Source organism: Myotis nattereri, assembly GCF_964212035.1.
Source record: "Myotis nattereri genome assembly, chromosome: Y".
Classification (NCBI taxonomy): Eukaryota; Metazoa; Chordata; class Mammalia; order Chiroptera; family Vespertilionidae; genus Myotis; species Myotis nattereri.
Window position 1 is genome coordinate 15306016 of NC_138094.1, and position 144179 is coordinate 15450194.

Genomic DNA, 144179 nt, shown 5'->3' on the forward strand with positions numbered 1-144179 from the left:
AGGGCACCTCCCTTTTATGCCGTGACTAGGGGTGTTTGCTATATGTCCCATACATGGAGTTGTCTTGTGCCAAGGGCCTGACATCCTGGGCTAGAAAGCCCTTTTCCGGGACTCTCCTTTGTCCTGTATTGGCCCCTCTTTTTTACCCTTGTGTCAAGAGGGACCATCTTCTTACAATCCAATTGCCCATAGCTGTTGCATGAGCTCTCTGTTAATGCTGTGGTTGAAGCCTCATGGCGGCTGGTACCATGGATCTGTCTCTCACCCAATAGCGTGAGCTGGGCCCTCCCTGGAGAAGAAACCTGGGTTCCCCAAGATATGTGATCAATGCCGGGGCCCCGCCAGCAGGCAAGGGGATCCCAAGGCAGTTGCTGGGCATGGAGGCCAGAGGGACAGAGGCTACAAAGGAGACAGAACTGAACCTCACATCACCCTACTTGGCCCAGAGATGGCTGGTAGTCAAAGACAGGTAAGACCCCACAGGGTGGGGCAACCTAAGACAGGCACAGTAGGGAGGCCAGTAGGAGAGAACTTTGGGTTCAACAGAGGTGGGACACAGATCCTCACCCCCCCCCCCAATGGTTCAGGGGCTTGAACACTCGCCCCTTCTGAGGAAGGTCTCCTGTCCCCATGGCTGCTTCCCACTTCCCAAGCCCAGCTCAGATCGGGACCCAGGTAAAGACAGAGACTGGCTGACAGCAGCTGCCCTCTCACTGCAACAGGACTTGTTTCCCATTTCTACCTTGGACCATAGGGAAAGGGGAAGCTGAAGGAAAGGGCTGTGTCAGGATGCTGCCTTCTCCCCTTTCTTCTCCCTCTTTTTTCTAAACACTTCCATGCCTTGTAGTTATTTTGCTTTCTCTTCTTTTTCTCTCTGCTACCCTCCATATTCCATATCAGCTGACCCAGAGGGCACAGCTTACTCCTCCTCAGACACCGACACCACCATCAACCACAGCCCTGATGTGCCGGGAGCCGGTCCATGCTTGCTGTTTCAAGGGACCTTGCATATATGGCATACTGTTCTTAATATGTTTGCTCACCTTCTTGGCACTATGTGTTTTAACCAAGGTCTCTGAGAAAGGTTGTTTCCCCAGGTAGGGATTTTCCCCTGAAGTTAGGGAGGGAATAAAACCTTTTAGCTAAGTGCCAGGCGTGTAATTAATCACTTTAACTATGAACAATCTTGCTTAAGCTACATAATCTTTACTCCCTGGAATGGAGATAAGAAACGCCTTAACCTTTGTAATAGAGGTTGATAGGATTGAATCAACTGGTATAAATACAGATGTAACAAGACAGCAAGACACAGAACTTAGAACACAGAACTTAGAAGACAGAACTTAGAAGACAGAACTCAGAAGACAGAACCTAGAGACAGAAGAACTTCGCTGGAGAGAACATGGCAAAAGATCCTGGACTGAACTTGACTACAGAAATTGGCAAGAGAACCTTACTAGAACCTGGTGACTGAACCTGGCTGGAGAACCTGCACAGAACCTGGCTGGAGAACCTAGCGAGGGAACTTGGCTACAGAACCTGGCTAGAGAACCTGGAGAACCTGGCTGGAGAACCTAGCAAGACAACATGGACACAGAACCTGGCTGGAGATCCTAAGCAGAACCTCTCTGGAGATCCAGACCAGAACTTGGCTGGAGATCCTGGCTGGAGATCCTGGCTAGGCTGCTGATCAACTGAACACTGTCTCCATGTCCTTCCTTCTTCGCAGACTCTGTCTACACCTTTGGGGACCCCTGGACCCACTGGGGCGGGACCCCGGCACTGATGGACACTTTGATGCAGCCCTCCAACTCGCTGACGCTTCGGGAAGCCCATCGCCAGTGATGCCACCCACTAGCCAGACCAACAAAGGCAATCAAACCAACAACTTGAGGACAGCTGTAATCCCTTGACTGAAGAGGCCGGCAACCTTCTACAGGAATGGGGCTCCTTGTGCACTCCATCCACTATGTTTATAGTTATGCTCACTGTCATTGCTTGCCAGTCTTCTTCCGAGTTTTAAACGGCCCAATCTGAGAGGTGGACACTGATTTGCATGTGCTGTCATTTAAAAAATAAAAAATGGGGGAATTTGCCAGAAGCTGGTCCATCCTTGCTGCTTGACACAGTCGCTGCAGGATAGAAATATCTGCACAGCATATGTTTCAAGGGACCTGGCCTATATAGCATACTGTTCTTAATATGTTTGCTCCCCTTAGCGCTGTGTGTTTTAACCAAGGTAACCTCTCCGAGATAGGTTGTTTCCCCAGGTAGGGATTTTTCCCTGAAGTTAGGGAGGGGATGAAACTCCTCAACTAAGTGCCAGGAGGGTAGTTAATCACTTTAACTACAAACAATCATGCTTAAGCTACATAATCTTTACTCCCTGGAATGGAGATAAGAAACGCCCTAACCTTTGTAATAGAAATTGACAGGATTAAAATCAACTGGTATAAATATGGATGTAACAAGACAATAAACAGCAGAACCTCTCTGGAGATCCAGACCAGAAGTTGGCTGGAGATCCTGGCTGGAGATCCTGGCTAGGCTGCTGATCAACTGAACACTGTCTCTGTGTCCTTCCTTCTTCGCCGACTCCGTCTACGCCTTTGGGAACCCCTGGACCTGCTGGGGTTGGACCCTGGCAGAAAGGGATCCATAAAAAACTAATGGCCCCAAAAGAAGCCTACTATGAATGAATTCCTTAAATTCCTGACAATAATATTTAGAAGGACATGAAAGGACTCAATCCTTTTCATCGAATCTCCCTAAGTTTCCTTTTTAGAGTAACCGCTATTGTCTTTCTTTCTTGTTCTTCTATGTTTGCTTCCAGTTTTAAGATGCAAAATGAAAAGTCTTAAAAGGATCTGAGCCCAGCTAATGGCATACACCTTTCTAAATTAATTAAGAAAGCAAAAAGGGGGAAATGTTGGTGAGCAAAGACCAACAGTAGTGAACATATCAATGCGAGAATCCTATAGAAGGCGAATGAACTTTGATATTCAGCATGGCTGAAAATCAGCATTTTGTTACCCTGCTGTTGGCAAAGTGGCTGTAAGCAACCTCCTACCATGATAATACTTTTATTGTTTACCAAACTTTACCATTGATATGCCTGTATGCTTTGCTAAAGGGCAAATGTGTATTTAAGTAAATAAAAGCTGATGGGTCCTGGGTTTCAGAGAGCCTCCTTACTAGAGAGAAATGTCTTCACCTGGCTCCCCCATGCCTTCTAAATATGTAATTGTTGTCTAGTGTATTCCTTTCAGTTCATACACTTTTCCAGTTCCTGAATCTTTGCTGCAAAAGGTTGCTGCAGGGAAGGTAGGGAAAGGTGGTGTTAGAGAGATCAACTAAAGGACTTGAGGCATGCATATGAGCCTGACTAATGGACACTGACACCAGTGGGGGTGATGACATGAGGAGGAGGTAGGAGGGACAAATGGGGGATACGGACACATATGTAATACCTTAATCAATAAAGAAAAAATAGCCCTAGCTGGTTAGGCACTGTGGATAGATTATTGTTCTCCAGGCTGAAGGGTCCCAGGTTCAATTCCGGCCAAAGACACCTGTCTGGGTTGTGGGCTTGTTCCAAGGTGTGAGGCGTGCAGGTGGCAGAGAATCAATGATTCTCATGCATCATTGATGTTGCTATCTGTCTCCCTCTCCCTTTCTCACTGAAATCAATAAAAAATATTTCAAAAAATAAAAGAATAAAAAGATGAATAAAATAGAGCCAGAGTAAAAAATATATGTTTTAGAATATAATAAAAAGGAATCCTATCATTTTCAGATATTTAATAGTTCCTACAACTTTTGTGATAAAATAGGTTTGCACTGTTTTGGTAATATTATATTTGATTTTTTTTCCTTAACATATTAATGTTTATTGCATGTAACACTATATTATAAAAGACTAATATGCAAATTGTCCCTTCAAACAGGAGTTTGACCAGGAGATCCACCATGGGGTGGGACAGACTGGCTAGCAACGCGGGCTGCACCCTCCAGGTAGCCCCACACTGTTCTGTCCGCACCCCCCCCCCTCCGCCCCCGCAATGATCGAGGACCCACCAGCCAGTAATCTACCCACAGCTCCCTCGCCTGGCCTTCATCTTCCCCCATCTGATCCCCAACTCGATCGGCGTGGGGCCAGCCAGCCAAACACCTGTATCCCCTCCCCCTGGACAACCTTCATCTTGCACAAACTCTGCAATAACACTTTAGAAAATTTCCCGTGAAATGTCACTCACCTAATTATCACAAATGGACACTAAGTCTTTGAAATTGGGAAAACTAGTTAATATGAAACCAACTTTTCCTGCTACAGATATATTGAAATGAATACACTTTCCTTTCATAGTCAGTCAAATAAGTAAATAGTTAAATTAATTAAAAGACAACTCCCTGAAAATAGCTCATCAACATTTTTATTCATGTTTTATATACCTCATGTACAAGAAAGAAGACAGAAAGACCAATAAAATTGGTGAATCATTGGTTTGTAGCCTTCTTCTGAGTCAGAGACCCCTTGGTGAATCTATTTAATACCATAGACATTTCTCTTATGTAGTTTCCAAATGGAAAGTTTTCTACATCAAACGTAGGTACAAGATCGTCTTATCAAATTAATAATAAAGATTATTATTTTACACAGTACAGGGTTGCACATTCCTATACTCAAAACTAGTATTTCAAATCCAATTCTAAATAATGAAGTGTGTGTCCTTGATGTTTATATAGTTAGACTAACTTTTATTTCAGTGGGATTTTTCCAAGGTGAACTGATGTCCTTTTTCCAGACGAAAGAAGGGTACATTCAGAACAAATTCTTAGTAGTTCAATAAGAATGAATCTTCACTTTAAACCTACATGACTTCCTGTTCCCAAAGTGTCACATTCTAACATAAGATCAATACAATTGAGTTCTTCAGAGAACAGTTGAAGTGACTACAGGCAAACTGTAATGCTAAAATAGACTGAATTTAGCTTGAGGTTTAAATCGTATCCCTGTAAGGTCATTAGGAGTGTTTCACACATTACATATTGCATTCATTATTAGAAGTGCTATACCTCTTTAGCAATTACAAATCATATTGATCATCAGTATACATTCTCAATCTAATGAATGGTATACATTCTTTTGCTTTGAATGATATGAATGAAATTGAGGTGTATCTCTTCATTCAATGTTACTGTTTTCACATAATTAAAGGTTTCATGCTCATATTATTTTTTAATTTTTTAAAAACATTTGAGTTACAGACAGTAACTTTATGAATTTAAAGTTATTGAATTTATGGAAGTTAATATGATCACATAGGCACTCTTTATTGAATTTATGGAAGTTAATATGATCACATAGGCTTCAGGTACACAAGTCTATGATACCTCATTTGCATATTGCATTATGTGTTTACCTAAGTCAGGTAAAAACCATGGAATTGGGCAGGAAAGTTTGCCACACCTCTGAGCCCAGAAAGGATATAAGCACCCCTATGTTCATAGCAGCACAATTCACCATAGCTAAGATCTGGAAACAGCCGAAGTGCCCATCAGCAGATGAATGGGTTAGAAAACAGTGGTACATCTACACGATGGAATACTATGCTGTTGTAAAAATGAAGGAATTCTTGCCATTTGAAGCAGCATGGATGGAACTGGACAGCATTATGCTAAGTGAAATAAGCCAGTCAATGAAGGAAAAATACCACATGATCTCACTCATTTATGGATAATAAAGACCATTATAAACTTATGAACAAAAATAGATACAGAGGCAGAGCAGCTTCGAACAGACTGTCAAACTGCATCGGGAAGGCCGGGGAGGGTTGGGGGGCAGGCGGGGAGAGTAAGAGATCACCCGAAAGACTTGTATGCATGCATATAAGCATAACCCATGGACATAAGGCACTGGGAGTTAGGGGAGGCCAGGGGATTGTCAGGGCGGGGAAGAAAAAGGAGACATATGTAATACCCTTTGTAATACTTTAAGCAATAAAACAATTTAGAAAAGAGAGAAAAAAGAAATCTCAAAGTAAAGGTCATAAAAAAGAGATAAGACCGATTGCTATGATGTGCTCTGACACCCAGGGAGTAGACTCTCAATGCAAGAGCTGCCCTTGGGGATCAGTGAGCTCCCACAGGGCAGCGCCATTCAGCTGGATCCTGTGCTGACGACTGGCAAGGGGAGCAGCAGTGGCAGGAATCTCTCCCACCTCCACAGAGGCGCTAAGCATGTTTGGCAACTGGGATTAAGCCTAAGCCATCATTCGGACATCCCCTGAGGTCTCCCAGGCTGCCAGAGGGTGAGGGATTCCGTCAAGTGTACAAAGTTCATTCACTGGGCCTCTTATATTGCTAATAAACTACAATAAGATATAACAAAATTCAAATACTTGGAGGCTAAGTAGTCTTTTATTAAATAAATGGAGGCCCAGGGTATGAATTCCTGTATGGAAGCAGTCTGGTCGGCCTCCCCAGATGGGGGCACATGGGGCCAGGCCTGCAGTGGTTAGTGGCCATTGGTGGTTAACCAGAAGGCCATGCCTCCAATCATGGCGTTAGCGCATATAGGGGGTATGGCTGACCAGGGGAAAGGCTGTGAGTGGTTTGCTTATCAGTCCTGCCCCGAATGGGGGATTGGGGGCAGATGGGAAGCAAGCCTGGTCAGGGATATGGCCGATTGGGGCCCAGATAAGGCTGGTTGGCTGCCGCAATGCAAGTCATAGCCAACAGCTATTCTGGACATTCTGCCATTCCGGTCACAGGGCTTTTATGTACAAAGATAGATAACTGGGTAACCGAAGAGATTAAAGAAGAAATTAAAATCATCCTGGAAGTAAATGAAAATTAAAAATAAAAGTCCAAAATCTATGGGACACACTGAAAGTAATCCTTAGAGGGAACTTCATAGCATTACAGGCCTAACTCAAAGAACAAGAAAAACAGTTAACAAATTATCTAACCCCCACAACTTAAAAAGTTAGAGAGAGCAACAAGCAAAGCCCAAACTGAGCAGCAGGAAGGAAATAATGAAGATCACAGCAGAAATAAATGACATAGAGACCAAAAACCGCACAAAAGATTAATAAAGACATGAGCTATTTGTTTGAAAGGATAAAACAGATTGACTAAGCTCTAGCTAGGCTCACCAACACGACCCCAGTAAACAAAATCAGAAATGAAAGAGCAAAATAGCAAAAGACCCCACAGATATAAAAAGGATTGTAAATAAATACTATGGACAACTCTACTCCAACAAACTGATCAACCCTGAAGAAATGGACATATTCCTAGAAAAATACAATCTTCCTAAACTCAGTTAGGAAGAATAAAACATAGGACTAGGCCAATAACTACTCAGGAAATTCAAGCAGTCACAAAAAAACTTGCAGCAAACAAAAGCCTGGGCGAGACGGCTTCACAGGGAGTTTTACCAAGTGTTCAAAGAAAAACTAATACCTTCTTCCTCAGACTATTGCATAAAATTCAAAGGAAGTACCATTTCAAATGGTTTCTATGAAGCCAGCATTACTCTAATCCGAAAACCAGATAGAGAAAATACAAAGATAGTAAAATGCAGGCCAATATATCTCTGATGACCATAGATGTTGCAATCCTCAACAAAACTCTAACAAATCCAATGCAACATTACATTGAAATGAGCATATACCATGCCAAAGCGGATATATTCTGGGGAAGTAGGATGAGTCAACATCCAGAAATCAATAAATGTGATGCATCACATAAACAAATTGTCAGAGATTCATATCAATTGGTGCAAGAAAAGCACTTGACAAAATCCAACACTCAATTTTGATAAAAACTCTAAGCAAACTGGGCATAGAGGGATCATACCTCAACATTATAAAAGCCTTATGTGACAAAACTACAGACAACATCATACTCAATGGGCAAAAACAATTACTCTAAGAAGAGGAACAAGACAGGGATGCCCACTCTCACCACTTCTGTTTGGCAGAGTACTGGTAGTGCTAGGCAATGTGATCAGGCAAGAAGAAGTCAAACAAGGCATGCTAAGTGGAAAAGCAAAAGTAAAACTGTCAAAATTCTCAGATGGTATTGTGCTGTCCATAGAAATACCTAAAGATTCCATCAAAAAAACTATGAGATTTAATAAATGAATTTGGCAATGTAGCAGGGTACAAAATTAACACCCAGAATTCTATGGCTTTTTGATACACGGATAATGAACTCAGAAAGAGAAACTAAAAAAAAAAAAAAAAAAAATGTCATTTGCCAGTGCAACAAAAAATTAAGAAGACTAGGAATAAACTTAACTAAGCAGGCAAAAACCTGTTCTTGGAAAACTCCAGGAAATTGAAAAAAGTGATAGAGGAAGACTAAAGCAAATAGAAGAACATACCATATTCATGGTTTGGTACAATCAACATCAATAAAATGTTCATAGTCCCCAAAACAATGTACAGTTTTAATGTATTCCCCCTTAAAATATCAATGGCGTAACTCACAGACCTAGAAGAAAGTTTCCAAAAATTCCTATGGATTTAAAAAAGACCCCAAAGAGTTACAGGAATCTGGACAAAGAAGAACAAGTTTGGAGGGATCACAATACCAGATATCAAGCTATATTACAAAGCCATCATTCTCAGAACTGCCTGTTACTGGCACTAAACAAGACATAAAGACCAATGGGACAGAACAGAGAACATAGAAGTCAACCCTAACCATTATGCTCAATTAATATTTGACAAAGGTGGCAAAAACATAGAATGCAGTCTTACAGTCTCTTCAATAATTGGTGTTGGAACCTGGATGGCAGTCAGGCCTAGGCAGGTGGGGGTAGGTGGGGCCGCGGGGTGGGGTGGGGCGGGGTGGGGCTGGGCAGCTGCGCACTGAGATAGAACTCTGCTGACACAGGCACTGCACTGGAGACTCTTGCCCTTCCCTCGGTGTCTGGGGCCTCTGGGCAGGGCCCCATGGAGGACCTTAGCCAGGCCAGCTGCAGAGAGGAGGACGCGGCGCCTGGCGCCAAGGGGTGGCCCGAACCCCCGGCCCGGGTGCAATTCCGCGTGACAAGGTTCATCATGGAGGCAGGTGTCAAGCTAGGGATGCAGTCCATTCCCCTCGCCACCGCCTGTGCCATTTATCATAAGTTCTTCTGCGAGATCAACCTGGACGCCTATGACCCCTACTTGGTCGCCATGTCTGCCCTTTACGTGGCTGGCAAAGTGGAAGAACAGCCCCTGCAAACCCGTGACATCATCAACGTGTCCAACAGGTACTTCCACCCGGGCAGCGAGCCCTTGGAAATGGACTCCCTATTGTGCGTGATCCGGGACAGCATTGTGCAGTGCGAGCTCCTTGTGCTGCGGGTACTGCGCTTCCAAGTCTCCTTTCAGCACCCACACAGGTACCTGCTCCACTACCTGATTTCTCTCAAGAACTGGCTGAATCCTTACAGCTGGCAACGGACCCCCATCTCCGTCAATGCCTGGGCCCTGCTGCAGGACAGCTACCGCGGGGGGCTGTGCTTCTGGTTCCAGGCTCAGCACATAGCGGTGGCGGTGCTCCACCTGGCCCTGCAGGTCTATGGGGTCCAGGTGCCCGCCGAGGCCAAGGCCAAGAAGCCATGGTGGCAGGTGTTTAGTGGCGACCTTACCAAGCCAATCATTGATAACATTGTGTCTGATCTCACTCGCATTTATACCATGGACACAGAGATTCCCAAAGGTCCTGGCCCAGGTCTGCCCAAAGAAAAGCCTGGGACGCTCAGCTGCCAGGGGAGGGTGCCACCACATCGCCATGACGGCCGGTCCCCAGAGCACTGGGTGGGAGGACTGGCTTTGTGCTGCTGGAAACAGGCCTGTGAAGGCGTTGACATGCTGCCACTTTGATTCTCAGGCTTTGACTGTGCCTGGCAGCCATGGTCCAGATGGTGATGGGCGCTGCACCTACCGCGGGCAGGAGCAGGCTGCGGGCAGCTCTGAGGCCTCCAGGTCTGCTTTTGTCCTTTGAAAGGACACAGACTACAGCAGAGGTTTGGGATCAGTGGAAGGAAAATCAAAGAACGGATGGGACTGTGCCCCAGGGGATTTTTTTAAAGGCAAGATTTAGAGAAAGTATGACTCAAATAACATAGAGGACATTTTATTTTGTTTCATTAAAGATATTACAAAGCCAAAATAAAAACATAATAATTATTGGTGTTGGACTTTTAGCACAGATACATGCAAAATAGTTAATCTAGACCACCGACTTACACCATACACAAGTATAAACTAGGAATGAATAAAGGATTTAAACGTAAGTGGGTAACCATGAAAATCTTAGAAGAAGACAAAATATCAGGAATCTGTCTCAGCAATACCTTTACTGATACAGCTCCTAGAGCAATGGAAACTGAGGAGAAAAGAAACAAATGGGATGATGTCAAATTAAAACACTTCTGCAGAGAAGGAGAAGCCAACAAATACAAGAACAACAACAACAACAAAACAAGGAAGTACACTGCCTGGGAGAAGATATTTTCCAATGTTATGTCTGATAAGGACCTATTCTCCAAAATTCATACTGAACTCATCCAATTAAACAAAAGGAAGATCAACATCCCAGTAAAAAACTGGGCACCACCAGTACGAAGGCCCCCTCTGACTTATGGTGGTCCAGTCCCTGTGATGATTATTACAGCCACAGAGGAGATGGGTATGATGGGGGCACGGCAATTACTGCAACAGCCAATGGGACACCCCTGTAAGAGGTCCTGAGTGTAGTGCAGGCGGCAATTACAGGATACACCATGTATGCAAGAGAGAGTGAATCATGCAGTACAGTGGCTCACCTTATTGGGCTCAGGGAGTCAGAGGGGGAAGCCGCTGTGACAGAAGAATTAGACACTGAAATTGAAAATGATAAGGTACCAACAAAATTTTATTGTAAAGAATTTGGCTTCTGTTATTTAAGAATGACTAAAAGGAAATGGTAGGTTTGGGGGAAGCATCAAGAATTGTTTGGAAAACCAAGATGGTGGCATATGTTAACACTGGAGATTGCTGCCTTGAACAACTACTTCAAAAAACAACTAAAAGATGGAACGGACATCATCCAGTACCACTGGAATTCTGGCTGAGTGGAAATTCTACAACTAGGAGGAAAGAGAATATCATATCTGGACTCAGAGGAGGTGCGGTGCTGTAGTGAAATACTGAGGTGCGGAGTGCACGCAGAGTGGGCTGGAGTCGGAGGGTGCGGTTGTTGGTTTCAATCGGGAGGGAGTTTCAGACTCTGAGCTCCAGATCCGGGCGAGTCTCTAGGGACCCAGACTCAAACGGGAGAAGTGGGACTGTCTGGCTTTGGTCGGAACTCTAAGGCAGAGCCCCTAGGGATGGAACTGAGAGCAGCCATAACTGCTTGCTCTGACCCACCCTGTAGATCCCCGGGGACCTGCCCCACCCAAGCCCTGCACAGAGGCATTTGCTGGATAGCCTCAGGCAAACGTTAGATTAGCACCGCCCTAGAGATCCATCACAGAAGCTCTCCCACTGCCGACAAAGCGGACTCTCATAGCCAGTTAGCCTAGAGGTCAAATCAACCCTGGTATTGCCAACAACAATCAAGACTTAACTACAACAAGACTGTGCACAAAGACCACTAGGGGGTGCACCAAGAAAGCATAAAAAATGCGGAGACAAAGAAACAGGACAAAACTGTCAATGGAGGATATTGAGTTCAGAACCACACTTTTAAGGTCTCTTAAGAACTGTCTAGAAGCCTCCGATAAATGTAGTGAGATCCTCAAGAAATCTAATGAGACCCTCGATGTTATGATAAAGAACCAACTAGAAATTAAGCATACACAGACTGAAATAACAAATACTATACAGACTCCCAATAGCAGACCAGAGGAGTGCAAGAATCAAGGCAAAGATCTGAAATGCAAAGAAGCAAAAAACACCCAACCAGAAAAGAAAATGAAAAAAGAATCTGAAAATATGAAGATAGTGTAAGGAGCCTCTGGGACAGCTTCAAGCATACCAACATCCGGATTATAGGGGTGCCAGAAGAAGAGAGAGAGCAAGATATTGAAAACCTATTTGAAGAAATAATGACAGAAAACTTCCCCCACCTGGTGAAAGAAATAGACTTACAGGTCCAGGAAGCACAGAGAACCCCAAACAAAAGGAATCCCAAGAGGACCACACCAAGACACATCATAATTAAAATGCCAAGAGCAAAAGACAAAGAGAGAATCTTAAAAGCAGCAAGAGAAAGAAACTCAGTTACCTACAAGGGAATACCCATACGACTGTCAGCTGATTTCTCAAACAGAAACTTTCAGGCCAGAAGGGAGTGGCAAGAAATATTCAAAGTGATGAATACCAAGAACCTACAACCAAGATTACTTTATCCAGCAAAGCTATCATTCAGAATTGAAGGTCAGATAAAGAGCTTCACAGATAAGGAAAAGCTAAAGGAGTTCATCACCACCAAACCAGGATTCTATGAAATTCTGAAAGGTATCCTTTAAGAAGAGGAAGAAGAAGAAAAAGGTAAAGATACAAATTATGAGCAACAAACATGCATCTATCAACAAGTGAATCTAAGAATCAAGTGAATAAATAATCTGGTGATCATAATAGAATCAGGGACATAGAAAGGGAATGGACTGACTATTCTTGGGGGGGAAAGGGGTGTGGGAGATGCGGGAAGAGACTGGACAAAAATCATGCACCTATGGATGAGGACAGTGGGTGGGGAGTTAGGGCGGAGGGTGGGGCAGGAACTGGGAGGAGGGGAGTTATGGGGGGAACAAAGAGGAACAAATGTAATAATCTGAAAAATAAAGATTTAATAAAAAATAAAAAAAGAAAGAATTGTAGGTACCATTATGAAGTTTCAGGATTGGAGGCAAGGTTTGAATTATACAAGGTTGTATCATAAGTGCTGATTTAAATTACAATATACTTAAATGTTTAAATTTTACATATTTTATTGTTAAAATATTCAGAATATAAGCACAACGAACAGACCAACAGAGGCAAGACACTGGGAGTGGGTGACGAGAACAAGTGACTAGGAATAGGGGAGGCCCGGGGGAGGTCAGTAGAAAAAAAGAAAGAGACATATATATTACTTTTTGTAAAACCTTAAACACTAACATTACAAAAAATTTTCAGAAGAAAGTGCTCTGCAAATGGGATTTCTTGTCTGATTTTACTACACATAAAAGCAATGTGTTTGGATGGTGAGTTATATTCATGGCCCTAAATTTCCCAGGGTGTCTATGACCATAAGTGCATAAAGTCTTTGAAGTGAACTGCATACAAAATGAAGCAGTGTGTTATTTCGTCATGGCATGCTGCCCTGTTTTCCAGTTAGGGAGGGTAAACAAATGAGGTATTCTCCTTGGAAAACCTAAATGGATAAAAGGATTGAATAACGTCTGACAAGGTTGAAAAACAAGGATTTCTCTAGTTCTGTGGCCCACACTTCGCACCCTAAGATACTGATAAGGCGCAGGCTTCTCCCACTGGCCCCAGGAGGAAGAAAAGACCTTGGGGAAATAGGAGATGGTGGTGAGCAGCAATAGGGCAATGCGGCGTGGAAGCACAGCAGCCTAGGCCTCGGCATGAGGAAGATTCAGAGACACGAGTATAGGAAGAACATGTCATGCCAGCTCCTGTTGAGGGGCTGGTGGCAAGGCCTGAAGGTGCTGTGGGAGGCCTAGAGGGAGAGTTCAGAGGAGTGGCTCATGTAATCTGCATTTACTCTGAGTGACAGTGGACATGCACACTCCCTCCTCCTGACTGAGCGCCCCCGCCTGAACTGGAATTGCACTGCCCTTGTTGTGCTGGTAGTGCTGTCTCAGGCACACACCCTGCGGCACTGGTGTCACAGGCTGTATCCCTCGCAGCATCCAGGTGTCCCTGTGAGAGAAAAGTAATGGCCCAGGAGGGAGCCTGGCAGCACACCGGGGGAGAGCCCAGGCAGGCCCTCCTCACCCGTCCTGTCTGATCCTGGGGGCCATCGTCCTCTCATAGTTCTCCAGGGGATTGAGCCACAGGTCCTTGCTGATGATCTGGTAGGGCAAACAGGAGACCACAGGGACCAGAATAGAAACGCAAGCAGCAGGCAGACACAGGAAGCTGTATGCTGACATGGCCAGTGACATCCCACCACAGCAATCCTGCCAGATTCTGCCACACTGCGGTCAGAGAACCAGTAGAAGAAGCTGGCGCTGCTGTCCTGGAGCCTGTGGCTGTAGGCTTCTCATTCACAATGCTGGTACCACTGAATTGGAGTGGCACGGGACACCCTGTATCCTGCAGGAGAGGGGTATGTGAAGCTGGGCACATTGCCTTACATCCCTGCCCACCACCAGCTGAAGCCCATGCAGGGAGCCTCCTGTTACTTGTGAGGGTGATGAGATACTCCTTCACAATCACATGGTTGTGGAAGTAGGGGTTGCTGCAGAAGTACAGGCTAATGGTGCAGCAACCCCAGGGATGCCTGACTTCCCTCACCTGCAGAAGGAAAGTGGATCCAGGGAGTGAAATCACAGCCCAGTGCTCCCGCATGTAGCTCTTTTCAGGGACAGGCCACTTACCCACCTGCCCTCCACCACTCCATGGAGCAGGTGGACTGACCTTCAAATTGATCATGTGGCCAAGGATGTTTTCTTCTTGGACCCTAATCATTGCCGACAACTCTGGGTGGTTGACAAACTGCTTTGGGTCAAGCAACCTGCACCTTGGAAGCTGGGCATGGACCAGCTAGAAAGAGCAGCCTCGCCTGGCCTCTCCTTCCCTTAAGGCCACTCCTTCTCCATCAAGGGCAGAAAGGGGCACAGCACCACTCTGTTTCCTGACAGACCCTGATGCCCACCAGATTGTTTTGTGCTGAGGGCTTGACAGGCTACACATCACACATTCCTGCTTCTGACTGAGAAATTGGACATAGAGACGGCCTGTAAGGCAGCGTTAGTTAGTCCCAGAACAGCCCGTGCAACACAGCCCTGTCTGTGGGCATCAGCCCCTGGTGTATGCGTGCCTCTGCGTTGGAGCTCTGCCCCTGGACCCTCAGGTACCGCTTCTATGGTGCCTGTATAAGACAGAGGGTGTCTCCAGGGTCCTGGGCCAGACTGGGGCGCACTGCCCCTAGATTGTCCTCAATGTTTTTTTTTCTATGGGAATCATCCCCGCTTACAACGTTCTCCTGCACTGTCTCATGCTCCTTGTGATCCTGCTCCTCTACCCTTAAGGATAGAGCTGTGAGCCAGAACGCAGGGATGCGCCGGATATTGAGGCTTCTCCGTTTGAAATAGGGCTTGAGCCTCTGCCGAGTCCTGCACCTGAGCCAAGAGAAGGCCCGGCTGGCTTGCTCGTTCATGGGCTCCATCTCCAATTGAAGGGGCTGGAGCACCTCCAGAGGGGACCAGGTTAACTTGGCCCCGGGCCCTGACTGGGCCTGCTCCTGCTGCACTGGCTCCTCTTCTTCTGGCTTTGCTTTGGCCTTGGACTGAGGCTCCACCTCTCCCACCTGTTCCACTGCCTCCATGGTGCACTTCCCCTGCCCCTGCAGGAAAAACTGCTCCCCTGCAATTAATTGCTCCTCCATCCACCCATCCTCCTGGTGGTCACTCCCTTGCGGGTCACCTGGAGCGTGTGCCTCCAGCCTCAGCTCTTCACTCACCACCTCCTCCTGCCTCCCCACCTGCAGATGTGGGAAAACCTACTCCCCTGCCCACATGGCCTGCCATGGCACCACCTGCAGAAGGCCCTCTGTCCACAGGACAAACTGAGCCTGTGCCTACAACTCCTCCCCCAGGCCTTCCTTGTCTTCCCCTTGCTCCTCACTCTGGGTTCCCTGCTGCACCTCCCTCTCCTCTCCCTGCACACACTGCTCTGCAGCCACCCAGTCCTCCCCTGCACCCCACTCAAGATCTAGCCAAACTTCTTACCTGCATCCAACCTCAGCTCCAGGATCACAGCCTCCCTCACCTGCATGAAATCCTCCCTCTCCAGCCCTATAGCTTTCCTCCAAACCTCCTGTGCCCTTGTGTCCTGGGTATCACCACTTTCCTGCACCGAGGTGAAGCTAAAAGCCTCTGGGCCATCCTGCTTGCCCTGTCCTTCCTGGTGCAAAGGCCCTGGGGTGCACTGTGAGTCCTCAGGCGCCCTGAAGCTGAAGGCCTCCTAGTGGAACTGAGAGGAAGCGCGCTGCCCCCAGGAGCCCCTCAGTCTCCCAACACAGCCTGACTCTGGATGCCCCCTGGCTCTGAGACTGGTGCTGTGAAGGAGCAGGTGGTGCAGAGCCTGCTATGTCCATGCAAGGCGCTCGCTCACTGGTGCATGCATCCAGGCCCTGGTGTGCTGAGTGGGTGCACACTGGGCTCATGCACAGGCGCTGGTCATGTGAGCATGTGGTACAGAAGGCAACTGGCCAGGCCCAGCCTGCAGTCTCTGGATGGGCTCCTGAAAAGTCTCCTTCAATCAAGGGCAGGGCAGTGGGCGTCACCCTGCGCAACTCCGCCCCTTAGTCACAGCCCTGGTGTATGAACCTGGCCCCTGCAGCCCCAGGTTCCTGAGGAAGCCCACCCACTTTCACACACCAAAATCCTCCCCAAAACCTGAGTGTGAAGACTGGAATGGAGAAAGGCACGCCAGGCCCCCACTTCAACAAAAGGCAAGTTTTGTTCATGTGATTGCCTCCTTTGGGAATGGGTTTCCCATTTCATTCTTGCTTGACAGGAAAATAAACTTTGTTGTGTTGAGGTTCCCCCCTCTAGAATGTTCGGATTGGCTTATGCAGTTGTCTGTGTACAAGGAAGGCTTTGGTCTACTGACAGAGTTTTGACCTTTTCCCTTTCCCAAGTGCAACCCATGCAGGGTGCTGCAGTGCGCACCTGCCTCCATACACCCCAGGCCTTAGCACCCTCCCTGGCGTGTAACTCCTCTCCTCTGCCCCACACCCCACATCACTTCCATGCAAGTCTGCCCCACACAGGGAGGGTGGCTCTACCTGTAAACTTTCACGTTCACAGGACAGGCCCATGGCTTCTGTTGAGCAGTGCCTCCATCTTGAAAAGGCCAGCTGTCTTCTGTCTGACCATGGCATGTCTATGTGAGTGACCGCCCAAGCCAAGGGAGTTGAGAGCCTAAGAGACAGGATCTAAAGTCGCCCCCTGCACTCCTGCCCAAATTATAATACTTGTCATCAGAAGTCAGCCATTCTTCCTTCCTCCTCCCAGACAACACCCTGAAAGAAGGGAACAATATCAGAAGGCCTTCCGAGGCCTGGTGTCTCCTCTTCTGTAGCCCTGCCACTTTCCAGGCAGGCTGAAATGCTGGAGATGCTGCTCCCACAGCCCCTTGTGAGGTCTTTGCCCAATACTATTACATTTCCCTGCTACCAACAACGCAGAGTCAGCAACACCTTGCAAGCTTCTTTATGGTTCTTTCAGTGACACTCATGTTAGGTGGCATATGCTCTCTGACTCTTCCGCAGGCGATCCTTTTCTCCACTTTTCCTCCTGTGTAAAGGGAATGGACAGAATCCCTCAGCCAACCTTGGTGTGTGCCCAAACACCACATCGTTTCGGTCCTTCGGGGCCATATTTGATGTTCTGCTCCATCTCCTCTGAATCTGGAGTGTCCCCTTCTATACACACACACCCACACTCACAGACACTGGCATGTGCCTGAAGGTGTGTGGGGCCCCTCTGAAGCACATGTCCACAGTCAGTACACCGTGCCTTTTCCTGGCCTGTTTAACTTTCCTACCCCAGGACTTCAATAGTCTCGTCCAGATCCTGCTGCCATTGCCAACATTGTGGGCTCAGCTCAGCGGAACTGAGCGGTGGGTATAAAAACAAAGAAACGTGAATTAGAGGCACTGAAAACGGGTAAGGCATGGGAAGGTAGGACTCCACTGGAGTGGCAAGAGGCCTAAGTGGGTGGTGAAAGCACCTACAACAGGATTGCAGAAACATGATGAAGAACCATGTTTGTTGCCCAGGGCCCGAGGCCAGTCATCCTGAAAGCCATGGTGCTTACAGCGCCCCCATCTGCTTACATTCTGTGGGCACCAGGACTCCCAGTTTCCCTTTGCTGCTCTCACACACATTCCTGGTGCACTAGGGTACCTCCAATTTACCCAGGCCCGGTTTTCCACATCCACTTTTCTAAGGAGATTCACAGGGGCAACTACTCACCTTTTAATGCCCAGCAGGGGGGCTCCTCCTCTCCAACAGGTCCCCTCTGCAGCTCCCTCCTCTGGGTCCTGAGTCTGCGGGGTAGTACTGCAAAGGATTGGGCCACAGGTCCTCGCTGATGATCTGGGAAGGAACACAGGGAAGAGGGGGACCAGACCAGTCTGCTACTCTGCTTTTCAAGCACGTGGGGCTTCCACCATTACATTTTCTGACAGTGGCCAGAGCAGTATCAATCACCTCAGCAATCTTGCCTGACCCGGGCAGGGTATGTTCAGACAACCATTTGAAGAAGCTGACGCTGCTTGTATCTTGCCGGCGGCTGGGGGCTCCACGTTCATAATCCCAGAACCAGAGGATTGGAGTGGATCTGGAGGCCCTGTACCCTGCAGGAAGGAAGTTGGAAGGCTGGATTCCCATCGGTCCAATGTCAACACCCACCCACCATTTTCCTGCTCTTCCAAAGGCCCATCCTGGGAACTGTCACTCACCTGCAAGGCTGACATCATATTGCTTAACGATCAGGTCATTCAGGAAGTAGGGGTTGCTCCGGAAGTAAAACATCAACTTGCAGCGGTATTTGGGAAGGCTCACTTCCTTCACCTGCCAAGAGATGCAACTAGTAAAGTGTCTTGTCTGCCAGCTTCTGGAGTGAGCCTGCCTGCAGGAATCACCCACCTCCCCTCCCTTTCTTTCTGCTGGGACACGTCCCACTGGGTGCCAAAGCCCTCATCCCACGCTCCACTCTGCCTCCCAGTCTGACCTCCACATTGATCAAGTAGTTCAGCAGGTCTTCATCTTCCTCAGTGATGATGGCTGATATCTGCGGGTGGTTCCGGATCTGCTTTTGGTCAAGGAGCTCTCAGAGGCTGTGAAACGAAATGGGCAGCTAAAAGACACGGAGCCATCCTAGGGGCATACGAGAGTTGGCCGTGGATGGCAGACATTGCCCCTGTTCCAACATCCTCACCAACTACACTTTCTTCACACATGCTCACAATAATGGTACCTGTGGGTTCATGTTCACCTGAGCATGAACCTGCCCTAACAATCGTGGGTTCATTTCCAGACATGTTCTGAGCCCTCCCTGTCCTCCGTGTGCCTGTGCAGATGACGCAGTGCTTAGGGCAGCGGTTCTCAACCTGTGGGTCACGAACAATGAAAATACATCCTGTCTATCAGATATTTACATTATGATTCATAACAGTAGCAACATTACAGTGATGAAGTAGCAACGAAAATAATTTTATGGTTGGGGGTCACCACAATATGAGGAACTGTATTAAAGGGTCGTGGCATTAGGAAGGTTGAGAACCACTGGCTTAGGGTGTCTGCATGTACCCTGGCCTTGTCCCTTGGGATCGCCTACACGAAATGTATGGTCTCCAGAAACAGTGGCAGCACACATCTTCTAGAGGTCCATGTGGGTCACAAAGGCTGCATTCCGGGTTGGAAATAAGCCTTTTTTTGCACACGAGTTGCAATAAAAGGGTGTGTGTGTGTGTGTGTGTGTGTGTGTGTACCTCTGGTCCTTTGTGTATACCTGTGTTTGTGTGTCTGTGGAAGGAGGGAGGAAGCCTGCCTGGAATTCCTATGGGCATCTGATGTGTTGAGAGAGGACACTGGAAGCATTCGCCTTAAACCTGGCTAAAACGAGCTGAGTGTTTACACTGAGCTTTTTGGTCAAAAAGGGAGAAACACAAAACACTACCTCCAAGGATCTTTCCACTGCCCAGAAAAGGTGCCCTTCCACTATCTGATTGTGGTGTGGTACGTTGTGCCCATACTTCCTGACCTGACACCTAGAAGCCGGCCATCGCTTTGCCCAGTGCTGTGCCACTGGGGAGGGGAGGCCCTTTCCTCTGTCCTCCTCTGCTTCACCTTCTCCTGGCTCCTCCTCCATTTACTCCCTGTGGTCTTTGTCAGCAGTGAAGCCAGAAGGGCTCAGGCAAGGATACAGCTTGGGCCCAGAAGTTGGGGATGCACTGGATGATGGCCCTTCTGCACTCAAGAATGGGCTTTCTACGCCGAGAGGTCTTGCGCTTCACCCGAAGGTAGGCCCTGCTGGCTCGGGCGCTCTCAATGCTCAGCTGGACCTGAAGGGCCGCCAGCACCTCCAGTGTGGGCCGGGTGCTTGTCCCACTGGGCCCTGGCTCTGCTCGCTGCTCCTCAGGCTTCGCCTCTGCTTCTACTTGGGACTCCGCCTCCTCTGCTGCACTCATTTTGTCCCCAGCCTCAGCTTCCACCACCTGGGAGAGAAGGTCCATGTCCAGTAGCTGCCCTGCCCCAGCAGCACCTGGGCCCTCGCCTCCTAGGACCTCGGTTTCTGCACAGCATCACGCTTAACTTGGAGGTCACCTCGCCACCACTCCTGCCCTGGGTTGCATGGTCCCTCCCACGCCCCGCCCTGCACCTGTACACACAAGCTCCTGTGTTCACCCAAAGGGCCCTTGCGGGTACACTTCTGACACAAAGTGCTGGCGAGATCAGCAGTCTACTGACCCAGCAGGACCCGCCCCCTCCCCCCCACCCCCCACCTCCAGATGGCACTGGTCCTGAACTGGGCAGATGCCAACAAGCAGGTGGCAGTGCTTGGAGCTCACTTCATGTCCCCAGGTCCCTTATCTGGATCCTTTAGGCATAGTCTTGGTTTCATAGGGTGCGTCTCCTACACAGGGGGTTTGGGGCCTCCTCGTGGAAAGGAGGATGCACCAGCTATGCTGGGTGCACTGGCCATGCACAAGATGCTCTTTGCACATGAACTTCAATCAGTGAGCAAGACTGCACTTGGCCCCATTCTGCTCCGCCCCTCCCTTCGCCAGCACCACTGCAGGCCACCAACCTCCATGCAAACTCCTCCTTGCACCCCCCTTCTGAAGTATAAATAATCCTCTGTCCTTTTCCTGACTGTTACCACCTGCTCTTCGCATTGATGCAAGCGCCAGAGTTTGCACATGGCGAATTTGCTTTCTGTGTCACTTACAGACTGGTACACATTTGCCCCTGGTAGAATGGACAGTCACAGTCCTGGCTGGTGTCTCCATGAGCTGGAGCCTGGTCCCAAACACCAGAGGTTGCTAGTCTGGCAGGTCAGGGAATTCACCTCGGTTTTGTGTTGGATTCCTGGTCAGGGTGATTAAGGGAAGCAAGGGATCTCTCTCTCTCTCTCTCTCTCTCTCTCTCTCTCTCTCTCGCTCTCCTCTCTCTCTCTCTCTCTCTCTCTCTCTCTCTCTCTCTCTCTCTCTCTCTCTCTCTCTCCTCTCACCAGTAAACATATCCTGGGATGAGAAATAAAAATGTAATAATAAACAGGTTCATAGGATCTAGGTAAGAGGGCACTTCAACATGGAAGGTCTCTGAGGTCCAAGTTGGAGCCAAGGGGAAGGCTTATGGCTATAGGGGGCTGTAGCCTCCATTCTTGCAGATCCAAGGCTTAGGAGAACAAAGCCAAGAAAAGGGCTCATTCTCTGGGCCTGCAGGACATTGCTTTGCTATCTGCATCACATTTCTTTCATTCTCACTGGCTTTTCTTCTGAATATGTGGGTGCATATGCTCTTTCTGATTGGTGTTTGTCATTTCTTGAGCTATGTTCCTAGTAGTGGGATTGCTGTTCAAATGGGAGCTCCATTTTTTCAATTTTTTGAGGAAACTCCATAGTATTCTGCATAGTTGCTACACCAGTCTGCATTCCCACAAGTAATGCAAGAGGATTCCTTTTACACCCCATCCTTGCCAGCACTTGTTGTGTGTTGAACTGTTGATGATAGCCATTCTGACCAGTGTGAGATGGTATCTCATTGTCCTTTTGACTTGAATCTCTTGAATGATTAGTGATTTGGAGCATGTTTTCATATGTCTCTTGGTTTTCTGTATGTTCACTTTCAAAAAGTATCTAAATCCTATGCCCACATTTTGAGTGGAATATTAATCTTCCTTTTGTTTGAATGAGATCATTATGAATTTTGGAGAATAGGTCCTTATTGGATATAACGTTGGTAAATATATTCTCCCAGGCAGTGGACTTCCTTGTTTTGTTGTTGTTGTTGTATTTTTTGGCTGCTTCTTCTCTACAGAAGCATTTTAATTTGACGTCGTCCCATTTGTTTCTTTTCTCCTCAGTTTCCATTGCCCTAGGAGCTGTATTAGTAAAGGTACTGCTGAGACAGATGCCTGCTATTTTTCTGCCTATGGATTCTTCTAAGATTTTCAAGGTTACCCACTTACCTTTAAGTCCTTTATCCATTTTCAGTTTATTTTTGTGTATGGTGTAAGTTGGTGGTCTAGATTCATTTTTTTTACATGTATCTGTGCTATTTGTCCAACATCAATTATTGAAGAGACAGTATGACTCCATTGTATGATTTTGCCTCCTTTGTCAAATATTAATTGAGCATAACTTCTTGGATTGACTTCTGGGTTCTCTATTCCATTCCATTGGTCTATATGTCTGTTTTAGTGCCAGTAACAGGCAGTTTTGAGAATGGTGGCTTTGTAATATAGCTTGATATCTGGTATTGTGATCCATCCAACTTTGTTCTTATTTGTCAAGATTGCTGTGACTATTTGGGGTCTTTTGTAATTTCATAGGAATTTTTGGAGACTTTGTTCTAGGTCTGTGAGACATGCCATTGGTATTTTAATGGGGAATACATTAAAACTGTAGATTGCTCTAGGTAGTATGAACGTTTAATGATGTTGATTCTACCAATCCATGAATGTGGTGTGTTCTTCTATTTGCTTTTGTCTTCATCTATCTCTTTTAAATTTCCTGTAGTTTTCCAAGAACAGGTCTTTTACCTCCTTAGTTAAGTTTATTCCTAGGTATGTTAACTTTTTGTTGCAAATGTAAATGAGATTTTTTGTTTTGTTTTGTTTTGGTTTCTTTAGTTTTTATTTCTGTAAGTTCATTATTGGTGTATCAAAAAGCCATAGAATTCTGGGTGTTAATTTTGTATCCTGCTGCATTGCCAAATTCATTTATTAAATCTCCTAGTTTTTTGATGGATTCTTTATGTATTTCTATGGACAGTACCATGCCATCTGTGAATAATGACAGTTTTACTTCTTCTTTTCCAGTGGGCATGCCTTGTTTGACTTCTTCTTGTCTGATTGCATTGCCTAGCACTACCAGTACTCTGTCGAACAGAAGTGAGAGTGGGCATCCCCGTCTTATTTCTCTTCTTAATGTTTTTTGCCCATTGAGTATGTTGTTGTCTGTAGGTTTGTCATATAGAGGGTATGATCCCTCTGTTCCCAGTTTGCTGAGAATTTTTATCAAAAGTAGAGGCCCAGTGCAGAAAAATTTGTGCACTTGGTGGGGAGGGAGGGGGGGAGTCGTTCAGCCTGGCCTGAGGCCTATGCCTAATTGCAGTCTGGGATCCTTGTAGGATGTCCACCTTCTGGCTAAGGCCTAATGCCTGAGGGATCAGGCCTAAGCTGGCAGTCAGATCTCCCTCTGGCAGCCCAGGAGCCCCGTGCTGGCAGTCGTCAGCCTGGCTTGTGGCTGAGCAGAGCTCCGCCTGTGGGAGGGTACTGACCACCAGGGGGAAGCTCCCGCATTAAGTGTCTGTCCACTGGTGGTTAGTGTGCATCATATTGACCAGTAATTCCCAGTCGTTTTGCTGTTAGGGTCAATTTTCATATTACCCTTTTATTATATAGGAGGACAGAGGCCTGGTGCACGGGTGGGGGCCGGCAGTTTTGCCCTGAAGTGTGTCCGGATCAGGGTGGGGGTCCCGCTGGGGTGCCTGTCCAACCTGGGTAAGGGGCTGATGGCATTTTGCAGTCTGTCGAAGCCCTCCAGTGGGGATCCTCAACCCGTGGGGGTGCCTGCCCCGCCTGGGTGAGGAGCTGAGGGCTGTTTTCAGGCTGGCCACATCCTCTTCAGGGTTGGGGGGTCCCTACTGTGGTGCCTGGCCACTGTGGGTGAGGTGCTGATGGCTATTTGCAGGCTGGCCGAGCCCCGCAGTAGGGACCGTCACCACATGGGTGTGTAGCCAGCCTGGGTGAGGGGCTCAGAACCATTTTCAGGCTGCTCACAGCCCCTTCAGGGTGGGAGAGTCCCGCTGGGGTTCCCGGCGAGCATGGGTGAGGGGCTGATGGCCATTTCCAGGCCTGCCATGTCCCTGGGCAACCTACGCTCCCAGCCTCTCCTTTTTCTCTTTTTTCTGTTTTTCTGGGATTTAGCTATCTTCTATAATTGAAACTTTGTAGCCTTGAGCAGAGCCCAGGTCTGGCTGGAAACCTGCATTGTCCCTGGCAACCCAGGCTCCTAGCCCGTCCTTGAGTAGAGGTTGGCTGGAAGCAGGTATCAGAATTTATTTATCTTCTATAATTGAAACTTTCTAGCATTGAGTGAAGCCAAGCGCTTGCCAGAGCAGGCGGGAAGCTTGGCTTCCTCCATCGCCGGGAGCAACCCAAGCCTCCTGCTTACTCCAGCTCCATGGCCACCATCATCTTAGTTGGGTTAATTTGTAAACACACTCCTGATTGGCTTGTGGGTGTGGCGTGTAGGTGTGGCTTGAGCATAGCAGAGGGATGATTAATTTGCATGTTTCTGTCTTATTATATAGGATTGGGAGTTGGATTCTATCAAATGCTTTTTCTGCATCTATTCCTATGAATATCTCTCAATTTGTTTACGTGATGCATCATGTTTATTGATTTCTGGATGTTGTATTATCCTACTTCCCCAGAACGTATCCACTTTGTCATGGTGTATGCTCATTCCAAAGTAATGTTAACCATGATGTCTCTCTCTCTCTCTCTCTCTCTCTCTCTCTCTCTCTCTCTCTCTCTCTCTCCTCACTCCTACCTCCCCTTGCATGCTTTCTGTTGAAAAAAAAAAACAATAGAAAAAGGTCCTCTACTTGGATTAGCAACAACAAAACACACAGATACATTATGCTGCCTACATATTATAAAACCAACATTGAAAAAATTCTGCAGCCACTGTGACTGAAAATTTAAAATTCATAAGCTCAGGTACAATAACATTTGCTATTTACTTGTAGAATTTTTCGGAGAATTTTCTGGGTTTTGAAGTAATGCTTTTAAAGAATATAAAACGATGTTCAAGGTTAACTATACTATAAATTATTTTATTGTAAGTGGAAGGTTACAAATTGTTTTAAGTGGGAGAAGGGGTGGAAGTATTTCTGAAGGTAAGATTTAGTCAAGAATTTCCTCAATATAGTTATTTTGATAAGATCCAGAATGCCTCTTTTTTGTCTGTTTTGATGTTGTCTTATAGCTCCAACTAAATGTACTTACCTGTGCAAAAGATTTATTAAAGCATAGAAAAAGTGAATGAAAAAAAAATGACTGAAAATCCCAGTGCACCAAAAGAGACTGAAAATGATACTAAGAAATGGATGATATTTAATTTTTAAAAAGTAGGTCTTCTGTTATTTAAGAATGGGTAAAATCAAATGGTGGGTTTGGGGAAGAAGCAAGACTAGAAGGTCCCTTTATGAAGTTGCAATAAAAAAACACCATTGAAAGTTTCAACAGTAGACTAGGAGAAATGGAGGACCGAATTAGCAAATTAGAAGACAGGGAAACAAAACACACCCAAACTGAACAGCAACTGGAGAAAAAAAATTAAGAGAGAAGGAGAGCCTAAGGGAACTATTGGACAACATGAAATGAAACAACATATGAATAATAGGGGTGCCAGGACTATAGCAAGAGGAACAAGGGTTAGAAAACCTACTGGAAGAAATAATATCAGAAAACTTCCCTGAGGTGGGGAAGAAAAAAAACACTCAAGCACGGAGAGTCCCAAACAAGGTGAACCCGAAAAGACATCAAGACACATCATAATTACCATGGCAAAAGTTCAGGACAAAGAGAATATCTTAAAGGCTGCAAGAGAGAGACTGAAAGTTACATTCAAGGGATCTCCCATTAGATTATCAAATGATTACTCAAGAGAAACATCAGGCAAAAAAAAAAAAAAAAAAAAAAAAGGACGATATTTGCTAGTGATGCAAAGTAAAGGACTGAATTCAAGAATACTCTATCCAGCAAGGCTATCATTCAAAGTTGAAGGGGAAAGAAGAAGCTTCACAGACAAAAAAAGGCTAAGGGAGTTTATCACCACCAAGCCAGCAATGCAAGAAATGCGAAAGGAACTGGTGCAAAAAGAAGAAATAAAAAGCTCAGAAAGAAAACAGCCACACACAAAAAGAAATGGCTACAACAAGTATCTTTCAATAATAAATTTAAACGTAAATGGACCAAATGCTCCAACCAAAAGACATCGAGTGGCTGAATGGATAAACCAAACATGACACATACATTTGCTGTCTATGAGAGACCCACCTCAGAAGAAGGGACTCACACAGTCTGAAAGTGAAGGGATGAAAATATATCTTTCAGGTAAATGGAAACAAAAAAAAGCTAGGGTAGCTATACTTATATCAGACAAAATAGACCTCAAAGTGAGGCCATAACAAGAGATAAGGAAGGCCACTTCATAATACTAAAGGGATCAATAAAACAAGAAGATATAACCCTGATAAACATATATGCACCCAATGCAGGAGCACACAGATACATTAAAAAAAAACAAAAAAACACACACACACACACAAAACCTCCTGGAAGATATCAAAGGAGCGATCGACAACAATACAATCATAGTAGGGGACTTTAATACACCACCTCCATCACTGATTAAATCCTCTAGAAAAAAAATCAGCAAAGAAACAGCAATATTAAATGACTCACTGGACCCGATGGATTGAATTGACATCTTGAGAACACTGCACCACAAAGCCAAGGAATATACATTCTTCTCAAGGGCTCATGGGATATATTCAAAAATAGACCACATATCAGGACACAAACAAAGTCTCCCCAAATTCGAGAAGATTGAAATCATACCAAGCATCTTCTCAGATCACGATGGCATAATATTAGAAATAAACGACAATAAAAACAACCCAAAATACTTAAACACTTGGAAGCTGAATAGCATGTTATTAAATATTGATTGGTTTACCAATGAGATCAAAGAAGAAATTAAAAACATCCTGGAAACTAATGACAATGAAAACACAACAATCCAAAACCTATGGGACACAATGAAAGCAATCTTGAGAGGGAAGTTTATAACTCTACAGGTCTATATCAAAATACAAGAAAAAATGGTAGTAAATCATCTAACTCTACAACTCAAAGAACTAGAAAGAGAGCAACAAGAAAACCCCAGAGTGAGCAGAAGGAAGGAGATGATAAAGATTAGATCAGAAAAAAATGACATAGAGATCAAAAAATATATATATAAAATCAATGAAACCAAGAGCTGGTTCTTTGAAAGGATGAACAAGATTGATGAACCTCTAGCCAGGCTCACCAAGAAGCAAAGACAGAGGACCAAAATAAACAAAATCAGAAATGATAGAGGCGAAATAACAACAGACCCCACAGAAATATAAATGATTGTTAAAAAATACTATGGACAACTCAACTCCAACAAATTAGACAACCCGGAGGAAATGGTCATATTCCTAGAAAAATACAACATTCCAAAACTCAATCAGGAAGGATCAAAACATCTCAAAAGGCCAATAACTATGCAAGAAATTGAAGCAGTCATCAAAAAACTACCAACAAACTAAAGCCCGGGCCAGACGGCTTCACAGGGGAGTTTTACCAAAAACTCAACAAAGACCTAAAACCTATCCTGCTCAGACTACTAAAAAAAATCCAAGAGGAAGGAACACTTCCAAGATCATTCTATAAAGCCAGCATCACCCAAATACCAAAACCAGGTAAAGACAACACAATGAAAGAGAATTACAGGCCAATATTCCTCATGAACAAAGATGCCAAAATCCTCAACAAAATCTTAGCAAATCGGATCCAGCAGTATATCAGAAAGATCATACACCATGACCAAGCTGGATTTTTCCCAGGGATGCAAGGATGGTACAATATCTGAAAATCAATAAATGTGATAAATCATATAAACAAATTGAAAGAAAAAACCACATAGTCATATCAATTGATGCAGAAAAAACATTAGCCATAATCCAATACCCATTTTTGATAAAAACTCTCAGCAAGGTGGGAGTAGAAGGATCATACCTCAACATAATAAAAGCCATATATGACAAACCCACAGCCAACATCATACTCAATGGACAAATACTAACACCATTTCCCCTAAGAACAGGAACAAGACAGGGATGCCCACTCTCACCACTTCTGTTCGATATAGTACTGGAAGTATTAGCCATTGAAATTAGACAAGAAGAAGAAATAAAAGACACCCAAATTGGAAAAGAAGAAGTAAAACTCTCCTTATTTGCAGATGACATGATATTAGAGATAAAACACTCTAAAGACTCCATCAAAAAACTATTAGACTTAATAAATGAATTCGGCAATGTAGCAGGATACAAAATTAAGGTCAAGAAATGGATGGCATTTCTATACACCAATGGTGAACTTACAGAAAGAGAGACTAAAAAAATAATCCCATTTACCATCGCACCAAAAAAATTAAGCTACCTTGGAATAAACTTAACTAAGGAGGTAAAAGACCTCTACTCAGAAAACTACAGTGCGTTGAAAAATGAGATAGAGGAAGACATAAACAGATGGAAGAACAGACCATGTTCTTGGACTGGTAGAATCAAAATCATTAAAATGTCCACACTACCCAAAGTAATCTATAAATTCAACGCACTTCCCATTAAATACCAACGGCATATTTCACAGACCTAGAACGAACTCTCCAAAAATTCATCTGGAATAAAAAGGTCCCCGAATAGCTGTAGCGATCCTGAGAAAGAACAAAGTAGGTGGGATCTCACTACCAGATATCAAGCTGTATTACAAAGCCACTGTTCTCAAACCTGCCTGGTATTCCCACAAGAACAGACATATAGATCAATGGAATGGAATAGAGAGCCCAGAAATCGGCCGGAATCAATATGCTCAATTAATATGTGGCAAAGGAGGCAAGAACATACAATGGAGTCAAGATAAATGGTGTTGGGAAAATGGGACAGATACATGCAAGAAAATGAAACTAGACCAACAACTTACACCATACACAAAAATAAACTCAAAATGGATAAAGGACTTAAATGTAAGACAGGAAACCATAAAAAATACTAGAAGAATCTAAAGTCAACAAAATCTCAGACATATGCCGAAGCAATTTCTTCTCTGATACAGCTCCTAGGGTATTGGAAACTAAAGAGAAAATAAACACATGGGACTACATCAAAATAAAAAGCTTCTGCACAGCAAAAAACCATCAACAAAACAACAAGAAAACCCACTGTGTGGGAAAACATATTTGCCAATGTCATATCTGATAAGGGCCTAATCTCCAAATTTATAGGAAACTCATACAACTTAACAAAAGGAACATAAGAAATCCAATCAAAAAATGGGCAAAGGACCTAAATAGACACCTTTCAAAAGAGGACATTCAGAAAGCCAAGAGACATATGAAAACATACTCAAAGTTACTAATCATCTGAGAGATGGAAATCAAAACAACAATGAGGTCCCATCTCACACCTGTCAAAATGGCTATCATCAACAAATCCACAAACGACAAGTGCTGGAGAGGATGTGGAGAAAAATGAACACTTGTGCACTGCTGGTGGGAATGCAGACTGGTGCAGCCACTATGGAAGACAGTATGGAACTCCCATTTGACCCTGTGATCCCTCTTCTTGGAATATATCCCAAGAAACCAGAAACACCTATCAGAAAGGATATATGCACCCATATGTTCATAGAAGCACAATTCACCATAGCTAAGATCTGGAAACAGCCTAAGTGCCCATCAGTAAATGAATGGATTAGAGAACTGTGGTACATCTACATGATGGAATACCATGCTGCTGTAAAAAAGAAGGAACTCTTACCATTTGCAAAGGCATGGATGGAACTGGAGAGCATTATGCTAAGTGAAATAAGCCAGTCAGTGAAGGAAAAATACCACTCATTCGTGGATAATAGAGACCATTATAAACTTTTGAACAATAATAGATACAGAGGCAGAGCAGCCTCAAACAGATTGTCAAACTGTAGCAGGAAGGCCGGGAAGGAGTGGGGTGCAGGAGGGAGGGGGGTAAGAGATCAACCAAAGGACTTGTATGCTGCATATAAGCATAACCAATGGACATAAGACACTGGGGGGTAGGGAAGGCCAGGGGATTGTCAAGGTCGGGGGGAAAAAAAGGGACACATATGCAATACCCTTTGTAAGACTGTGAGCAATAAAATAAAATATAAATAAAATAAAATAAAGAAAAAAAGAGACAATTATAAACTTAAAATAAGAAGACTATCGGCTCATGAAAGAGTGCATTCATTCATTCTTTTAAAAACATACTGAGATCTTAATGTTTCCAAATGATACATATAGTTATTAAAAAAGAAAGAGAACTGTGCTTGCTTCGGCAGAACATATACTAAAATTGGAACAATACAGAGAAGATTAGGATGGCCCCTGCGCAAGGATGACATCAAAATTCATGGAGCGTTCCATATTTTTTTATAATTAATGCTGAAAGGTATTCTTTAAGAAGAGGAAGAAGAAGGAAAGGTAAAGATAAAAATTATGAACAACAGATACATATCAACAAGTGAATCTAAAAATCAAGTGAATAAAAATTCTGATCAGAGTAAACTGGTGAATATAATAGAATTGGGCATAGAGAGGGGGTGGACTGAAAATTTTTGCAAGGGAAAGGGATGTGGGGGGGTGTGGGGGGCATGGGAGGAGACTGGACAAAAATCGTACACCTATGGATGAGGACAGTGTCAGGATAAGGGCAGAAGGTGGGGTGGGAACTGGGTAGAGGGGAGCTATGGGGGGAAAAGTGGAACAACTGTAATAATCTGAACAATAATGATAAAAGAAATAAATGAAGCAGTGTGTTACTTCTTCATGGCATACTGCCCTGTTTCCAGTTAGGAAGGGTAAACAATTTACATATTTTCTTTGGACAACCTAAATGGAAAAAGGATTGGGGAACCTCCACCAAGGCTGCAAAACAATTCTTGACCTCCTTCCTGTGACATTTTGTATGTCCTCAACCTTGAAAGGAATAGTAGAAATAGAGAAAAATTGAATACGGAATGATATAAAAGTTTGAAGAAGTATAAATGCAGGCATCCTTTTGCTTATTTAAATGACATCAGCACTTTCTGAAGTGGTTATACTAAGATTGAAATAGAGATTACCACTTAAATGGAACCAGTTAGCTTTCCGGACTATGCTTCTGGATGGAGTAAACAAAAGCGCCCCTAGATTGTGATATGTATTTTATTGGTGAACTATTCATGCACTTTCTCTGCAACTATTTGACATTTAATGCACCACAAAGGGTATGATCACTCAAACTCTGAGTTATCTTGAATCCTCAGTATTTTTATTAGTGAATATAAACAAACATCATGAATGGGAAAGGTTTTTAAAAACTCACCTCTTGGACTGTTGAGTGTATAGTTATCAACAAGCCTTCCAACTTCAATTTTAAATATTACCCCAATAATGTGTGTTTTTTTAACATTCTTTTTATTGAAATAGTGTATGTGAAATTAGTTGAAAATTTTGGAAGCTGGGACCTCAACTTTTTAAGGATTTTAAAATCTAGCCTGTCAGATTGCGCGTTGTGTGGTGGAACAAACCATGGATGGTATGGCTCAGTGAGCCCATTTTTCATTGCCAGCTGGTATGCTCCTGGATTGGTGAAATACTTAATAAAGCCATTTGGATGCCCAATTTACTCAGCCTAATTTTTCCACTGTAGGTTTGTATTGATAACGTATTATGGTACAGAGAAATACAACAAGACAAACAATACAAAACGTCCCAGCATGAAATAGATCACTTTATATACAATCCCATGGGGAAGTGGACTAGAAAGGAAGATTAAAGGGGAAGAAGGAACAGCATAAAAATCCTGACTATGACGCCGAAACCGGTTTGGCTCAGTGCATAGAGCGTCGGCCTGAGGACTGAGGGGTCCCGAGTTTGATTCCAGTCAAGGGCATGTGCGTTGGTTGCGGGCATATCCCTAGTGGGAAATGTGCAGGAAGCAGCTGATCGATGTTCCTCTCTCATCGATGTTTCTGACTCTCTATCTCTCTCCCTCCCTCTCTGTAAAAAGTCGATGAAATATATTAAAAAAAAAAAGACTGCTAAAAAAAAAAAAGAAATCCTGACCATGACAAAAGGCTCCTTCTTGTATTTCTAAACGGATATTCAGGGTATCAAAACCCTAAGCTATGTACATACTTTTAGATATATATTTTTTTATTGATTTCACAGAGGAAGGGAAAGGGAGAAAGAGTTAGAACCATCAATGGTGAGAGAGAATCATTGATTGGCTGCCTCCTACAAGACATCTACTGGTCTAAAAGCCCACAAAATGGGCATGTCACGACCTGGGAATTGAACCCTGACCTCCTGGTTCACAGGTCGAAACTCATCCACTGAGACATGCAGGCCAGGCTTTGGCTCTTCTTTATTCAGAGTCTTCCCTTTGACATTCGTGTGCTCCAGCTGCCCTGTATCCAGCCTGCCTGACTGCTGGGCAGATTGTTGGACTCTGGGGTACATTCTAGTAGTAAGGAACCTACTGTGTGTGCCTTGCTCTCCCCGTTTGCTTTCTGATGGCATAGAGACCCTGCCCATAGGGCCTTCATGTACAAGATGCCTGAGCACCAGCAGTCACCTCCTATCCAGGCCCCTTCTGTGCCCATCTTCACAGATGTGGTCTCTATCTAAGCTTTCTAAGCCTCATTGCCTTAATACTATGCTTTTCTGAATATTTTGGTGGAAAAGTCCAGATTCCAATAAAGAATTGTGCTAGGTTTCTCATTGTGGTCTCGAGAACAAATAAAGCGTCAAGTGCAGGACACTTGGTTTTAGAGGCAACATGCAGCAATGAGTTTTCTTTTGTTGTGTTTTAATATGGTGGGTTTTTAAAATTAATTCTTTAGAGAGAGGTGAATGGAGAGAGACAGACACAGAAGCATGCATTCCTGTGAGAGAGAAACAATGTTGGATGCCTGGGTCTGAACCTGCAACCTGGACATGTGTCCTGGCCAGAAATCAAATCGGTGAACTTTCTGGTGCACAGGACAATGCCCAGACACACTGGCCAGGGTGCATTGACTTTTATTTTCTTCCTTCTTGCATGTGGTGGTTAATAAATACCATCAATGCGAATACCAGTGGGCAATTCCAGAGGAGGACATGCTGACAGGAGCTTTACATAAGTTGGCCCCACAGGTGAATCTCCACACAAGGTAATGGGCACGATCTCTTTGTGCAGAGGAATTAACACCCAGACCACAGGATGTTTTGCCTATGTCCTTCCTCCCTCAGAACCTGCCCATTTGTATACTTTTCCCCAAATTCCAAAGGTTCTGATTCCCATTATGGACACTATTTCCTGTGAAGGTTGGGATGGGAAAACAAGGTGCATGTCAGACAGAGGGACAGGGAGAGGGAGACGTAATGGGAGAGAGAGAGGATGAGAAAGAGAGCGTTTGCAGTAAGAGATATACCTTTTCTGAGCCTTGTTCTCTTATCCTCTTTTTTGGGGGGGTGGGGAGCTCACCGACTGTTACAGAGACTTTAGCATTTTCTCTTCCCACTAGAAGAAGCAGAGTGTGATGGCCAGTGTGGCTCAGTAGGCCTATGAACCAAGAGGATATAATTCAATTCTCAGTTGGAGCAGGGGCCGGAGTTCACAACTGGATCCCCAGGTGGATGTGCAGGAGAAAGCCAACCAATGATTTTGTCTCATTATTGATGTTTTATCCATCTCTCCCTCTCCCTTCCTCTCTGAAATCAATAAGAAATGTACTTAAAAATGGGAAAATCAGCTCCCTCGTTGATGGGCCCAAGTTAGAAGAGTGGAAGGTAGAAGAAAAAGAAAGGAATAGCAATAAAAAGTGAACGAAGGGCCAGGTGTTGTGTGTGACAAGCTAGGAAGCTGCTGACACCCAGCAGAGAGCAGCAAGCACATGAGTGGCTGGCACTGGACCAGATGGCTTCACAGGGGAGTTTTTCGAAACATTCAAAGAAGAACTAAAACCAATCTTTCTAACACTATTTCAAAAAATTCAAGAGGACAGCATACTTCCAAGATCTTTTCATGAAGCCAGCATTACCATAATCCCAAAACCAGAAAAAGACAACACAAAGAAAGTGACTTACAGTCCAATATTCCAGATGAACATTGATGCTGCAATCCTCACCTAAATTCTAGCAAACCGGATAGAGCATTACATTAGAAAGATCATACACCATGACCAAGTGAGATTTATTCCAGGTATGCAAGTATGTACAATATCTGCAAATCAATGAACATGAAACATCACATAAACAAATTAAGAGAGAAAAACCACACAATCATATCAACTGGTGCAGAAAAAGCATTTGACCAACTGCAACAGCCTTTTCTGATAAAAACAGTCAGCAAAGTAGGAATAGAAGGATCATCCTTCCACATAATAAAAGCCTTATATGGCAAACCTACAGCCAACATCATACTCAATGGGCAAAAACTAAAACCATTTCCCTCTAGAACAGGAACAAGAAAGGGACACCCACTTTCACCACTCCTGTTCAACACAGTACTGGAAGTCCTAGTCACAGTGATCACACAAGAAAAGTAAATAAATGGTTCCCAAATTGGAAAAGGAGAAGTAAATTGTCATTATTTGCAATTGACATGATACTGTTCATAGAAAAACCCAAACACTCCTTCAAAAGTTTAGTAAACTTAATAAATGAACTCGGCAATGTAGCAGACTACAAAATTAACGCCAAGAAATATATGGCATTTTTTATACACCAATAGTGGCATTTTAATACACCTACAGAAAAGGAGATTGAAAAAAGTATCACATTTACCATCCCACCAAAAAAATTAAGAAAGCTAGGAATAAACTTAGCTAAGGAGGTAAAAGACCTCCACTCAGAAAACTAGAAGATGTTGAAAAAGGGGGTAGAGGAAGACATAAACAGATGGAAGAACATACCTTGTTCATGGATTGGTAGAAATGACATCATTAAAGTGGCTATACTATCCAAAGCAATCTATAGATTCAATGCACTCCGCATTAAAATACCAACAGCATATTTCGCGGACCTAGAACCAACCCTCCAAAAATCCATCTGGAATTAAAAAAAGACCACGAATAGTGGCAGCAATCTTGAGAAAGGAGAACAACGTAGGAGGGATCTCAATACCAGATATCAAGCTGTATTACAAAGCTACTGTGCTCAAAACTGCCTGACACTGGCACAAGAATAGACATATAGGCCATTGGAATTGAATAGAGAACCCAGAAACCAATTCAAACCACCAAGCTCAATAAATACTTGACAAAGGAGGCAAAAACATACAATGGAGATAAGACAGTGTCTTCAATAAATGGTGCTGGGATATTTGGTCAGACAAATGCAAAAATGAAACTAGGCCACCAACTGAAACCATGCATAAATATAAGCTCAAAATGGATAAATAACTTGAACATAAAGCTGGAAACCATACAAATAATAGAGGTATCCATAGGCAGCAGAGTCTCAGATATATACGGAAGCAATCTCTTCACAGACACAGTTCCTGGGGCAATGGAAAATAAACTTAAAATAAACAAATGGGATGACATCAAAATCAAAAGCTTCTTCATAGCAAAAGAAACCATCAACAAGACAACAACAAAGCCCACTACATGGGAGAACATATTTGCCAATGTTCTCTCTGATAAGGGTTTCATCTACAACATTTACAGGGAACTCATACAACTTAACAAAAGGAAGATAAACAAACCAATCACAAAAATGGGCAACGGACCTAAATAGATATTTTTTACAAAGAGGACAAAAGGAAGGCCAAGAGACACATGAAAAAATGCTCAGAGTCACTAATCATCTGAGAGACGCAAATCAAAAGGACAATGAGGTACCACCTCACAGCTGTCAGAATGGCTATCATCAACAAATTAACAAAGGGCATGTGCTGGTGAGTATGGGGGGGGAAAGGAACCCACCTTCACTGCTGGTGGGAATGCAGACTGGTGCAGCCTCTATGGAGAACAGTATGGAGTTTCCTCTAGAAACTAAAAATGGAACTTCCATTTGACCCAGTGATCCCACTTCTAGGAATATATCCCAGGAACCTAGAATAACCAATCCGAAAGGATACATGTACCTCTATGTTCACTGCAGCACAATTTACAATAGCTAAGATTTGGAAACAGCCTAAGTGCTCGTCAGCAGATGAGTGGGTTAAAAAGCCGTGGTGCATCTACACACTGGCATCGTACACTGCTGCAAAAAAGGAAGGGGCACTGACCATTTGCATCAGCATGTATGGAGCTGCAGAGCATTATGCTAAGCAAAGCCAGTCAGTCAGTCCAAGAAAGAGAAATATCACATGACCTCACTCATCTGTGGATTATAATGAACAACATAAACCGATGAACAAAACCAGATCCAGAGACAGAGAAGCATGGATCAGACCATCACCCTCAGAGGGAAGGTAGGGGAGGGTGGGGTTAAGGGGGAGAGATCAACCAAAGGGCTTGTATGCATGCCTATAAGCCTAGCCAATGGACTCAAACACCAAGGGTGGTGGTGAGCGTGAGGACATGCTTGTGGGGTGGGGGTGGGGGTGTGGGAGCAGTGGGGGATAAGAACACATATGTAATACCTTAATTAGTAATAAGAATGAAAAGGAACCCAGGAACATATCATCAGGTGAGAATTCACAAACACTCACGCACACTCAGGCACCCGCACACTCACACCAGGAGAGGGCTCTGCCGCTCTCAGTGGGAATCACCTCTTATGTCCCAGCCTGACCAGCGCTTTCTCACCAGCTGAACCAGAGGACAATGATGAGTGACGGCCCTGGTGCTCTGCGGAAAGCGCCCTCTCCACTGTCCAGCAGCCACTTTTCTGCCCCCTCTCTGTCTCCCACGCCCTGAGCAGGGCTGGGCTGGCCTGAGAGCCCACAGACTTGAGGACCCAGATCCCGGGGGAGTTGGCGCCGAGGGCTGTGGGGACCCTCTTGGTCAACTGCAAACTCAGCCAGCTGAGGTCACACAATAAAGGCCGACGCCAGAGTTCCATGAATTGTTGCGTGTAAGTCCCCTCAGCGAGCTCCCACTCTGGCGCAGCAAGCGGAAGGCCTCACGCCAGCGAGCCAGGTTTGGACCTCAGGCCTTCAGGACAACCAGGTGGGAACTCATTTTCAGATGGAAAAAGCCGGAGCGGGAGGGGCTGCGGGTTGCCAGTGACTAGAGCAGTTCACCCCCGCAACAGAAAGTTCACCCCTGGAGACAGCAAGAGCGAAGGGTGTGCGATTACCTTTTCAACAGGCCACGCTCCTCACAGCGTGGTCTCCAGCTAAGTTGGGAGGCTGGAGGGAAGGAAGCAGTGGGGGGCGCTGCCTGGCAAGCTTCTTGGGGCTGCGCCCTGGTTCCTTTGGGGGCGAAATCTCGCGAGATCACGAGATCAGGAGCAACCCAAGATCAGGGAGCTGGAGGGGGGTCATGTCTTAACAGGCCCAGAGAAGGTGGGGACAGGGGCGCCTGTGCCACACCCACCAGGTTGCAAGGGGTGGCAGAGGGTGGGTGGCTGTCAGGGAAACCCTGTGCTTCCAGGCATGAGGGTGGGGGCGGTCCCGATGTGGAGGGAGAAACAGGAGGCCACGACCCCCAGCTAACCTCCCACTCAACACCCTGTCTGTATTTCTGGGGACCCCTTTCCGTCTGTGGTTGTGGCTGCCACTTACCTACCTTGTTCCCTGGCCAGGCTTGGCGCCCCACTCCCACCCCACCGCAGCCCTCTGTCTAGAAAAGAGCGCCCTGCCCTGGGCTAGCCCACTGTCCCTACTGTCTGGATGGGGACATTTTAGTAACCCCCGGGGCAGAGGAGAGCTGGCCAGATGCAATTACATTGTCTCTCTCCACAGGTGCCCTCCTCAGTCTACCCCTGGGGTTTGGGTCATCAGAGCTCTTTGACAAGCCTGGGATCCAGCCTTTGCTCTGCTCACCTCCCCTAAGCCTTCAGGTGATGGCACTCTCCCTGCCTTCTTGCCCCCTCAGGATGGGGTTCTCCTCTCACCAACAAATCCCTTTGGCAAAGTCACACCTGGGCCTGAAAGCAGAACGAGTGGGCAGGAGGCTCCTGAGGAGGAGCAGGCCAACAAAGCTGAGGAGAGGTGGGGAGGCACCAGCCACAGCCTGGTGCTCAGGTGCTGGCAGAGCTGCCCCTTAGCTGAACCTTAACCCAGGGTTCTCCTCTCAGGTGGCGCCTCCAGGGCGCACAGGGGGCCTGGCATGCTCAGTCTGACAGGGTTTGCTGCCTGCTTTTCCATAGTCTCTTTAGGAAACAAAAGCCAGGCTTGTGAGGAGAGAGGGAGAGGGGAAGAGCAAAGCTGAGGCCCAGCCCTGTCATCCAAGCTGGCCTGAGGCATCTCCTGGGCGTCCTTGGAAATCAGCTTCTCATAGTGAGGAAGGGCTTGTAATAAGAATAGAGCCGCAGTTGTTTAATCATTACTTACAAACTATAAATACGAGGCCCTGGGACACTGGAGGATGAAACAGGCTCTACTGAAAACATAGGCTGCCTCCATGGCCCATTACTCAGAAAAGAATTGCATTTTGCGAAGAGACCAGGCACAGGACAGGCTTTGATTTGGCAGCTGTGCCCGCACCCTGACCCCTTCCTGGGGTCTTTCTTAGGAAGGCTGACCATTCCAATCTCATCCCAGGAAGGGGCTGAGCTGTTGCTAAGGTCATAGAAGATTAGCCACCTTGTGGTCAGCCTTTGAGCTCCTGAAGGTCCAGACAGCAGGCCCTCCCCTCCCCTTTGCATGTCACACTTGCAGCTGGCAGCTACAGGTAGCTATCTTCTCCCCAAGAGGCTGAGAGCTGAATTTCCAGGGTGAGCGACTCCTCGCCCCATACTGACCGCATCCTTGGAGTAAACAGTCATTGTGTGGTTCAACGCTGTCTCTGCTTAACTTGGCTCAAGTAGTCACAGGCAGCCTCAGACACATTGTGCTGCCTTTCTTTTCCACACTCAGACTTGGGGAATATTCAGACTCTGCAAACTGTGATACCTTATCTGAGAGGGAGAGTGGGCTGAGGACACTGTGTCCCTGTCATGCAGGTGATCCTGCATCTCTTCACCATAGGCTGTGGAGAGGTCAGGGGGGTGGAGCGTAACAGCAGGGTGGTAAGGCTGGCTTCTAGTGTGTTCCTACCCTTCCATTCCTCCAGACGTTCCCAATGCCTATGAACTAGCAGAGTTTAAGACTTCCAACTACATAGATGGAGGAATGAGGACAAATGAGGCCACTGCACTCAGCCTCAGTGGATTTGGGTTTGTCACCTAGAGCAGAGCAGATAAAAAGCAGAAACAGAAACAACTCCACTATTTCACCTGGGAACTAGAGATTCAGCATAGCCCTCCCCCCTCTCTCCTTGATGCATTTGGCAACTATTTTTTTCCTGAGTGGCTGCTTATCCCATGCTCAGAGCTATACACAGTCTCTCCTCACAGAGTTTAGGATGACAATAGAAAACACACACACACACACACACACACACACACACACACACACACACACACCAAAACCCAACAAGACCATTATCTACAAATGGCTCTTTGTAACTAATTCTGTCAAGAGAACAAAGGTGCTGGTATGGAAAGTTACAGAGGTAGGTAGACTTCTGCCTGAGAGTTGTACAAGGAGGGGCCATCAGGGGCTTGGAAGGATCCTGTTCAGGGCATGAGGACAGACTGCACAATTTCTGAGAGAGTAAAGTGCTTGGCCAATTTGAGAATGCAAGAGACACTGGGGCACAGTGACAGAGAGGGCAATAGATGTATCCAGGGAAGGTGAAATTCAAAGGGAATCTATTTGAAGTTTGTCCACCCTTATGTTCATGATGATCCGGTTGTTTGTCAGCATTGCAGAGGTTGATGCACTAAAAAGACATGGTCTGTTATATCAAAAGCAAAATGCAGGCCACCCGACTGATTACATAATGCAACCCTATTCTTGTAAAGTTAAATGTGAATATAACATTCATTTATTCCATTGCTTCACCCATTGCCTCACAATGTTCACCATGTTCCTAGGTGACAGTAAGCCTGCATAAGGAACAGGGACTAACAGTTCTTGGGCCCTACTCTCCTGGGAAATCAGCAAATCATATTTATGAATATCTTAAAGCAGTCCACATGTCCACTAAAAATGATAATGCTAGTCATTGTAAAATATCTTCCTGTATTTTTTACAGGGTTCTTTATTACAATTTCCTCTCCTGGACTGGTGGTGAAGATGTATTTTCATTTTAGAAACATGAAAAGTGTCAGTCAACCAGCACTGCATAATAATGATCACGATCATGACTTAAAAACCCTTCCGTAGTGGAAGAGAGGGAAGCTGGATGCTTTTGAAGGAGCTGCTGTGTGTTTGTGTGTGTGTGTGTGTGTGAGTGTGTGTGCATACACACACTCCTGCACAGCTGAGAGAGGCTGAGTCTAGCCTGTCCTGTGAGGGGATGAAATAGAGGTGAGGTGGAAGGGGTACATACTTTTGTCTACAATCACCTACAGTAAGCCTAAGTACGAAGGAATCTGCATTCTCAAACTAAGCATCATACAGCCCTTACAGACTAAGGAAAACTTAGCCTTTTGATGTTGTAGTCTGACTCATGCCATGACAGTTTGAACTTTAATGCTGTCAGTTGTTTTCAGGTGAAGACACTAAGACGAAGGAGATTAAACAGGGGTCCAAAGCAGGGAGGGCAAATCAGGAAGGCATTGGGGGCTGACTTGTGCTTCCAGGACACCCACTGTACAATAGGCTCCTGATTTCCTAACAGGCACATGCAATGGCCTCTGCACTCCCAGTACACTGCAGGATTAGCCGATGTGAAAGATCTCGGAGAGAATTCAGGGTGGCCAGAGTGCATTCGCCACAGTGTGTGTCCCGATTTCTGTGAACCACACCTTTTGAAAATTCTTTTGGCGTAAATATCCAGGAGCCCAGAGGGAAAGGCAGGAACCTCCATCCCTGGGCGGCATCCCTTCACCCAGATTCGGGCCTCCAAGAGACTGGACTCGAAGAGGGTACAGCCCTCCCCATGAGAGTAACTTCTGGGTTAGAGGTTGGTTGTTTGGAGAGGAACACTCAGCTGAAGGCCAGCTGCCCAATGACAGATGGAGCTCCCACAGCTCCAGGTTCATCTGAGTCATCCCCCTCTGTTTTCCCCCTCTTCTCCAGGTCCTGGGCCCAGCCAGCCTGGACCCAGTCCCTTCCCTGTCCAGCTGTGGCTCAGGAGGTGTGCTGGGTGAGCTGAACTGCAGCTGCTGGAATTTATAACCCTGCCTCCTGGGACCAACAATGTCTGGGAACCCCTCCCACACTCCTGATTGATGGTGTCACAGGGGAGGAGGGCAAACTAGCCAATAGACATCTGCTGAAGCCCTCTTGTTTACCATGTTTCATTCCAATCAGGCAAAGGCAACAATCTTCTGAAGAAGGTCTCTCTCTCTGAATTTTTGGGCAGGAGCGGGTAGGGGTTGCCCAAAGTTTCTCTCTGACACTTTGGCTTCTAAATAAAGAGCTGAAAATCAATATCCCAAAAGGCAGCTATAGGGTGGAATAATCTTGGCTTCCTTTATTTCTTAACTATTGGCTAAGAGGGTTCAGACTGGTGTCAGTCAGGTAGGTAGATATATATATCAAACAAACAAACCAACAAACAAAAAACAAAGAGACTTCTAGGGGACTTTAAAAGAGAGCCTGAAAACACGACAGTCATAGTAGCAGACTTTTATCACTCCTCTGACTTCACTGGATAGGTCTTCCATGTGACAAAATAATGATACAGAGACTCTAAAGAACACACTGCATCAGATGGATTTAATTTACATTTTAGGACATTTCACCCCAACAGAGCAGAATATACATTCTTCTCAAGTGCACATGGATCATTCCCAAAGATAGACCACATGGTAGGACACATAACAAGTCCCTACAAGTTCAAGAAGTTTTAAATCATATCAAGCATCTTCTTGGATCACAGTGGAGTGAAATGAGAAATCAAATAGAGTAAAAACACCCAAAAACATTTAAACACTTAGAGACTAAATAGAAGGCTAATAAACAATTGAACTTGTTACAGTGAGATCAAGAAAATATCATAGATTATTTGGAAAAATAGGAAAATGAACAAATAACAACACAGAATCTCTGGGAAACAGCAAAAGCAGTTCTGAGAGGGAAGTTCATAGCACTATAGACATATCTCAGAAAAATAACAAAATCAGCAATAAACTATTTATCCCTACAACTGAAGAATTAGAAAGAGACCAACAAGAAGAGCCCAGAGTAAGTAGAAGGAAGGAAAAAATAAAGATTACAGCAGAAAAAATAAGAGAGACAAAAAATTCAATGAAACCAAAAGCTGGTTCCATGAACGGATAAACAAAATTGATAAACCATTAGCCAGACTCATTAAGAAACAAACACATATGATTCCAATAAGTAAAATCAGAAACAAGAGTGGAGGAGTAAGCACTGGCACCACAGAAATTCAAAGGATTGTAACAAAATACTATAAATAGCTATATGCCAAAATGCTGGACAATGTGGATGAAATAGATGAAGTCAGTAAAAAATGCAATCTACCAAATGTGATTCAGTAAGAATTAAGAAACCTGAATAGGCTCATAACAACTAATGAAATGGAAGCAGTAATCAAAACGCTTGCAACCAACAAAAGCTCCGGCCTGGACACCTTCACAGGTACTTCTACCTAACATTCAGAAAACTACAATCTATACTCCTCAAATTATTTCAGAAAATCAGAGGAAAGAATACTTCCAAACTCTTTGTATGAGGCCAGCATTATTCTAATTCCCAAACAAAGTAAAAACACTACAAAGAAAGAGAATTACAGGCCGATATAGCTGATGATGACAGATACGAAAGTCCTTAACCAAGTATTAGCAAATAGCATCCAGAATTATATTAAAAGGACCAAATGCCATTATCAAGTGGGATATACACCAGGGATGCAAGGCTGGTATTATATTCACAAATCAATAAACGTGATACAACTCATAAACAAACTGAGAGACAAAAATCTCGTGATCATATCGATAGACACAGGAAAAGAACTGGAAAAAACCCAACACCCAATTGTGATAAAAACTCTCAGCAACTTGGTAATAGATGGAGTATACCTCAACATGATAAAGGCCATATATGAGAAACCCACAGCCAACATCATACTCAATGGGCAAAAACTAAAACCATTTCCTCTAAAAGAACAGGAACAAGACAGTGATGCCAATTTTCACCATTCCTGTTCGACATAGTACAGGAAGTGCTCCCATAGTGTTCAGACATGAAGAAATAAAAGTCATCCCAACCGGAAAAGCACATAATTAGTGAATTTGGTCATGTATCAGTATACAAAATTAACACTCAAAAATATGTCTTTTGATACACCAAGAATGAACTCATAAAAAGAGAAACTAAGAAAAGTATCCCACTTACCATTGCAGTAAAAGAATTAAGGAAAAAACTCAATGAAGGAAGTAAAAGAACTGTACTTGGAAAATGACAGAACATTGAAAAGGAGATAAAGATATCAACAATGGACTAATATACCTTGTTGATGGGTTGGTAGAATTAACATCATTAAGATGTCCATACTACCCAAAGCAATTTATAGATTCAATGTAATCTCCATTAATATATCAACAGAATAATTCACAGACAAAGAAAAAACTCTCCAAGAATTCCTATGGAGTAAAAATAGCCTCAGCCATCCAGGGAACAAGAAAAAAATATGGAAGGCTCACAATACCAGATATTAAGCTATATTATAAAGCCACCATTCTCAAAACTGCCTGCTACTGCCACTAGAAAAGACATATACACCACTGAAATAGAACAGAGAACCCAGAAGTGGACCCAAGTCATTACGCTCTATTATTAATTTACAAAGGAGGCAAGAGCATACAATGGAGTCAAGACAGTCTCTTCAATAAATGATGAAAATCAGACAGAAACAAGGAAGAAAATGAAACTAGACCACCAACATACACCTTACACAAAAATAAACTCAAAGTGGAGAAAGGACTTGAACGTTAGTTGGGAATCTATATAAAAAAATCTTAGAAGATTGCATAGGCAGCAAAATATTACACATATGTCTTAGCATATCTTTACTGACACAGCTCCGAAGGCAACGCACACAAAGGGGAAAATAAACAAATAGTCTATATCAAAATAAAAACCTTCTGCATGGCAAACTAAATCCTGAACAAAACAACAAGAAAGCCCACTGCATAGTAGAACACATTTGCCAATGGTATCTCTGATAAGTGTTGAATTCCAATGTTTACAGGGAACACACACAAATTAACAGTAGGAAGATAAACAATCCAATCAAAACACGGGCAATAGACTTAAATGGACAATTTTTGAAAGGGGACTTACATAAGGCCCAGAGACATAGGAAAAAATGCTCAAAGGCACTAACAGTCCAAGAGATGCAAATCAAAATGAGAGAAGTACCAATCCACACCTGTCAGAATAGCTGTTATAAAAAAAATAAAAAAACCACAAGTGCTGGAGAGGATGCAGAGAAAAAGCAACCCTTGTGCACTGCTGGTGGGAATGCAGACTGCTGCAACCATTGTGGAAAACCATATAGAGTTTCTCAAAAAATTAAAAATGGAGCTCCCATTTGATTCAGTACTCTCTCTTTTAGGCATATATATCTCAAGAAATGAGTAACATTAATCAGGACAGATATATGCAACTGTATGTTCATACCCGCCCAATTTACAATAGCTAAGATTTGGAAACAGTCTAAGTGCCCGTTAGCAGATGCACGGATTAAAAACTGTGGAACATCTATACAATGGAAAACTCAACTGCTGTAACAAAGAATGAACTCTTATAATTTGCAACTCCCAAGGGGTACCAGACTGTGAGAGGGCACAAGTGGGGCTGAGGGACACCCCCGCACCAGTGAACAAATTTTTGTGCACTGGGCCTCTAGTACATATATTTATGTGTGTGTGTGTGTGTGTGTGTGTGTGTGTGTGTGTGTGTGTGAAGGTATATATACACAAATATACAAAAATACATATATGTATATATATGTATGTATATGTATATGTATATGTACATGTACATGTACATGTATCTCCCTTAGAGGGCCAATGAACTTTGATATTCAGCAGGGCTGAAAAATCAGCATTATATTACCCTGCTGTTGGCAAAATGGCTGAAGGTAATCTCCTAACCTGATAACCCTGTTTGCTTTGCTAAAGGGCATATATGAGAAACCTAAATCCAAGTGAATAAAAGCTGATGGGTGCTAGGGTTCAGAGTGCTTCTCTGCTAGAGAGAAAGGTCTCTCCCTGGCCCCCCTATGTCTTCTAAACTTATATTTGTTGTCTAGTGTATTCATTTGTGTTCAGCTCCTTTTCCTGATCCTGAATCCTTGCTGCAAAAGGTTGCAGCATTCTGGCGCCCAATGGGGGGCATCTGGAGAAGAAATTTCACCAGAGTGAAAAATGAAGACATTTTACCAGAAAGCTGAGAAGTGCACTGAAAAGGTGGGGAAAATTCTCTGTGCACAAAGCCCATGCCAGCTTTGGAAATAGTGAAACAAAAAGTGGGCGGAAAATCTTTCATTTCTGCCAGGCTATAATGAAAGAAAGTTTGATTATAAAGCAAAATAAATAAATAAATAATTGTAAACACTTACTTGTATGCTCAAGGATAAAGAAATTAAAATATCAAAAGGTACTCCCTGAAATCAGGCTCAAGGAAAAAAAGTAACATTGTCATCTTGAACTATGTGTGCTCTTGTTCGCACTGCATTATGCCTAATTCGTATTGGGGATCAAAAGTCTGTAATACCTAAGCCCTGGGTCCTCCACTCTAGTGTGGAAAGGCACAGCAGCTAGAGAAAACGGGGTTAACAGTCATTTTACAAAAGGACTCTTTAATGCTTTGTCTGAAAATTACCATATGACACCTTGGGACAGGCAGATTTTAGCTAAAATAACTTTAGAGGACAGCCAATGCCATGAAGAGCAGAATAGGATAAAATCTATGAAAACTACTCTGATTCATTAAGCCTTGTCTCTATGTTATGGGCACTTGTCTGTTGATTATTATCAATCTGTCTTGGTTGTTTATTGTTAGTCTATTAAGCATGCCTTCAATTTAATTTAATAAGAAAAGAAACAGTAGATGGACAGGCCATTACTAAACATCTAAAACACCTCCCAACCCATTAATTACTAGTCTCTTGGTGATCCTGTAAAATGTATGCCCACTCTCGAGAGTGTTATTAAAAGTCTCCTTTTATTTCCCAGACCGTCATTTGAAATTTGGATTTATGAGACATTCCTCACAACTTAAGGGATATCTCTGGGATTTCTGTACCCGTGAAGAGAAAAACACTAGCTTAAGAGAAGTCACACCCCACCTGATTTTGGATGGCCTCTTGGACTGACCCCCATTTCCTCACAGATGTTATAGTACAAACACAAGACTGTTTTTCTTAATAAGATGGTGAAATGACACAAGGAAAATATACAGGCTGTGTTTAGGCAATAAGATTAGTGTTTCCATAATAAGGGGCAGTTCTTAAATAATAATGGACCATATTCCAAGGTTCACATTAAAGCCAATGAAAGCCAGTAAGTTTTTTCTGCTGCAAAATTTGCCAAAGTAAAGCGCCTTAGATGGTGATAACTGGCTTTGGAAGCTCAAAATTGTTAAAAGTTAAATAGATAGATATAACTAAAATGAAGGCTTTGTGGCAAAGCTTTTCAATAATAATTATAAATAAATATATTGATGGTGAGGGTGTAGTCACTGAGGAGAGGGCTGACTGCAATCTCTGTTGGTGGAAAGGTCCAGTGGATCTTCTCCCTGTAAAAGTGGAGAACCAGGTAGAGCAACCTTATATTTTATCTCTGAATGAAAAATGTGGTGGTTTTAAAATTCAAATGGCTACAGGCCTTCATCCCTTCTTCCCCTACTTCTTTGGCAACCTCATATCTCTAAACATATTTTTTAAATTTTTGGTAACTTAAAAATTTGGAGTTGGTTACATTAAGGAATGAAACTTACTAAATCTCTAAATGTTTTGAAATAACAAAATACTGAAATATTATTTTGAGTGTACCAAAATGAAAAAAATAAAGCACAAAATGAATCTATTAATTAAATAAGTCTTTGTTAATTTTATTGGAAATATATCCTTAAAAATGTGACGGTATTACTAATCTAAGAAATGCTAAGTATTTAACTTGCCACCTAAAATTTAAGGCTTCCAAGAGTTAAAAGTTCAAATTCAATTGGCAGAAATTATATGCTTGTAATGATAAAATGCATAAAGTTTAGAATTTCATTATCAAGAAAAATAATTCTTGTGATTTCTCTGGAAAAAATTAGTAGTAAAAAAGATATTGTAGTCCTTATGTGTACTATGTGTGGTAAAATTTCAAACTAATATATAATATTTTATTGGACTGATTAAAAAAGAGGATTAATTCTATGGTCTGAAATTAATTTTTAATATAAAAACCAGTTTAAATTTTATTGATCTATTTTAGAATAATTGCAACAAATGTATAATGTAATCTTTGGGTTACACATATTTGTGATAGTCTTTCCATGTTAAATTTCAAGACTTTAACCAAGAGATAGCTTTGAAACTTTTCAAGTGCCCTGGAATAATTCAAGGGTTTACTCTCTTCTTAAAAGAAATATTTTAGGAAAAGAAATATCTTTAAACCAATTTACGCCAAACTAATATACTTGAAATCACTTGCAGTTCATCAAATAAAAATTAATAACTGTGTTCTCTTTACATATACATATTTTAAATGTTATAAAAGTTTTAACCTCTAAGGGAGGGTAGGAAAAAGTTGCTGAATACTTCTTAAGAAACATGGGACTATTCAGCAGCAGAATTTTAAGATGGGAGCCCTGACAGCCTGATCTTTAGATAGGCCAGGGGGCAGTGCAACATCTGTAGTTCATAGGTCAAATGTATAAGTTTACTTACTTTGCTTTCTCAATAAGGGTGCATACTTTAGTCACTTAACAAATTAGCTTTTTACAATATAATCAAGTTCTCATATAAACTCAGTTATATGAGAAGCAGATATTTTATTAGCAATTGGTTCTAACAGAGTCCAGAGTGTACCTATGTAAATGAGCACCAGCCAAAAGAATGCTGTTTAAAAGTAAATTTTAAGCTTAAGAAAAAGGAGACATTTTTAAGTCTCTTCTGATACTATTTACAAGGTAAACAAAAAGTTATTCAAATATTAAATCTCACCATTAATAAGACACCATAAAAAAAGAGACTTACTTTTACTTAATCTGTATGCATTGCAGTATTGGCCAGCATACCACTCTTTTAGAGGTATTTCTTAAAAGGAACTAAGTTTGTAGCTCTATTTAAAAGAAATAAAAAAGCTTTTAAAAGAAACTCCCAAATTGTGTCCTAGAAATTACTCTGGAAGAAAAAACAGGAGGAGATTCCCTTCAAATATCTAGAAAACTGCAATTAAAAATAAATGTATTAGGCCTCAAAAAGAAAAGTAAACAATTTCCATTCTGCCTCCCTAAACAAAGCTTATGTCAATACTAGAGGCCCAGTGCACAAAAATTTGTGCACTCGGTGGGGAGGGGGATCCCTCAGCCTTGCCTGTGCCCTCTGGCAGTCTGGGACCCTTGGGGAGATAACTACCTGCTGGGTTAGGCCTGCTCCCGGGTGGCAGAGGGCAGGCCCAATCCCTAGGTGCAGCCCCTGGTCGGGATCAGAGCAGGGCTGATTGGGGAGTTGGGGCACCGCCCCATCATGCACAGAGCAGGGCAGATTGGGAGGTTGTGATGCCACCCTCAGTCATGCTCAGGGTAGGGCCAATTGGGGGGTCGGGGCACCGTCCCCTGTCACACTCAAGGCTGGGTAGATGGGGAGGTTGCGGCGCCACCCCCTGTCACGCACAGAGCAGGGCCAATCAGGGGGTTGGGGCGCTGACCCCGTCACACACAGAGCAGGGCCAATCAGGGGGTTGGGGCACCACCACTCTCACACTCAGGGCTGGGCCGATGGGGAGGTTATGGCTCTACCCCATCACACACAGAGCAGGACCCGTGGGGGGGGGGATTGGGGAGCTCCCCCCTATCAGGCATAGAGCAGGGCTGCTCAGGGACTTGGGGCCCCGCCCCCTGTCACACACAGAGCCTCAGAGCGATCGGGGGTTTGGGCGCTGCCCCCTGTCATGCTGATCCCGGTGCCGGGAGGCATATTACCCTTTTACTATATAGGGTAGAGGCCTGGTGCATGGGTGGGGCTGGCTGGTTTGCCCTGAAGGGTGTCCTGGATCAGGGTGGGGGTCACCACTGGGATGCCTGGCCAGTCTGGGTGAGGGGCTGAGGGCTGTTTTCAGGCTGGGAGTGACTGAAATTCCCAACCCCTCCTTCTTTTCTTTTTTTTTTTTATTCTGGGCCAGCTTTACCTTGAGGCTTGGCTCCAGCTCTTAGGCCTCCGAGGCTGAAAGTAGGTTCTGGCCTTTGCTTACAATGTTGCGAATCTGCTGGTTGAAGTCCAGCGGTATTTGTTACAATGTTTCTTAAACTGCCTGCTCCGAGGCCTGCAGCCGCAGGCGGGAAAGTTGGTTTCCTCCAACGATCCTCCCTCACTGAGGCAAGCAAGCTGCATGTTAGTTTCAAGCTGCCTGGCTGCCTGCCGCCATCTTGGCTGACAGTTAATTTGCATATCTCGATGATTAGCCAATGAAAAGGGTAGCAGTCGTATGCCAATTACCATGTTTCTCTTTTATTAGTGTAGATACTCAAAGACTGATAGCAGAAATCCTATTAGTTTCATTTACTGTCCCCAGTGAGAAAGGAAGTTAGGAAATAAGTCTTATTTTAGACTGATTTAAATTAGCAAATGAAAATCAAAGAATATTCAGTGGAACTTAGTTGAAATAGGCAGAAACCTATTCCTAGAGCAGTCACTGTTTTTACTGATAGTTCATCTCATGGTAAAGCTGCTTATAATGCAAAGAATTCAGACCAAGTCATTCAGACCAGTCATACTTCTGTGCAAAGAATCGAATTAGAGAGTTGAGTCCCATCCTTTGGTTTTAGAGCAGGAGCTAACTCCCAGGGTCCTTGGCTGCTGCTTGCCAGTTCTCCGGAGCTGGGGACAGAAGGCAAGGAAATGCTGCAGGGGAGGCGGAGTCCCTGTGACCCATTCTGCTGTGGCCCCGGGCAGCGCAGCTGGGCTCCTGAGCCTTGTGCATCCTGAGTGACTCAGGCGCGGCCTGGCCGGTGGCGCTGCTGGTCTCCCCATGTCCCTGACCCTGTGCCCGACCGCCCAGGGTGGCTTGGCCTGGGAGCTGGGCTCTGCGCCGCCCCTCCCCGCGCTGCTCCACCCCAACCCCTCCCCCAGGCCTCCTTCCCAGCTGAGCGCAGTGTCCCTGCTGCCACAGCTCTGGGCTGGCCTGCCCCATGGCCAGCGCTGCTGAGGCCCCAGCTCAGCCCGCAGGTCTTGCCTACCCTGAGGCCCTGGACGCGGCCCTTCTGCCCAGACCTGGCTCAGGTGCCTCCTGTGCCTTCGGGTCCCCACCGAACCGCCTCGTGTGCTCTTGGAAGGTCCGTGTTCCCAGGATGCGAGGCCGCAGTCTCCATGGGAGCGCATCAGTTCAACGCAGGGCTGTTATAGGGCGCCGGGAAGCGCACACACAGTTGGGGCTGCAAAGAACTAAATATACTAATCAGCACAAAGTGGTCATTGTTCTGTGCAGGCGATTCTTTAATTACTGATTCTGTGGCTTCCTCTCAGAGTTAATATGTTGGTTAACCCGTTGACTAGAACATAGGAAGGTCGGCTGGATTTTATGGGTGTTTGGTGTAAGTTTTATAAGGCACTGTGGGGTGCACAGTCCTCTGCCAGGGGCTGTACCCACGTGAACACCGGGTAGTAGACAAAGAGGACATGAGAAGACAGAGGCATATAGGAGAGTCTTTTTAAAAAAATATTTTCATTTTTTTTACGTAGAGGAAGGGAGAGGGATAGTTAGAAACATCATGAGAGAGAAACATTGATCAGCTGCCTCCTGCACAACCCCTACTGGGGATGTGCCTGCAACCAAGGTACATGCCCTTGACTGGGACCCTTCAGTCTGCAGGCTGTTCTCTATCCCCTGAGCAAAACCAGTAAGGGCAGGACAGTCTCTTTTGCAGGCCATGTAGCTATTGCTAACAAGGAACCATCAGACAAAACAGTTCTTCAAAGTAGCTTCACACAGTGGCTGCGCCAAGCAGCCCTTGCTAATACAGTAGCAAACAGGAACCATACCAAGCAGCCACCCACTGGCTGGTTAGTAACACATTTATACTAACTTAGACACAAAGGCTTCCTGCCAAATAGTGACATCAGTATTTGGGTTATAGTAAGGTACTCCTGCCCAGTGTGTACAGTACAATCTCTGTGTCCTTGCTTAGATTGGCCTTGACCATCCTGATTAGGATTCTCCTGCTCAGATTGGCCTTGAACATCCGGCGTACTCTGATTAGGCTCCCACAGGCACTATCTCAGTCATGGCCCAAGTTTAAGTGTTCTCAAAACTGACTTATCAGGAGGAAAAAGTGTCATGAATGTGACATAACCGTTCTCTCAGGAATAACACTTAATTCACAGAAAACGTAACTGCAACCCTAGAGGAGCTGCATGGGAACCATAGGCTCAGATATTTCAGCCAAGAAAGCCGCTGGTGCCAAAAAGACCTCAGAGGAGAAACCAAGTCAAATTAAACTGTTTGTGATGTGAAAGCCATTTCCAACACTGTTTTTAAAGGTTGTCTAGTGCTGACATGAATGTTTGTTTTGATTCCTGTATTTGAGGATTGCAGCTTAACCTCTATGCCACAAAACCGTTTTCCTTATAAGAGCTGTCCATCCACCTTCTACAGTGGCCAAATTTGACTGGCTGTCAGTTACTGTTCGTAGAAATGTTCTGGAGGTAATGGGTGAGGGCTGTTTCCACCCACAGCTCATTCACTTCTTTGTAGTAATAAGCTGAACTGTAGTAGATTATGTTCTTTCAAAGCTAGAACTGTTAAGTTTGCAAACAATCATGACTGTTCCATTGCCAGTAATTTTATTCATGCCTTGGTCTTTTGGGTTTGCACCAGAAATTGGAATTGCTTGCAATTATATGGTTAGGTAGATTGAGGCTCAAAATTAATGATGACATTTAATAGTTTCTTAAAGCACCAAGTGGTTCAACTTTTGATGAATTAGAAATGATATGTTGTTTTTGTTTGTTTCATTTCAATATGCCAGTGATCTGTTAGGTGTGCTTTTTAAATGTTGTTCCAGCATTTGAACAGAAATGCCCTTAAATGTTGAGAGCCATTTACTATAAAGTAAAACTTGTCTAAATCCTTAAATGTGAAATGTGGAGAAATTAGTGAGTAGTAGTAGGAAATGTAGGATCAATATTGTCAGACATAAGTGCTTATCTCTCAGCCCAGTGATTTCCTACAGTTGATTTTGTCAGCAACTAACATGTAGCTGTAATGTTAATTATGTTCTGGTAGTGTAAGGTAACTATGAAATGGTAACTAATTACCTGAAAGAATCAGATCTGGAATGCCCTTTGATGTTATGATTACTTGTACACCTACAATGTGATAGGATTGTATGACACTCACCTAAGGATTAATGGCTCTTCTGTAAACTTCTGATAATTTTCTTCTCGTTTTGATTCCAACAGCGGTCCAGAATGTGTTTGAATTCACACAGAAATAATATTGATATCTGAAAGCCATGTTGAACTTCTCTGAAGAAAGGGAAACAATGATTGCAGCTGGGGATTTGCAGGAATTTGTTCCTTTTGGTCGAGACCACTGCAGACACCACCCTAATTCTTTGAACCTTCAGCTTCGGCAGCTGCACCCAGCCTCTGAGTTGTGGTCCTCTGATGGTGCTGCTGGCTTGGTGGGATCCCTGCAGGAGGTTCCAATCCACGAAAAACAGAAGGTTTTATCAAGGTTCTCAGTTTGCTTTTGAAATGTAGAGAGATTCGATCTACCTGTAATTTAAGGCTACCCGGATGCAACTGAGAAATGAGTATGATGCTACTTCTAGGGTATAGGTTAAGATTTGGTCATTTTTGTCAAAGCTAAAAATAATGACCTTAATTGTATTATAGTGTCATGGCTGTTTAGACATATAACTCAGGGATTTATAATGAGAGTCACTATGATTATGGTCCATTTAAATCTCTTTTTCTTCACTTAGTATGTGGGACCAGATTTCATGTTATTTGATGGTTAGATAGTAGAGTTAGCAATGGTCCCTGCTGCCAAAAACTTACATGTTTCTAGAGGAGAAAAGAAATGCCACATAAGTAGATACAGTACTAGTTTTTAAATAGGGGAATGAGATACTTCCCCTGTGCATGTTAAACAGTCAGTCTTTCTAATCTTAATTCCATTTCTGTATCCCTTTTGGGATACCAAAATTTCCAGGAGCAGAAGTCTGTAGTTAGGAATCCAAACCTTTTTCTGCCCTGTTCATTTTGATGGTTGGCACAAGGGCAGGAAGGTGAATGCATATGCAGTTGTGAAGCAGGGAAGTCTGCATGGTGGGTAAGCTCCCCCAGTGTCCCATGTGCACTTCACTGCCATCTCTGCTTCACCCCGCATATGCTTAATATATCTTTAGTCTCCCAAGAATGTTGGTTTAATTTTTTGATATATAGGTAAGGTCTAGTTTTTGTTTATTTATGTTTTTGGCAGCATAAAATGGTAATGTAATAATAAAATACTTAATATAGAGAATTCTTGAGGTAAATTCCCATTTTTGAAATCCTGTAAGATACAGTATGATACATACACCCACACCCCCTCCTCTGTTAATCAGTGGCACTAAACCTAAGAGTTGGGCATAGACTGAGTCTTACTCCACAGACAGAGTAGGAGACTTGTATCTGGATTGCTGTTCAATTTTAATTAATAAATCTTGCTCCATAATGTTGCAAAAGAAATAAAAACCGCGTAAACATGTCTTACATATGTAAATTTTTAAGGAAAGCTGCCAGTTAAGGAGAGGTGGAAATGAAATTGGAGAAGTGGATGATGACAAGGAACTCTATGTGGCTGGAAATATGGTGATCTGGAGCAAAGGAAGTAAAAGCCAGGCATTGGCTCTTTACAAGGCCTTTACAGTTGATAGTCCTGTTCAACAGGTGAGTTGATTGGAATTTTAGTATTTGATTGATTATTGAGTAATTTTTTTTAAAAAAAACAAAGCTTTTATCCTAAAATTTAACAGAAATAATAAAAACAATATATAATGATCCCAGTAGCTAGATATATGTTTTAACATATAGTGAAGATAATGGTAGGGAAATAAACATTTCATTTATTTTCTATATCATCATTTTTTTGCACTGTTCTTTATCCATTTAATGGTAATATTTAAACACTTGAGTAATTCAATTAGTTATTGCCAAAAAAATTTATAAGACTTAAATTTAAGGCTATAAGACTATATTAGCACATGATTATATTTGGTTGCAAAGTGTTAAATAAATAAAAATCAAGTTCATAGTAAAAATACTCAGAGAGTAAGGGAAAGGAAAAAAAAAATCTAATTTGCTGTCATTGCACATGCTTGGGTTGCACTCAGGGGGAAGACTCAGTGAGCACCAAAGCCCCATTGAAGCAAGTCTTGCCCCAGAGGGGTGTGTCCAGCACAGAGGTTCTCCCTCTGCAGACATAGCTGATTCTCACAGCCGATTGGCCTGGAGGTCAATTCCTCCCAGTGATAACTACAACAATCAAGGCTTAACTACAACAAGACTGTGCACAAAGACCACAAGGGGGTGCACCAAGAGTGTCCTCCTCAGGTAATTGGGGAGGCTGAACCACTGGGCCCTAGTGGACACTCAGCACAGAAAACCACTTTATCAACACAGGGAAGCATAAAAAATGCGGAGACAAAGAAGAAGGACACAAATGATAGAAATGGAGGAAAGCAAACTATTGGATATAGAGTTCAAAACCAATCTTTAAAGGTTTTTCAAGAATTTTCTAGAAACTGCCAATAAACTTAATGAGGTCTACAAGAAATCTAATGAGACCCTCGAGGTTGCGATAAAGGACCGATTAGAAATTAAGCATACACTGACTGAAATAAAGAATATTATACAGACTCCCAACAGCAGACTAGAGGATTGCAAGAATCAGGGCAAAGATTTGAAATACGAAGAAGCAAAAAACACCCAACCAGAAAAGAAAATGAAAAAAGAATCCAAAAATACGAAGATAGTGTAAGGAGCCTCTGGGATAGCTTCAAGCGTACCAACATCCGAATTATAGGGGTGCCAGAAGAAGAGAGAGAGCAAGATATTGAAAACCTATTTGAAGAAATAATGACAGAAAACTTCCTCTACCTGATGAAAGAAATAGACTTACAAGTCCAGGAAGCACAGAGAACCTGAAACAAAAGGAATCCAAAGAGGACCACACCAAGACACATCATAATTAAAATGCCAAGAGCAAAAGACAAAGAGAGAATCTTAAAAGCGGCAAGAGAAAGAAAGTCAGTTACCTACAAGGGAGTGCCCATACAACTGTCAGCTGATTTCTCAACAGAAACTTTGCAGTCCAGAAGGGAGTGGCAAGAAATTTTCAAAGTGATGAATGCCAAGAACCTACAACCAAGATTACTTTATCCAGCAAAGCTATCATTCAGAATTGAAGGTCAGATAAAGAGCTTCAAAGATAAGAAAAAGCTAAAGGAGTTCATCACCACCAAACCAGGATTCTATGAAATGCTGAAAGGTATCCTTTAAGAAGAGGAAGAAGAAGAAAAAGGTAAAGATACAAATTTTGAACACCAAATACACATCTATCAACAAGTGAATCTGAAAATAAAGTGAATAATCTGATGAACAGAATGAACTGGTGATTATAATAGAATCAGGGGCATAGAAAGTGAGTGGACTGGCTATTCTTGGGGGGCAAAGGGGTGAGGGGGATGTGGGAAGAGACTGGACAAAAATCGCGCACCTATGGATGAGGACAGTGGATGGGGAGTGATGGAGGAGGGTGGGGTGGGAACTGGGTGGAGGGGAGTTATGGGGGGAAAAAAGAGGAACAAATGTAATAATCTGAACCATAAAGATGTAATTAATTTTTTTAAAAAAAGAAAAAAAAAAGAACAGTAGTAAAAATAAAAAAAAAAAAGAGTCATGGAGGGGGGAAAAAGGTGGGGCCTATTCTAGGTTAAAAGAGACTAAAGGACATCACCCAATGCAATATTTTTTGCACCATTTTGAGTGAACTTTGATTGAGTCCTGGTTCTAGAAAATTATCTTAAAAAAACATTTTGGAGAAAATTTGAAAAAGTTGCAAATGGTCTGAATATTAGGCGATGTTAGAAAAATTTTTTCTTAGGCAAGATGATGGTTTTGTGGTGTATAGGAGAGAATATTTATTTTGGGGAAATGCATGATGAAGTCATGATGTGGGGGATTTTCAGGTAGTCAGCACCCCCCACTCAAATCCCTCACATCCACATAAGCAGATATGGCATAATGGTAACCACAGTTAGATTTATTTGTTTATTTTTAAAACATTTTTTATTGATTTTAGGGAGGAAGGGAGAGGGAGAGAGAGAGAGAGGAACATCAATAACATCAATGGTAAGAAGAGAATCATTGATTGGCTGCCTCCTGCATGCCCACTACTAGGGATTGAGCCCGCAACCTGGGTATGTGCCCTTGACTGGAATTAAACGCAGGACCAGTCTGCAGGCCGATGCTCTATCCACTGAGCCAAACAGGCTAGACCTTAACAACTCTTAGATTTAGATGAAACAGGTGTTCACTGTATTATTTCAACTTTTCTTACTGAATATTTTTAGAATAAAAAGTTTTGGGGCGAGGGAGAATATATTTATAGCAGTTTAATTAATTATCGGGCTATTGACAAGAGATTTCAAGACTTTTTGACTAATGTTAAATTCCTTAGTGGTAAGCACTGCAATCTTGGTACCTGGACATTGCTTTTTTTGTGTTTTCCCCCATTAACTGTTTCCTGATGAACATTGTACCCTTCTCACAATATACTGGGAACGATAAACTGAATTATTCCTAAACTTAAAAAAAATGAATCGAATTAGAAACGATCAAGGCTGACTTGCAGGATTTTCAAGAGCCTCTTAATATTATCTCTTATCTGCCTATGCTGCCAGCCTGGTAAACAGAACTGCAACTACTCAATTTAAATGGCTCAGTGACTGATGCCTATCTATACTCTTCGAACAAGTCCTGGTCCTTTAACAAAAGGAAATGAATATGCCTATCAGTTAGTTATTTTATTAAACAGGCCAGGGGAATCTCATCAACTTTTACACTAGTCTGCCAAAATATTGTACAGCAGGCAAAACAGATTATCAAGAAATGTCCCCCTTGCATATTATATCTGCTACAAGGGCCTCTAAATCCCAACATGAAAAACGAAAGTGGGGGAATTGTGAAGAAATCTCCTGTAAATACACTACACCAAGTACACTACATTTAATTACTTTGAATTTTTCCCTTGTAATGCTGATGGCAAGACACCCATGGAAAGACACTAGTGAAAGAATAAGCTAAAGGAAAATGCTCTAGTTAAATGGGAAGATACCAAGTCTGGTTTATAGAAGGGTCCCTTTATAAACCTTTGGTGGAGGATATACTTGTGTTATTTCCAGAAAACTCCTCCAATTCCTGCAACTTTAATCTGAGAGAGGAACTGACCAGACTACGCCAACCACAGATATCAGTGGCCCCAAGAAAGACGCTGAGGAGTCAGAGGAGAAACATCCAGATGGGGGATGGGGAAGACGGCTTGCCATGCTAGCACTCATCAGCTGTGCATTGGTGCAGGTTCCCCATAACAAAGCCAAAAAAGGTCAGACCTGCATTGTCATTTCTCACCATTTGTCCACCATCCAGTACTTGAACATCATTGCTGTCATGTCACAAGCTAACAGTGACTGGGAAAATGATCCATAAAAAACTAATGGCCCCCAAAGAATCCTACTATGAATGAATTCCTTAAATACCTGACAATAATATTTAAAAGGACATGAAAGAACTCAATCCTTGTCATCAAATCTCCCTACATTTCCTTTTTAGAATAACCAGTATTGTCTTTCTTTCTTGTTCTTCTATGTTTGCTTCCAGTCTGAAGATGCAGAATGAAAAGTCTTAAAAGGATGTGAGCCCAGCAAATGGCATACACCTTTCTAAATTAATTAAGAAAGCAAAAAGGGGCAAATGTTGGAGCAAAGACCAACAGTAGTTAACATATCAATGTGAGAAGTCCACAGAAGGCAAATGGACTTTGACATTCAGCATGGCTGAAAACCAGCATTTTGTTACCCTGCTGTTGACAAAATGGCTGAAAGCAACCTCCTACCATGATAATACTTTTATTGTTTACCAAACTTTACCATTGATATGCCTGTTTGTTTTGCTCAAGGGCAAATGTGTATTCAAGTAAATAAAAGCAGATGGGTCCTGGGTTTCAGAAAGCCTCTCCAATAGAGAGAAATGTCTTTACCTGTATCCCCCATGCCTTCTAAATTTGTAATTGTTGTCTAGGTGTATTCATTTGAGTTCATCCACTTTTCCAGATCCTGAATCTTTGCTGCAAAATGTTGCTGCAGGGAAGGTAGGGGAAGGTGGGGTTAGGGGCAGAGATCAACCAAAGGACTTATAGACATGCATATAAGCCTGACTAATGGGCACAGACACCAGTGGGGGTGATGACATGAGTAGGAGGCAAGGGGGACCAATGGGGGATAAGGACACATATGTAATACTTTAATCCATAAAGAAAAATTATCCCTAGCTGGTTAGGAACTATGGATACATTATTGGCCTCCAGACTGAAGGGTCTCAGGTTTGATTCCGGCCAAAGACACATGTCTGGGTTGTAGGCTTGGTCCCAGTTTGAAGCATGCAGCGGGCAGGGGATCAATGATTCTCACTCATCATTGATGTTGCTATCTCTCTCTCTCCCTCACCCTTTCTCACTGAAATCAGTAAAAAATATTTCAAAAAATAAAAGAATAAACAGATGAATAAAACAGAGACAGAGTAAAAAAAAAATGTTTTAGAATATAATAGAAGGAATCCTATTATTTTCAGATATTTAGTAATTTCTACAACTTTTGTGATAAAACAGGTTTGCACTGTTTTGGTAATATATATTTAATTTTTTTTCTTAACATATTAATTTTTATTGCATGTAACACTATATCATAAAAGCCTAATATGCAAATTGTCCCTTCAAACAGGAGTTTGACCAGGAGATCAACCATGGGGTGGGACGGTGTAGCTATTTGTCCCCAGCTGCACCCTTTAGCCAGTCCCACACTGTTCTGTCCAACACCCCACCCCCCTTCAATGATCGAGGACCCGCTGGCCAGTAAGCTTCCCACAGCCCCTTCCACTGACCTTCATCTTCCTCCATCTGACCCCCCGCTCGATCGGGGTGGGGCCAGCCAGCCAAACACCTGCATCCTCTCCCCATGGCCAACCTGGCGATTGGGGTGTGCATGCCGGACACCTCCCATGCAAGAATTTGTACACTGGGTCTCCAGTATTATTATATTTAAAATTGTTAATCTTGGAATGGTAATGCTTATTACATGTAAAATTATTACATTTAAAATAGTTTTTCTGGAAATATTAACATTTATTGAATGTAACATTATGACACTAAAACCATTTTTCTTAAAATATTAAAAAAAGTAAATATAAAAAAGAGTGACACTGTATCAACATGGATTAAAAGGAATGCATTCCTCACTCTGGTGTTATCTACTTCTTACCTCACTAATCAGAAGATGAAGAATTATTTCCTAACAATGAAACAATAAGGTAGTGTTCAGTACAGATGCCCATCCACTACTCACTTTCCACATGGCTTCCTGAAATTAAAGTGCAGCATTCCTTTTAAAACAGCTCATTACTCTAATCCATGAAAGGCTGTACCATTTACCTTGACTTCCCACCCCAGTAATGCTTTGACTTGGAACAGAATGGGCAGGTCTTGTTGGTGGAGGATCCCAACTTCTTGAAGATGGAGCCCTTTTCAGTAGAAGAAAACCCACCCATGGAGCCACTGCTGTGAAGATTAATTTTATGTCTGCCATCCTCTTTGTTATAAATAACATCATTCTACTTGAGTAGGGTCAACATTTGTTAAATGGTCAAGTCTGGTTATTGTGTATAAATTTTTACCAAACAGGATGATGGTCATAAGCATGCTGGTTAGCCCAAAATGATAAAATTCTATCTTTACATGTCTTCAGTACAGTGCTCAGAGTTATTGAAAATCAGTTTGGATAACTGAGAAAGAACTGAAGCAGCATTATATATATGTGCCAAAAAACAAAACAACACACACACACACACACACACACACACACACACACACACAGAAACACACACCGGAATTTGAATGCAGAGTATCCAGTTATGGTAAGTGAAAGAAGTTATTTTAAAGATACAAGGTAATAGTCTCAACTAGTATTTAAATTAGTTTCATCTCAATAAAAGCTTTTAAAACGTGTAACGTCATAGTTAAAAATTAAAATGTAAAAAGTCAAAACATGCATTACAAAAAAGTGTTATTTAACGAATGTTATCATATAATTCCTACAGTTCATTTATAAAATAATTCTTTGATCAGAAAACTATACTCTATTTTAATAGTATTTAAAGTAAACATGTTGAATAATACATAATTAAAAATCACTCTTATCAATTTTAAATAGAAAATAGGCTTATCTTCCAATTCTGTAATTTGTCATGGGAAAGAAGAACTAAGAGCATCCTCATATGTGGCCCAATATGAACTGGCAAACTCTTCTCAGTATCACCTCGGTGGGAAAAACAGGAACATCCACCTTCATCTTGCACAAACTCTGCAATAACACTTTAGGAAATTTCCCGTGAAATGTCACACACCTAATTATCACAAATGGACACTAAATCTTTGAAATTGGGAAAACTGGTTAATATGAAACCAACTTTTCCTGCTACAGATATATTGAATTGAATATACCTTCCTTTCATAGTCAGTAAAATAAGTAAATAGATAAATTAATTACAAGACAACTTCCCTGAAAATAGCTCATCAACATTTTTATTCATGTTTCATATTCCTCATATACAAGAAAGAAGAAAGAAAGAAAGAAAGAAAGAAAGAAAGAAAGACCAATAAACTTGGTGAATCATTGGTTTTTAGCCTTTTCCTGAGTCAGAAACCCCTTGGTGAATCTATTTAATACTATAGACATTTCCCTTATGTAGTTTCCAAATGGAAAGTTCTCTACACCAAATATAGGTACAAGATCCTCTTATCAAAATAATAATAGAGATTATTTTACACAGTACAGGGTTGCACATTCCTATACTCAAAGCTAGTATTTCAAATCCAATTCTAAATGAAGTGTGTGTCTTTGAAGTTTATATAGTTAGAGTAACTTTTATTTCAATGGGAATTTTCTAAGGTGAACTGATGTGCTTTTTTTGAGACGAAAGAAGTGTACTTTCAGAACAGATTCTTAGTAGTTCAGTAAGTATGAATCTTCATTTTAAACCTACATAGCTTCTTGTTCCCAAAGTGTAACATACTAACATTATATCAATAGAATTGAGTTCTTCGGAGAAATATTGAAGTCACTAGAGGCAAACAGTAATGCTAAAATAGACTGAATTTAACTTGAGGTTTAAATCCTATCCCTAGAAGGTGATTAGGAGTGTTTCACACATTACATATTTCATTCATTATTATAAGTGCTATGCCTCTTTAGCAATTACAAATCATACTGATCATCAGTATACATTCTCAATCTAACGAATGGTATCATTTCTTTTGCTTTTAAAGATATAAATGAAATTGAGGTGTATCTCTTCATTCAATGTTACTGTTTTCATATAAATAATGGTTTCATGCTCATATCTTTATTCTTTAATTTTTTAAAAACATTTGAGTTACTGACCATTTCTGCACTTTTTATTGAACTTATAGGAGTCAATATGATCACATAGGCTTCAGCTACAGAAGTCTATGATACCTCATTTTCATATTGTAATATATGTTTACCTAAGTCAGATCTCCTACCATCCCTAGATTTTGAAATATTACCTAAGTGTTTTCCACCTGAGGGATGTCCTTTTCCTTCTCTTACTTCCTCCTCTTCCACTTCTCAGACTTCTTACATCACCTCTATTTCTTTATGGAAGTGGTGCCCTCTGCCCACCCCCACTTTGAAAAGATGGTTTCTTGGTGTAGTCTACTTCAATTGTTTTTCCATCCACAGACTAAAATGAGTACACATAATATGAACATTACATAACATTTAACCTGAACAAGTGAACAACTGTTAGAAACCTACTAATTATTGCAACTAAAATCAAGATCTACCTCAAATTCTTCTCCCAAACCAAGCATTTCCTTCAAAAATGATAGAGTCCTTTTCCATGGTAAGTATGAAACACTTCATTATTACCAATATTCCATTGAGGTATTCAACACAGAACCATATATGTTGGTTAATAAAAGTCCTCCAAAGACCTCTAGTAATAAGCACTAAAATGTCTCACATTCCAGGGGAAAACAGATACATTCCATTCTTGTCTTTTAATAGGCTTATTCTTGGTTTTCTGGAGAGAGAGAAAGGGAAAGGGATAGAGAGTTGGAAACATAGATAAAAGAGAAATATTTTGATCAGCGGCTTCCTTAAATGTGTCAAACTGGTGAATCAGCCAGCACCCTGGGAATTTGTCCTGACCAGGAATAGATGATGAGACATCTTAGTTCACAATTCTATCCTCAACCATTGAGCAATACTTGCTGGGCAATGTGGATTACTTTTTAGAATGTGTCAGTTACTTCATTTTTGTTTTGACAACATCTATTTCATTTTTTCCAGTGCACCCGGCTTACATAAACTATTTTTTAAAACAAACAATCATTCATTCAAAAAGATTAGGTACTTTATTCCTCCTCTACCCCCTCTCAGTTTTCTTACTTTTATTATTTCTTCAGTTAAAATGACAGAAAAAAAATGTCCAGTATGACTGAAAATCTGTATTTACATAGTTCTGATTTTTTTCTCCATTGTATTTTTAATTGGCTTCTTGCACAATCTTTAGTATTTATATGTTATACACTGTTTGTTAAATATGGTTCTAAGAAAACAAGCCATCTTGAAGGGGAGAGCTGCTATGACTAGGAACCCAGCCTCACCTCCACCCAGATGGGCCTCAGACATCACCTGTGATCCTAGAGCCACTCTGGCCAAAGACCTTTTTACGGCAGCAGCAGGCCCACGGACACCGGGACTTCAGCCCCCCACCAACGCCACTGCCTCCTGTGAGACTTGGAGTTCACAACTGAATTGCCGATCCACTCTGTGGCCATTGGCCCCTCGCACCCTGGCACCAAATGTTCTGCAATGATAGCTAAAATGGGGAGACAAACAAACCACCCCCAAAGGAGAGAAAAGGAGGAATTGCCGAGAAGGGAAACGCAACTAAATGGAGGCATACAATATGTTCGAAAAGGAATTCAGAATAAGGGTCATACAGTTTATACATCAGATGCATGGGAAATCCACAACTTACATAAGAATCAAGGAAAATGAAAAAAATTGATAATAGCTACAATAGAATATACGATGGAAGGTTTCAATAGTAGACTAGAATTAGCAAAGGATTAAATCAGCGATTTAGGAGACAAGGCAGAGTAACAACCCTGAACAACACAATCTGAACAGCAATTGGAGAGAAAAAATAAAAAGCAGGTGGATATCTTAAGGGAGACTGGGGACAACATGAAACAAAGTAACATGTGTATAATGTGTCAGAGGGACAAGATGAGGAACAAGGATTAGGAAACCTATTAGAAGAAATAATCACAAAACCTTCCTGATCTTGGGAAGAAAAAGTCACACAAGCACAGACAGTCCCAAACAAGATGAACCCAGTAAGACCTATACCAAGACACATTGTAATTATAATGGCAAACAATAACGACACAAACAGAACCTTAAAGGCTGCAAGAGAGAGAGAGAGAGAGTCACCTACAAACGCTCTCCTGTTAGATTATCAAATGATTTTTAACAGAAACACATCAGGCCAGAAGGGAATGAAAGGAAATATACAAAGTGATGCAAAACAAGGGACTGAATACAAGAATACTTATCCAGCAAGGCTATCATTCAAAACTATAGAGGAATTCAGTTTCTTCACAGAAAAAAAAATCTAAGGGAATGTTTCACTACGAAACCATCAATGCAAGAAATGCTAAACAGAAAGTTGTAAAAAGAAGGAATAGAAGAGACAGAAGAAAAACAGGCATAAAGAAAAAAGTGGCAACAAATCAGTACCTATCAAAATAACCTTAAACCTAAATGAAATAAACACTCCATTCAAAAGATATAGGATGGCTAAAATTATAATAAAACAAGACCCATATGTATGCAGTCCATGATAAACCCACCTCATAATAAGGGACTCACACGGACTGAAAGTGGAAGGAGAGAAAATATTTTTCAGGCAAAGGCGGGGGGGAAACTAGGGGATCAATAATTATATTTGAAAAAATAAATCTCGAGAAGCCAAGATTGTGGCGGAATAAGCAGAAGCGTCCCAGGGCTTGTCCTGGAGCAAATGGAGTGAGCAGCTGAAACTAGTAACACCCACCCCGAATTGGCGAAGTACACTCAGGTGGTGAGACAGTTTGCAGCAGGGAAGGGCAGAGTTCCTCTGGTAAGGTAAAAACCAGGGATCTGGGCAGGAAAGTTTGCCACACCTCTGAGCCCAGAGGGTAGGAGGGAGACCACGCAGCACACAGCCGCGACTCTTGGGACAGGCACAGCTCCTGACTGTGGAAAAGAGATCCGCGGGACTGTTGGTGCAGGGAGATTTGAGATCTGGTTTCCATAATTACGGAGGACTGAGCCTAAAGGGGCAGCCTGAAGTGTTGACCAGACCATGCCGTGCCCGTAAAAGAGGAGCTTACAGAAACTCAGCCTTCCCCGTTTCTGTGGCTGGAGTTTGTTTGTTTGTTTTCACTGAACCCTGTTCATAGGACATTTCGGATACAGACACTCACCTGTGCTGAAGAGCGGGAGAAGGTGAGGACAAGTGGAATCTGGGGAGAGGCTGGGAAGAGAAGGTGTGCCAGGAGAAGTGGCAGTAAATTGAGTTTTGAGTCACCCCTGAGCCTAGGACTTGGGCAACCATTTTCTACTGAGGCTATAATTCCTCCGTCCAGGCCCCAGGCAAGGAGAACAGCCACATCCAGATTCCACCCTGAATGAGATGAAGGATTAAAATAATATGATTAGTCCCTGGGACTTATCAGGGTCTGGCCTATAGCAGGGCTTTCAGTCCCAGCAATGACAACAAAAATAACAACAACAACAACAACAAAAACACAGACATTTCTGAAACCTGGGATCTTAAGCCAACCTAAGGAATGACATTTCAATTTTTCATTTTAATATTATTATTATTATTATTATTATTATTATTATTTGTTAGCTTTTTTCTTGCATTTTTCTTTGTTCTCCTTTTTTTTTGTTTATTCCTTTATTTCCTACTTCTTTTCACATTATTTTTTCAACCACGGGAGCAGCAGTCACGTGAGTGGCACGCACTTGTCCAGGAAACATCAGCCCTATGAGCAGCCTACCTCGAGCCTAAGGGCAGCAGCCTCATGTGACCTGCCCCGTCCACAGAGCAGCAGCTGTGTGAGCGGCCTGCTTCCCCTTCTGAGGAGCAGCAACCATGTGAGCAGTCTGACTTGTCCAAGGAAGAGCAGCCACTGGAGCAATCTTCCTACATCTGAGGAAAAGCAGCCCTGTGAAGCCCGCCCACATCCGAGGAGCAGCAGCTGCGCACACCCTGCAGTAGTCTGAGGAGCAGCAGCTGCACAAGCATCTTGGAATCGTCCAAGCAGCAGCAGCCACACGAGCACTCTGCCCAATCCAAGGAACAGAGGCTGTATGGGCAGCACACCCCCATTGAAAAGCAACAGTTCTGTGAGTGGCCATGCCCCACTGGAGGAGCAGCAGCCCAACCCTGTCCAAGGAGCAGCAGCGACACGAGCAGACCGCCCACGTCTGAGGAGCGGCAGTCCTACACAGCACGCACTGGTCCGAGGAGCAGAGCCACAACAGCCTGCACCTGTCTGACGAGCAGCAGACGGGTGAGTGGCGCATCCCCATCCGAGGAGGAGCAGCCACGCGTGCAGCTCACGCCCGTCCAAAGATCAGCAGCCTTGCAAGCAGCCCATTCCTGTCTGAGGAGCAAAAGACTTGCAATCAACCTGTCCAAGTCCTAGGAGCAGTAGCCCAACAAGCAGCACACCACATCAGAGGAACAACAGCAGCGTGCATCCAGCCCCCATCGAAGGATCAGCAGCCATGTGAGCAGTCCGCCCCAGTTCAAGGAGTAGCAGCTGCGTGTGTAGCCCACCCCCATTCAAAGAACAGATACCTCGTGATCAGCACATCGTTCGTCTGAGGAACGGCAGCTGCGTGTGAAGCTTCCCCGCACCAGGCAGAGGAACCACCACAGCTGTGAACAGCACCCACCAGAGGAGCGGCTGCCAACTGAGGAGCAGCTGCTACCACAACTGCTTGAGGAGCAACCACAACTCGAGGAGCCACTGCCACCCAAGGAGCAGCTCCTGAATGACTCAACATCTAGATATGTCGGTGAGATCAAACATGGGTAGACAAAGAAACCCCCAAAGGAAAGAAAAGGAGGACTCACCAGAAAAGCAGCTAAGTGAAACAGAGGCATGCAGCTTGACAGACAAAGAATTCAGATTAAGGGTGCTAGAATCCATAAACCAGATGGAGGAAAAAATAAACAACTTATGCAAGAACATAGAAGAAACAGAAGAAAAAAACCATCAACTTATATAAGAATCAAAAAGAAACGAATGAAAAAAAATCAATAAATTATGGAAGAACCAAGAAGAAATGAAGAGTGTTATAGCTGTAATAAAAAACACCATTGAAAGTTTCTATACTAGACTAGGAGAAGCAGAGGACTGAATTAGCGACTTAGAAGACAGGGAGGCAAAACACACCCAAACTGAACTGCAATTGGAGAAAAAAAATTCAAAGACAGGAGGAGAGCCTAAGGGAACAATGGAACAACATGAAACGAAACAACATGCGAATAATAGGGGTTCCTGAACAACAGAAAGAGGAACAAGGGTTAGAAAACCTATTGGAAGAAATAATATCCGAAAACTTCCCTCAGGTGGGGAAGAAAAAAGTCACACAAGCACAGAGTTCCAAACAATGTGAACCCAAAAAGACCGACATCAAGACTCATCATAATCACCATGGCAAATGTTCAGGACATAGAGAGAATCTTAAACGCTACAAGAGAGAGACTGAAAGTTACATACAAGTGATCTCCCATTAGATTATCAAATGATTTCTCAACAGAAACACATCAGGCCAGAAAATAATGGATGGAAATTAACAAAGTGATGCAAAGCAAAGGACTGAATCCAAGAATACTATATCCAGCAAGGCTATCATTCAGAATTGAAGGGGAAATAAGAAGCTTCACAGACAAAAAAAGGCTAAGGGAGTTTATCACCACCAAGCCAGCAATGCTAAAAATGCTAAAAGGACTGGTGAAAAAAAGAAGAAAGACAAAGCTAAGAAAGAAAACAGGCACAAAAAATAGAAATGGCTACAAACAAGTACCTTTCAATAATAACTTTAAATGTACATGGACTAAATGCTCCAATCAAAAGACATCAAGTGGCTGAATGGATAAAAAACAATGACCCATATATGTGCTGTCTACAAGAGACCCTCCTCAGAAGAATGGACTCACAGAGACTGAAAGTGAAGGGATGGAAAAATATCTTTCAGGCAAACGGAAATGAAAGAGAAAAAAAAAAAAAAACAGCTGTGGTAGCAATACTTATATCGGACAAAATAGACCTCAAAGTGAAGGCCATAACAAGAGATAAAGAAGGCCACTTCATAATAATAAAGGGATCAATACAAGAGGCTATAACCCTGATAAACATATATCCACCCAATGCAGGAGTTCCCAAATACATAAAAAAAAGCTCCTGGAAGACATCAAGGGAGAGATCGACAACAATACAATCATAGTAAGGGACTTTAATACACCACTGACATCACTGGATAAATCCTCTAGACAAACAATTGGCAAAGAACCAGCAATCCTAAATGACTCACTAGATCAGATGGACTTAATTGACATCTTCAGAACATTTCACCGCAAATCCAGGGAATATATGTTCTTCTGAAGTGCTCATAGGACATTTTCAAAAGTAGACCACGTATTGTGTCACAAAGTCTACCCAAATTCAAGAAGATTGAAAGCATCTTCTCAGACCACAATGGCATAATATTAGAAATAAACTACAATAAAAACCATCCAAAATACTCAAACACTGGAAGCTGAATAGCATGTTATTCAATATTGATTGGTTACCAATGAGATCAAAGAAGAAATGAAAAACATCCTGGAAACTAATGACAATGAAAACACAACAATCAAAAACCTATGGGACACAATGAAAGCAGTCCTGTGAGGGAAGTGTATAGCTCTACAGGCCTATCTCAAAAAACAAGAAAAATGGTAGTAAATCATCTAACTCTACAACTCAAAGAACTAGAAAGAGAGCAACATGAAAACCCCAGAGTGAGCAGAAGGAAGGAGATAATAAAGATTAGAGCAGAAAAAAATGACATAGAGACCAAAAAAATACAGAATATCAATGAAACCAAGAGCTGGTTCTTTGAAAGGATAAACAAGATTGACAAACCTCTAGCCAGGCTCACCAAGAAGCAGAGAGAGAGGACCCATATAAACAAAATCAGAAATGATAGAGGCGAAATAACAACAGACCCCCACAGAAATATAAATGATTGTTAAAAAATACTATGGACAACTCAACTCCAACAAACTAGACAACCCGTAGGAAATCGACATGTTCCTAGAAAAATACAACATTCCAAAACTCAATCAGGAAGAATCAAAACATCTCAAAAGGCCAATAACTATGGAAGAAATTAGAGCAGTCATCAAAAAGCTACCAGCAAACAAAAGCCAGGGTCAGACAGCTTCACAGGGGAGTTTTACCAAAAACTCAACAAAGACCTAAAACCTATCCTGCTTACACTTCTACAAGAATCCAAGAGGAAGGAACACTTTCAAGATCATTCTATGAAGCCAGTATCACCCTAATACCAAAACCAGGTAAAGACAACACAATGAAAGAGACTTACAGGCCAATATCCCTCATGAACAAAGATGCCAGAATCCTCAACAAAATCTTAGCAAATCAGATCCAGCAGTATATCAGAAAGATCATACACCATGGCCAAGTAGGATTTTTCTCAAGGATGCAAGGATGGTACAATATCAGAAAATCAATAAACATGATACATCACATAAACAAACTGAGAGTAAAAATCCACATAGTCATATAAAGTGATGCAGAAAAAGCATTTGACAAAATCCAACACCCAATTTTGAGAAAAACTCTAAGCAAACAGGGCATAGAGGGATCATACTTCAACATAATAAAAGCCTTATTTGACAAACCTACAGACATCATACTCAATAGGCAAAAACAATTACTCTAAGAAGAGGAACAAGACAGGGATGCCCACTCTCACCATTTCTGTTCAACAGAGTACTGGTAGTGCTAGGCAATGCAGTCAGACAAGAAGAAGTCAAACAAGGCATGCTAAGTGGAAAAGAAGAAGTAAAACTGTCATAATTCGCAGATGGCATGGTATTGTCCATAGAAATACCTAAAGACTCCATCAAAAAAACTAGGAGATTTAACAAATGAATTTGGCAATGTAGCAGGGTACAAAATTAACACCCAGAATTCTATGGCTTTTTGATACACGGATAATGAACTCAGAAATAGAAACAAACAAACAAAAATGCCATTTAGCAGTGCAACAAAAATTTAAGAAACCTAGGAATAAACTTAACTAAGGGGGTAAAAAGCTGTTCTTGGAAAACTACAGGAAATTGAAAAAAAGTGATAGAGGAAGACTAAAGCAAATAGAAGAACATACCATATTCATGGATTGGTACAATCAACATCATTAAAAATGTTCATAGTACCCAAAGCAATGTACAGTTTTAAGGTATTCCCCATTAAAATATCAATGGCGTATCTCACAGACCTAGAAGAAAGTTTCCAAAAATTCCTATGGATTTAAAAAAAGACCCCAAAGAGTTAACCGCAATCTGGACAAAGAAGAACAAAGTTGGAGGGATAACCATACCAGATATCAAGCTATATTACAAAGCCACCATTCTCAGAACTGCCTGTTACTGGCACTAAAGCAGACATAAAGACCAATGGGACAGAACAGAGAACATAGAAGTCGACCCTAACCATTATACTCAATTAATATTTGACAAAGGTGGCAAAAGCATAGAATGGAGTCATACAGTGTCTTCAATAATTGGTGTTGGAACCTGGATGGCAATCAGGCCTAGGCGGGGTGGGACAGGTGAGGCCGCGAGGCAGGGTGGGGCCTGGCGGGGCTGGGCGAGGCAGGGTGGCTGTGCACTGGGCTAAGACTAGGCTATCACAGGCAGAGAGACTATTGCCCTTCCCACAAGGTCTGGGGCCTCTGGGCTGGGTCCCATGTAGGAACTTAGCCTGGACAGCTGCAGAGAGGAGGATGAGGCGCCGGGCACCAAGGGGTGGCCCACACCCCAGGCGAGGGTGCACTTACAAGTGACAAGGTTCATCATGGAGGCAGGTGTCAAGCTAGGGATGCAGTCCGTTCCCCTCGCAACCGCCTGTGCCATTTACTGTAAGTTCTTCTGCGAGATCAACGTGGACGCCTATGACCCCTACTTGGTCGCCATGTCTGCCCTTTACGTGGCTGGCAAAGTGGAAGAACAGCCCCTGCTAACCCGCGACATCATCAACGTGTCCAACAGGTACTTCCACCTGGGCAGCGAGCCCTTGGAGCTGGACTCCCGATTCTGGGTGATCCGGGACAGCATTGTGCAGTGCGAGCTCCTTGTGCTGCGGGTACTGCGCTTCCAAGTCTCCTTTCCGTACACAGGTACCTGCTCCACTACCTGATTTCTCTCAAGAACTGGCTGAATCCTTACAGCTGGCAACGTACCCCCATCTCCATCACTGCCTGGGCCCTGCTGCGGGACAGCTACGAGGGGGGGTGGGGGGGGCTGTGCGTCCGGTTCCAGGCTCAGCACATAGCCGAGGCGGTGCTCCACCTGGCCCTGCAGGTCTATGGGGTCCAGGTGCCCGCCAAGGCTAAGGCTGAGAAGCCATGGTGGCACGTATTTAGTGGAGACCTTACCAAGCCAATCATAGATAACATTGTGTCTGATCTCACTCGGTTTTATACCATGGACAGAGAGATCCCCGAAGGCCCTGGCCCAGGCCTGCCCAAAGAGAAGCCTGGGATGCTCGGCTGCCAGGGGACAGCGCCACCACATCGCCCTGACGGTCTGTCCCCAGAGCACTGGCTGGGAGGACTGGTTTTGTGCTGCTGGAGACAGGCCAGAGAAGGCAATGATATGCTGCCACTTTGATTCTCAGGCTTTGACTCTCCCTGGCAGCCAAGGTCCAGATGGGGATGGGCGCTGCACCTCCCAAGGGCAGGAGCGTGCAGTGGGCGGCTCTGAGGACTCAGTGTCTGCTTTTTTCCTTTGAAAGGATGCAGACTACAGCCGAGGTTTGGGATCAGTGGAAGGAAAATCAAAGAATGGATGGGATTGTGCCCCAGGGGATTTTTTTAAAGGCCAGATTTAGAGAAAGCATGACTCAATTAACAGAGGAAATTTTATTTTGTTTCATTGAAGATATTACAAAGCCAAAATAAAAACATAATAATAATTGGTGTTGGACATATAGCATACATACATGCAAAAAAGTTAATCTAGACCACCAACTTACACCATACACAAGTATAAACTGGAAATGAATAAAAGACTTAAACATAAGTGGGTAACCATGAAAATCTTAGAAGAATCCATAGGCAGCAAAATAGCAGGCATCTGTCTCAGCAATACCTTTACTGATACAGCTCCTAGGGCATTGGAAACTGAGGAGAAAAGAAACAAATGGGATGAAGTCAAATTAAAACACTTTTGCAGAGAAGAAGAAGCCAACAAATACAAGAACAACAACAACAACAAAACAAGGAAGTCCACTGCCTGGGAGAAGATATTTGCCAATGTTATATCCGATGAGGACCTATTCTCCAAAATTCATACTGAACTCATCCAATTAAACAAAAGGAAGATCAACATCCCAGTAAAAAAATGGGCACCACCAGCACGAAGGCCCCCTCTGACTTATGGTGGTCCAGTCCCTGTGATGATTATTACAGCCACACAAGAGATGGATATGATGGGGGCACGGCAATTACTCCAGCAGCTGATGGGACACTCCTGTAAGAGGTTCTGAGTGTGGTGCTGGCGGCGATCACAGGATACACCATGTACACAAGAGAGAGTGATTCATGCATTACAGTAGCTCACCTGATTGGGCACTTGGGGAGCCAGGGGGGAAGCCCCTGTGACAGAAGAATTAGAGACTGAAATTAAAAATGATAAGGTACCGACAAAATTTTATTGTAAAGAATGTGGCTTCTGTTATTTAAGGTGACTAAAAGGAAATGGTAGGTTTGGGGGAGGCATCAAGAATTCTAGTTACCATTATGAAGTTTCAGGATTGGAGGCAAGTTTTGAATTATACCAGGTTGTTTCATAAGTGCTGATTTAAATTACAATATACTTAAATGTTTAAATTTTACATATTGTATTGTTAAAATATTCAGAATATAAGCACAACCAACAGACCAACAGAGGAAAGACACTGGGAGTGGGTGACGAGAACAAGTGACTAGGAATAGGGGAGGCCAGGGGGAGGTCAGTAGAAAAAAAGAAAGAGACATATATATTACTTTTTGTAAAAACTTAAACACTAACATTACAAAAAATTTTCAGAAGAAAGTGTTCTGCAAATGGGATTTCTTGTCTGATTTTATGACAAACACATAAAAGCAATCTGTTTGGATGGTGAGTTATATTCATGGCCCTAAATTTCCCAGGGTGTCTATGACCATATGTGCATAAAGTCTATGAAGTGAACTGTATACAAAATGAAGCAGTGTGTTATTTCGTCATGGCATGCTGCCCTGTTTTCCAGTTAGGGAGGGTAAACAAATGAGGTATTCTCCTTGGAAAACCTAAATGGATAAAAGGATTGAAGAACCTCTGACAAGGCTGCAAAACAAGGATTCCTCCAGCTCTGTGGCCCACACTTTGCCCCCTAAGATACTGATAAGGAGCAGGCCGATCCCACTGGCCCCAGGAGGAAGAGGAGACCTTGGGGAAATAGGAGATGGTGGTGAGCAGCAACAGGGCAATGTGGTGTGGCAGCGCAGCAGCCTAGGCCTCAGCATGAGGAAGATTCACAGACACCTGTGGAAAGGAGTATAGGAAGAACATGTCATGGCAGCCCCTGTTGAGGGGCAGGTGGAAAGGCCTGAAGGTGCTGTGGGTGGCCTAGAGGGAGAGTTCAGAGGAGGGGCTGAGGTAATTTGCTTTGACTCTGAGTGACAATGGACATGCACACTCTCTCCCCCTGCCTAAGCCCCCCTGCCTGATCTGGAATTGCACTGCACTTGTTGTGCTGGTAGTTCCTGTCTCAGGCACACACCCTGAGGTCCGGGGGTCACAGGCTGTATCCTTCCCAGCATCCAGGTGTCCCTGTGAGAGAAAAGTAATGGCCCAGGAACCTGGAAGCACACCAGGGGAGAGCCCAGGCAGCCCCTCCTCACCCGCCCTGTCCACTCTGGGGACCATCTTCCTCTCATAGTTCTCCAGGGGATTGAGCCACAGGTCCTTGCTGATGATCTAGTAGGGCAAACAGGAGACCATAGGGACCTGAATAGAATTGCAAGCAGCAGGTGGACACAGAAAGCTGCATGCTGGCATGGCCAGTGACATCCAACCTCAGCAATCCTGCCAGATCCTGCCACGCTGTTGTCAGAGAACCAGTAGAAGAAGCTGGCGCTGTTGTCCTGGAGCCTGTGGCTGTAGGCTTCTCATTCACAATGCTGGAACCACTGAATCGGAGTGGCACTGGACACCCTGTATCCTGCAGGAGAGGGGTATGTGAAGCTGGGCACATTGCCTTACATCCCTGCCCACCACCAGCTGACGCCCATACAGGGAGCCTCCTGTTACTTGTGAGAGTGATGAGATACTTCTTCACAATCACATGGTTGCGGAAGTAGGGGTTGCTGCAGAAGTACAGGCTAATGGTGCAGCAACCCCAGGGATGCCTGACTTCCCTCACCTGCAGAAGGAAAGTGGATCCAGGGAGTGAAATCGCTGCCCAGGGCTCCAGCCTGTAGCTGTTTTCAGGGACAGGCCACTTACCCACCTGCCCTCCACCACTCCCTGGAGCAGGTAGACTGACCTTCAAATTGATCATGTGAACAAGGATGTTTTCACCTTGGACCCTGATCTTTGCCGACAACTCTGGGTGGTTGACAAACTGCTGTGGGTCAAGCAACCTGCACCTTGGGAGCTGGGCATGGACCAGCTAGAAAGAGCAGCCTGGCCTGGCCTCTCCTTCCCTTAAGGCCACTCCTTCTCCGTCAAGAGAAGAAAGGGGCACAGCACCACTCTGTTTCCTGACAGACCCTGATGCCCACCAGACTGTGTTGTGCTGAGGTTTTGACAGGTTACACATCACACATTCCTGCTTCTGACTGAGAAACTGGACATAGAGACGGCCTGTAAGGCAGCATTAGTTAGTCCCAGAACAGCCCGTGCAACACAGCCCTGTCTGTGGGCATCAGCCCCTGGTGTATGCGTGCCTCTGCGTTGGAGCTCTGCCCCTGGACACCCTGGTAATGCTTCTATGGTGCCTGTACAAGACAGAGGGTGTCTCCAGGATCCTGGGCCAGACCGGGGCGCACTGCCCCTAGCTTGTCCTCAATGTTCTTTTCTATGGGAACCATCCCCGCTTACACCGTTCTCCTGCACTGTCCCATGTTCCTTGTGATCCTGCTCCTCTACCCTCAAGGATACAGCTGTGAGCCAGAACCCAGGGATGCGCTGGATTTGAGGCTTCTCCGTTTGAAATAGGGCTTGAGCCTCTGCCGAGTCCTGCACCTGAGCCGAGAGAAGGCCCTGCTGGCTTGCTCGTTCATGGGCTCCATCTCCAATTGGAGAAACTGGAGCACCTCCAGAGGGGACCAGGTGAACTTGGCCCTGGGCCCTGACTGGGCCTCCTCCTGCTGCACTGGCTGCTCTTCTTCTGGCTTTGCTTTGGCCTTGGACTGAGGCTCCACCTCTCCCACCTGTTCCACTCCCTTCATGGTGCCCTCCACTCCCCCTGCAGGAAAAACTGCTCTACTGCAATTAATTGCTCCTCCATCCACCCCTCCTCCTGGTGGTCACTCCCTTGCGGGTCACCTGGATCCTGTGCCTCCAGCCTCAGCTCTTCACTCACCACCTCCTCCTGCCTCCCCACCTGCAGATCTGGGAAAACCTCCTCACCTGCCCATTTGGCCTGCCATGGCACCACCTGCAGAAGGCCCTCTGTCCACACAGGATAAACTGAACCTGTGCCTGGAACTCCTCCCCCAGGCCCTCCTTGTCTTCCCCTTGCTCCTCACTCTGGGTTCCCTGCTGCACCTCCCTCTCCTCTCCCTGCACACACTGCTCTGCAGCCACCCAGTCCTCCCCTCTCCCGCACTCAAGATCAAGCCCAACATCCTGGCCTGTGTCCAACCTCAGCTCCAGGGTCTCAGCCTCCCCCACCTGCATGAAGTCCTCCCACTCCAGCCCCAAAGCTGCCCTCTGAACCTCCTGTGCCCTTGTGTCCTGGGTATCACCACTTTCCTGCACCGAGGTGAAGCTAAAAGCCTCCTGGATGATCCTGCTTGCCCTGTCCTTCCTGGTGCAAAGGCCCTGGGGAGCCCTGTGAATCCTCAGGCGCCCTGCAGCTGAAGGCCCCCTAGTGGAACTGAGAGGAAGCGCGCTGCCCCCAGGAGCCCCTCAGTCTCCCAACACAGCCTGACTCTGGATGCCCCCTGGCTCTGAGACTGGTGCTGTGAAGGAGCAGGTGGTGCAGAGCCTGCTGAGTCCAGGCAAGGTGCTTGCTCACTGGTGCATGCAACCAGGCCCTGGTGTGCTGAGTGGGGGCACAGGGGGCTCATGCACAGGCGCTGGTCATGTGAGCATGTGGTACAGAAGGCACCTAGCCAGGCCCAGCCTGCTGTTTCTGGGTGGGCTCCACAAAAGCCTCCTCTAATCACAGATGGGGCAGTGGGCGTCACCCTGCAAAGCCCTGCCACTTACTCAAAGCTCTGGTGTAGATAGTTGGTAGACTCAGAGGTATCCTATTATTAGCCTGAAAACCGAGATTTTGCAAGCTTAGAAACTTGACCTGACTGAAAAGAAGGAAGAAATGGTGGAACTTGAAAATGACTTCAGGTTTTCTCACTGTGCAGAATAAAGTCAAACATTGCTTCAGTTAAATATTTTAGCCGTTGTTCTCCCCACATGAACTACAATAATAATGTGCTTTGTGTTGATATTTACTGCTGTGTTGCTGACAATTACCTGGAGGAGAAGTTAAGGTGATTCAATGGCTTGAAAAAAGTTTAGCTAAATCTGATTGCAGGTCTAATTAAGCAAGTTTATTCCATATATATATATATATATATATATATATATATATATTTATATGGCTAAGTTGACTCGTGCATGTGTGATACATATGAAGCTCTTACTGGCGCCAATTGCATGAGTGTGTTTCAATTTGTCATTGTCAATCTGCATTTGATTGACACTGCTATTATAGAGAAAGGGCAAATAGCAGTATTATGGTATTTCTTCTAATTAATTTCCTTTCAACATGCATGAATCCATGCACCTGGCCACTGGTATTCTAATAGTGGCAAGATATCATCCGTGAATGGTAATATTCTATTGGGCAAGACATGCCAAATTGGTCGCACATATCTATCCTATCTAATAAAAGAGAAATATGGTAATTGGCGTACGACCGCTACCCTTCCCATTGGCTAATCAGGGCGATATGCAAATTAACTGCCAGCCAAGTTGGAGGTTAACTGCCAACAAAGATGGCAGTTAATTTGCATACATAGGTGCAATGCTAGGAGGCGAAAGGGGAAGGAGGGAAGAAGCCGCCTGCCCTGACTGCAATTGGAAACCCAGTGGCAGCCAAGAGCCAGAGAACCAAGCTGCTTTTGCTCAGAGAAGCCAGGCTGCCTTTGCTGGCTTCTGTGATAGGAGGACCTGGCCACCTTTGCTGGCCCTGGGCCAGTAATCGGAGAAGCTGGGTGGGGCAGGGAAGAGGCAGATGTCTGCCTCTTCCCTGCCCAGCGTGGCTTCTCAGATCACTGATCACCAGTGATGGGAGAACACCCAGAGGCGGGGCCAGAGGCCAGGCTGCATAGCTGCCTGGGGACACCATTTGGACCCCAGGGGCGAAGCAGCCAGGCCCCAGCAAGAGACCCAGAAGGCGACCCAGGTGCTGGGGCTGCATCGCTGCTGGGTCAGAAATCCGGTGCCCAGGCTGAGGAGACCCAGGACCCAGAGCTGCGTTGCAGCTGGGGCACACGATCCGGTGCCCAGGCTGAGGAGACCCAGGACCCGGGGCTGTGTAGCAGCTGGGGCACGCCATCCGGTTCGGGGGCGATGCAGCCAGGCCCGAGAAGGAGACCCAGAAGGAGACCCAGGGGCCTCCCAAGAGGAGAGTCTCCATGGCCAGATGGCGTGGTGTCGGGGCAGGAATAAAGACCCGAGGTGACTCAGATGCCTGGCCACAGGGTTAGTCCAGCCAGCAGGGCCTTTCAGTTGGGACTGGGGTGGGGGTGGGGCAGGGAGGCAAGCTGGAAATAGAGAACTACAACTCACAGGAGGCTTAGCAGCCGGGCCTGGGTGCCTGGCTGTGAAATCCAATGGGCTGTAGTTTTGCAAGCCACTTTAAACTAGAGGCTTGCAAGGTTGGAAGTTCTGCGCCTGGAGCCAGGAAGAAATGGAGCTGGGGCAGAGAGAGGGGTCCATGGCAGCCGTGGGCTTTGAGGAGTTCTCAGCACCTCCTGGCTGGGAGCTGGCGCTGCCTCCGCTGAAGGTGGTCACATCCTGGAGAGCGAGCTTGAGACCGAAGTGGAGTTCCTGTCTGGGGGTCTGGGCAGCTCCAGCCTCCAGGAGCTAGAGGAAGAGGAGGAGGCAGCCTGAGGCTGGCAACAGCGGCGCCAAAGGGAACTTAATCGCAGGAAGTACCAGGCGCTGCAGGGAGATTGAGCAGGCGAAGGAGTGGGTCCTGGACAGGCTCCATCAGATATAGAGGATAACATGGAGACTCCAGCAGGAGAGGAGGTTCCTCATGAAGGTGCTGGACTCCTACGGTGACAACTACTGGGCCAGCCAGTTCACCATCTTACTGGAGGATGAGGGCAGCCAGGGCACAGATGCCCCCACCCCAGGCAACGCTGAGAACCAGCCTCCAGAGAAAGAGGGGCTGTCCCCGCCCAGGAGGACGCCAGCGCCTGCAGAAGCCAGCAGCCTGGCCCCTGGCGAGGGGCCCAGGGGTTGGAAGAGGCGGCGAGTGCCACCGGAAGGGGGCCAGGCGTGAGTCCCGCTGTCTCTGGAGCTGGCCCCCATACAGATAAAGGTGGAGGAAGACTTTGGCTTCAAAGCGGTCGAGGCTTTGGACACAAGTTGGGTTTCTGGGGGCCAGACAAGTAGCTGCCCTACCCCACCCTAGCCAGCTTCCCCTTTGACTGACCCCCCAATAAACAGACCCCATGCTCTCCTTGGCAAAAAAAAGCTTATAGAGGCATGCTTTTAGGATCAAATAGTATAAATATAGATGTAACAGGACAATAAAAAGAGAACCTGGATATGATGATCACCTGAATGCTGCCTCTGTGTCATTCCTTCGTCGCCGACTCCATCCACACCTTTGGGAACCCCCGGACCTACTGAGGCAGGGCCCCAACATTCCTCTTCTTATAAGGACTTCAGTGAGATGGGCTAAGGGTCCCACTAGAACTGCCTCAATTTAATCTAATCCCCTCTTTAAAGATCTTCTCTCTATACACAGGTACATTCTGAGGTTCTGGAGATTAGGATTCTAACATACATTTTGTTGATTACCCAAATCAGCCCTTAACAACCAACATGTTTCAGAAAGGAGATTCCTACAGGGTTATTTACCAAACATTCAGAAGTATTTTTAAAAGAGCTAAGTCCCTAGCCCACTGTGCGCGCCCCTCCTGGCGAAGAGGGAAGGCCTGGGTTCCAGGCGCCGGAGGAAAACTGGTGCCAGCAGCCAGGGTAAGGGGCCCTCAAGGGGCCCCAGATTGCGAGAGGGCACAGGGCGGGCTGAGGGACCCACCCGAGTGCACAGATTTTTGTGCACCGGGCCTCTAGTATATATATATATATATATATATAAAAGCATAAGCGACATTATGAGTGGTTGGTACGATGCACACCGACCACCAGGACGCAGACGCTCAACACAGGAGCTTCCCCCAGGTGGTCAAGGCTCTCCCACAGCGAGAGCATCACTCAGCCAGAAGCCGGGCTAAAGGCTGGAAAGTGCAGCTGTGACAGCAAGAGCCTCTGCTGCCTATGTGACAAGGCTACGAACCAGTGGTGGCAGGTGGAGTGGGGCCTGGATGAGCGGGAACACAGCACCTGGCTCCAGCTTGGGCTCCTGCCCGGCTGCCTGCAGTTTCGTGCACTGCTACATCCCTCAGGAGGTGTCAGACCTAACCTGGCAGTCCCACATCTCCCAAGGTGTCCCAGATTGCGTGAGGGCGCAGGCCAGGCTGTGGGACGCCACCAGTGCTTAAATTTCGTTCACCGGGCCTCTAGTCATTTTATTATTTATCACCGATTTAGCATGGTTCTCTTCTAATGCTGAATAATTTAAAGGTATAACCTGAATTTTGGTAATGATGGCCATATAGATTTTACTGCTCTTTAGCAGTATTATTTAATGGCTTATATGAAGGGTACTAATCTCCTTCAAAATATGAGAAATATTACATCTCCCACAAACAGTACTATGTTTCAGTGCTAATTCTTTCCACTAATGTCCCTAAATGAGCCTTTCACTAATTTTCTTTGCTCACTAGCTCATCCAAAATTGAAATGGGCAGGCTGCTTGTCTATATTCAAGTGCAGAGGCATATTCTTCTTAACTACACTGATGCTATCAATACTTTCAATTTTCCAACATAAATTATAGTGAGGGTCTCAGTGTTAGATTTTAAAACATCTCTTTACTAATATGAATAAGTCACTTTTACCTTATTTCTTCACAACGATGTGCACGCTCTGATTTGGAACTTGCAATGCCTAACTCTTTGAAGTGTGCCTTCCCAACCTTGTTTTCATTAAAAACAGACCATCTGAATCCACATTGGTCACTTTTCAGCCTGTTGAGATAATGTAGACATTCCTTGGGTTATGTTGGACTCAAAGTACATAGGTTCTGGATACGTCTCCATACCCCATTTATTTATTTTTTTAAAAAGTTTGATCATTTCTACGTATGTACATATATGCTTTATGGTTTTTTTATTATTATTATTCATTTACCACAAGTAAAGGTCAGGAATTGTTATCTTTCTTTTAATTTTTTTTTTTTTTTTTTACTGTTTCACGCCATTACTGCTGTGTATGTGTACTCCATGTGAGTGACATACGTGCTTATGTAGGTGGGTTCTGACTTACGCGAATATTGCATTATATCCCACTTCAGGAACGTGTCAACAATGTAATGCGAGGAACTACAGTAATTGCATCCTATTGATTCAGTTGTAGTTATTTGGTCTCCACATTTCCTCAATACGTATATGATTGTTGGAAGCACAAAGTATATCTTTATATATTTATTAGAGGCCCGGTGCACAAAAATTTGTGCACTCGGGGGGGGGGGGGGTCCCTCAGCCTGGCCTGTGCCCTCTCGCAGTCTGGGACCCCTTGGGAGATAACGACCTGCTGGCTTAGGCCTGCTCCCGGGTGGCAGAGGGCAGGCCCAATCTCTTGGTGCAGCCCCTGGTTGGGCTCAGAGCAGGGCCCACTGGGATTTGGGGCACCACCCCCTGTCATGCACAGAGCAGGGCGGATTGGGAGGTTGCGATGCCACCCTCAGTCATGCTCAGAGTAGGGCCAATTGGGGGGTTGGGGCACCGTCCCCTGTCACACTCAAGGCAGGGTCGATGGGGAGGTGGTGGCACCAACCCTTGTCACGCACAGAGCAGGGCCGATCAGAGGGTTGGGGCACTGCCCCCTGTCACGCACAGAGCAGGGCCGATCAGGGGGTTGGGGAGCTCGCCCCCCCACCCCCCACCTGTCACGCACAGAGCAGGGCCCATTAGGGGGTTGGGGAGCATCACCCTGTCACTAAAAGAGTAGGGCCGATAGGGGAGTTGGCACAACACCCCCTGTCACACACAGAGCAGGGCGGATCAGGGGATTGGGGCGCCACTCTCTATCACCCACAGAGCAGGGCCGATCAGGGGAGTTGGGGCGCCACCACTGTCACACTCAGGGCAGGGCCGATGGGGAGGTTATGACTCTACCCCATCACACACAGAGCAGGGCCCATGGTGGGGGGTTGGGGCGCCGCCCTCTATCACCCACAGAGAAGGGCAATCAGGGGGTTTGGGCGCTGCCCCCTGTCACGCTGATCCTGGTGCAGGGAGGCCCCTCGGCTCTGCTGATCCTGGTGCTGGGAGGCATATTATCCTTTTACTATATAGAATAGAGAACTGGTTCATGGGTGGGGCTGGCTGGTTTGCCCTGAAGAGTGTTCTGGATCAGGGGTGGGGGTCTCCACTGGGGTGCCTGGCCAGCCTGGATGAGGGGATGTTTGCAGCTGGTCAAACACCCTTCAGGGTGGGGGTCCCCACTGGGGTGCCTGGCCAGTCTGGGTGAGGGGCTGAGGGCTGTTTTCAGGCTGGGACTGAAGCTCCCAACTGCTCCTTTTTTCTTTTTCTTTTTTTAATTCTGGGCCAGCTTTAGCTCTGAGGCTCCAGCTCTTAGGCCTCCGCTCCTGAAAGCAGGTATCTGGTTTGTTTTAGTTCTCAAAACTCTGTATCAACCCCAGCTCTGAGATCCCAGCTGGCTGAGGTTTTGTTTAGCGTCTATATTTGTTACAATGTTTGAAACTGCAGGCTCAGAGGCCTGCAGCAACCGGCGGGGAACGTTGGAGTCCTCCGTCACTGAAGCAAGCAAGCCTCATGTTAGTTTCAAGCTGCCTGGCTGCCGGCCGCCATCTTGGCTGACAGTTAATTTGCATATTGCCCTGATTAGCCAATGGGAAGGGTAGCCGTCCTACGCCAATTACCATGTTTCTCTTTTATTAGATTAGATGTGTTTCTTAGAATTATCATTCAATAAAAATAAATGCCTTGTCCTTATAAAAAGATCTGGCCTTATAATTGAATGGCCTAATACATTTTAGAGTAGGGCACCATTACCAAAGTTTCTCAGAAGAACATGTGTTGAAATGAAGAGTATATCCTGCCAACCCCTACTTGAAACAAGAGCCTTAGTTGGGATCCATCATGATCCAAACAGAGACAGAAACAGTAAGAGACATGGCAGGTTTATGTTACTATATGCCTACTGAGCATGCCTCAATGCACATTTCCTGATGGTGCTATTGATCAGAATGTGCACTCACAGGACATTAGGGCCTTCATGCACAACTCCATCCTGAAACCACATGAAAAGGAGTGTATTGGACAAGAATGTTAGCAGGGACTTTACAATGCAGAGGGATTCTGAAGAAGATTGAAAAAGGTGGCAGAACCCTAGCCAATTTGGAACAGTGGACAGATCACTGGCCTTCAGACCGAAGGGCCCAGATTTGATTCAGGTCAAGGGCACTTACCTGGGAGTGGAATAAATCACCAGTCTGGGGCATGCAGGAGGGAGCTGATCAATGAATCTCTCTCATCACTGATGTTTCTAACTCTCACTCGCTCTCCGTTTCTCTCTGAGATAAATAAAAATATTTTTAAAAGAATGGTGGCAGAATAAGTGTATGCTGCAGGGACATGCTCCCAGGAACAAACTGATATTCCAACTAAAATACAGAACAACTTCCTGAATAATCAATGGAAAACTCACAGGAGAGAACCCTGACACCCGAGGACCGAAGGTGGAGGCCACGTAGACACTGGTAGGAGGAGAGGAGGCTGGAAGGGGGCGGGCCTGACACCCACAGATAGCAACTGAAGTCTCGGAGAGATATCTCAGCTGTGGAGGACTGCCACTGAGAACTCTGGGTCTAATCCCCAAGCTGGGCCTCCTAGCAGAGAGCACCAGAACTGAGGAGGGTACCCATATAACCTGTGGATGTGAATAGCAGCAGGGCACTGTCTGCCAGGGAGAGACAGCTGGAAATTCAGGCATCCTCTTAAAGGGCCAACGCACAAACTTCCCTGTGGAGCCACATACCTTGTGCCCTGGCAAAGGGAGGGTGAAGTGGACTGGAGCTGTGAGGGAAAAAGCCAGAACTGGGAGTCAAGGTTACCAGCTCAGAAGACAAACACTTCAAGTTCCTGGGAGAAGTCATTTCCTCATGCAGCAGAGAAAATCTCTCCCATGCAGACATTTGCTTTTCCTGGAGGGGACACAATTAACACACACTACTGGTAAACGCCGTGCCCTGAGGGCAGTTAAGAGATTATTAATAACAATTAACCTCCAGGCAGAGGCAACTGCCCCACCTTGTTGAAACAAACTCTTGTCACAGCTGATGACCATTGCCTTGGAGGCAAGTGAAGTTGGAATCCTATCAGTCTATAGACAGAGGAGATCTCTGGATTCTTTGAGTCTTTGCCTGACCGAATTAGTCAGAAACATACTTTAACAATGTCCTGCACTAGAGACTGAGAGGCATATAGGATCCACCTAGCTCCTCACCACAAACCCAGACAGAAAGCCAGAAAGAGGAAACAAAGAAACAACCCCCAATAACAGAACTAGAGAATTCTTCAGATATAGAGATAGATGAAGCACAGAGCAGACATTTAAATGAATCTGACTTCAGAGTTATGAGGGTAGAAGAGCTCAAGAGCATGAAAAAAGATATAGTGACTATGAAAAGAACAGTCCTAGATATAAAATGACGTAACACAAATAAAGAACACATTGGAAGGAATAGGCAGATATTAGGGAAAGCTGAGGATCAATCACTGAATTAGAACAAAGTTAAAAAAATCACCCAATAAAAAAAAGACAGAAAAAAATAAGATTTAAAAAAACAAAAACAAAAAAAAACAGGAGGACCACTTACCTAACAGTATTAGAATAGCGAGAGTGACAAAAGAGGCAGGAGGAGAGAAAGGCATAGAGGTCTTTGAAGAAACAATGGCAGAACACTTACCTAACCTGATAAAGGAAAATCCCACACAAGATCAAGAGCCAAAGAGAACCCCAAAGAAGAAGTACACAAACAAACCCGTGCCCAGACACATCATAATTAAAATGCCAAAAATTAAAGACAAAGAGAGAATCTTCAAGGCAGCAAGACAAAACTGTTAGCTATGAAGGAGTTCCCATAAGGCTGACTCCTGATCTCTCATCAGAAACTCTACAGGCCAGAAGAAGATGGCATGAAGTACTCAAGTTAATGGAAAGTAAGGATCTGAGGCCAAGATTACTATATCCAGCAATTCTTTCAATCAAAATAGACGGTCAAATACGGAGCTTCCTAGACCGAAAAAGGCTGAAGGAGTACATCATCTCCAAGCAAGCTTTACAAGAAATGCTACAAAGATTGCTGTAATGAGAAGGAGAAACAGAGACAGAAACTTAGCCACACAGAAACGAAATGGAAATAAATAAATAAATACCTATGAATAATAACCCTAAATGCAAGTGGGTCAATGCTCCAATCTAAAGGTGTAGTGGAGCAAAATGGATACAAAAACATGATGCAAGTATATGCTTTCTACAGGAGCACCATCTCAAAACAAAAGACACACACAGGATGAGAGTGAAGGAATGGGAAACATTTCCATGCAAATGGAAATGAAAAAAATAAACAAGGCTGAAGTAACAATATGGGTATCAGACCAAATAGACTTTAAGATAAAGGCCATCACAAGAGACAGAAAGGTCACTGCATGATACTAAAGGGACCAACCAACAAGACAATATAACCCTAGTAAACATATATTCACCCAACAGAGGAGCACCTCAATATATATATATCTCAAACAAACATACAAAAAATCAAAACTAACAAAAATTCTAGAAGACTTTTACAGAGAGTGTGACAACAGGACAGTCAGAGTAAGGGAATTTATCACCCCTCTGACTTCTCTGGATAGATCTTCCATATGTAAAAATAACAAGGATGCAGAGCCTCTAAAGGACACACTGGATCCATTAGATTTAATTGACATTTTAGAATAGCGGTTCTCAACCCGTGGGTTGCGACCCCTTTGTGGGTCAAATGGCCCTTTCACCGGAGTCGCCTAAGTAAAGGGTGTCCTAAAATTCACGCGTGACGTAATTTTGATAGAAAACAAGGTTTATAATTAAAAACTGTACATTTTTATTGACTCATAAAGAAAGTAAAAGAACTGCACTTGGAAAACTACAGGCCATTGAAATGGAGATAAAGATATCAACCAATGGACTAATATACCATGTTGATGGGTTGGTAGAATTAACATCATTAACATGTCCATACTCCCGAAAGCAATCTATAGATTAATTGTAATCTCCATTAATATACCAACAGAATATATCACAGACACAGAAAAAAATCCTCCAAAAATTGAAATGGAGTAAAAAATAGCCTGAGCAATCTGAGGAAGAAGAAAAAAGTTGGCGGACACACAATACCAGATATTAAGCTATAATATAAAGCCACCATTCTCAAAACTGCCTGCTACTGCCACTAGAAAAGACATATACTCCACTGAAACAGAACAGAGTACCCCGAAGTGGACCCAAGTCATTATGCTCTATTATTAATTTAAAAAGGAGGCAAGACCATACAATGGAGTCAAGATATTCTCTTCAATAAATGTTAGGAAAATTAGAAAGATACATGCAGAATAATGAAACTAGACCACCTACTTACACCATTCACAAAAATAAACTCAAAGTGGATAAAGGACTTAAACATCAGATGAGAATCTATAAAAAATCTTACAAGATTGCATATGTAGCAAAATATCAGATACGTCTCCGCAATATCTTTACCAATACAGCTTCAAAGGCAATGCACACAAAGGGGAAAATAAACAAATTGACTACATCAAAATAAAAATCTTTTGCACAGCAAACAAAATCCTGAACAAAACAATAAGAAAGCCCACAGCATAGAAGAACATATTTCCCAATGGTATCCGGATAAGTGTTGAATATCCAAAGATTTCAGGGAACTCACACAAATTAACAATAGGAAGATAAACAATCCAATCAAACCAAAGGACCTAAATTAACACTTTTCAAAAGGGGACCTACAAAAGGCCAAGAGACATACAAAAAAAATGCTCAAAGGCACGAACAGTCCAAGAGATGCAAATCAAAACGACAATGAGTTACCAATCCACACCTGTCAGAATAGCTGTCAGAAAAAAATCAACAAACCACAAGTGCTGGTGAGGATGCAGAGAAAAAGCAACAATACCCACATCAGACAAAATAGACTTTAAAATAAAGGCATGCTTAATGCAGTAACAATAAACAACAAAGACAGGTATAATAATATTAAAAAAATAATAAAAATATCAAAAGGTACTCTCTGAACTCAGGCTCAAGGAAAACAAGTAACCTTGTCATCTTGAACTATGTGTGCTCTTATTCGAACTGCATTATGCCTAATTCGTATTGGGGATCAAAAGTCTGTAATACCTAAGGCCCTGGATCCAAGAAAACAGCCACACAAAAAAGAATCCATGTGCACTGCTGGTGGGAATGCAGACTGATGCAAGCACTGTGGAAAACCGTGTAGAGTTTTCTCAAAAAATTAAAAATGGAGCTCCCATTTGACCCAGTATTCTCTCTTCTAGGCATATATATCCCAAGAAATGAGATAGACCAATCAGGAAAGATATATGCAACTGTATGTTCATACCAGCCCAATTTACAATAGCTAAGATTTGGAAACTGTCTCAGTGCCCATTAGCAGATGCACGGATGAATGAGCTGTGGAACATCTATACAATGGAATACTCTACTGCTATAACAAAGAATGAACTCTTATAATTTGAAACAGCATGGATGGACTTGGAGAGCATTACACTAAGCAAATTAAGCCACTCAGAGAATGATAAATATCACATTCTCACTCATTTGTGGAATATAATGAACAACATTAACTGATGAACAACAAGACATCTAGACACAAAGAAGCACTGATCACACTGTCAAACCTCAGAGTTAAGTGCTGGAGGTAAAGACCAACAGTAGTATGTGTCTGTGTGTATGTGTGTGTGTGTGTGTGTGTATAGATGTATGTGTGTGTGTGTGTATATATATATATATATATATATATATATATATATATACATATATATATATACATACCTATATATGTATATATATATATATATATATATATATATATATATATACTATCTAATAATAGATAAACATGGGAATTAACCATAACTTCACTACCCTTCCCATTGGCTAATCAGCGAGATATGCAAATTAACTCCCAATCAAGATGCCTGCCGGAAGCCACGCAGCTGAAGTGAACATGAGGCTTGGTTGCTCCAGTGACGGAGGAAGCCAAGTTTCCCCACCTGCGGCAGCCCTGCCCTGAGCTCCAGATGCAACAATGTTGCAATTATAGAAGCTAAACAAACCCAGATACCTGCTTTCAGCCAGCCATAGCCTCAAGCTGCAGCCGGCTCTCAGCTCCAGTGACAGCAATAGAAGGTAAATAAATCCCAGAATAAAAAATAAAAAGAAGAGGCTGGGAGCTTCAGTCGCCTGCCATCCTGAAAACGGCCCTTAGCCCCTCACCCAGACTGGTCAGGAACCCCAGTGGGGACCCCTACTCTGAAGAGTGTGTGACCAGCTGCAAACAGCCATCAGCCCCTCACCCAGGCTGGCCAGGAACCACAGTGGGGACCCCACCCTGATCTGGAACACACTTCAGGGAAAACCAGCCGGCCCCCTCCCATGCACCAGGCTTCTATCCTATATAGTAAAAGAGTAATATGCAAACTGACCCTAACAGCAGAAAGACTGAGAATGACTGGTCACTATGACACACACTGACCACCAGGGGGCAGACGCTCAATGCAGGTGCTGCCCTCTGGTAGTCAGGTCGCTCTCACATGGGAGGAGCTATGCTCAGCCACAAGCCAGGCTGATGGCTGCCATTACAGCAGTGGTGGATGGAGGCTCTCCAGACTCATCAGCAGTGCTAAGGATGTCTGACTGCAGCTTAGGTCTTCTCCCCGCTGGCAAGTGGACATCTCCCGAGGGCTGCCAGGCTGCCAGAGGAATGTCTGATTGCCATCTTCGGCCCAATTCCCCGGGGAGCAGGCCTAAGCCAGCAGGTGGTCATCCCCTGAGGGGTCCCAGACTGCGAGAGGGCACAGGCTGGGCTGAGGGACCCCCTCTCCCCTGAGTGCACAAATTTTTGTGCACTGGGCCTGTAAATATATATATATATATATATATATATATATATATATATATATATATATATATATAGATACAGGGCTAATGAACTTTGATAAACAGCAGGGCTGAAAATCCGCATTATATTACCCTGCTGTTGGCAAAATGGCTGAAGGCAATCTGCTAACCTGATAATTAAAGTAACTAATCATCGGAGAGATGCAAATCAAAATAACAATGAGGTACCATCTCACACCTGTCAGACTGGCTATCTTCAACAAATCAACAAACGACAAGTGCTGGAGAGGATGTGGAGAAAAAGGAACACTCGTGCACTGCTGGTGGGAATGCAGACTGGTGCAGCCACGATGGAAGACAGTCTGGACCTTCCTCAAAGAACTAAAAATGGAACTCCCATTTGATGCTATGGTCTCACTTCTAGGAATATATCTCAAGAAATCAGAAACACCAATCAGAAAGGATATATGCACCCATATGTTCATAGCAGCACAATTCAACATAGCTAAGATCTGGAAACAGTCCAAGTGTCCATTAGTAGATGAATGGATTAGAGAACTGTGGTACATCTACATGATGGAATACTATGCTGCTGTAAAAAAGAAGGAACTCTTACCATTTGCAATGGCATGGATGGAACTGGAGAGCATTATGCTAAGTGAAATAAGCCAGTCAATGAAGGAAAAACAGCACATGATCTCACTCACTCATGGATAATAAAGACTATTATAAACTTAAAAAAAATAAGAAGACTATTGGCTCATGAAAGAGTGCACTCATTCATTCTTTAAAAAACATACTGAGATCTTAATGTTTCCAAATAATACATATATTTATTAAAAAAGAAAGAGAACTGTGCTCGTTTCGGCACCACATGTACTAACATTGGAACGATATAGAGAAGATTAGCATGGCCCCTGCACAAGGATGACATGCAAATTCGTGAAGCGTTCCATATTATTTTATATGAAATGCTGAAAGGTATTCTTTAAGAAGAGGAAGAAGTAAAGGTAAAGATAAAAATTATGAACAACAAATACATGTCTATCAACAAGTGAATCTAAAAATCAAGTGAGTAAAAAATCTGATCAGAGTAAACTGGTGAATATAATATAAAATTGGGCATAGAGAGGGGGTGGACTGAAAATTCTTGCGGAGGAAAGGGATGTGGGGGGTGTGGGGAGCGTGGGAGGAGACTGGACAAAAATCGTACACCTATGGATGAGGACAGTGTCGGGGTAAGGGCAGAAGGTGGGGTGGGAACTGGGTGGAGGGGAGCTATGGAGGAAAAAGAGGAACAACTGTAATAATCTGAACAATAATGATAAAATAAAAAAATAAATGAAGCAGCGTGTTACTTCTTCATGGCATGCTGCCCTGTTTCCAGTTAGGGAGAGTAAACAATTTACATATTTTCCTTGGAAAACCTAAATGGAAAAAAGGATTGGGGAACCTCCACCAAAGCTGCAAAACAATTCTTGACCTTCTTCCTGTGACATTTTGTATGTCCTCAACCTTGAAAGGAATAGTATAAATAGGGAAATATTGCATACGGAATGATATAAAAGTTTGAAGAAGTCTAAATGTGGGCATCCTTTTGCTTACTTAAGTGACATCAGCACTTTCTGAAGTGGTTATACTAAGATTGAAACAGAGATTACCACTTAAATGGAACCAGTTAGCTTCCTGACTATACTTCTGAACGGAGTGAACAAAAGTGCCCCTAGATTGTGATATGTATTTTATTGGAGAACTATTCAGGCACTTTCTCTGCAACTATTTGACATTTAATGTACCACAAAGGGTATGATCATTCAAACTCTGAGTTATCTTGAATCCTCAGTATTTTTATTAGTGAATATAAACAAACATCATGAATGGGAAAGGTTTTTAAAAACTCACCTCTTGGACTGTTGAGTGTATAGTTATCAACAAGCCTTCCAACTTCAATTTTAAATATTACCCCAATAATGTGTGTTTTTTTAACATTCTTTTTATTGAAATAGTGTATGTGAAATTAGTTGAAAATTTAGGAAGCTTGGACCTCAAAATTTTAAGGATTTTAAAATGTAGCCTGTCAGATTGCACGTTGTGGGGTGGAACAAACCATGAATGGCATGGCTCAGTGAGCCCATTTTTCATTGCCAGCTGGCATGCACCTGGATTGGTGAAATACTTAGTAAAGCCATTTGGATGCCAAATTTACTCAGCCTAATTTTTCCACTGTAGGTTTGTATTAATAACGTATTATGGTACAGAGAAATACAACAAGACAAACAATACAAAACGTCCCAGCATGAAATAGATCACTTTATATACAATCCCATGGGGAAGTGGACTAGAAAGGAAGATTAAAGGGGAAGAAGGAACAGCATATAAATCCTGACCATGACAAAAGGCTCTCTTGTATTTCTAAACGGATATTCAGGGTATCAAAACCCTAAACTATGTACATACTTTTAGATATATATATATATACATATATATATATTTATTTATTGATTTCACAGAGGAAGGGAGAGGGAGAAAGAGTTAGAACCATCAATGGTGAGAGATAATCATTTATTGGCTGCCTCCTACAAGACATCAACTGGGCTAAGAGCCCACGACATGGGCATGTCCCGGCCTGGGAATTGAACCCTAACCTCCTGGTTCACAGGTCAAAACTCATCCAATGAGCCAAGCATGTCAGGCTTTGGCTCTTCTTTATTCAGAGTCTTCCCTTTGACATTCGTGTGCTCCAGCTGCCCTGTATCCAGCCTGCTTGACTGCGGTGCAGATTGGTGGACTCTAGGGTACATTCTAGTAGTAAGGAACCTATTATGTGTGCCTTACTCTCCCTGCTTGCTTTCTGATGCCCTAGAGACCCTGCCCAAGGGCCTTCATGTACAAGATGCCTGTGCACCAGCAGTCACCTCCTATCCAGGCCCCTTCTGCGCCCAACTTCACAGATGTAGTCTCTATCTAAGCTTTCTCAGCCTCATTGCCTTAATACTATGCTTTTCTGAATATTTTATAGAATAATCCAGATTCCAATAAAGAATTTTGCTAGATTTCTCACTGTGGTCTCCAGAACAAATAAAGCGTCAAGTGCAGGACACTTGGTTTTAGAGGCAACATGCAGCAATGAGTTTTCTTTTGTTGTGTTTTAATATGGTGGGTTTTTTAAAATTAATTCTTTAGAGAGAGGTAAATGCAGAGAGACAGACACAGAAGCATGCATTCCTGTGAGAGAGAAACAATGTTGGATGCCTGGGGACTGAATCTGCAACCTGGACATGTGCCCTGGCCAGAAATCAAATCAGTAAACTTTCTGGTGCACAGGAAAATGCCCAGACACACTGGCCAGTGTGCACTGTCTTTCATTTTCTTCCTTATCTTGCATCTGGTGGATAATAAATACCATCAATGCTAATAACAGTGGGCAATTCCAGAGGAGGACATGCTGACAAGAGCTTTACATAAGTTGGCCCCACAGGTGAATCTCCACACAAGGTAATGGGCACGATCTCTTTGTGCAGAGGAATTAACACCCAGACCACAGGATGTTTTGCCTATGCCCTTCCTCCCTAAGAACCTGCCCATTTGTATACTTTTCCCCAAATTCCAGAGGTTCTGATTCCCATTATGGACACTATTTCCTGTTAAGGTGGGAATGGGAAGACAAGGTGCATGTCAGACAGAGGGACAGGGAGAGGGAGATGGAATAGGAGAGGGAGAGGAAGAGAAAGAGAGCGTTTGCTGTAAGAGATACACATTTTCTGAGCCTTGTTCTCTTATCCTCTTTTTTGGGGGAGTGGGGAGCTCACAGACTGTTACAGAGACTTCAGCATTTTCTCTTCCCACTAGAAGAAGCAGAGTGTGATGGCCAGTGTGGCTCAGTAGGCCTATGAACCAAGAGGACATGGTTCAATTATCAATTGGAGGAGGGGCCGGAGTTTATGTTTGGATCCCCAGGTGGATGTGCAGGAGAAAGCCAACCAATGATTTTGTCTCATTATTGGTGTTTTATCCATCTCTCCTTCTCCCTTCCTCTCTGAAATCAATAAAAAAATGTACTTAAGAAACGGGAAAATGAGCTCCTACTCTGATGGGCCCAAGCTAGAAGACTGGAAGGTAGAAGACAAAGACAGGAAGAGCAATAAAAAGAGAACGAAGGGCCAGGTGCTGTATGTGACAAGCTATGAACTGCTGAAACCCAGCAGAGAGCAGCAAGCACATGAGTGGCTGGCACTGAATGAGGAGCAGTAGAAGTAGAAAACGCAGGACTGACTTCCTCACAATTAGGGAGACATACAGGCAAATGGAGTCCTGCCCCTGGGCCTGGATGTGTGGCCTTCTCCCTACGTGCTTTCCGGCAGGCCACACAGTGAGCAAACTGAGACAGCCTAGGGCCAGAATGCAGTGGCAGGTGGGCAGGGAGCCTTTTCCTTGCTGGCCAGCTAACTGTCCATTGACTGTGGGATCCAACAGCACACTAGGACATCTCCCTTTCACTTGGTTGTATTGACCCTCAGGGTGGCCCTCCATACCCCTATCTCCCCGGTGTGACCTTCACCTGTGTCCACTTAAATGCTCTCTGGGAACTGGCTTGGGGTTGTCCACTCTTCAGACCCAGGGCCTGTCACTGGCTGAGAGTTGCTTTACCACCTCCTTGATTGATGGGAAGGAGGATCATGAGGGATAGTCTTCGAACATTAGACCATCCTCTACAAAAGGTTGTCCTATTCTAGGGCGGGACACAGAACAAAGCAGAGGTTTATGCCAGCTTAATATTTTGCTGAAAAGAATGTAAATGTGTTTCCAGGCCACAGGAACTTGAGTTCAAGTAGGGCCTTGATCCAGGGGAATAACAGGCATGGACTGGTGAGGCCAGGGCTCTGGGTTCCTGACAGGCTTATGTCCCTTTCAGTATTGGGGGCCTGACTTGTGTACAGGGAAGCCCTACCATGGAGCCGCCACAGGCAATTGGGGAGGAGTGTTGGAGACCAGGGCCTGGACTAGTTACCGGTGACAGCCCCAGAGAAGTTGTACCTCGGTGGTGCTCACTGGAAACCACTTGTTCCAGTCCCTATGGATGCGCCTTGTGTGTGCTGACCCAGTACAAAGAGACAGAGAGGCCCAGATTTTCTGTAGGCTCTTCTGTACCCCCTGCATTGTGATGCCCCAACAACTTCATATTCCAGGCAGAGGGACCACATGACAGATTAGCACAGTGGTGTTGTCCAGAAAATTTCAGACTGGCTGTTTAGGTTTCTGGAAGAGGTGCAAACTGTAATGAGTTCAGCAGTTGAGCCTAGACTTGGTATCATGGGATTTTAGCCTGAGGGTGCCACCTGGGGGCTGAGATTTTCTCTTTAACACAGACATTACATGTACCAGGCAGAAACTGGAAAATTATAGGAGCCCAAGCTCAGGCTGCCTCTATGAGATCCCAGTGTCCAGGAGATACAGGGAGGCAGGATGGACCACTTAGAATGACCTAGAAACAAAATCTGAGCCCAACATGCCTTCTTCATGAGCAAGAAACACTCCTCTATCCACGCCCCCCATGCGGAGCCAGCTTTACCCAGGCATGTGCTATGGCACTGTGGGCAGGAGAACTTCCTGCCCAGTAATGGACAGGCCCTGCCGACTCCCAGCACCCACACATGAATTTGGGGGATGTTTTCACCACATCCTGGTCACCTGCCACCTGCTCTCATCATAGCCCTCACTTACGTACAGAACACAGTAGCCTCTGAGCCCACGAATAGGGCCGTCCTTTGCAACCTGCTCCAGTCACAAAATTCCTACTGCGATCCCAGGTCATCTGCCCTTGTGACCTTTTTTGGAAGAAAGGGGGTCCTTAGAATGTGCTCCAAGTCTGGGACCCTCTTTATGCATCCCTGGAATGTCAGTCAGCCCATCAGAAATCTCATGCTGGGGACACCCACTGATAACAGAAATCAGGAGTTCTCCCCAATTCTTCTGAGCTGTTTTGGAGAACGTGACAAGCTACAGTGTACAGAAGGAAAATCAACATCCCAACTGCCTTTCTGGATCCAAAGAGGCACCAAAGAGGCAGGAGGATGTCCTTCCTGGGTTCCACAGCAAGCCCTGCCTCTATGGGCCTTCAGAGGCCCTGGGGACCAGTCCCCATGCATGGGCTTTCCCATCGTCCGCTCTCTTAACCCAGCCTTCGAGCAGACAGCCTTCCACCTGGCTTCTTTCCCTCTGCAGTCAGACCTCTTCCTACCCTGACATATTTTGTCCTCTGTGCCTTTTTCAAACTCACAAGTCTCTGCTGGCACTACCTGCCCTGCCCGTGCCCAACAAGACCTGGTTCCAATGACATCTAGACCTAAACAAGGGATTGCCCCTCTTTTTTGCTCCCCAAGGAGAACATGCCTCATATCCAAGACATGCCTGGCTCTAGCCATTTAATGCCAAGGGCAGTGCTTCTAGAGGCACAAGGGAGGTGCATGAGGAAGAGCACTCACTCTGGGCTAGAGGGACAGGGCAGAAAATGGCCCAGAGAATCCCAAAAGGGACCCAGAATGAGGCACAAAAGTGAAATGGCAGCAGAGCATGGGCCAGTCTTGCTGAATCTGTGATCTGCATCCCTTAAATATCAGAGACATAATCTACCAGATTATGCAGACAGCGGTGGTGTTGGGGAGGGGTTGGGGTGCAGGGTTGGCCTGGCGTAGATGAAGTGCCAGTGACATTCCCAGATCCCAACCCCAAAGGCACTGGGTCATTCCAATAGAGAGTGCAGGGCAAGGTGGGGAGAATGGCACACACCGATCCTGGACACAAAGAAGACGAGAGGTCGAGAGGGAAAGGGAGGGCCCGACCATGGCATTCAGGCCTGCAGAGGGATGCTTCTGGTGAAGATTGCACTTCTGCCTCATCAGATGGTAAGAATTATGCTTCTGACCAGAGAAGGAGAGAATGGTTCCTGCTACTGCATCCCTGTCATCCACTGACCCTAAATCTCCAACTCGAAGCCAGAGGAAGACTATTGTGGCTGAGAGGAAAACCAGATGCTATAGGCTGTACAGCCCGTTCCACTGCTGATTGTTCCCCTGGAGACGGTTCCATAAGACTCATGGCCACAAAAGTTCTGTATCCATACTTGACAGGAAATCCCTCTATGCCCTATGTGAGGGCTGGCAGGAGGCACTGGCACAGAGTGGACATCTTCTCAGGGATGTCCACGGGTCAGCTGATCCTCACCTGCCAAAGCCAGACACCTCTCCTCGCTCTTCAATCCTTGATTTACTCCAAAAAATTTACTGAGTGCCTAAGGGTACATCCACTGCTATTCTGGGTGATCAGCTCGGACACCTCATGAGACGTTCATGATCTTCCTCAGGGTATCTCTGAGCCATGAACCCTCACTAGATTGAGGAGACCAACAAACAAACAAAACAAATGAAATGCAAAATGAGTAAATCACAGACTAGTCTTGCTTTGCACTGTAGAGCAACCCACATAGAATAGTACCTCCAGCTAATACCCTGCCCAGCAATCCAAATAACCATAGGAAAAGTTGTTATTTTTCAATGGCTATTACAGAGTTATGTCACAACATTAAAAAACTGTTATAAACATACCATACATGTAAATAAATAAAGTAGTAAAATCACTAGTTAGCACTCTGTGATTTTAAATATTTGAGAATTAAACACTGACATGCGCCTTTGCAAACTATTTCAAGAGTAGTTTAAACATGGCTTGAGGGTCTTCTGCTCATACAACTTTCCACACAGAGTGAGAGTCTTTTCCATGCCCTGGTGAACTGTCACATTGCTTACTAGTTTTGGATAAGCTTCCAAGGTCCCATCCTTCCTGCTGCCTACGTGGGCACCCGTCTCTGGGAGAGTTCCTTTAGTGTGAAGCTCTTTGGCCTCATGGCTTGCCCTGGGATCTCTCCATCCTTTTTTTGGTCACAACCATGTTGCTCATTTACACTTGTCTGATAGCTGGCCATTGTGAACCTGAAGCTGGATTCTGAGTCAAGATGATGAGTAAAAGTAATTCCTCATGTTCGGCAGAATTTAAGAAATTACAGAAGCATTCCACTTTCCAAGTCTCATTACTTCTCTCTCCAGGCAAGAGACCTTGGCAGGGGCCATCAATTGACTTCCTTCTCCATGTTCAGTATCTGATGCCTGAATCAGTCGCCTGCACTCGTATCTCTGAGTGGGTCATGGGACGGTGACACAAGAACAAGGCACTGGTTCCTGATGTAAGGCTCCCATGTCCATCACCTGGGCCAGCCTGATGGGAGTGTGCCTAGAGAAGTCACCGGAGAATGGGAACATGCCACTCTATGTGTGGCAGCGGTGGACATGATCAGGGTCATGGGCAAAAAGCAGGAGTGTACATTTAGGTGACCATCACTCACCGCAATCCAGGTTCTCAGCAGGTCTGTGCTCAGTCTTGGTCTATAGACCCAGCCAGTTCTTCCAGTCAGATGGGGGAGGGGAAAACATGTTGGAAGAAATAACGACAGAAAACTTCCCTGATACAGGCCAGAAAATAACTATGCAAGTCCAAGAACCACACAGAGTCACAAATAAGATGAACCCAAAAAGACCAACACCAAGCCACATCATAATTAAACATTAATGCAAAAGTAAGAATCATAAAGGTTGACAGACAGAGACAGAAAGTTACCTACAAGGCATCTCCCATTAGAATATCAACAGATTTCTCAACAGAAACACACCAGGCCTGAAGGGAATGGAATGAAATATACAAAGTGATGTAAAACAAGGGGCTGAATCCATACCCAGCAAGGCTATAATTCAAAATTGAAGAACTAATAAGGAAATTTACAGACAAAAAAGGGCTATGAGTGTTTATTACCACCAAGTCAGCAATGCAAGAAATGCTAGAGGGATGGAAGTAAAAAGAAGAAACAGAAAGGCAAGGAGAAGCACACACATGAAGAATAAATATGACAAACAAGTACTTACAATAATAACATTAAAGGTAAATGGATTCAGTGCTCCAATCAAGACATGAGGCAGCTGAATGGATAAGGAAACAAAACCCATATTTTGCAGTCTGCAAGAGACTCACCTCAGAGCAAAGGATTCACACAGATAGTGAAAGAGGGAAAAATAAATTTTCAACAAATGGAAATGAGAAAAAAGCTGGGGTGGCAATGCTTATATCTGAACAAAATAGAACTCTAATGAAGGTCATAGCAAGGGATAAGGAAGGCCACTACACAATACTAAAAGTAGCAAATCAACAAGAGGATATAACTCTGGTAAACATATATGCACCCAGTACAGGAGTGCCCAAATACAAAAAACAACTTCTGGAAGGTATCAAGGGATAGATAGATAGCAATAGTATCAATGTAGGGTACTTCAATACCTCACTGACACCACTGGATAAATCCTCTAAACAAAAAACCTCCAAACAAACAGCAATCCTAAATGACTCTCCAGTTCAGATGGACTTGACATCTCCAGAACATTTCATCCCAAAGCTACCAAATATACATCCTTCTCCAGTGCACACGGGACATTTTCAAAGATAGGCCACATATTAGGACACAGGCAAAGTCTCTTCAAATTCAGGAGGATAGAAAACGTAATAAGCATCTTCTCAGGTCACAATGGCATAAAACTAGAAATCAAGTGCAATAAAAACAATGAAAAAAATCAAACACTTGGAGGCTAAATAGCATGCTATTAAACTATAGTTGGGTTACCAAAGAGATCAGAGAAGAAATGAAAAGCATCCTGGAAACAAATGACAATGAAAACACACAATCCTAAAATCTATGGGACACAATGAAAGCAGTCCTGCGAGGGAAGGTCACAACTCTACAGGCCTAGCTTAGAAAACAGGAAAAAAATGGTAATAAATTAAGTAATCTTCAACTTAAATAATTAGAAAGAGTGCAACAATAAAAGCCCATATTACCAAAAAAGAAAGAGATAATAAAGATCAGAGCAGAAATAAAAGCCATAGAGACCAAAAAAATAATACAAAAGATCATGAAAGCAAGAGCTGGTTCTTTGAAAAAAAGAAAAAAAAATTGATGAACCTCTAGGGAGGCTCACCAAGAAACTAAGAAAGGGGACCCAAATAAACAAAATCAGAAATGGAAGACTTGAAGTAACAAATAACCCGGCAGATATACAAAGGATTGTAAAAACTATAAGAACTCTACTCCAACAAATGGAAAACCTGGACAAAATGGACACATTTCTAGACAAATACAAGCTTCCAATACTCAATCAGAAAGAAGCAAAAAACCTGAACAGGCCGATAACTACTGATAAAATTGAAACGGTAATCAAAAAGCTTCCAAAAAACAAAATCCCTGGACCAGATGGCTTCACAGGGGAGTTTTTCCAAACATTCAAAGAAGCACTAAAACCAATCTTTTTCACACTATTTCAAATAATTCAAGAGGACGGCATACTTCCAAGATCTTTTCATGAAGCCAGCATTACCATAATCCCAAAACCAGAAAAAGACACCACAAAGAAAGTGACTTACAGGCCAATATTCCAGATGAACATTGATGCTGCAATCCTCACCTAAATTCTACAACCCGGATACAACATTACATTAGAAAGATCATACACCATGACCAATTGGATTTATTCCAGGGATTCAAGGATGGTACAATATCCACAAATCAATGCACATGAAACATCGCATAAACAAATTGAGAGAGAAAAACCACACAATCATATCATCTGGTGCAGAAAAAGCATTTGACCAAGTGCAACAGCCTTTTCTGATAAAAACAGTCAGCAAAGTAGGAATAGAAGGATCATCCTTCCACATAATAAAAGCCTTATATGACAAACCTACAGCCAACATCATACTCAATGGGCAAAAACTAAAACCATTTCCCTCTAGAACAGGAACAAGACAGGGACACCCACTTTCACCACTCCTGTTCAACACAGTACTGGAAGTCCTAGTCACAGTGATCACACAAGAAAAGGAAAGAAAAGGTTCCCAAATTGGAAAAGGAGAAGTAAATTGTCATTATTTGAAGATGACATGATACTGTACATAGAAAACCACAAACACTCCTTCAAAAACTTAGTAAACTTAATAAATGAATTCGGCAATGTAGCAGACTACAAAATTAACGCCAAGAAATATATGGCATTTTTATACACCAATAGTGAACTTACAGAAAAGGAGATTAAAAAAAGAATCCCATTCATCATCCCACCAAAAAAATTAAGATAACTGGGAATAAACTTAGCTAAGGAGGTAAAAGACCTCCAATCAGAAAACTAGAAGATGTTGAAAAAAGAGATAAAGGAAGACATAAACAGATGGAAGAACATACCTTGTTCATGGATTGGTAGAAACAACATCATTAAAATGGCTATACTACCCAAAGCAATCTATACATTCAATGCACTCCGCATTAAAATACCAACAGCATATTTCACAGACCTAGAATGAACTCTCCAAAAATCCATCTGGAATAAAAAAAAGATCACGAATAGTGGCAGCAATCTTGAGTAAGAAGAACAAAGTAGGAGGGATCTCAATACCAGATATCAAGCTGTATTACAAAGCTACTGTGTTCAAAACTGCCTGACACTGGCACAAGAATAGACACATAGGCCAATGGAATTGAATAGAGAACCCAGAAACCAATTCAAACAACCAAGCTCAATTAATATTTGACAAAGGAGGCAAAAACATACAATGGGGATAAGACAGTCTCTTCAATAAATGGTGCCGGGAAATTTGGTCAGACAAATGCAAAAATTAAACTAGGCCACCAACTGACACCATGCATAAAAATAAGCTCAAAATGGATAAATAACTTGAACATAAAGCTGGAAACCATAAAAATAGTAGAGGAATCCATAGGCAGCAGAGTCTCAGATATATGCGGAAGCAATATCTTCACAGACACAGCTCCTGGGGCAATGGAAAATAAAGTTAAAATGAACAAATGGGAAGACATCAAAATAAAAAGCTTCTTCATAGCAAAAGAAACCATCAACAAGGCAACAACAAAGCCCACTGCATGGGAGAACATATTTGCCAATGTTCTCTCTGATAAGGGTTTCATCTACAACATTTATAGGGAACACATACTACTTAACAAAAGGAAGATAAACAACCCAATCACAAAAATGGGCAACGGACCTAAATAGATACTTTTCCAGAGAGGACAAAAGGAAGGCCAAGGGACACATGAAAACATGCTCAGAGTCACTAATCATCTGAGAGATACAAATCAAAAGGACAATGAGATACCACCTAACAGCTGTCAGAATGGCTATCATCAACAAAGGGCAAGTGCTGGTGAGGATGGCGAGAAAAAGGAACCCTCCTTCACTGGTGGTGGGAATGCAGACTGGTGCAGCCACTATGGAGAAGAGTATGGAGTTTCCTCAAAAAACTAAAAACGGAACTCCCATTTGACGCACTGATCCCACTTCTAGGAATATATCCCAGGAACCTAGAATTACCAATCTGAAAGGATGCATGCACCTCTATGTTCACTGCAGCACAATTTCCAATAGCTAAGATTTGGAAACAGCCTAAGTGCTGGTCAGCAGATGAGTGGGTTAAAAAGCCCTGGTATATCTACATAGTGGAATAGTATGCTACATCAGAGCAAAAGCTGGCCCAGTATAAAACAAAAAGGAGCGGTTGGGAGCTTCAGTCACCCGCCAGCCTGAACACAACCCTCAGCCCCTCACCCAGACTGGCCAGGAACCCCAGTGGGGACCCCCACCCTGAAGGGTGTGTGACCAGCTGCAAACAGCCATCATCCCTTCACCCAGGCTGGCCAGGCACCCCAGTGGGGATCCCCACCCTGATCCAGGACAGCCTTCAGGGCAAACCAGCCGGCCCCCACCCATGCACCAGGCCTCTATCCTATATAGCAAAAGGGTAATATGCCTCCCAGCACTGGGATCAGCGTGACAGGGCAGAGCGCCCAAACCCCCTGATCACCCAGCAGCTCTTTGTGTGACAGGGGGCATGGCCACAACCTCCCTATCTGCCCTGCTCTGTTCATGACAGTGGAAGGCGCCCCAACCCCCTGATCAACCCTGCTCTGTGCCTGATAGGGGGGAGCTCCCCAACCCCCTGATCGCCCTGCGGCTCTGTGTGTGACATGGTGCGGTGCCCCAACCCCCTGATTGGCCCTGCTCTGTGTGTGACAGGGTATGGAGCCCCATATGGAGCCCCTCTGTGTGGGGTGCAGCACTCCAACCCCCCTTCTCTGTGTGTGATGGGGTAGAGCCATAACTTCCCCATTGACTCTGCCATGAGTGTGACAGGATGTGGTGCCCCAACCCCCTAATCCGCCCTGCTCTGTGTGTGACAGGGGGCGGTGCCCCAACTCCCCTATTGGCCCTACTCTGTGAGTGACAGCGGGGAGCTCCTCAAACCCCTGATTGGCCCTGTTCTGTGCATGACAGGGGGGAGCTTTCCAAACCCCTGATGGGCCCTGCTCTGTGCGAGACATGGGGTGACTCCGCAACCTCCCCATCGACGCTGCCTTGAGTGTGACAGGGGGCGGTGCCCCAACCCCCCAATCGGCCATACCCTGAGCACGACTGAGGGTGGTATGGCAACCTCGCAATCCACCCTGCTCTGTGCATGACAGGGTGCGGTGCCCCAACTCCCCAATCAGCCTTGCTCTGAGCCCGACCAGGGGCTGCACCTAGGGATTGGGCCTGCCCTCTGCCACCCGGGAGCAGGCCTAAGCCTGCAGGTCATTATCTCCCAAGGGGTCCCAGACTGTGAGAGGGCACAAGCCAGGCTGAGGGACCAGCCACCCCCCCAGTGCACAAATTTTTGTGCACTGGGCCTCTAGTTCAAGTATAAGGGGCTTTCAAAGTTGCGGAGGGAGGTATGAGAGGAAATCAGGGGGAGATGTGACTTCAGTAGAGTCACAAGATGCAATATTCCTGGCTTTTAATGATGAAGGAAGCGGTCACCAGTCACAGAATATGGGTGGTCTCCAGAAGCTGGAAAGAAAGTCTCCCCAAGAGCCTCCAGAAGAGAATGCAGCCTCCTGATACCTGGATTGCAGCCTGGTGAGCCCCACACCAGACTTCTGTGCTAATAACTGTAACACATTTGCATTGTTTCAGGCCACTAAATTTGTGATAATTTTTTACGGCAGCAGTAGATAACTAACACACATGTCAAAGCTTAAAAAAAGCCTTGCAGGCATGAGGAAAAAATATTTAAAGAAGTGTCAGCAAAAAGGTAAAAGAAAGTGAGGATAGAGGGAGTTCATTTACTATGGCACATGGATTGTAAAACTTTGTCAGAAAGGTTGGTCTGAGCACAATGCTGCATCAACGTGGAGCTACTTACAGCAATATGGAGAAAGAGTATGGAAAAGAACAGCGTTGTGTTTTTTTCCAGCCTGATTCCCTAACACTGAGACCAGGATATAATAAGTGCTCAATGTTTGCAGAATGCAGCTGCAAGGAGGGGACTGTAATTTAGACAGTATAAGATGACCCTGAGATTAGGGCAGAGGTAATGCTGGCATGAAAGGCAGGGTGGGATTGACTAACTCAGTTGAGGACCTTTGAGGGCATGGAGGAAAGGGGTGGTCTCAGGCCTGAGAGCTGAAGTCTGTGTTTGAACAATTATCACCACCTTTTTGAGAACCGGCTGAAGTTGTTAAGGTCCTTACATAAAGCAATCCTCATTACAAGGGACAGGGCCTGTTGCCTAAAGGTAGGGGAGCCCTGACTGGCTCCTGTGGGGAAGATAGCATCTGTCTCGAGTAGCTAGGGTGACTTTGTTAGGGGCAGAAATAGAACATTCAAGACTAGCTACCCTATATAATAAAAGGTTAATATGCAAATCAACGAAAAGGTGGAACAACAAGTTGCTATGACATGCACTGACTCCAGGGAGCAAATGCTCAATGCAGGAGCTGCTCTCTGGGGGTCAGTGCACTCCCACAGAGGGAGCACTGCTTGGCCAGAAGCCGGGCTCATGGCTGGCAAGTGCAGTGGCAGTGGCGGGAGCCTCTCCTGACTCCATGGCAGTGCTAAGGATGTCTGACTGATGGTTTAGGTCCACTCCCCAAGGGCTCCCGGACTGTGAGCGGGTGCAGGCCAGGCTGAGGGACCCCTCACCCCTGAGTGCCTAAATTTCGTGCACCAGACCTCTAGTTAATTATAAAAAACATTAGTCATGTTCTGCTCACTGTGATTGTTTTGTCCTGATTAAAGAAGGCACATTCTAACCTGGCTGGGAGTTGCAAGCAGGACTTAGGACCTCACTTGGAAATACGGCCCATCCTCCACATCCAGTGATGCCTTCCCCAGGATATAAGTGACACATTTTCCCATGGAATTCTGAATTAGTACCTTTCCCTCTAACTTTCTTCAAATTAAGAGAATCTATGGAGTTCCCTATACTGCACAGTTTTAATGAAAGAAAATAAGACTTTCTAAGAGCATCAAATACATGTGTTTTTTTTATTTATAAACATACATACTCCTCTCTCTCTCTCTCTCTCTCTCTCTCTCTCTCTATCTATCTCTCTCCTCTCTCTCTCTCTCTCTCTCTCTCTCTCTCTCTCTCTCTATCTCTCTCTCTCTTTCTCTTTAAAATATATTCTTACTGATTCAGAGAGGAAGGGAGAGGGAGGGAGATAAAAACATCAATGATGAGAGAGAATCGCTGGTCGGCTGCCTCCTACACACCCCGTAGTAGGGATCAGGCCAAAACCTAGACATGTGGCCTGACCTGGAATCAAACTGTGACTTCCTGGTCATAGGTTGATGTTAACCCACTGAGTCACACTGGCCGGGCTCAATTCTTATTTATAAATTCATTCCAAGGACATATACAGCTTGAAAAGCTTTGAAAGCAGTTTAAAAAAAACAACAACAACTAGCTTTTAAGTAGCAAGAAAACAGTTATAGAAGAAAGTTTAAATTAAAAGAAAAAATAATTGTTTTACTTTATTCAAGAGTGGGAACATCCTCCATGAAAATGTGTACCTTGACTGAGGATGGCTGGGTGGCCTTATCACACCTTAGGAAATCAAATGCTTTTTACAATGACAAGAAAGAGAGTTTCATCTAATTTCTCTCCCAGGGTAGATGTCTGTCAACAGAAGGTGGACATGAATAAAAGGAGGGGCTTGCACAATCAATCCAGAAAATCAGCAATCTATGAGTAATCCAGAACCCAGTATTTATCTCCTCTGCCACACACCCTCCCTCCCAGCCAGTGAGCAAGACAATTACTCTCAAGTCAAGCTAAGTGCCCCCCAGTCACAGTGGCCCAATGGTGACATACAAAGCATACAAATAATTCTCACTCTGGCATAAAAGTGACAACTTTCTTGGAAGAAAAGCAGATACTGTAAATTTCTCAAAGTCTTCCTGAAACATTTTCTAAAGTAATTTTTACTTCTTTAGAAAAAATGCATACCTGGCAAACCATCTGTAATAAAAGGCCCATTCTATAAAACCTTACCTGGTCCTACTCATATCTGCAATCATAATCATATTTACAGACAAATATATCTATACTAAGAAAAGAGCAATATGCTAATTAGACTGGGAGACCTTCCAGGAGACCTTCCAAATGTTCTTCTGGACAAAGCCATGGTGGTGGGGCCAAGGTAGAGGCGGTTAGAGGCCAAGAGGGGAGGGCAGTTGTGGGTGATCAGGCTGGTGGGGGGCGGGGCTGTTGGGGGTAAGCAGATCAGCAGGGGGGCCAGTTGGGGGCAAGCAGGCCATCAGTGGGGGTCAGTTGGAGGTGATCAGGATAGCGGGGGTGGGGGGCAGTTTGGAGTGAGCAGGCCAGCAGGGGGACAGTTGGGGATGAGCAGGCCAGTGGGGAGGGAAGGGAGGGACAAGCAGGCCAGCAGGGGCGGAAGTTTGTGGTGATCAGGCTCGTGGGGGGGGGGGGCATGTGGGTGCAAGCAGGCCAGCAGCGGGGGGCGGGGGGAGGTCAGCTGGGGTCGAGCAGGCCGGCAGGCAGAGTGATTAGAGGCAACGAGGCAGGCAGGCAGGCAGGTGAGCGGTTAGGAGCCAGCAGTCCCAGATTGCGAGAGGGATGTGTGACTGCTGTAAACTGGCAGTAGGACATCCTTCGAGGGGTCCCAAATTGGAGAGGGTGCAGGCCAGGCTGAGGAACACACTGTCCCCCGTGCATGAATTTCATGCACCGGGCCACTAGTAAAAATATAAACAAACAGATAAAAACAAAGATAACATGCTAAAGACCACAAATTTATTATATGGCAAAAGTCAAGATTCAAAAATATCTCCCCTACTAGCAGAATTAGGTGGGAAATTAACAAAGTAGAATTTAATAGGATGCAAAATAAAGTCTCGTACTAGGGCTTTAAAAAAAAAAAAACCTGCACAACAGGATAACCTAGTTTAAGACCAGTGCATCTACAAAAACACATTTTCGTTTATTGCAAGCTCAACAAGAGGCAGCAGTCTGAAACAGTGGTCCCAAAAAGCTAATGCAATTCTAAGTTGCATTAAGAGAAGACAATGTCCTCTTCACAAATAATATCATCCTGGGGACCATACTCAGTTCTGGGAATCACATTTTAAAAGAATCAATAACTGAACTGTGTGTTGGGAGAAGGGTGGGATCTAGCCTAGGGAATATTCTGCACAAAAGCTAGTGAAGGAACTGGGGATGTTTAAACTGTTTTATTTTGTTTTTCATCTCATCTGTAAAGAGGATATGCTGCATAATGGAAAAGGGAGTGGACTAGGAATGGCAAATGGGTTTCCTTTCCTGAGCCAGTTCTAATCAACTGGTAGTGACTCCCAGGACCTGGTGCTGAGAAAGATTCTGAGAGTAGAAAGGAGGGAGTGAGGGCAGAGAGAGAGACATCAACTGGTTGCCTCCCACATTATCCCAATCTGGGGATTAGGGGAGTAGAGGAGCAAACTGCAACCAAAGTAGGTACCTCTGACTGGGAATTGAACCCAGGACCCTTGGGTATGCTGCAATTCTCTAACCACTGAACAACACCCGCAAGGCTTCAGTGCATCTTAGTTCCTATACCATTCTCTGGCTATGTTTTTATTACCGTGTTAACATAAGAAACATTCAAACCTGTAAAGAATTTTGTGTTTATTTGAGCAAACTGTCGACAAGTGCCTGGAAGCAGTACCTCAACGGATTGGGAAAGTGCTCTGGAGAGTGGCGGGTTTTCTTCTATTTTTATACATTACAACCAAAGGAGGAGACATAGGTAGGTTACAAGAAATTCATTGGTGATACATTAGAGAGGCGGGAGAAACCAAAGGGGGTTTGGGGGTGAGGGAGAGAACCTGTGGGACTGGATAAAAAATAAAATGATAGACACATACTTAGAAGGGTGTAGGATAGCCAACAGTCAACAATTAACATGAGAACAATGAAGGAATTAGTGGTAACTGTCCGGGAGCCCAAGCACATTAGGTTGTGCCACAAGGGGCCCAGAAAAAGGGAAGTTAAAAGTTACCCAGATATTTCAAGGGTATCCTAGCTAATAAAAGACAAAAGGGTAATTAACCGTACCTCCGCTATGCTTCCCATTGGCTAATCAGGGCGATATGCAAATTAACTGCCAACAAAGATGGCGGTTAATTTGCATACATAGGCACAATGATGGGAGGCGAAAGGGGAAGGACAGAGGAAGCTGCCTGACGCTGACAGTGATCGGAAACCCAGGCAGCAGGCAAGAGCCGGGTGGCAGGGCAAAGGTGGAGAACCTGGGCCGCCTTTGCCCTGCATGAACTATGCAGCTGGGAAAGGGGTGTGCGGCCGCTGGGAGCAGGGCGGGAACTTCCCGGGGTTTGCATCAGGCAGCCGGGAGAGGGGCGAGAACTATGCAGCCAGGAGAGGGGCACCAGGTGGCTGGGAGCAGGGCGGGAACTTCCCTGGGTTTGCAGCAGGCAGCTGGGAGCAGGCGGGAACTTCTGCCGCATTGTCATGGCAATGCGGCAGAAGTTCCCGCCTCCTAGCTGCTTGCTCATTCACTTACTCGCTCATTCATTCACTCATTCACTCACCCATTATTCACTCACTCACTCACTCACTCAGCAAACCATCTCAGGTCCCTGGCACCAGGCCAGGCACTGAAGTTGAAGAAGGATAAGACAGAGCAATGTCCTCAAGATGTTAGTAATTCAGTAGGGCGAAGCAGGCACATGAACAAGGCAGTTGTACGCACAGATGCAGTGTACTGGGTTCAGTGAGAGCAGTAACTAATGCCGACTTTGTTCTCTTGATACAATGGGGCCTCGGGAGCCAGGCCGCCCCAAGCCTGTAGGCCTGTGCCTAGGCCAGGAGTGGCTGGGGTCCAGGAACATGACAGAAGGCGCAGGTCGGGCTGAGGGGTCTGACCCCACCCCTCACCCTCACCCCCGAGTGCACAAATTTTTGTGCACCGGGCTACTAGTCTATATATATAAAAGACTAATATGCTAAGTGTCCTGCCGTCAGGGTAATACGTTATGTCGCAATGCCCAGCTTCCTCTCCCTAGCGACTAGCCTCCTAGAAGTTTCTTCAGCCCAGGAACACAAGTTGCTTTATAGCCAGGTAGAAACATTCACAGTTAACCAAATGTCTGTGAAGTATTTTCCTGTGCCTCATCTCATTTGATCCTCACACAAGTCGTGGAGTAGGTAGATCGGAGACTTGGTAGAATCCTATTTTCTTTTCATTAAACAGAAAATGAAGATTTAGAAAGTTTAGAAACTCGACCCAACTGAAAAGAATTGAGAAATGGTGGGCCCCCACCCCCTCCCCCAACCCCCCCTTCCCCCGCTCAAAAAGAAATAAAGAAAAGAAATGGTGGACCTTAAAAATGACTTCAGGTTTTTTCACTGCACAAAATATAGTCAAACACTGCTGCAAATTAAATATTTTACCCTTTGTTCTCCCTGCATGATCTACAATAATAATGTGCTTCTTCGTGTTGATATTTACTGCTGTGTTGCTGACAATTACCTGAAAAGAAGTTGGAGTGCTTCACTGGGCTGGAAAAAGTTTAGCTAAATCAGAAAGCAGCTCTAATTAACAAGTTTGTTTTATATCTATAAAAGGCTAAGTTGACTCGCACATGGGTGATACATATAAAGCTCTCATTGGCAGCAATCACATGCATTTCAATCTGTCATTGTCGATCATGAATTTGGTTGACACTTCTATTATTGAGAAAGGGTGAACAGGGATATTAAAATATTTCTTCTAATTAATTTCCTTTCAATGTGCACAAATTCATGCACCAGGCCTCTAGTGTTATTATAGATGCAAAAAGACAGATAGGCTCAGTGAAGATACTGTCCTAGAATGTAACTACCCACTATTACTGCTTTTGGTTAAAGTTTAATTTCCGATCGTCCTTTGTGGTTACTTCAGGTCTTTGAGTTTGCAAGACCATCATACAGGCCTTCCCTGAGCTTGTCAGGTTACCATGTGGCCCCTTTCACCCACAGCATCTTGGTAAGCCAGCTTACCTTTATCTTCCTCGGTATGCACAAGAGTGGGTACTTGCCATGGCCTGTGTTGCTCGGTGGTTAGAGCATCAACCTGAGCAGCAGAGTCACCTATTGGATTCCTGGCCAAGGGCACATACCTGGGTTGCAAGTCCAAGCCCACAGTGGAGTGGAATGCGGGTGCTGCAGGAGGCAACCTATAGATGTCTCTTTCACATTGGTGTTTTTCTGACTCGCCCCCCCCCCCCCCCCGCCACCCCCCCTTCCTTCCAGTCTCTAAAATCAATGGAAAATATGTCCTTACTCCTTGGGAGAGGTACAAAGAAAACCAAAAACCAAAAAACGATAAAAAGGTAGATACTTAAAGTTTAGCTCACTGATTTTCAACCAGTGACTTTTGCCTCTCCAAGAACATCAGGCAATGTCTGAGACATTCAGTAAGGTCAGAACTGGTAAGAGGCGCTGCATTTAGTGGGCAGAGAGGCCAGGGATGCTGCTAAATCACCCCGCGGTGCACAAGACGGAGCCCCCTACAAAGGGTTTTCGGGTCCCAAAAGGCAACAGTGCCGCGGTTACTGCGTGACTTAATGAAAGGCAAAATAAGCAAAGCCCGAGCTGGCGGAGCTCGCTGGGTGCAATGCCTGGGCTGTGATGGGACCAGCTGGCCAGGGGATAGCCAGGTTGGGTCCAGCGCCCTAGGCCCAACAGGATGAAGACACAGGGTTAACACCCAGATCCCGCAGGCCCCGGATGTGGTGCAGAGCACATGGCTTCTCCTCCAATCCCCGCTCTAGCCCAGCGGTCCTCTCGGGACTCGGAGGCCAAGCTCTCGCGAGAAGTGGGCGGAGCTTCCGGCGGTTGTTGGCATTGACTTGGCTGTAAAGCTCTGGGTTCCCGATTCCCGGATTCCCGGATTCCCGTGCTGGGCTGGCTGGGTCTCGGGGAGAGGGCGGGATCGGCTGTGAGGCCCCCACCCGCCGCGAGGTGCCTCCACTTCCAGGGCCGCGGGTTTCACAGCCTCGCTCCGTATCTCTACTCTCCAGCCGCTGGTGAGAGTCGCGCCCGGTACACAACCCGCTCACCCGTGGCAAGCCGAGGGGAGGAAATGTGTTTATCCGCCATTTCCTAGTTCGAGTGGGCGGGAGAGCCTTGAGGTATACCCGTTCCTCTTGATTCCCGGCCCGCGGTTGGGCTCTGAGGACAGGTGAGGAAAAAGTACCGGGAGCACACGTGAGGAGATGTAGCATCTTGTTTGTTTCCGTTAAAGCACCAACCCGGTGCGCGGGTGAGGAGGCGAACCTTCTTGCTTGTTGTCCTGCAAGCGCCGTCCCCGCTGGGCTTTCGTGCTTTCCCGCTTTCCCGAAGGTCAGCCACTGTTCCGTCTTCAGAAATTCCCGTGCCCTCTGCCTGCCTGGTAACCGTTGGCATCTTCTCTTCCAGCTCACCGTGCCCCCCAAATATGACGTGTTGAGTCAAGACGAACTACGCACAAAGCTGTCCCAGACCTTCAAGCGCCGAGGTATCCTGGACTCCCTCAAGGTGTCGGCTTGAGGCATATCTGTTCTGTAACTTTTACAAGTGGAAGCGGTGACAGGGAGTCCGCATTTAAACCCACTGGGTCTTGGTTTTAAAAATAATATGATATGCAGGTGGTATTGGGGAGTGACGCTTTTATGTTTTGTAGAACTCGTTATCCTGGAAAGCATTCTCAAACGGTTGAGAGTTTGCCCGGTCTTCATATTCAAATAGATTTATTGACTGACATTCAGGTAGGAGCGAGTAGCTGTATAAAATGAAAACATTTTAGCAACAAGGCAAGTTTTGTGAAACTGGTTTGTAGGTTCTTGAATTAATACGTGGTTTTGTAATAGTCATGTTTGGATGAAGGATATTGAGACAATATAATAAGCATTGTGTGCTGCTTACAGTACAATAGTCTGGAGAATGACAGCTTTTTTCTTTAAAATATAATGAAAGCTCTGAAGGTTTCACTTGGGCAGCACATACGTATAGTACGAATTAACAGCAAGGAGTAGGGTTACCTCAAATGTGTTTTCATTACTATATACAGTTAGACGTGTATTTTACACTTATCAGGGGAAATACTGAGTTTTTCCTTCTCCCCCCATTGTTTTCGTAACTTAAAAAACAAAACAGAACACTTTATACCTATCTGAAAAACCCATAAAAACATAGAGGAAGAGAGTCTTTTCTGATTCAGCTATTATTGGCACAGTGGTGTGTGTGTGTATTCTTAGTTCACTGTTGTATAGTGAGCATTTTCCTGTGACCCGAAAAGTTCCTTGAAACCCTCCATTTAAGTGTCCCATGATTGGATGTATGGGTAATTTATGTAGCAGTCCCTGGTGAATGTTTAATCTTGGCAGAGAATAATTTACTAATACACTTTACATGTAAAGTAACATCAGGAATAGAATTGGTTTAAATGTGTTTTCATTACTACATATATTTCAGAAGTATATCTGAAATATAAATGCTGAATAGGTTATAACCAGGTCTGTGCATCCTTCAGTTGCATTTCTCATTTTTGCCTAGGTTACGTGGCATTCTTACATTCTTGTATGACTTTATCTATATAGAAAAGGCTAATATGCAAAGTGTTTCCTTGGAGGTTAGCCCGGGAGACCGGGAATTCGATTGCTCACTATGATGTGGTCTGACCATCGGGGGTCGCACAGAAAATTGCAGGCAGCGAGCTGGTGTTGGCGGGGTACTGAGGGAGCAAGGAAAGGGGGAAGCAGGAACAGGGGAGGGGGGAACCGCGTGGTGGTGGTGCATGAGGGAGCAGGAAAGCAGGGAACCTGATCAGCCGTGATTGCCAGCCAGGCCTAGGGACCCTACCTATGCACTAATTTCTTGCATCAGGCCTTTAGTCCTGGAAAATAAAAGGCCATAAGCATTTTTTAAAAAATCCATTTTATTGATTTTTTAAAGAGAGGAAGGAAGAAGGGTAGAGAGTCAGAAACATCGATAAGAGAGAAACATCGACCAGCTGCCTTCCGCACACCCCCTACCCAGGTACATGCCCTTGACCAGAATCGAACCTGGGACCTTTCAGTTCTCAGGCTGATGCTCTATCCACTGAGCCAAACCTGTTAGGGCCGTGGTTGCCAAACTGTGGCTCGCGAGCCACATGCGGCTCTTTGGCCCCTTGAGTGTGGCTCTTCCTAAGCCTTAGGAGTATCCTAATCTACACTAATAAAAGAGAACAATGGTAATTGGCATATGGCGATACCGTTTTTATTGGCTAATCAGGGCCATATGCAAATTAACTGCCAACAAAGATTGGCCGTTAACTGCCAACAAGATGGCGGCTAACTTGCATATGTAGGCACAATGCAGGGAGGCGAAAGGGAAAGCAGGAAGAAGCCCCCTGCCACTGACAGTGGTCGGAAACCCAGGGGGGAGCTAAGAACTGGGGGGCAGGGCAAAGGCGGCCCTGGGGCCGCCTTTGGCCTGCCCCCCAGCCATGATCGGAGAATCAGGCGCCTTTGCCGCCCTGGCCAGTGATAGCAGGAAGTAGGGGTGGAGCCAGCAATGGGAGCTGGGCACCGTCAAAGCTGGTAGTCCCGGGAGCTAGGGGTCCCTTGCCTGGGCCTAATGCGAAGCCCACGATCACGGCGCCCCCCGCTGCCACTGCAGGTCCCCGCTGCCCGGGACGGACGCCTAGGCCAGAGGCGTTAGGCCTGGGCAGGGGCGGAGCCTGCAACCGTGGGGAGCTGGGGTTCCCCTTCCCAGGCCTGACACCTCTGCCGGAGGCCTCAGGCCTGGTCAAGGGGCCGATCCGGTGATTTGTGATCGGAGGGTGATGAGGGTCAACTCCTCTGGCTGAGGCGTCAGGCCTGGGCTGGGGGTGGAGCAAGCGATCAGAGGGAGATGGGGGTCCCCTGTCCAGGCATGATTCCTGGGCCAGAGGCCTCAGGCCTGGGCGGGGGCCAGAGCCAGTGATCGGGGGGCAATAGGGGTCCCCTGTCCAAGCCTGACACCTCTGGCAGAGGCGTCAGGCCTGGGCAAGGGTCGATCAGGCGATCGGAGGGTGATGGGGGTCAACGCCTGAGGGCTCCCAGTATGTGAGAGGGAGCTGGCTGGGCTGAGGGACACTCTCCCCTCACACACACACCCAGAGCACGAATTTCGTGCACCGGGCCCCTAGTTACGTTAATAACAATGTACCTACCTATATAGTTTAAGTTTAAAAAGTTTGGCTCTCAAAAGAAACTTCAATCGTTGTACTGTTGATATTTGGCTCTGTTGACTAATGAGTTTGCTGACCACTGGGTTAGGGCAAAGCATTTTTTTAAGGCTCTTTGGCAGAGCATGTGTATTCTTCTCAGTATAAATGTCTTTTGTACTATAGGATTTTTGATGTGTAAGTACTGTTCTGAACTTGTAGTTATATACTCTTGTTCTTTTCAGGTGTAGGATAGAAGATAGAGGTATAGCAACTCTATTTGTTTCCTGCTTGTATAGTATTGATATGAATACGTTGCGTGGATATAGGCAACATAGTCTTGAGCTCTGCTCAATTAATATGTTTCCAGATTATATGCAAAGTAGATTAGGACAATATTCAGTAGTTCAGTTAATTTAGAGGTTTTCTTAAAACTCAAAGGAAAACTAACACATTATAACCTTGAAGAAAATTACCCACTTTGAACCTAAGTTTTCATATTTATAAAATGTGGGAAAATTACTGTATTTCACAGTGCCTTGAGATGTAAATAATATATATGGAAGTGCATTTTTAAAAATATATTTTTATTGATTTCAGAGAGGAAGGGAGAGGGAGAGAGAGATAGAAAAATGAATGATGAGAGAGAATCATTGATCAGCTGCCTCCTGCACACCCTCAACTGGAGGTGGTGTCCTGCAACCTGGACATGTGCCCTTGACCAGAATCGAAACCAGCACCCAATATTTCTTCCAATATTATTTTCATAGTCTTCATCAATCCACAGAGAGTTGAGGAAGCAACAGAATTTTCTCTTATACATGCTATCTGAATCAAAGACTGCTGAAATGGACTCATAGGGAAGATAGTTAGAGTCTTCATGTGTTCTGACTAAGCAGCAATTCACTTGGAAGCAGGTGAAAACAGCTTCTCTGGCCAGAATCCATGGGCTGCTTATCTCATAGAGTAAGACAAAGTGTGCAGCAGAGTAGTACTAACTTTTGGCCATGGATCTAAAACAACTCCCCCATCAGACCTGCCTTGAGTGTGACGGGGGGCGGTGCCCCAACCCCCCAATCGGCCCTACCCTGAGCATGACTGAGGGTGGCATCACAACCTCCCAATCCACCCTGCTTTGTGCATGACAGGGGGCGGCGCCCCAACTCCCAAATCAGCCCTGCTCTGAGCCGGACCAGGGACTGCACCTAGGGATTGGGCCTGCCCTCTGCCACCCGGGAGCAGGCCTAAATAAAACGATTCTAATAAAACGATTCTAATTTGTGTGGCAATTCTGTGTATTCCTAGTGCAGCAAACCTGAAAGTTTGTTCCCATTTGTTTTTTTTTTTGTTTTTTTCTTTTTTGTCATTGAGCTAGACACAACTGAGAAAGCAGGTCATTCACGAATTGATGCACCCTGTATTGAGTGGAAGTCCTCCACCATTTCAGTGGAAGGGAGTGCCCTCTTCTTTTTAAAACATATTTTATTGATTTCAGAGAGGAAGGGAGAGGGAGAGAGAGAGAGAAATATCAATGATGAGAGAGAATCATTGATTGGCTGCTTCCCGCATGCCCCCCTACTGTGGATTGAGCCCACAACTTGGGCATGTGCCCTTGACTGGAATCGAACCCGGACCCGTCAGTCCCCAGGCCAACGCTCTATTCACTGAGCCAAGCCAGCCAGGGCAGGAGCACCCTCTTAATAGGCAGGTATACCTGTGTCCCACATGAGAAACCAGAGTCTGCAGAAGTGGGTAATTTGCTTAAGGTCACAGGATTTCAAGATGGCAACACAGGGCAGTAAATCTAGATCTCTAAAATGTGCTCTTTAGATAAGAGAAATAAAGAATACATTAATTTTTTTGAAACCTGTTTTAATCCTCAAGTATTAAAACATATGTTTACCACTTCTTAATTATTTTAACTGTATTCCTACACCATTGCCTTTGAACATATTAGTTACATTTTATCTTAAAGGCAGATATAGCAAACTTTCCATATATTTTTTAAATTGACTTAATATTTTAGAGCAGCTTCATAGCAAAATTGAACAGAACGGAGAGTTTCTGTATGTCTCCTCCTCCTTCATGCACAGCCTTCCCCATGATCAACATTTATACAGTCAATGAGCCTACATGGTGGCATCATTGTCACCTAAAATCCATAATTAACATTAGGGTGCACTCTTTATGTTGTCCCTATGTTTTAATTCTCTTTCTATTAGCTGTAGTTGTCCAAAAGTTTCTTATTCAGAAGTTTTAAGAAATCTTGAACAGTGTTAGTATTTGAAAAACTTGAAACTTAAATATGCTGTATTTAAGTTTGCCTGAGCATTAGTCAATTACATAGTTACTAGAGGCCGGATGCACAAAAATTTGTGCACTGGCGGGGGTGGGGGGTGTCCCTCAGCCCCACTTGTGTCCTCTCACAGTCTGGGACCCCTCGGGAGATTACGACCTGCTGGCTTAGGCCCACTCCCGGGTGGCAGAGGGCAGGCCCAATCCCTAGATGCCTGCACCGCAGCTCCTGGTCGGGCTCAGAGCAGGGCCGACAGGGGAGTTGGGGTGCCGCCCCCTGTCATGCACAGAGCAGGGCAGATCAGAAGGTTGCGATGCCACCTCCAGTCACGCTCAGGGTAGGGCCGATTGGGGGCTTGGGGCACTGCCCCCTGTCACGCTCAGAGCAGGGCCCATCAGGGGGGTTGGGGCTCCGTACCCTGTCACACACAGAGCAGGGCCCATCAGGGGGTTAGGTAGCTCCCCTCTGTCATGCACAGAGCAGGGCCGATTGGGGGGTTGGGGAGCTCCCCCCATCATACACAGAGCAGGGCCGATCAGGGGGTTGTGATGCCACCCTCAGTAACGCTCAGGGTAGGGCCGATTGGGGGGTTGGGGTGCTGCCCCCTGTCACACTCAGGGCAGGGCTGATGCGGAGGTTGCGTCTCCACCCCGTCACACACAGAGCAGGGCCCATGTGGGGGTTGTGGCGCCGCACCCTGTCACACACTGTGCAGGGCCCATCAGGGGGTTGGGGCGCTGCCACTGTCACACTCAGGGCAGGGCCAATGGGGAGGTTATGGCTCTACCCTGTCACACACAGATTAGGGCCCTGCTCTGTGCGTGACAGGGGGCAGCGCCCAAAGCCCCTGATTGTCCCGGCTCTGTGCGTGACGGGGGGTGGCGCCACAACTTCCCCATCAGACCTGCCTTGAGTGTGATGGGGGGGCAGTGCCCCAACACCCCAATCGGCCCTGCTCTGAGCCGGACCAGGGACTGCACCTAGGGATTGGGCCTGCCCTCTGCCACCCGGGAGCAGGCCTAAGCCAGCAGGTTGTTATTTCCCGAGGGGTCCCAGACTGCGAGAGGGCACAGGCCGGGCTGAGGCATCCCCTCCCCCCCCCCCCCGAGTGCACAAATTTTTGTGCACCGGGCCTCTAGTACTAATATAAGGGTAATACGCTAATCAGACTGGATGTCTTCCAGACATCCTTCTGGACAAAGCCATGTTGGTGAGGGCTGAGGCAGAGGCAATTAGGGGCAATCAGGCCAGCAGGGGAGAGCAGTTGGGGCAATCAGGCAGGCAGGTGAGCGGATAGGAGCCAGCGGTTCCAGATTGGGAGATGGATATTGGACTGCCGGTTTAGACCCATTCCTGGCAGTTGGACATTCCCCGAGGGGTCCTGATTTGGAGAGGGTGCAGGCCAGGCTGAGGGATCCTCCCTCACCACTCCCTTACCCCACTCTTTCCCCCTACCCCGTGCATGAATTTTGTGCACCGGGCCTCTAGTATTATATATTTAAATGAATTAATCGTGAAGAACATAGTTAATTAAGCACCTGTTGATTGAGATTTTGTTGTTTTATTGTTTGGGTTTTGCCATTAGAAGCGGTGTGCAGTGTACACTCTTTGTTTCCCTGTGGAAGTGTAGCTGTGTGAATTCCTAGAGGTGAAAAGACTAGGTTAAAGAACACATGTCTTTTTGAATACACAAACACTAACAAATTTCCCTCCTGAGTGATTGAACCTGCCGACTTCCCCGCTTTCTTGCCAGCACTTCAAGTATGATGAGAGTTTTAATCTTAGCAGTCTTATTGGGAAAATAGGACCTCTTTGTTTTAGTATTAATTTGCATTTTCTTAGGATTTTGTTTATCGACATTAAATTGTCTTACTGATTTATTAGATCTCTTTAATATTATGAAAGTTAGTGTGCTTTCTCCTCATTATAGCAAATATTTTCTTCCAGTGTGTCATTTGTCTTTTGACTTTATTTCATGCCATATATAAGTTCTTAATTTTTATGTTATTAAATATTTCTCTTTATCACTTCTAGATTTTTGTATCATGCTTGGGAAGGACTTCCTTCAGAAATTATTCTTAAGAGATACATAACGTACAACAGGATAATGTCATAAGTCCAAAATTTATAAAGTGACTGAGTAATGGTTGAATGAAAGTTGTGAGACAAAACTATGTACATTGTGTTTTTTAGGTTTTCTCGTGGAGTTTTTAAAAGAAATGGCAGAATATCATCAGGCTAAAGAGACTTGTGACATGGACCCTCAGACAAGTGCAATTTTGCCTAGCAAAGACTCTCTTGGTAATTTCAGGCTTTTTTCCTGATTCCAGGTTTCTATTTTCTTTTTGAATGAAGAAAAAGATCTGCTTTCCTATGTTGTGTGTGTTCCTAAACTGTGTGCAGGTGGAGTGCTCATTTCCCATTGTGTCAGCACAGTCCTACCTTCAGTGCTGCCCCTCCCTCTGTGATCACCAGGTGGATGCAAAGGCCCATGTTCTTGTTTGTTGGGTCAACCCCTCAACTGGCAGGCTCTTCCCTGTGACTCATCTAACTTTATCGTATAGCCATTAACGTGAGAAGATCCTAGACTATTTGCATTGCGGAAAACTAGAGAAGTCAGTGGCCCGTCACTTCATGTTATAGTTGAGGAAACCAAGGTCACCAGATGAAGGAAAAGTGATACTGGAGTCCAAGTTTTCTGGTCCATGATCCAGATCCTTTTCCATGGGACAGCCTTTCTACATACAGTACCATCCTGCCTTTAGGCGTATGCTCAGAAGGGAAACAGGTGGCTAAAATGCTGTGATTAATCCTGGCTCCTCCTTACTCATTAAAAGCAATAACTTGTTAGACAATAAATTCAAATATCTTAATCTGATTCTGCCAGTCTTTTTTTCCTGTGCATACTTTTTAGTGGGCACTGGTGTTTACATGATTGAGATTGCACTCTCGTGTGGGTTTTGCACTCTGTTAATGTTTGATTCTAATCCACATTTGGTTTGAGGGCTTCGGGTCTGCTGCAGAGAGCACTGGAATGAGAGGAATAGCAGACCTGGCTTTTGTCCCAGTTATGCCGTTGTGTAGTTGCTAAGCCCTCTGGGAGTCACCTACACTGTGTGGGCACCTGTGTCCTCTGTAAAATGGAAGACTTAAAACTAAGAATCTCTGATTCATTTTAAGATCAGTGTTTTGAACATGTGACTCAGCTTTCACCAAAGACCATAAAAGAACTCTTTGGCACTTGGAGACTGGAAAAAGATGCCATTGTTTTCTGACCTACCTTTTGCTTTCTTTATCCTGACTTTTATGATGGAAATTTTCCAGCATTCAAAAAAGTTGAAAGTTTTACAGTTCACCAGTAAGTTTGTATTATGTTTGCTTGATCACTTTCTGTTCATCCAGTAATCTATCTCAATTTTTTGAATTGTTTCAGAGTAAATTGCAGATGCCCCCTGTCCGTATCCCTGTACTCTTTGCTTTTGAACAGACTTCTTGCTCACCTACCCTGAGTCCTCTGCCCTGTTTATGTTTTTTTTTAATAGCTGAGAAGCTTCAACATATTGATGACCAGTTTTCAGGTGCTTACCCTCAGCATCCAACATTAGGAACTCTAGAAATAAAGTTAAATGAATATAAGAGAGAACTAGAACAGCAGCTTCAGGCAGAAATGCATGAAAGGGTAAGTTTATCTTGTTGCTGTTAACAAAAGTGGTATTTTTGCTTATCTTTTCATTCTTAATCTTAGGTATATAGGAAAATATCTAGAATCTTTAATAAACTAGAGGCCCAGGGCATGTGTAGGTTCCCTAGTAGCTACCTGCTGGTGGGGCCTCCCTTTCCCTGGCCACCTGCTGCCAGGTGGGGCTGGTCTCAGGGAACGGGCTGCAGGTGGTTGGCCAGCCCCGCCCCTGCTTGAACTCCCGGTGAAGGGGACAATTTGCATATATGGCTTTCATTATATAGTTAATATGATATATACTCTTGTGTATGTTATTATTTTTTTTCCACTTGCTGTTTCTTTTTGCCTTTTGAATGAGTTTTACAGGAACAGTTAATGAGACTAAAGATGAATTAAACTATAAATATAGGGTGTCCCAAAAATACATAAACACACCTTGAATAATTATAAAGGCAGTGAATATTAAAACAACATTTTCACAATTGAGCTATCGGCTGTTAGAGTGTGTATACATTTTGGGGGGATACCCTGTATAATTAATGAATATTGAACTTAAACATGGAGAATTTGTTACTAATTGTTTAGTATTATTATTTACAATGATTTGTAGTCAATTTGCAGTTGAAGCATTTTAAAAATACTGAAGTAGTACAAATTAAAATGGAAGAGAAAGGAAGGTCTGAGGAGTTAGTGGTTTGGGAATGATGTTGGAGAGCTTGTCAAGCAAGATCGGAAGCCTTCTTGGGAAAAGATGTTCCTTGAGAGAAATCAAAAGCACCAGAAGACAATATTTTAAAATCATTTACTGGATGGCTCCTTCCTGCAGCTTGCTTGTAGATTTGCTAAAAGTCCAGGGGTGAGATGAGACATTTGCTGGAACAGTTGAGGACCTAGAGCAGTGATGGTGAACGTTTTGAGCTTGGCGTGTCAAAATTTTGAAAAACCCTAACTTAACTCTGGTGCCATGTCACATATAGAAATATTCATATATTTTTTTTGATATTTGCAACCATAATAAAAAAAGATTTATATTTTTGATATTTATTTTATATATTTAAATGCCATTTAACAAAGAAAAATCATCCAAAAAATATGTATAAAATGAACAAAAACAGAAAAACAATGTACATTTAACAAAAAATAATAATAAAAACAATGATAATCAAATGGTACGAAAACTAGAAATTAGTGACTTTTTTGGTCCTGAACTTTGTCTGCTAATTCTTCGATTGCAGGTTCATACTTGGTGCACTTCAAAGCCAAGCAAGCGCCACTAACATCATGCTAGCCGGTTCCTTTTGTTCATTTTAATATTATTTAATGCTGAGAACAAAGTCTCACAAAAATATGTTGATGAAAAAATTGTTAGCAAAGCCATCGCTAGGTTTTTTATATTGCTGAAAGTGTCAGGAACTCTGTTCCAAGCACTCAAAATTTCTTCTTCATAGTTGCACTCTTCATGTTTCAAACGATTTCGTTCCAGATTTTCAAGTTTTGACCTTAAGTCGACAAACACGAGTCCAAATGCTACCTTGAAAATCTGCAAGTTGCATCTCTAAATCATCAATTTGCATCCATTGGAAATTATTCAATTCCAAAGTACTGTAAACTACATCCAGATACTTAATTATTTTAATGGTCTGTTCTAGGCTTCTAAATTGGTTGAATCTTTCGCTGAACTGTTCAAAGAACGTGTTTACTATATTCTGGTACATAAGTATAGACTCCATTACACTTGTAGTAGCCTTCTCGAAATACTTTTTCATCTGAGGAAAATACGAGTTTTAGTTTCAATATCTTGCTTGAAAATTTTAAGTTTACTTTCAAAAGATTTGATGTATCCAAACATAACGTCAATATTTTTGCCAAAACCTTGTAATTTTAAGTTCAGTTCATTCATATGAACAGAGAGATCTGTAAAAAACATCAAATTGCTGACCCACTTATGATCATTGATCTGAGGAAAGTTTGCCAGATCCTTATTCTCAATAAATACCATAATTTCTTGAAAGCACTCCACAAATCGCTCAAGTAGTTTTCCTCGACTTAGCCATCTCACACGATTGAACATCAGTAGTCCACTGTAGGTTGAATCAGCTTCCTGTAAAAGTACAGAAAATTCTCGCTTGTGAAGGGGTCGAGAAGCTATAAAATCACAATTTTTGTTACAACTGACATTAAATCATTCAACTCAGAGAATCCCGATTTGGCACACAACACCTCCTGATGGATAATGCAATGAAAAGGTGCAAGTGGATGTCTAATAGCTTCCATAAACAATTTCAGGAATCCCACTTTTTTCCCACCATCTTTGGTGCCCTGTCTGTCGTGACTGACACAATTTTAGAGATATCAAGGTTTAGGACACTGAATGTTTTTATAACAACTTTACATATTTGGTTTCCTGATGTACTCATTGGCACTTAATCTAACTTTATCAACTCTTCTCTCATAGTGAGACCATCAGAATATCTAGCAATAATGGCCAACCGAGCATATGATGTGACATCAGTAGTTTCATCAAGAGAAATCAAAAAATATTTACATCTATTTAAGTCTTTTTTTTATTGACTTTGTACGTTTTTGCCAAGATCTGTTATTCTACCTTTTTTTAAAATTAAATCTTTATTGTTCAGATTATTACAGTTGTTCCTCTGTTTTCCCCCCATAGCTCCCCGCCACCCAGTTCCCACCCCACCCTCTGCCCTTACCCCCACCCCCTACTGTCCTCACCCATAGGTGTACGATTTTTTTTCTATGTCCCTGATTCTATTATGATCACCAGATTATTTATTCACTTGATTCTTAGATTCACTTGTTGATAGATGCATGTTTGTTGTTCATAATTTGTATCTTTACCTTTTTCTTCTTCTTCCTCTTCTTAAAGGATACCTTTCAGCATTTCATATAATCCTGGTTTGGTGGTGATGAACTCCTTTAGCTTTTCCTTATCTGTGAAGCTCTTTATCTGACCTTCAGTTCTGAATGATAGCTTTGCTGGATAAAGTAATCTTGGTTGTAGGTTCTTGGTATTCATCACTTTGAGTATTTCTTGCCACTCCCTTCTGGCCTGCAAAGTTTCTGTTTAGAAATGAGCTGACAGTCGTATGGGTATTCCCTTGTAGGTAACTGAGTTTCTTTCTCTTGCTGCTTTTAAGATTCTCTCTTTGTCTTTTGCTCTTGGCATTTTAATTATGATGTGTCTTGGTGTGGTCCCCTTTGGATTCCTTTTGTTTGGGATTCTCTGCGCTTCCTGGACCTGTAAGTCTATTTCTTTCACCAGGTGGGGGAAGTTTTCTGTCATTATTTCTTCAAATAGGTTTTCAATATCTTGGTCTCTCTCATCTTCTGGCACCCCTATAATTCTGATGTTGGTACGCTTGAAGCTGTCCCAGAGGCTCCTTACACTATCTTCGTATTTTCGGATTCTTTTTTCTTTTTGCTTTTCCAGTTGGGTGTTCTTTGCTTCTTCGCATTTCGAATCTTTGACTTGATTCTTGCGCTCCTCTGGTCTGCTGTTGGGTGTCTGTATAGTATTCTTTATTTCAGTCAGTGTATGCTTAATTTCTAGTTGGTTCTTTATCACAACATCGAGGGTCTCATTAGATTTCTTGAGGATCTCACTACATTTATCGGCGGTCTCACCAGTCTTTTCGAGGGCCTTACTAAGTTTATCGGCAGCTTCTAGACAGTTCTTGAGAGACCTTAAAAGTGTGGTTTTGAGCTCTATATCTTCCATTTCTGACATTTGCGTCCTATTTCTTTGTCTCCGCATTTTTTTATCTTTTCTTGGTGCATCCCCCAGTGGTCTTTGTGCGCAGTCTTGTTGTAGTTAAGCCTTGATTGTTGTCGGCAATACTGGGGGTGATTTGGCCTCCAGGCTAACTGGCTATGAGAGCTATTCTGCCTTTGATAGTATTTCTACTGAGTGGTAACTTAAAAATTCTTTTAATAACATCATCTTTTTTTTCATATCGTGAAATAGAGCTGGTGCACCTCTTAGAAATGTTTCCTTACTAAATTCTCCGTCACTGAGGGCTTTTTCCATGCTGAGCTATGGAGAGAGCAACATAGTAACTTGCTGATATTAAATTTGTAGATCATCTTACAAATTTAATGATGGAATTTGATTGACTTTTATAGAGGTGTAGCTGCCTAGAAATGCATTCCTTCCTCTCATCAATACTTTTTTTCAAGAACTGACAATGATTAGTTTCAAAATGTCTCTTTACATTCCACGTTCTGCTTACTACTGTTTCATTAAACAGTATGCACAATGAATTGTTGTTTCTGTTGACAATCCCGTACATCTCGGTGCATATGTCTTGAAAGGGTCGGCTACTGCTACTTCCACTTCCCTTATCATTCAATCTTGCTTTTTTATAATTTGATTCTCCATCACAAGGCTGCAAAAATAAATATAAATGACGGCATTTTTTACAAAAGGTTGATAGTTTTCTTACCTATTAACTTTTTGCAGTGTTGTTGCACTGACTCCTGGTGCAAAACAATTCAAAAATAGTATGTATAACCAACAAATATATGGTGCTGTAATCAATTATGACACGCAGAATGTCTCGTCGAGCACTGTTGCACTGTATATCTTTTTCTTTTCTTTTTCTTTTTTTTATTAGTTAAGGTATTACAAATGTGTCCTCTTCCCCCCCATTAACCCCCAACCTCCCCAACCTCCCCGCACACTCGTGCTCCCATCCCCCTGTTGTCCATGTCCATTGGTTTGGCTTATATACATGTATACAAGTCCTTCGGTTGATCTCTTCACCTTACCCCCGCCCTCCCCTACTTTCCTTCTGGGGATTGATAGCCTGATTGCTGTTTCTCAGTCTTTGGATCTGTCCCTTTTCATCAGTCTATGTTGTTCTCTATAATCCACAAATGAGTGAGATCATGTGGTATTTATCTTTCTCTGACTGACTTATTTCACTTAGCATAATGCTCTCCAGTTCCACCCATGCTGTTGCAAAAGGCAAGAGTTCCTTCTTTTTTACCGCAGCATAGTTTTCCATTGTGTATATGTACCACAGTTTTCTAATCCACTCATCTGCTGATGGGCTCTTAGGCTGTTTCCAAATCTTAGCTATGGTGAATTGTGCTGCTATGAACATAGGGGTGCATATATCCTTTCTGATTGGTGTTTCTGGTTTCTTGGGATATATTCCTACTAGTGGGATCACTGGGTCAAATGGGAGTTCCATTTTTAGTTTTTTGAGGTGGCTACATACTGTTCTCCACAGTGGCTGCACCAGTCTGTATTCCCACCAGCAGTGCAGAAGGGTTCCTTTTTCTCCACATCCTCTCCAACACTTGTTTGTTGATTTTTTGATGATAGCCATTCTGACAGGTGTGAGATGATAACGCGTTGTCGTTTTGATTTGTATCTCTCCTATAATTAGTGACTTTGAGCATGTTTTCATATGTCTTTCGGCCTTCTGTATGTCCTCTTTCGAAAAGTGTCTATCTAGGTCCGTTGCCCATTTTTTTATTGGATTGTTTATCTTCCTTTTGTTAAGTTTCATGAGACCCCTGTAAATGTTGGAAATTAAACCCCTGTCGGTGGTATCATTGGCAAATATGTTCTCCCATACAGTGGGTCTTCTTGTTGTTTTGTTGATGGTTTCCGTTGCTGTGCAAAAGCTTTTTATTTTGATGTAGTCCCATTTGTTTATTTCCTCTTTAGTCTCCATTGCCCTAGGAGCATTATCAGAGAGGAAATTCCTTGGGCATATGTTTGCAATTTCGCTGCCTTTGGATTCCTCTAGTATTTTTATGGTTTCCCATCTTACATTGAAATTTTTATCCATTTTGAGTTTAATTTTGTGTATGGTGTGAGTTGGTGGTCTAGTTGCATGTATCTTTTTGCATGTATCTGTCTAATTTTGCATGTATCTGTCTATCTTTTTGCATGTATCTGTCTATCTTTTTGCATGTATCTGTCTAATTTTCCCAACAGCATTTATTGAAGAGACTGTCTTGACTCCATTGTATGCTCTTGCCTCCTTTGTCGAATATTAATTGGGCATAGTGGTTTGTGTCGATTTCTGGGGTCTCTATTCTATTCCATTGACCTATATGTCTGTTCTTGTGCCAGTACCAAGCTGTTTTAAGAACAGTGGCTTTGTAATACAGTTTGATATCTGGTATTGAGATCCCACCTACTTTGTTCTTCTTTATCGGGATTGCTGCAGCTATTCGGGATCTTTTTTTTATTCCAGATGAATTTTTGGAACGTTCGTTCTAGATTTGTGAAATATGCCATTGGTAATTTAATGGGGATTGCATTGAATCTATAGATTCCTTTGGGTAGTATGGACATTTTGATGATGTTGATTCTACCAATCCATGAACACGGTGTGTTCTTCCATCTGTTTCTGTCTTCCTCTACCTCTGTTTTCAGTGTCCTGTAGTTTTTTGCATATAAGTCTTTTACCTCCTTAGTTAAGTTTATTCCTAGGTATTTTAATTTTTTTGGTTCAATGGTAAATGGGATTGATTTTGTAGTTTCACTCTCGGTAAGTTCACTTTTGGTGTAAAGAAATGCCATGGATTTCTTAGCATTAATTTTGTATCCTGCAACATTGCTGAATTCATTTATTAAGTCTAATAATTTTTTGATGGAGTCTTTTGGGTTCTGTATGTACAGTATCATGTCATCTGCAAATAAGGACAGTTTTACTTCTTCTTTTCCAATCTGGATGCCTCTTATTTCATCTTGTCTGATCGCAATGGCTAGTACTTCCAGTACTGTATTGAACTGGAGTGGTGAGAGGGGGCATCCCTGTCTTGTTCCTGATTTTAAGGGGAATGATTTTAGTTTTTGCCCATTGATTATGATGTTGGCTATTGGTTTGTCATATATGGCTTTTATTATGTTGAGGTATGATCCCTCAATTCCTATCTTGCTGAGAGTTTTTATCAAGAAAGAGTGTTGGATTTAGTCAAATGCTTTTTCCGCATCAATTGATATGATTATACGGTTTTTTTCTCTCAATTTGTTTATGTGATGTATCACGTTTATTGATTTGCGGATATTGTACCATCCTTTCATCCCTGGGATAAATCCTACTTAGTCATGGTGTATGATCTTTTTGATGTACTGCTGGATCCGATTTGCTAGGATTTTGTTGAGGATTTTGGCATCTATGTTCTTGAGGGATATTGGCCTATAATTCTCTTTCATTGTGTTGTCTTTATCTGGTTTTGGTGTTAGGGTGATGCTGGCTTCATAGAATGAGCTGGGAAGTGTTCCTTCCTCTTGGATCTTTTGACATAGTCTGAGGAGGATAGGTTTAGTTCTTCCTTCAATGTTTGGTAAAACTCCCCTGTGAAGCCGTCTGGCCCCGGGCTTTTGTTTGCTGGAAGCTTTTTGATTACTGCTTCGATTTCCTCCATAGTTATTGGCCTATTGAAATTTTTAGATTCTTCCTGATTAAGTTTTGGAATGTTGTATTTTTCTAGGAATATGTCCATTTCCTCCAGGTTGTCTAGTGTGTTGGAGTAGAGTTCATAGTATTTTCTAACAATCCTTTGTATTTCTATGGGGTCTGTTGTTATTTCTCCTATTTCATTCCTGATTTTGTTTACTTGGGTCCTCTCTCTTTGTTTCTTGGTGAGCCTGGCTAGAGGTGTATCAATCTTGTTTATCCTTTCAAAGAACCAGATCTTGTTTTTGTTGATCTTTTGTATTGTTTTTTTTGGTCTCTGTGTTGTTTATCTCCGCTCTGATCTTTGTTATTTCCTTCCTTCTGCTTAGAGTGGGCTTTTTTTGTTGCTCTCTTTCTAACTCTTTGCGTTGTAGAGTTAGGTCATTTATTCTCATTGTTTCTTGTTTCTTGCAGTAGGCTTCTAGAGCTGTGAACTTCCCTCTCAAGAGTGCTTTCACTGTGTCCCATAGGTTTTGGATTGTTGTGTTTTCATTTTTGTTTGTTGCCATGATGTTTTTTATTTCTTCTTTGATCTCTCTGGTAACCCAGTCGTTGCTTAATAGCATGCTATTTAGTCTCCATGTGTTTGATTTTCTTGGATTGTTTTTGTTGTAGTTGATTTCCAGTTTTATGCGTTTGTGGTCTGAGAAGATGCTGGATATGATTTCAATTTTCTTGAATTTGAAGAGACTTTATCTGTGACCCAGTACATGCTCTATCTTTGAAGATGACAAATGTGCAGTTGAGGAGAATGTATATTCTGTGGCTTTGGGGTGAAATGTTCTGAAGATGTCAATTAATTCCATCTGATCTAGTGAGTCATTTAGGTTTGATGTTTCTTTGCTGAGTTTTTGTTTAGAGGATTTGTCCAATGGTGATAATGGGGTGTTAAGGTCCCCTACTATGATTGTATTGCTGTCAATCTCTCCCTTGATCTCCTCCAGAAGTTTTCTTACATATTTGGGTGTTCCTATATTGGGTGCATATATATTTACCAGAGTTATTTCTTCTTGTTGGACTCCTCCGTTTAGTATTATGAAGTGGCCTTCTTTATCTCTTTTTATGTCCTTCACTTTGAGATCTAATTTGTTAGATATAAGTATTGTTACCCCGGCTTTTTTTTCACTTCCATTGGCCTAAAAAACCTTTTTCCATTACTTCACCGTCAGTCTGTGTGCGTCTTTTTTTCTGAGTTGGGTTTCCTGTAGACAGCGGATATATGGGTCATGTTTTCTTATCCACTCATTTACCCTATGCGTTTTTACTGGGGCATTTAATCCATTTACATTTAAAGTTATTATTGATAGAAACTTGTTAGTCACCATTTTTGATCTTTACCATTGCGTTCCTTCTTTGTTTCCTATTTTTTCTTTTTACAGCAGACCCTTTAGCATTTCTTGCATTGCTGGTTCGGTTGTAATAAACTCCCGTAGACCGTTTTTGTCTGTGAAGCTCCTGATTTGACCCTCAATTTTGCTTGATAGCCTCGCTGGGTACAGTATTCTTGGATTCAGACCCTTCCTTTGCATGACTTTGTATATTTCATTCCATTCCTTTCTTGCCTGATGTGTTTCTGTTGAGAAATCGGTCTCTAGTCTGATGGAGGATCCTTTGTAGGTAACTTTCTGTCACTCTCTGGCTGCTTTTAATATTCTTGCTTTGTCGTTGTTGTTTGCCAATTTAATTATTATGTGCCTTGGTGTCGGTCTTTTTGGGTTCATTTTGTTTGGGACTCTGTGAGCTTCTTGGATTTGTGTGAGTTTTTTCTTCCCTATCTCAGGGAAATTTTCCGTTATTATTTTTTCAAACAGGTTTTCTATTCCTTGCTCAGTTTCCTCTCCTTCTGGGACCCCTGTTATTTGGATGTTGTTTCATTTAGTGTTGTCCCAGAGTTCTCTTAGGCTGTCCTCATGCTTTTTAATTTTTTTTTCTAGAAGCTGCTCTGTTTGGGTATTTTTTCCTACCTTGTCTTCTAGCTCGCTGATGTGGTCCTCTGCGTCTTCTAGTCTACTGTTGATGCTTTCTATTGAGTTCTTTATAGCAGTGATGTCATTTTTCATTTCTTCTTGGTTTTTCTTCATTTCCTCTTGGTTCCTACACATATTGTTGAATTTGTCTTCCATTCTTTTCATCCACCTTATGGCCATTTCTCTGATTTCTTTTTTTGACAGGGTGCTTGCCTCCATTGCCCCCATTTCGTTTACTTCCTTTTCTGATGATGCCTGTTTTTCTTTCATATGTGGGTTGGTTCTTTTTTCACCATGATCTCTCTTCTCCAGGTGTTTGGTTATGTAGTTCTCTTTCTGATGCGTTGATTTAAAGGCACAAAATACAACACAACAAGGCACAACATACAAGGCACCGAAAACAAATGTATTTACGATATTAATAACCCCAAATAAAGGTGACCACTGAGCGAAGAGAATTAGGGGATAAAGAAGATAAAAGAGAAAAAAATTAAAGAGAAAAAGAAAAAAACAAAAAGGAATGCCGAAATGAGATTGGGAAAAGGGAGAGAAGAAAGAAGAAAAAAAAAAGTGAGAGAATGAATTAGAGGTGGGGAAGAGGCTATTTGGGGAGAAAACTCTAATAGAACCACAAATAATCCCAATGAATTCCAGCAGCAGATCCCTGGAGATTAATGCAAACTACAATCAACCACTAATATCAAGCGAGGCAAGGGAAAACAGAAGCACAAAAATAACCAGAGAAAGAAAAAGCAAAACAGGAAAATAAAAATGAAAAACAAAACAATCTCCCAAACAAGCATAAAAAAAAAATATACTCAAAATCAAGCAAACACTAGCAAAACGACAGAGAAAAAAAATTGGATAGTGAAGAACAATAAGAGAGAGGTGTATATGGATTTAGAGCAAGGGATTGGAAATTAGGTATATAAGTAGGGTGAAATTTAGACAGTGGGTAAAAAGAATGAATAGGGAAAATCTAAAGCAGGAATAGGGTAAGAGAAACAGGACAACAAAAGGGGAAAAGTGAGGAAGAGTTATGGCTTAAGGGTAAAGGTGAGATAGAGAGAACTGATGCTAAAGGAACGATGAAAATAGAGTGTAGAACACTAATTCCAAAATAAAATAACGAAAAAAAAATAAAATGACACTTGAAAAAGTGGTAAAATGATAGCAATAATACTGGCTAAAAAAATGTAGTAATTACAAAGGTAAAATCAGGTGATGAAAAAAAATAATAATAGGTTCTTTATGAAATGGTGAAAAAAGAATTAAAAAGATAAAAATGTGCAGTAGTGAAGGTGCTTCAGATCTTCTACTCTTCTTTTTGTCACGCCTTAGTCCTGCCAGGCATTTAGGAGAGTGTTGAATTTCCCTGCGATACACTGTCCCTCCGTGCTGTAAACCACAGTCCTGATTTTAAGGCAGGTTGTATTTGTTTACCAGACTGCCTTTATTTGCATTTACAGAAGAGACAGTTCGTGGCTCTGCCTCTGGGTGGCAGTGTGTCTGGATTGACCTCCGAGGCTATAAGTCCTCTCTATCCAGTAGTTAGGGTTTATTTTCTCTATGTTACTTGAAACTGGTTTGGGGAAGTCCACTGCCCAGAGCTGGTTCTTTAATCATTACTCCCCGCTCTGTTTCCCAGGCTCCCCAAAAAGATCTTTCCCCTACAGGCTATGTGAATGACCCCACCTGGGGAATCCCATTCACTGGGTTTAATAATCAAACACACGGATCTAAGGGGAACTGTAACAACAAGAGCCTGAGAAGTTGTGCGAATTTGCAAGCCTCCACCTTCCAGGTCTGCGCACAGTCTCCACGCACCCACTTGCCCCTGGCACCAAGCACCCGGCAGACTGGCAGAATCCGAGGCTGCTTTTTTGCATCCAGTCTAGCTATGTGCTTATTTTTATCGTTCCCTTCTGCCAGCAGCCCTGTGGGGCCCCTTCCCCACTTGAGGGTCACGCTGGTTCCAAGGGCCACGGACTCTGTGGGGCGCAGATTTCACCCCTCGCGGTTCTCTCTCCAACCTGAATTGCAAACCGCACCTTTAGGGGAAGTCTAACCTTTCTGTGAGAAGAAGCAGTGCTCGTCTGAGTTCACGCAGTCACGCTGCTTGAGATCCCTTGTTTCCAGGTTAGTAGCTGATCTCTGGTTGTCTGTAACAGCCACTCAAGATGGCACAGTCTCCGCTGCTGAGCCAGCACACAGGGAGACGTTTCAGCCGCAGTCTCCAACCGTCCTTTTTTTTCTGGGAGTTCTCTGTCTTTCCCAGCTGCAGACTGTCTCTCAGCTGAATATCCTCTGCCTATTCGGGCTGTATGTTACCCGTTTCAGCTGCTCACCCTTATCTGCTCCAGGACAAGGCACAGGACACGTCCGTTTATACCTCCGCCATTTTTCTCCCCTTATATCTTTTTCTTCTAACCCTCCCACTCCTGTCTCCTAATGAACTTGGCGATCAAGTGCGTCCGTTTGCCGAATGCACCCTAACGCACAGGAAGCTTACCCGAGGCACATGTTGACAATAATGAGGCCGTTTCCAGAATTGGGCATTTTGTCACTCAAGTAAAAATAAAGTGTCTTGAGTAAAGATTAATCTCTTTATAGTGCAATTCTTAACCTTTTCATATTAATGCCAATATTGGAACAGTGTATCTTGGATGTTTTCACAATGTATCTTTGCTACGCAACACTGATGTACATGCTTACATCTGGTTTTAGAATTGTGTAATTGATCATGAGTAACATGAGTAATAATATTACTCGAGTGATGCCCAGCTCTGGCCATTGTGAGAGACAAATATATGAATACGCAATTTTTTGTCTCTGTCGATGCGTGTCACCCAAAATGGTACGCGTGTCATAGGTTCGCCATCACTAGCCTAGAGGACTAGTAGGGACTGCGGTCAAGAATACACCTGGAAGAATCAGCTTTGAAAAGGATACTAAGACTTCTTTTTTCGAGATTACTGGAAGGAAGAGTGGAAGTGAATGTCCGAGTCAGGGGCGTGAGACAACCTCACTAAAATTGCAGCAGATGTTAGAATTAAGTGATAAGTGACCTTTGAGGAGAGGACCAGAGGTATGGAATGGCCACTGGGTGGCGGGGGGTTGCAGAAGGAGCAGAGCAGCTCTCTGAAGCTGACAGGATTCTCGAGCTGTTTTGAGGGTACTGCTGAAGTGGGCAACCTGGAATTGAAGTAGACCAGACCAAGTGCATGTAGGTGAAGAATTTCAAACACTAACACGAACCAAGTTTATGTGGGCTGCAAAACAAAAGCTTCAATTTTCATAGAAAGGTTTATTTCGATAAAGACATGCTGAATACAAAGGGCTGAAATAAATGAGTAATCGTTAACCAAAAATAATAGAACGTTTTAATAAAAATTAGTATTTTGCATTGAACATTAACTTCCCAGACACTGAATAACTGGACAGATTAATAAGCACAATGCAAATAAACCTACTTTTCTCATTCTCCAAAAGCAAAGTATTTCCTGTTGCACATACCAAACAAGTCAGTACAAGACTAATGATGTGGCCATCGGGTGCTAAAATATTGTCTGCTAGTATTAATGGAGAGAAATGGCACGCCTGCGCATAAGGCGCATAAGGGAAATGAATGCAACACAATTATAATCAGTCATTAGCAAATGTAGTTAGTAATTAATAATTATGTAAAACAGGTTATTGTAAAAATCAGGTTACGAAATTTTTATTAAAACGCTACATACTGTTATATTCGCTGAGCCACAAAAATATTCATTGTGGGCCACGTGCGGCCTGTGGGCCATGCGTTTGACATGCTTGTTGTAGGTGATTGTTCTGTTGCAGCTCTTGGGAGGATTTGGAAGGTCAATGAGGGCAGAAAAATGGTCGTAGTTGAGGAGTGTAGCTTTATAGAGCTGAATTTATTTCATTTGAGAAAGGCAGCCTGTTTAGTTGAAGACATTGGGGTTCAGCATGATGGTGAGCGGAACCAGAGCAGAGTGTGGATGACTAATAATCCAGGAGAGAAGGGAGAGCTACGTGGCAGTCTCAGACATCAAGGAGTAAGTCTGGGGATACAGACAGATGGAAGAATAAGGGTGGACCAACAGGACAGAGTTGCAGGTTGGGGTTCTAGGTGAAGTTGGAAACCAAATGCAATGTGCTTCCATCTGAGCAAAGGCAAAGGTCCCTGCAGTAGAAGGGTCTGGGGCTTATAAGTGTCATCCAGTGGCCATTTGATCTTGTCACCCAGAAAATGACTGGACAGGACATGAAGAGGTTGAGGAATGGTGGGGAGTGCATGCCAGCAAAAGAGATTGGATTGTTTCTTTTGGAAAAACAGTTCCTTTCCCAAGGGTTGTCAGACCTAACTAGGTTGGGGTCATGGTTTCCTCAGCCAGGACTACTGATACCAGGAGATGGTTGAAGTTAAAAGGCTTCCTCCCAGTGTCAACCTTTCTTGGAGCTTCTCAGTAAAACCCAGTTATTAATGGTGACCACACCCCCTCTCCAATTTTTTCTGGCGTTTCTGGGAATTGGGTTAATTTTAGCTATAAAAATAAATGGAAGCACTGGTCTTTGAGATGATGGGTTGTGTTCAGACTAACACTTTGAACCTTAAAATGAGTGACTGACTAGATCAGATCAACCAGTTGACAGCCTGTCTCCATTCAGTCAGATTCTCTGAAGGCACTGGAGAAGCTTGGCATCCTCATAAAAGGCACCATACTTTTACTCTGCCACCCGACTGTTCACCCCCTTCTCTCCCTGATAAAACTGTCCTGTCCTTCAAACTTTAGCTTCAATGATGCTTCCTGGTGACGCCTTCCCTGAATCCCATTGATAGACTCATTTAGGCATCATTCCTGCCGTGGAGACTGGACTCTGGTTGTGAAATTATCACATTGTAGTATTATTTCTCTCTCCCTCAGTAAATTGTGAATTTTTTAAAGGATGGGGACTGTAGCTGTTCATCTTTTCATATCCAGCTCACTGTGCTTTTTGACATGATATTCAGTAAATCCTTGCTCAGTGAACACACAAATGTAAGTGTGATCTATTTTTCACAATTTCATTCCAGCTTGTTCATTCTGAGTCAGAACCGCCCATGAATTGAAACTTTCAGACGACTATTGAACCATGGGGATTCTACTTTGTTAAGTTCCCCCATTTTGTTTTTTGTGTTTTTTTTTCTGGAGAACTTACAAAAATGTTAAGGAAGTGTCAGGATATTCTGCACAAGGGATATTAGGGCAATATAGCGTAACAGTCATTGGGCTAGGGAGGCCATGGGCAAACTACGGCCCGTGGGCCGGATCCGGCCCGTTTGAAATGAATAAAACTAAAAGAAAAAAAGACCGTACGCTTTTATGTAATAATGTTTACTTTGAATTTATATTAGTTCACACACACACTCCATCCATGCTTTTGTTCCGGCCCTCCGGACCAGTTTAAGAACCCATTGTGGCCCTCGCGTCCAAAAGTTTGCCCACCCCTGGACTAGGAGGTAAGTTCTTGTGTAACTAGAATAGGCAAAATGCATACCTTGAGATGGAATGTTTTAAAAGTGAAATTGTTCCTCTAAATGTCTGTACTTTGTTCTCTGGAATGTAGGAAGCAGTCCATTAGTTCAAACCTGTCTTATTTTCCTCAGCTTGCTTGCTACAATTAATGCTTTCCTCTACAGATGGAAACAAAAGAACTTTATGCTCAAATACAGCTTCTACTGAAAGATACCGATTTCCTAAGAGGCAGAGAAGCAGAACTGAAGCAAAGAATTGAAGCTTTTGATTTGTAAGTAATGTTTTCATTTTGACTATTCAGAGACTGTGAGTTTAAAACAAATACTACTAATTATTCTAATGCTAATTGCCAAGTAGAGTTCTTGCTTGTAAAGGTACATTCGGCTAGTTTTAAAAGGCATAAGTTGAGAGAAACAAAGACTAGGATTTTGCTTTTGAAATATTAGTTATTGGGATGAAAAGCAGTGAGACACCATCATCAGGCTACAGTAAAACCAGACCAGTACTTTGAAGAAGCTAACAACTGTTAACAAATTATGTTCAGTCACACACTTATGTTTAGTCATTGAGATCTAACGGTTCCACGTGCATGTAGTAACTCAATGCAGTGGCTCTGACTTGATTTGTACTGGGTGATGGATGTGTGTGTACTAAGTGCTCACCACTATTTCATTCTTCACATTGTACCTGCCATTAATGGCAAGCTCACCAGTCTAGTTTATGAAACAGGTTTCATTTCCATTAGGTTCTACTATTAGTTGACTCTTACTTCCTTAGTGGATTTGTCCTGGTCTTCATTAATGTGGTTAGATCATTTATATAGGCTTTAATTCATTTTATTTTTCATCTCTGCTACATTACTCTGTTCTAAGCAGTACTGAAGTGGTAAATTGATCATGACAGAAAAGGAAAGTGACAAATAAGCCATCGATTTTCAACTGGTGTGCTGCAAGAATATATAAAACATGACATACCTGACTGTAGTCAAGGGCATTAACCTCTTTTTCCTTAGCTTTTCAAATAAAAAAAAAAAGACAACAGTCTACACAAAATAGCGGTTCATTGTGAACGATTCAAAAATATACCTGTTGTGTTTTTTATAAATGGGCAAATATATTTTTGGCATGCTGCAGAATTTTAGTAGTTTATGTGTGTCAGAGATAAATAAGGTTGAAAATCGCTGATATCTTACGTAATAAAAGCCTAATATGCAAATTATTCCCTCTACTGGAGTTCCACTGTGAGTTTGACCACTGGATCAGTCGATCAGTCACTATGACGTGCACTGACCACCAGGGGGCAGATGCTCGGACCAGTAGGTTAGCTTGCTGTGGGCACTGGTGGGCTGGACTGGAAAGTGAGATGTGAGGTGAGAGCTGTCAGGAAGTTCCTGGGGTTTGTCTTGAGCCCTGGGCAGAGGCAGGTGGGGGCGGGAGCCAGCAGGGACCGGGTGGCTGGGGAGGCTTCTATGCTGAGAGCCTGGACTATGCAGCCCTCCGCAGCCTGTGGCCTTCTCAGTGCTCAATTTATAATCTTCAGAGCTGCTTATGTTTATTTAAGTTTCACTAACTACTCCAGGAGAGTGGGTAACACCATTATAGGGGGCAGGCCAGGCATAGCTGCCCAAAGCCAACGTGCAGCCTCAGGCTCCTGGAACGCAGCTGAGAGGGGGGTGGGGCTGAGTCAAAGAAACTGAGTCCAAAACTTGAGGCGGAGGCAGCAAGAGGTGGAGGATGATAGCTGTGCAGGGGCCTAGAAAAGCTGCTGTGTGGGGATAGCCCAGGAACCCAGTGCCTCTCCCACGGGACAAGGTCTACATCCCTCCCTCCTCCTCCCGGTGACCTGTCACCCCAGCTCTTCTCCAAAGGTTGGACTTGGCCCACAGAGCTCTCCACCACTGCACACCCTGTACTGCCTTGTCTGCCCCACCCCACTCTGCACAGCCCACTCCATTCCCACACAGCCTTTGGAGAGCTCTGCCCCCAGAGGAGAAAGTGGGAGGCTGCGGACAGGAGGTCACATGAGGAGGGGGCAGAGCAGGGCCCACCAAGTTAGATGGAGGGGAAGGAGGGAGAAACCCCACAGGACTGGGGGCAAAGACAGTCGGGGAAGGAGGTCCATGTGGAAGCTTTGCCCTTGGTTGAAGTAGAAATCCTGACCCCATTTTACAGACCGCAGCAGAGTGTGTGTGTGGGGAGGGTCAAAGACAAAAGAGGGTTTGAGGGGACTGGATGGAGAGCAGCAACGTTTGATTAATGGCCTACTTACTATTTTTATTGATTTCAGAGAGGAAGGCAGAGTGAGAGAGAGAGAGAGAAACATCAATGATGAGAGAGAATCCATGGCCTCCTGCATGTGCTCCATACTGGGGATTAAGCCCGCAATCCAGGAATGTGTCTTTGACCGGAACCAAACCTAGGTCCCTTTAGTTCGCAGGCTGCGGCTGTACCTACTCTACCAAACCATCTGGGGCGACCCATGGCCTATTTAAAAACCACTGCAGTAGGCTGAGCAGGGGTCTTACCATGATGGTGTTACCTGATAATGAGGGTGTCTGTCTTTATGTTGGAGTAATTGGAACTGCAACGAAGTAAAGACACAGCAATGGAGCCTACAAAGGGTTTCCACGCACACAATGCAATTTACTTCATGTGGCAGCTGAATTTGGTGAGCAGAGCCTTAGAAGAACATGCGGTCTCCAAGACCAGGGGCAGGGGAAAGTTCATGCTGAACATTCTGTGCTGTGAGTTACAACCTATATATATAAAGGCATGATATGCTAAGTGTCTGACCGAGTGGTCAACTGACTGGTCGCTACGACTTGCACTGACCACCCGGGGGCAGATGTTCCAACCAGTAAGTTGCTTGCTGCTGGGGTGGGGCCCATCAGGACCAGGCAAGACAGGACCAGACTTGCCCTGGAGCCCTCCTGTGATCCCACCCCAGCCCCAATTGGGACTGGGTGAGAAGATCAGGACTGTGTGAGACCACCGTGATCAGCCAGGTGGAGGGACCCCTGCCATTCATGAATTTGTGCACCAGGCATCTAGTAAGCTAATAAGTATTGTTTACTGCTCCTTTGCTTTACATGTTAGTCAGCAGAGGGTGCTAACACATAGAGCTTTTATCCTTTGCTTGGAATGGTCAGCATTCCCTAGCACTTACCTGGCTCGATCAAAGGGAAGACCATTCCATTCTTCAGTATTTGGAAGTTCTGATTGACCTATCTATCTTTTTCTATTGTTCAGCACTCTTCAGTATTCAATCACTAGATTATTAAATATCAGAAACAAATCTTTTGTCTTTCATACCTATGGGCTGATCAGTTAAACCTCACAGAAATAATCTTACTGAAGAAATAAGTACTAAAGCAAAAGTACACTAACTTAAGTTTGGTATGTAGCTTTTCTCTGAATTTATTATGGCCATTTATTACCTGCAATCATTTTTTAAGTGTTCATCATCTTCTATGAAAAGCACTTTGGTCTTGAAACTTGCACACTCCCTGCAGCCTGGTGCACCATGCTGCTCCATCTGCTACTTCAGATCCCACATAACTTGGTCAGTTCATAAAATAGATGGAGAACTCCAGCTCTTTCCAGTTACTTCCCAGCAGTGACAGTCACATAACAGTTTTAGCTTGTGGAGCTAAAATTATGTTATTTTTTTCTCCTAAAGTCTTTACTTCAGCAATTACAGTTTTATTTTTTTTGCTTTTTATATTTTTGCTAATATCAGAGGCTACAGAAGAAAATCATAAAAGTGTGGCTGATGCACTTAGGAGACAGGATCCTGAATATAAAGAGCATGGAGGAGACCTGTGACCAAAAGCTCAAGAATGAAATTCTAAAGAAATTGTTTGGTGTTCTTAAACAAGTAATAGATTTGGAATAAGTTGATGGAAACACAGCAATACTAGTGAAGTAGATAAGACTTAACATTTTATGGTGATAGTGTTTAAAAAAATACGTGTTTTTTATTGACAGTCAAGCCTTTCCCATGAATATTTAAGATAATTTTACGGAGTTACAGTATAGGGAATAGCATCCTCTGCTCTTTCTTACTCATAGCTTTTCTAACATGTATTGAGGGTCTGTGATTTGCTTTCATTTTATGGCACATTGTGAGTTGCTCAGCTCACATTGTAGATAAACTATAAAAGTGGTTGATCTAAGGCAGTTGTTCTCAACCTTCTGACCTTTTAAATACGGTTTCCCATGTTGTGACCCAACCATAAAATTATGTTCGTTGCTACTGCATAACTGTAATGTTGCTACTGTTATGAATCGTAATGTAAATAGCTGTTATGCAGGATGGTCTTAGGCGACCCCTGTGAAAGGGTCGTTCAACCACCAAAGGGGTCGCGACCCACAGGTTGATCAACTTTTTAAAAATTGACTTTTTTAAAAAAAAATAATAATAATTTTAGGGAGGAAAGGAGAGAGACAGATAAAAATCAGCATGAGAGAGAAATATTGATCTGTTGCCTCCTGTATGTGCCCTGATCAGGAATTGATCCCATGACCTTCCAATGCACTGGACAGTGCTTCAGCCATCTGAATCAGGCTGACCAGGGCTGGAATTATAATCCCTTTTAGTTCTCTTTTCCTCTCCCGCCTCATACTTGCCACTACGATGGAGGTATCTATCAATTTATAAATTATTCTGCCTAGTGGTTTTAGTGCTTATCAGGTAACATGTGCCCTGTATTCCTTCAAGATTCTGCAAAGCCAGAATCAAAAGAAATAAATGGAAATTAACAATGGAGCAAAAAAATTATACAGGAAAAGGAAAATATGATAACTATGGTTACTATGACTTCCCTATAATCTGAGTTTTAATGTGTTGCAGTGATTAACTACTCAGTGCAGACATCAAGCCCATATGGTAACTTTTCTCTACAGTGCTCAGTGTAGTGTCTAGCACACAGGTGTTCATATAATATTCATTGAGTAAATGAATTTGTGGTGAAGAGATGACTCAACTAACTTTTGGTATGTCTTAATAAGTGGTCTCTTTTTACTGCCTTGCCCGTAATTTGTCATGAGATTACATTACATAGTACTTACATTACATAGTACTGAGCTTATTCTTTAAAAGAATTCTAATTAAAATATAGTACCTTTCCATGTATAGATTTTGAAATGATGACATACATATAGTATGTCAGCTTCTCGAGTGTAATATCAAGTGCTGACATGTCTGTAGTTGTTAAACCCTTAGGAATAAATGAATGAGTAAATGTGTATGTTAATTTTCCCACTGCTTCGCAGATCATGTACTGTTTGATGTTGTCTGGTTTGGGTATCCTCTATGACTTGAGCAAGGGTGGGAATTCACAGGATACTCACCATCTCTCTCAACTGAAACGTCTGCTAGTGGCAGTTGGTGGAGATAAGTAAAACTTGAAAGTGTGCTTTTGGTATTGCTAACCCAGATATGAGGGTGGTCGAAGTTGGCCCCGAACCCTATGCCCAGCCCTTGAGGGCAAAAGTTCTTTGGGGTGGGGATGGGGTGCAAGGCAAGGCAGGTGGATGTGACTGACTTCTTGTTCTTGGGATTTAGAGTCAGTTGTACCAGTGTAAATTGAACTTAATTTACTTTTGTGTGCCAATCCAGACCACCATGGAATAATTGTTCTCAATAACCTCACAATAACGAGTTTTGGGGACCAAATTAAAGGATTGTAGCAGGTTTTATATTCAGAATTTGCATCTCTGGGCTTTGGTACTGATAGTCCTTGAAGTTATGCATGGCCATGTTCATGCCCTTAGGTGCCCGGGTGCCACAGAAACCCATACATTGATAGGAATCTGTTCAGGAAAGTGACAAGAAAATCATTTTGGTCATTCTAATTCTCAGGTATCAACTTGAGCTAAAGGATGACTACATCGATAGATCTAACAGACTGGGTGAAGAGGACAGGAAGAATAAAGGTGATTCTTGTGGAGAAGAAAGCTGCATTTGTAAATTTCTGGTATAGGTTATTAGCTTCCTAAATTGGGCCTGTTCTAAATTTATATGTGTGTGTGTAGCTTACATTTTACTCTTACTACAAAATTAATCATTATTTTGTTCTTTTAATTTTACGTATCAAAAATGACCTTAACCTGAGAGAGGTAGGGTATTCAGGAGGTTTTTCTTCCCCCATCTACTTTCCTCCCTCCCCTTTGACCACCACTTGCTTGTTATCTATATTTATGGGCCTGTCTGTTTTGTTTTGTTTATTTTTATTTCTTAAGATTCCACATGTAAGTTAAATCATAAGGTATTTGTTTTTCTCTGTAACTTATTTCATCATAATATCCTTTAGATTCATCCATGTTGTCACAGGTGGCAAGATTTTATTCATTTCAGTGGCTGAGTAATATATCACATCTTCTGTATCCACACATTCATTTATTGATGGTAGTCTAGGTTGCTTCCAAATCTTGTCTGTTACTAGTAATGGTGCAGTGAACATGTGGGTGCACATGTATGTCTTTTCAAATTGGCATGTTGTTGTTTTTTACATATACTGAGAAGTAGAATTATTAGAACATATGGCCGCTCTTATTATTATTTTTTTTTGGGGGGTGGGGGTGGGGAGAGTGACTTCACACTGTTTTTCCATAGTGGCTGCACCAATCTGCATTCCCACCAACAGTGTATGAGGGTTCTCTTTTTTCCACATCTTGGCCAGCACTTGTTATTTATCCATTTATTGATGATAGCTGTTCTAACAGGTGGGAGGTGATATCTCATTGTGGTTTTAAGCATGAGAGACTTCATTTTTTACTTATGGAAAATTTTAACTTCTCCATTCCCTGTGACCTGTTTCCTTATTTCTTTTACTTGTAACATATGTTTATGCCTCATGATATTTTTACCTGACATATAACTTCCTAAACTGTTTTATAACTAACCCAGGAGTAGGAAAGTTGAATAATTTTTCAATCTCCTGATATTTTATGTCTCAGTATATTTGTAGAAACTTGTCTATGAAAAGAAGTGAACTTAAGTAGAAATTTCAAAGGAACCAGAGCTGGGTACTTGATAAAGACCCATAAGGTCACCCAGTGTGTGGCTGCTCCTCTGTGACTATCTTGTGAAAACTAGACTAATACTTCTTAGGAATTAGTACCATCATGTAGTCAGCTAATTTTTTTTTAATGATATATCTGCAAAGACTCATATTGAATGAAGTGAAAATGATGAAATAGACACTAAAATCATAAGACAAATCTTTGTATTTAAGGAAATTCAGATCTTTGGGTATGAGGGCTCTGAGCAGCTGGTGCAACTGGTTGGTATGTGTAGTGGAAGAAAGTTCACAATATATGTGACCATTAAGACTTCCCATCACCTGTTGGGTAATAGGACTTATTTCTTACTTTGCCTACTGATTTTTGACTATGACACCTGCTATTTTAGATGATGAAATAATCGTCATTAGGTCTGACATTGTACATAAATTCTTAAATGAGTTTTTATTCACTAGAAAAACATCTTAAATTGGTTGGCTTTCTCTTTCAGAAAAACCTATTCTTTTGCGAGAGCAGTCCATGGCTACCAATTCAAAACAGGAAGAAGAATGCAATCATTCTGCAACTCGTGTGAAAGAACTTGAGGTAATTGCTAAGCCTATTGTTTTTTGAAGTCGATAAAACTTCAAGGCAGTAGATGAAATTTTAGTTTCAGCCATACATTATTTAGCTTGATGTGTTTAGACTGTTTATTTTATGACTGAGAAGGCCCAACTTAAGTTAATTTAGTAGTTCTTCCTTTTAGTCCTTCCTGCTTGTTGCCTCGAACAAGTTCCTTAATCATTGGGGTGGTTGAGGTTCCGTGGTGAGCTGACCTATGTGCCTAGCCCATAGCAGGTGGCCAGTGCTTTTAGTTTCTGCCTTAGCCTCTCCTTCCTTCCCATCAGCAGAAGGTGAACATTCCTGTCATTACATTGGGATCTTACAGGATAAAACAGAATGAGATGTGCTTTTCACATGCCATTTATTTTCTTGCTGTTCATCACGTGTGCTCTCTGAAGGACAGAGCTGGAACTTGATGTACCTGGATATATCCTGCACATAAAATGTATTTTTGCAGCTGTAATGATCTATTTATTTGAGAACATTGTAGACTTTTGTATGTAAACATGAAATGTATAAAAAAAGGAAAGCACCACAGCATGTTTGTGATAGCTCAGCTTTTCATTTTTATAAACATTGCTGCAGTCTGTGATTGCTATTGGGACCTTAGTTGTATCTGGAAAATGGGCAACAAACTTAATCTGAAGCACTTGCTTTGTAGGCCAGGGTTCTGCATAAGTGTAAGGTTGGATGAACTTCCCCCGCCCCTTCTAGGGCAAAGATAAGCTTCCATGTTGGAATCAGGTTCTTCTTACTGCAGAGAATGAGTCCTCTGTCCAGTGACCTTACTTACTATGACACCCAGTTTATAGCAGCCTGCCAGTTTTTGCATAAGAAGTACTGCAGTAACTGTTCAAATGCAAGTTTTTTTTTCAATTCCAGCTTGAACTCGAATCTCTCAAGGCCCAGTTCTTGGCAATAACCAAGCAAAACCACCTGCTGAATGAAGAGATGAAAGAGATGAGTGGCTATTCGCTTCTAAAAGAAGAGAAATTAGAGCTTCAGGCTCAAAATAAATTACTTAAACAACAACTGGAAGAGAGCAGAAATGAAAACTTGCATCTTTTTAACCGTATGTCTTTTTCCTGATTTGCATGTCTTTGTAATTCATATTAGCTTAATATTATGACACTATGCTTTGTATCTGTAAGGAAGGCTTCAATCAGGAAAATTTTTGTAAAATTAAGATTCTCAATTTGAAGTTACTTCCTTTTTTGCTTGCTATTACTATAGTATATTATTAGTGTCACTAAGAAGTATCTTTAAACTACAAATCTGCCTTCTGGGTTGTACAAATCTCCCCTCACTTTCTGCTGCTCAGATTTGGCCATTGAGAAGGAGGAATGAGAGTGAGGTTGAGGTTATTATTCCCTCTCCACCATTGCATCCTCACCCCCACTGTATATATTGGCTGTGGGCTGGCCCTGTGCCTCTCAGCAAGGCAAGATCCAGTGCTTACAGGATGACCTCTCACCATTGCTCTGTGCCTGTGCCAGATCTTTCTCTCCCAATTCTGGGAATTCTTCCCTCCCTGATGGTTTAGGCCAAGTGTGGAGACTGTCCTGCCCACAGGCTATAGAAGACCCATAAAATCTTTTGATCTGGCCCTGCCAAGGCATTAGGGGTGAGTTAATTAAATGTTTGACCAAATATAGGAGGCTAATTAAGTTGATAATTTTGTATGACCTGCAAATGATGTTATAAATATCCATGTCAAAACCGGTTTGGCTCAGTGGATGGAGCGTCGGCCTGCAGACTGAAGGGTCCCAGGTTCGATTCCGGTCAAGGGCATGTGCCTGGGTTGCGGGCACATCCCCAATGGGGGATGTGCAGGAGGCAGCTGATCGATGTTTCTCTCTCATCGATGTTTCTGGCTCTCTATCTCTCTCCCTTCCCCTCTGTAAAAAATCAATAA

General features: G+C 43.7%; 1 pseudogene across 1 annotated transcript; it reads left to right on the top strand.

Annotated features, from left to right (window-relative positions):
• Positions 1–78477: 78477 nt before the first annotated feature.
• On the top strand, positions 78478–79229 carry LOC308512467 (TCF3 fusion partner-like; annotated as a pseudogene). Its single transcript has one exon. The product of its transcript is annotated as a TCF3 fusion partner-like (transcript).
• The last annotated feature ends 64950 nt before the right edge of the window (positions 79230–144179 follow it).